This window comes from the organism of the source record quoted next, unplaced genomic scaffold, assembly GCF_019419815.1.
Source record: "Pyrus x bretschneideri cultivar Hongxiangsu unplaced genomic scaffold, Pyrus_bretschneideri_v1 Contig54, whole genome shotgun sequence".
NCBI lineage: Eukaryota > Viridiplantae > Streptophyta > Magnoliopsida > Rosales > Rosaceae > Pyrus > Pyrus x bretschneideri.
The window spans coordinates 1,564,981-1,709,159 of record NW_025999792.1 but is presented as its reverse complement, the minus strand read 5'-3'; the positions used below and the strand labels follow the sequence as shown (position 1 = coordinate 1,709,159).

The following is a 144,179-nucleotide window of genomic DNA, read 5'->3' as shown; positions in this document are numbered from 1 at the left end:
TTGGATTTGGACTGCACCATGAACAAAAACATTAGTAATAACAAACGGTCCAATCCACTTGGAACGTAACTTACCGGGAAATAAACGTAAACGGGAATTGAACAATAGCACTTTCTGCCCAATGGAGAAGGATTTCCCACGGATCATGTTGTCATGGAAAGCTTTGGTCTTTTGCTTGTAAATGCTTGCATTCTCGTACGCCTCGTGCCGTATTTCATCAAGCTCATTCAATTGGAATTTCCTATGACTTCCCGCTTCATCTAAGTGCATGTTGAACTTCTTGACGGCCCAAAGAGCTTTATGCTCCAACTCCACGGGAAGATGGCACGCCTTGCCATAGACAAGTCGAAAAGGGGACATCCCAATGGGGGTTTTGTATGCCGTACGATACGCCCAAAGTGCATCATCTAACCGTAAACTCCAATCCTTTCTTGTTGGCCCAACGGTCTTTTCTAGGATTTGCTTGATCTCTCGGTTGGAAACCTCGGCTTGGCCATTTGTTTGAGGATGGTAAGGTGTAGAAACCCTATGGTTGACACTGTATTTCCTCAATAATGCCTCAATGGTCCGGTTGCAAAAATGGGACCCTCCATCACTAATGATCACTCGTGGCATGCCAAACCTTGCAAAAATGTTAGTTCTAATAAAATCTGCAACCACTTTAGAATCATTAGTCCGGGTGGCTTTTGCTTCCACCCACTTCGACACATAATCAACCGCAAGCAAAATATACATAAAACCATATGATGATGGAAAGGGACCCATTAAGTCAATACCTCAAACATCAAAAATTTCAACATTTAGGATAGAAACCTGCGGCATTTGGTCCCTTGCACTAATACCACCCATTCTTTGGCATTTATCACATGTTAAGCAAAACGTTCTAGCATCCTTAAAAATACTAGGCCAATAAAATCCACATTGTAACACATTGAGGGCCGTGCGTTGTGTGCCAAAGTGCCCTCCACATGCATAAGTATGACAAAAGGTTAGAATCGAATTAAACTCACAATCATGCGCACAACGACGCACAATCTGATCTGCACAAAACTTCCACAAATATGGGTCATCCCATACATAAAACCGTGCCTCTTTCTTTAACTTATCACGTTGGTGCCTAGCTAGGGTACTTGGAACACGTTTTGACACCAAAAAATTGACCAAATCGGCATACCAAGGTTCACATACCTTAATGGACAGCAATTGCTCATCAGGGAAAGTCTCTTGGATGGGTAGGGAGTCCTCATTGCACACCAAACGACTTAAATGGTCAGCCACTACGTTCTCACTCCCTTTCTTGTCTCGAATTTCAATATCAAACTCTTGGAGAAGAAGCATCCATCTAATGAGCCGTGGTTTAGCCTCATTTTTAGTGAATAAGTACCTAAGAGCTGCATGGTCAGAAAATACAATCACTTTAGTGCCAAGTAAATATGAACGAAACTTATCTAAAGCAAACACAACGGCAAGAAGTTCTTTTTCCGTGGTAGAATAGTTTAGTTGAGCATCATTCAAGGTCTTAGAAGCATAGTAGATGGCGTGGGATTGCTTATTCTTCCTTTGACCCAAAACAGCCCCTATTGCATAATCGGATGCATCACACATGAGCTCGAAAGGCAACGTCCAATCAGGTGGAAGGATGATAGGTGCCGTGGTAAGCTTGTGTTTGAGAAGCTTGAATGCCTTCTCACACTCCTTTTTGAACTCAAACGTCACTTCTTTTTGTAGGAGATGGCATAAGGGTTGTGCAATCTTGGAGAAATCCTTGATAAATCACCTATAGAATCCTGCATGGCCAAGAAAAGAACGAACCTCTCTAACCGAAGTAGGAGAGGGTAAGTAACGTACAAGATCTATTTTAGACTTATCAACTTCAATTCCTTTTTCAGAGATGATATGACCCAAAACTATGCCTTGTTTAACCATAAAATGACATTTTTCCCAATTTAAAACAAGGTTAGTTTCCACGCATATTTTCAAGATTAAAGTAAGATTATGCAAGCAATCATCAAATGAGTCCCCAAAGACACTAAAATCGTCCATAAATACTTCAATTATCTTTTCAACATAATCTGAGAATATACTTACCATGCATCGTTGAAAAGTGGCTAGTGCATTGCATAAACCAAATGGCATACGACGATATGCAAAAGTACCAAATGGACAAGTAAAGGTGGTCTTTTCTTGATCATCCGGCGCTATGACAATTTGATTATATCCCGAATAACCATCAAGAAAGCAATAAAAAGAATGATCGGCTAACCTTTCAAGCATTTGATTAATGAATGGCAAAGGGAAGTGATCTTTCCTTGTTGCGGCATTTAGCTTCCTGTAATCAATACAAACACGCCAACCGGTCACAACACGAGTGGGTATAAGCTCTTGTTCTTCATTCTTCACCATCGTGACTCCGGACTTCTTTGGAACAACCTGCACAGGTGACACCCAACGACTATCAGAAATAGGATATATAACACCACAATCAAGCAATTTTATAACCTCATTTTTCACTACTTCCAACATGGGTGGATTAAGACGACGTTGAGCTTCACGAGATGGCTTGGCTCACTCCTCCAAAAGGATGCGATGCATGCACGTGGTGGGACTAATGCCTTTGATATCCGCCAAGGTCCATCCAATGGCAGATTTGTGCTCCTTTAACACCCTTATCAACTTGTCTTCTTCTTGGGCCGTGAGTGAGCTTGATATGATGACGGGTAGTGTTTAATCTTCTCCCAAGAAACAATACTTCAAGTGACTAGGTAAAAGCTTTAACTCAACTGTACGTGGCTGCACAATTGATGGAAGTAACTTGTTAGTCAAAACCGAATCCAAAATTGAGAGTGGAGACTTACTAGAGTGTGAGGGCAATAACTCGAGGGCAGCAACCATTTCAATCACTTCACCACAAGCGGGCACGGCGATATGGTCAGATTGCATGCCGTGGGTTGCAAGAATTCCCCCACCCTCATTTCTTGCTCCTATGTCGTGCACTAAGGCTACATTGAGTGCATCTTCGTTCATTTGATCCAAATGCACCTGTGCCAACGAATCCACAATGTCAATAGCAAAACAAGAATGGTCCTCAATTGGATATTTAATTGTTTTCATGAATGGACGGCCTAGCAAGATTGGCAATGATGGAGCATGGCTCGAATCCTCCATTTCTAAGACATAAAAATCTGCAGGAAAAATAAGATGATTGACCTGCACTAAAACATCCTCAAGGACTCCCTTGGGATAAGCGTTAGAACGATTGGCCAATTGAATTATAACGCCATCTTGTTTTAACTCACCAAGGTTCATAGATGCATAAATGGAATATGGCATGACATTAATAGAAGCACCTAAATCTAACATGCATTGTTCAAATCTAGTGTTTCCAATTATGCATGGAATAGTAAAGCTCCCTGGATCCTTACACTTTGGAGGTAACTTTCGTTGCAAAACCGCAGATACATTTTCACTTACTTTCACAACTTCCTTGTTTGAAATTCTTTTCCTAGTTGTGCATAACTCTTTTAAAAACTTTGCATACCTGGGCACTTGCTTAATGGCATCAAGTAAAGGAATGTTTACTTGGACTTTTCGAAAGGTATCCAAAATGTCCTTTTCGCTTTCTTCCTTCTTCGATTGTGCAAATCTGCGAGGGAAAGGAACATTGGGCAGATTAGTGTTCGAAATCACAACATTTGGGACAACATTACCTGAGATGGACAGATGGGAAGGCTTAGATGGTTGCGGCTTGGGTGGTGCTACACTTGCCGTGAGGTAGGATTGCTCATCTTCTTCAATTTGTATCTTCTCATCTTCCTTGTTTTGGGCAGATTCATGTGCTTTGCTTCCCACTTCTTTTCCACTTCTTAGGGTGATAGCTTTTGCAGATTCGAAACCACCATTTGGATTGACCACCGTAGTGCTTGGTAACTTACCATTTTCACGAAATTGTCCCAAAAATTCGACCATTTGTCCCATTTGCTTCTTTAGCTCATTAACCTCTTTTGCTTGGTTCTGCATTCCCTGTGCCATTGTGGTTAATAATTGATATGTTTTATCATCATTCATAGACGTACCTGAGTTGGTTTGGGATGATTGTACTTGAGGAGGTGGTTGTGGTGCCATTGGCCTTGGAAAGAAACCCGGGGGTTGTCGGAATCCACTTTGTTGGGCAGGTTGTTGTGCATCTCTCCGTCTGAAATTTGGGTGGTCACGCCATCCTTGATTGTAAGTATTGGAGAAAGGATCACCCCTTGGTTGGTTTTGATTCCCATAACCCACGGCATTGGCAGATTCCCACCCTCAATTCTCAATTAATTAAGGGCATTGATCAGATTGGTGTCCTTGAATGAAGCATACACCACAGATTGTAGCTCCTTGCGCTCTGGGGCCTTCAACAAACTGCGACAACATAGACGTAAGGTTAGCCATTTGGGATTGTAACTCAGAAATAGAACTTACCTCATTTACATGATGTGGCCGTGGGGTGTCTCTCTGCCCAACACCTTCATATTGTTGTGCATTGAGTGCTCGATTAGCAATGAGAGTTTTGGCATCCCTGGGTGTCTTGTCCACTAGAGCTCCTCCCGCGGATGCATCCAACATTTGTCGTTCAAGTGGTAAAAGACCTTCGTAAAAATATTGAAGAAGTAGCTCCTCCTTCATTTGGTGCTGTGGACATGAAGCAACAAGAGTTTTAAAACGTTCATAATAAGTTGGAAAAGATTCACCTTGGCTTTGTTGAATTCCACTAATCTTCTTGCGAAGAAGAATGACTCGTGATGTCGGAAAGAACTTCTCCAAGAAGGCTCGCTTCATACTCTCCCATGATGTGACAGTTCCGGGAGCCAACTCATACAACCAATCCTTAGCCTTCTCCAACAAAGAAAAAGGAAAAGCCTTCATCTTCAATATGTTGTTGTCCACATTCACCGGTGTCATACTTGAGCATACTACTTCGAACTCTTTTAAATCCTTATTGGGGTCCTCCATTGATAACCCATGGAACTTGGGTATATGATGTAGCAAACTGGACTTCAACTCAAACTCATCGGTCTTCTCAGGGGCTGCATTGGGGTATTGGATGCAAAGAGGGGCTGCATTGGCCAAACCCGAGGCAGAAAGCTCCTTGATGGTTCGATTGTCCGCTGCCATGGTTGGTACTTCCTCTTCAAACTTTGCCGTGGCCTCCTCTTCAACCTCAACTTCTTGCTTTTCTACTTTAGGTTCGGGACTAGGAGGATTAGACTCTTGCAATTTCTTGTTCCTTCTCAAAGTCCTCTTGAAATCGCCGTCAAAGTCGGAGATATGCTCACGAACAGGTTGTGAGCTACGGGTCATAAACTAGTACCTACACACAAGAGCAAACAAGATAAGTAACCAACTTAATAGACTCGGCACAAGTAAGAAAATAAGTTGCCACACACGGCACAAAAACAAAACACATACACACGGTGCAAAATTTAAAACAAAACAGAAACCAAACAATTTAAACAAGACTCCAGACAAGGGATTAGCAACTTTGCTAATCCTCGGCAATGGCGCCAAAATTTGATGCGTTAGGAATGTGACACACAAATTAAACCCTATTTGTGACAATTGTAGTAATGATGTAAGTAGGGATCGTTCTAACCGGGGATTAACTAGGGGTGCTAAACACTTTAAACTGACTCAAATAAATAAAACTAACCTTTAAAACACTTAACTCAATCAAAAACTCAAAACAAGTCCACAAGACTCCAAATACTTAAAAACACAAAATAAGATAGCTTGTAATGACTAAGACTTAACAAAATATGGGGGGATTGTGTTTGGACGAAATTAAATTAAATGGACAGATTGTAAAGAAAACAGATTGTAAGACAAATTGTGATGAATCAATAGATGATGGAATAGCTAAGGGGTTCATCTCCACACATGCCATACTTGCACACAAAACGATTTCTAATTGCTTTTCAATAACCCATGAATTCTCAACGCCCCAGATTAACCGTGAATTGCACTAATTAACCCTCAGATTTTCCTAATGTTATTGAATTGGATGATTGCATACGACAACCCAAAGCATTCCCCACAAGTTCCCTACATGAATTGCATAATAGAGATACAAGCAAGAATCATTAAGTTCTTTGAAAACCATAAGCATTGACGAAGCATTCGTTACTATGAATTGCATGAAACTTATGCCAAGAATTTACTTAACGCAATTGAGGTCATCAACTTTTACTACTTGTGAATATAAGTTTGTAACGATTAGGAGAAACTTCCTTATATCCTAGCATTAGATTTACGCATGATAATTAAGCGTGCACTCTCAACCAACATACACAAATCAGTTTAATTCAAATAGATAAGTAAATTGAATTCACAACTTATGAAACGCAATTAGAGGTAATCAAATCATATAGCAAGCATGATCATGGTTTCAAATCCCCCCTAGCCAAGGGGGGTTTAGTTCCTTATACGTACAAGACAAAGATAAGTAAATTTAACCATTGAAATCAAGGAGAGAAAACACCTAAAAATTCCAACAACTCAAACTTGAATTGTATGAACGTTTAGGCCCTCTTCTCCTTCTCTTTGTTGTGACACAAGGTCTAAGGACAGGTTTTGGGGTGGTATTTGTATGGAGGAATGGATGTGTGATGGTAGGGTAGTGTTTTGGAGGGATGGGGAGTGGTTGGAGTGGTGCTGCCAGGTTGTAGGAAAGCTGGAATGTGGAATGGGAGTGCACGGCACACAAGGGTTGTGATGGTGTGAAGTGTGTATGAATCCCTCTTTTGTGGCTGCAACAAGGATGTTTATTTATAGGTGGCTGAATGATTAAAGAGGGAATGCATGTGGAATGACAGCTAGGGAGTGAATGATTAAAGAGGGAATGCATGTGGAATGACAGCTAGGGAGTGAATGATTAAAGAGGGAATGCATGTGGAAGTGTGGCTGATTGTTTTATGAAGGGGGAAAGCTGGAAATGGGAATGTTATGCACGGCACAAAAGGGTTAATGGGAGAGAAATGGGAGTGAATGTGTGGGAGAGAGTGTGGTTGAATGATTAAAGAGGGAATGCATGTGGAATGACAGCTAGGGAGTGAATGATTAAAGAGGGAATGCATGTGGAAGTGTGGCTGATTGTTTTATGAAGGGGGAAAGCTGGAAAGGCTACGGCAAAGGATGTGATTTTCTGTGAATGAAGGCAGGTTGTGTGGAAGGGGGATTAGGGTCATAAAGGTGCGGCATAGGGGTTTTTATAAGGAAGAAAGAATCCTAAGGCTTTATTACTTAGTTTAGGAAAGGAAATAACTCTAAATCCTTCAAGAATAGGAAACACAAATTCAGAAATTGAAGGAAAGGGGAAGTGACTTGCGGCAGTCAATTGTGAAAAGGGGAATGTCATTTATTTCTAAAATTAGGCAAGAACTTTGGAATATAAAAGGGTATGTGAGTTATGGCTGAGCTTGATATGAAAAAGGAAGGTGTTTAAGTGGTTTAAAACAGGAAACAAGGCCCTTCCTTGCACGGCAAGGAAGGGAAACACCAAGGGACACACGTCAAGGGCTTTAATGTTGCAAGGGACATTGTTTTGTGACCTAGAATAGGTAGGAGTCCTTGATATTGCTGAACATGGAGTCTTTAAGGATTAGGAAAGATTAAACCAAAATAGGACACCTTGGCTTAACTTTCCTACTTCAAGTAGGAAACCTTCTTTGACTAGGATTCCTCATTTGATTAGGAATCCTCTTGTGATTAGGAATCCTCTTGTGATTAGGAATCCTAACTCAATTAGGTCTTCAATTTCGTCCATTCCTTTTGCTCCAAACATAAGCTATCCATCCTTAGCCCAAAAGTGCTCCAAAAGGCTCCAAAATGCACTTCTTTGCTCCTTTAGCCCTTAGAACCTAAAAACATACGAATATAACTTAAAAGACATAAAGAACTAAGAAATAACAACGTAAATGCACAAGAACAAGACAACTAAGTTGCCTAAATATGCTCCTATCAGTCACCATTTAAAAAAGACTTTTCAGTGATGGGGCTGTCCACCCCCATAGGTTATAAAATAATAATTTGCAAGTATTCAACATATATCTCGTAGATATTACATCACATTAGTAAATGTCAAACCACGAGTAAATATTATAAGTAAGCAGTAATAGCCAATTAGTAATGGCATGTTATCATAACTCGTATGTAATAATTAAGATAGCCTTTTTGATGATTGTTGTATACTGAATACAAAACGAGAGTAAATGGTGATGGAGACTACATCACTTGCTAGGACTAAAGCCTGACATAAATTCATAAATCTGCAACAAAATTCTTCAAGGCATATATCAAAATAATACCAAACTCCAAAGTGATTAAAGTATCTATAACGTTTGTATTTTTCTTTTTTTTTTTTGTCAAAAAGTAGACTTTATTAGATGCGAATAGAAATGTTTACATCTTCTGCTAAAATATTAAATAACTCTGGACCCAAGGCATTCCACCGGAAAACACCTCCATGTGAGGCAACATATGAGGCAAAAGTATGAGCAGCGGCATTTCCATTCCGCTTCACAAACATAAACCTCACCCTTCTTAGCTGAGTTACCAGCAATCCAATATCATAAATAAAACATTCCAAAGTAGCATCAATTGCATATTCCTTATTGATCATTCGAATGAGCATCAGGGAGTCGGATTCAACCTCCACATTTTGACAACCCATCTCAATACATATTTGAACTGCAGCACGTATGGCAGCAGCTTCTGCCATTGCTGACAAGCTAAACAGCAACCCTCCCACCCCTCCCGCTGCAATCAACATCCCTGTAAAATCGCGCAAAACCCAACCATAGCCTCCTTTACCAGTCTTACCACACCAAGCCCGTTCACAATTAATTTTAAGGACACCAAATATTGGCCTTCTCCACCTGATCGGCTGACTCGTAAAGTTCTCTGCCAGATCCAACTCCCTCACGTCAGCTTCGTTCCCCCTCAACACCTTGAGCAACTCGAAACTCCAATATTTGTTTCCTAATCACGTGAACCATCTCCATGGGGTTAGCAAGGACACCATTAAAAATCATAACATTTCGAGACTTCCAAATTCTCAAGAGAACAAAAACATACTCCTGCATTAGATCCTCTTGTCTATCATTGTCACGAAAACGTATGCAAAGACCCCTCCAATATTTCCTGAAGTCTCGTCCAACAAAAGCCCTCATATCCAGCTGCAAAGAACAGCAGTACCAAAGCACCCTACTAAAAGCACACTCAAAGAACAAATGGTGTTCCGTCTCTTCCGCCTCCCCACACATCAAACAGCCACTATCCACATGCATCTGCCGATGAATCAAATTCACCCTCACCGCTAAAGAATTATTGCAACAGCGCCACACACAAAGAATTTAAGCTTATTTGGTACAGGTAATCTCCAAATATCCTTCCAACAATCATCACTATCATCCATTTGACCACACCCCCCCCCGCCCACCACCACCACACCTCCCCCCCCCCCCCCCCCCCCCCCCCGGGGTCCCCTTCCTCCCAAGCTCCCCATTAGCCTGCATTTCCATAGCCACTCCGTACCCCGTTCGAAGAGTGTAAACACCATTTGACGAGTTGTAAATCAACCTATCGCCACACCCTGCAAGACTAATAGGCAATCCCAAGATAATCGTACTTTCCTCCTCATCAAAATATGTCCGCACCAAACTAGTCTTCCAAGTCCCCCTCACCGGTTCAATCAAATCCGCCACCCTCAACGGCATATCACAATGAAGCGACCGTATCTAAAGGTATGAGGTCTTAGAAGCCAAGGATCATGTCTAGTTCGAATACTCAGACCATCCCCCACCCTCCATCGTAATCCTCTTTCCAAAAGATCTCCTCCCAACCGTTGCCTCCAAAAATGGTCGATCCGGAAATATTTAGCCTTTAACGTGTGTCCCAATGAAGTGTCGGGATTAACTAAAAGATGCCACCCAATCTTTGCTAAGTAAGCTAGGTTAAAAGCCACTAAATCCCTAAACCCGAGCCCACTTGTCTTCTTACTTCGCTTCATTTTCTGCCATGAAACCCAATGCATACCACCTTTGTCCTTATTTCCCCTCCACCAAAATTTACCAATAGCAGATTCCAGTTCCCTTGAATATTAGTACATGTGGCAAGTTTCCTTCGTTGTTGCCGCAAACATTTTTCCCAAAAATAAATGGAAATTTTCTCTCTATTAATAACCTATCCAGATGCCTCTGCATAACACTGTAACACCTCCATCACCTCATGAACCTCGGCCTCCTAGGCCCTACAAAAAATAACCGCATCATCTACAAAGAGTAAATGAGATAAAGGCATCGTATCTGGTGCCACTCGGACCCCATGTAAAGATCCCCGCTCCTCCCTCCTCCGTAATAATGCCAAAAATCCCTCAGCACAAATTAAGAACAAGAATGGAGACATAGGGTCCCCTTGCCTTAACCCTCTCCGAGTTTGAATAAATCCAGTGGATGCTCCATTAATTGATAGGAGCATATTTATGCGACTTTGTTATCTTATTTCGTTGCATTTACTTCGTTAATTTCCATTTATTTTGGTAATTTGTGTTATTTTCGTATTATTGTAGGTCCAATTGGTAAAGATGACAATAAATGGCAAAATGGAGTAATTTGGAGCAGTTTTGGACTTGGATTGGATAGCATGCGTGGAGAGCATATGGGCTGGACGTTTTTGGTGTTTAAATGGTGCTAGACATGTGCTAAAATCTGGAGAAATTAAAGTTGAGGCTTGGAAGACAAGGAATTACACAAGAAAGAGGAATCCTAGTTGGAGAGGAACATTATCCTATCCAACCTTATCCAAACTTATCTCATCTTATCCAGTCTTATTTTATCTTATATAACCTTATCCTATTCTAAATACTTCCCATCTGATTCTAGGAGTCCTAAGATAATTCAAACACCCTAATCCTTTTTCTCCTTGAATTCAGCCATGCCCGGTGCCTTATATAAACAAGTTGTGTGCTGCAAATATGGGGTGGGGGGGGGGGGGGGGGGGGGGGAGGGGAGAGTGTGCCATGCCTACCATTCATCCATTGAAGTTGCTGGAATTTTCAGAGTTCTTTCTATCTTTGTTTTAAGTTTCAATGTTTATTTTAGATTGCTTTTCAGTTATGATGAACATGTCTAACTAAATTTTTTTTAGCTAGAGGTGAATTTGAAGCCATGATCATATGTTTTATATAAATTGATTACATCCAGTCATTGCTTCATAAAACATGGATGCGATTTACTTATCTGTTTTATAGAAAACTTATTCTTGTATGTTTATTAAGGATGCATACTTAGTTTGCATCCAGGAATTTGATGCTAGAATATAAGGGAATTTCACCTAATCACTATGAACTTATATTTGCAAGTAGTAAAAGTCCCTAGTCATGATTGAGTTAAGTAAATTCTTGGCAGGAGTATCATGCTTTTCATAGTTACGAATGCTTTGTCAATACTTATGATTTTTACAGAACTTAATGATCTTTGAGATATATCTTTATCATGCTTTTTATAGTTAGGGAACTCAAAAAGAATAATTTGGTTGCGTCGCTGAGTCCAATTCAATGAACTTAGGAAAATCTGAGAATTAATTAGTGCAGTTCACAATTAATTTGGGACATTGTCATTCATGGTTTATAGAAATAATAATTGGAAATCGATTTGTATGCATATGTTTCATGTGTGAAGAAGAATCCTCTAGCTAGCTTTTCACCCATATTCCCTTTACAACTCAATTTCATTGCTGCTATTTACTTTTGCTTCTTAAAATTTATCATAAATCCCCCTTAGTTCTTATTTTGTGTTAGTCTAGTTTAGTTTTTAGATTTTAAGTTTAATTTGTGTTGATTAGCATCCCTCCTAATCCCCAGCCTGGAACAAACCCTACTTGCTCATACTACAATTGTCTAAATTATAGCGTTTAATTTGTGTGCTAGTTTATACCACATCAAATTTTGGCATAGTTGCTGGGGATTAGTAAAATTGCTAATCGCTCTGTTTTTTTATTTTACTTTTGATATTTGATTTAGTTTCATTTCTTTGATTTCAGGTACTGGAGAAGCAAGACATGGCAATTGCTAATCTTCAAGCTCCAATGGCAAATCTTACTTCTCTTATGTCACAGTATATCAAAAGGTCCCGAATGCAAAGAGTTGGTACATTTGGTGTGGCCTATAGGCAAGGATATCAAACTAATCAACATCCTCAATTAATTGAGAATGGAGGTTGGGATAATGTCAATGCTTAGGGTTATCTTGGCCATAATCAATCAAGGAACAACTTGTTTTCCAACATTTACAATCCAGGTGGGAGTGATCATTCAAATTTTATGTGAAGGGAACCTCAACAAGTTCAACAAGATGCAGACGCTTTGGCTCACCTCGCCTAAGCAGTGGAAGACAAGATTGGGAGAAAAATTCATGTCGAATTGTTGGTAGCATTAAGCACCATGGTTGCAGAAGTGTGCAACTTGCAACAGGGGGATAGTTGGATCACCCCGATTTATAAATTCCTTGCTCATGGCACCTTCCCAAATGATAAAGTCCAAGCTAAGCAAATTCGATACAAGTCTACCCGCTACCTGATCATTAATGAACAACTTTACAAGCGAGGTTTTAACCTACCATACTTATGGTGCCTCACACCTGCGGAAGCGGAAATTGTCCTTTGAGAAATACATGAAGGAGTCTGTGGAGATCATGCTGGATCTCGATCCCTAGCACACAAGGCTTTTCGCCAAGGATATTTCTGGACAACACTCCACCAAGGTGCCATCAGAATATCCCGCTCATGTGATAAGTGTCAACGCTATGCAACTATTCCTCACTCCCCTCCTGAACCCCTTGCTCCTATGATCAGCCCTTGGCCCTTCGCCCAGTGGGGACTTGATTTGATCGACCCAATGCCTGCAGGGAAGGCAAGGTCCAGTATGCAATCCTTGCAGTTGACTACTTCACAAAGTGGGCCGAAGTAGAACCCTTGGTAGCCATTACCGAGGCAAAAATAGAAGACTTCGTATGGAAGAACATCCTTTGTAGATTTGGCATTCCCAATGTGCTTGTCACGGACAATAGGTGACAGTTCAACAACAAGAAGTTTAGGATGTTCTATTCTAAGTTCAACATCAACTTATATTTTGCCTCCCCAGCTCATCCCCAGCCTAACGAACAAGTTGAGGCCATCAACAAAATAATCAAGCGCACTTTGAAAACCAGCTTGGACAAGGCTAAAGGTTGTTGGCCAGAATTCGTACCCCAAGTTCTTTGGTCATACCGCACTTCATATAGGACTTCAACAGGAGAAACTCTATTCTCACTTACCTTTGGTATAGAGCAGTTGTTCTAGTTGAGCTTGAGCAAGCAACGTTCCGAGTCCAAAACTACATGCAAAGTGAAAATGACAAACAACTCACCCTCAACTTGGATCTAGTCAAGGAACACAGAAACCAGGCTCACTTGAGGAATGTCACTTACAAGCAGCGCATCTCCAACTACTACGACTCGAGAGTCAAACCTCGTTCTTTCAAAATGGAGGACTGGGTATTGAAGAAAATACTACTCTGCGACAGAGTCTCGAGCGAAGGCACGCTCAGCCTAAATTGGGATGGACCATTTGAAGTTATTAGCATCAGTCGCCCTGGCTCTTACAAGCTTAGGAGCTCCGATGGCAAGACCTTTGGCCATCCATGGAACGCTGATCACTTGAACTACTATTACAAGTAGACTCACACTGTACAAGTGTTGAACTACGGCCATTTAGCATCTTATGTAATGAAGGCCATTTGGCATCAATTCAATAAAGAGGTGATTTAGACAACTTGGTCCTAACTCTCTTACATCCCTATCACTGAAACGCTCAGGTTTGAAGCTTCAACACGAATGCTTACAACATGAAATAAAGTCTACGTATATGTCAACATGACTTATATCCAAACAAGGGATCTATTCAAACATAGCCAAACATTCATCAATGATAGTACTAATACTTGGCAATTAACATCAAAGCGCACAATACAAGGTCATAAACATACATAAACAAAAAACCCTCAGGCTTACAACATGGCACATGCCACACAAACAATAAACTAGTACATTCAGAATACATGCAGAAAAAGAGGGCACTATGAGTCATCCTCATATGATGTCGAACCCCTGACAATATCACTCTACGTTTCAACCCCATCGCCATCATCACCATCCTCGGCATCTACAGAACCATCCTCACTCTCCCAAGACTGCTCACCGACACTAGCCTCATTATCAAAGTCATCCTCACTACTAGGATCAACTGCGAGGACGAAGGCTTCACCTCTTTATCCGCACTCATCCATCTCATCAAGATACTTTCTGATAATGTTTCCATTATCATAATGCTCAAGGACGACCATTCATTTCTTTTCTCAAAATTAGTCGTCCGGATGCAATGAGGTATAAAGGCATTGTGAAAGGCCTGGGAACCTAAGTACTCTTGCAAGGCAGCATCCCTTTCAATTAGGATACTCCTCTTTAGATTAGAAACTTCAACCAAGGCACTATCCAACTCCCCTTTAACCTTGGAAACTTCGAGGATAGTTGTCTCCCATTGTTTCCCAGTCCCCTCCAGTTGTTTCTTGAGCCTCACGTTCTCACCATTTCACCTCTTCGAACTCTCAAATTCTTGATCTTTGAGGCAGATGGCCTCAGCCAAAGCTTTGCTCGTTTTCTAGCATCATTCACAAGCTGGTTATTCTCTTTAAACTTTGCCTTGTACCACTCGACCTCTCGTAATCTGTTGTCATACTCAGTCATGACCTACATAACAAGATGATAATCATTATCAAGAAAAATAGGGAAGAAAATAAAGAAATGACAGAATAACACTTACATAAGAAGATAGCTTCATCATCTGGTCAAGATCTGATTCATTCTCATCTAGCGGCTCGCCAAGCTCATCAACAATGGATCAACGTCCTGCCAGGCAATTATTGACATGCCTAAAACTATTTGGTTGCATGGCAAGCTTCAAATCCTTCCAATGGATGCTGCCAATCTCTTCCTTATACTTCCTTTTACGGTTGGAGCTAGGGTCACCTTCTTGCTCAGTGGACTTCATGGTTGAAGGAAAGATGGGATCAATGGTAGGAAGATGAGGCAACAATCATCTCTCCTCCCCTGCAACTATGGCAGCAGCACACCCGATAGCCTCAGCTTCAACTTTCTTTGAGGCAGTAATCTTGAGGACCTTCTCTTGCAACTTAGGTCTAGGGGCTGGCCTCACCCGGTGTTTACGAGCTCCCTTGTGAAACAAAATGTCGTGTACAGGAACTAACATGGGTGTTTTCCCTTTCTTGCTCACTTTCTCCACAGAATAAGAAAAATCAAAGTAAAGAATGCAACTTTGTAAAAGAAAGAGGGGGCAAAATGAAGGTTACAACTTACTTGCTCGTCTCTGGCACTCCGACACTCGGGGTTGGAAACCGTACTTTCGAAACAAAGTGAAGGATTATTTTGGAAGATGACATGTTCATTTAAGCAACATCATTAGCATGCAATTAACAAATTAAAGGCGGAATCATGCTAGCATGCACTTAAAAACAAAACATTACCCATGAATGTTCAAAGCCTAGTAAAATGGTGAACCAATAATCAACTCAAAACAAAGTGAGTTGAAATATATACCTTTGTAGATTCCTCTTTGTATTTAAACAAAGGCTAATCACCCAAAGAGAGGGCCTTCATTCCTTGCATCTTAGATCTATGGATTTAGATGGATGAAAAAGGTTTCTCCAAAGTTCCCAAAATTGAGAACCTCTAATGATTCATCACCAAGGCATAATGAAGAAGAAATGAGTGACCTTGGAGGAGTTTGATTGCTAGATGATCCCTCCAAGGTGGCCGAAATTTTAGAGAGAAAGGAGAGCTTGTGTTCTCATCCTTTCCCCAAAAACAACCCTTAATGAATTTTAGGCTATAAAGTCCTTTATATAGTCCCTTCAAATAAGTGACCTAATGGACCAAAAGCCCTATTCTTCTAACATGGCCGGCCTATAGGGTTTATTGGGCTTTCAAGCCCTTTGTTTATTCAAGTTGTCATACAACTTAAGTTAATGGGCTTGACATTCAAATCCCATTGGGCCTTGCGGCCCAAAACTAACCCGAGGTCTTTAACGAACTTATTCGTTTGATTAATTAACATATTAATTAATCCTAGCCTTAGATAAATAATTAAACCATTTAATTATTCTTACTCATCTCCGTTGTTTCTTCAAACTCTACCTTACTCGGTGAACGATCCATTAGGTTCCTTTTAGCGAGGCAGTGGGCGATTAAAACTCTTTCTAATCGATTGTGAATTGAAACTTACTTTCAATTCTCCCGTTAGTGATAATACACTTTTAGGGCTTCCACAAACCATGGTTGACGCCTAGCAGCATGTCATGGTTACCCAAGCTAATCAGAAGAGGTGGAGAACCTATTCAGTTTTAGGATTACAAATGCAATACGGTCTTTCTCTAATACAATACTCTTGACCACATTGTTTGGTTTGATAGTTTATTCATGTCTACTATCCAATGTGAGTCTTGTGCTTATATGATTACCTTGAATGTGATTTGGAACACATTCCTAAATCTCATTCATACTTTGGCCAAAGATTCTTAATCATATCATAGAGTATTCTCCCTCAAACAGTTTGAAGGTTAGAGATCCCTTGTTGCGCATTCACTTGCCTCCATGGCTAAGTGGCTTAACCCCAACGATGCCGTGGACACCCTCCTGATGGAGTGACTTTGACATAATCAAAGATTAAGGACCTAACCACAAGACAACTGTGATGCCTCAGGTCAAAAGACTAATTTGCATTATCCCAACCATGAGTTCTCATGTGACATGAATATGAGAACTCTTCGTTGATCGTGTTCAGTGAACTCATTCTCTATTGAGCACCTACGTACTTGTCTTGATGTCACACACACCAATGACTCGAGACTAGTCACTCTCTCTGAGAGAAGACATAGCACGTACTGATCTTAACGGACTGTCAATGCCCAATTGACAATCCTATGATCAGGAACGTTTAGGATGTGTCAACGAAAGAATGGTCTCATGAATCTAACTTCTTTAGATCGCATTCTTCCAATCACATATTCCTTGGACTTATCGTTTAAGCATATAACATTTATATGAGACGGCTCAAACAATAATCTTTGCCCTTTACATTTAAACTACATTAGTTTAACTTTGTGAAATGTCCGTAAAGTATCATCATATGATTGGTTTTAGGGCACATTTCCAACAATCTCCCACTTGCACTAGAGCCAATCAGCTTGGTTATCAGTGATGATACCTCTTCTGTAATTCATTTCATAAATGGCTAAGTAGTAGGCCTAAACAAGATGGATATCTATATGTTATCCATAGAAGCAACCTTGAGAATAACGACGTCACCATTATTCATGATTCCCAATCATGTGGTTCAGTCTCTCATTTGAGTTCGGACCTTGATGAGACCTTGATTCCCTGGCTTGAGCTATCACCCCATTAGTGTCATACACTTTCTGGTTGGAACTGAATGGAGAGTTCATAAATGAACTTTCCCATCCAAACAACAATGTTGTAAGCTTCTATATGGCAATATATTTTGCATACATGATGGAACACATTAAAGTCATTACTTTTAACATTTCCACCCAAATATCTCTTTAGTCATAATAAAGAGATATCTCATTATCACTTGATTCATAATGAAGAGATATTCTATGATGGATTAGATTCATAATCTAATACATTTACGCTTCCATTACGTTACTCTAATTCTTCCTCATTCTTGAGGAATCCATCCTTAGTATTTCTTAAATACCTAAGGATTCACTTGACAGTTGCCATGGTTCTGTTCCTGGGCTTGCACTGATATCATCTTGTACCGTTCTAGGTACAACTTATATCAATGTTTTCATACAATATGAAATACATAAATCACCTTTCTGCGTATGCATAAAGGATTCTATTTACGCATTATTTCTTTGGGAGTCAAAGGGTACATTCCCTTTGAGAAGAACAACTTCCTAGTCTCACTAGAATTGTCATTCTAATTGAAGTTTATCATCATATGAGAAACTTCCTAGCATCTCTTGTCTATTTTAGGGATTGATATAATCCAATTATATCTTGAAATCTATCATTATAGATTTCCATCCCATGTATATAGACTATGTCTCCCATATACATTCTATCATTATAGAATGTTTAAAGTCATAACTTTAACGATGAAGAATTCCTTTCATTTTCAAAAATAATATATATCATGTATATATATTCAAATTTAGGAATATGATTAACTCCCACTAATCTTTTGTAAACCTAGTAAACAAAAGATTCATTTACATCTTTATGAGAAATCAAACGATTTGATCCTTTTTCTCATAAGATGCTTATAGCTCCCACTAACTTGCTGAGATTCATGATGGATGGATCTCTACAACTTATATGTCTTGTGATTCTTAGTTTTAGACATATATTATCAAGACTATCTTGATAATGGTTTCGGAAACCCATATTATGTCCAAACATTGAATCACCATTTAGTTGTTTCTAGCAATCTTCGAATTAATTGAAACTAAGACTATGTCAAAGACGGTTTCTTCAAAGTCAACCATTTTCTTTGAGTGTAGTCACCTTAAGCTACCGATTAGCTATTAAGGTTTCATTATTTCGATTCAAATGGTACTTTACCATTTCCTTGAGTATATGTCATATATATACACTCAGTGTAGTCATAAGGATTTTCATTCTTATTTCTTTCGAATTAAGAGGTGTAACTCTATGACATAGTCATAAAGTTCAAACCATTCAACTGAGACGATTTATAAATCCTTCTCGACTACCTTGGAGCTTGTGGTGTAGGAACTAGGTTGTTATATTTGTTGATCATATCAAACAAATATTGCTTATTAGCACACAACCCCAAATCTTAACATGTTTAAGATTTGTCTTTCTTTCCAACTACATCTTATGGAGTTAAGAAAATTTTGGAAGATCTTTTAATTGACAATCATATTGTTTTAGAAGTATATATATCCTATATATGGGTAATAGATAACATCCAACGAACTAAATTTTATTCAAGTTCGTTCTTCTCCTAATGGAGAAATTCATTATCTTATGATGCTATTTTCCTTGATATCTTTCAAGGAAACTCATCTAAAGTGTTATCTTTCCTTGGATCAAATCCAAGGAGGTAAATACTTTAGACGTCTTACTCATCAACTTACATTTCTTGAATTCTTTGAAACCTTTTGCAAAGTATTCGGACTTGTGTTTATTCAAAATAAACTATAGTCCAACCGAGAGTGATCTTCGGTGAATGTCATACAACATGAGTTGTATTATGTTGTGGATAAGAGCCACTAACATCTAAGTGAATTAATCTCAACAACTTTGTGATTCTTTCTTCTTTCCAAAAGAATAAAGATTCGAACATTTCGCCTCTATACAATTTTAACAAGAAGGCATTGGATCCGGATCTAACGATCCAAAGCATCCATCTATTACCAACTCGTAATTTATGTTTTTAGAGGTGTCACAACTCAGTGGGATTAATCACTACCTTGCCACCTTTTGGGTTTTAAGCATCGTTATATTCTTAAACAGTTAACACTACCACATCATCTCTACTATAGAGACAATTAATTAGATTACCATAATCTAATCATTCATTAATAAAGAACAATGTTTTGTCAAACAAAACATTCATCCATTTCTATAATAGTGACGGAATTAAGTTCCTTAAAATTGGGACGTAAAGACAATCTTTGGTTTTTCCAATTTCTTTGGTAGTTCATATGAGGAAGTAAGTACAATCCGCTTTCGCAGAGATCTTTATTTGATTCACGTTTCGAATGTGAAGTACTTTCTCTTCTCTCATTTATCTTCTACTTCTTATTAGCCACACTTTTACAACGATTGTAAAACATAGTTGCTAATACAAAATCATGTATTCAAGTAGAAGAACCAATTGTTTTGAATTATTTCAAGAACATATTACAACACCTTCGAAAGGTGTGTTCTTGACACTTGCAAGACATTTCTTGCAAATACCCCTTCCAATGTCCATCCTTTCATAAAGAAAGTTTGTTCCCTTGGAGTTATTTTGCCTTCTTCATTTGACTTCTCCTTTGACTACAATAGTCATGGTCCCTAAACTCCCACTATCTCTCTTGAAACTTATTTCAATTGTGTTATACACATCAAACAATTTGGAGAGTGTGTGGTTATTGTTCATTATATAGTTTACAATAAACTTAGTGAACCATTAGGATAGGGACACAAAGGTGAAGTCCTTGCCTAATTTCCGTCTCGTTAAGTGGTTTAACACTTCAATACTCAATGATTCAAAATCATCATAAGTCCATGTTGATGGACTATTTTTGTCAACCAACCATTATGTTCTAAACATAATTACAAACTTTCAAGAGTTGTTCAAGGCAACTCTTATTTCTTCATACAACAATTTATAAGTGAAGAATCATGGCACATAAAGCGTCCATGCCCTTGTGCTTACTTCAAAAGTTCCTTGTTTATGTAACAAAGAAACAAGCACTAAAGTTTGTGTTGATTAAGGGTTGTTCAAAGCAACTCTTATTTCTTCATACAACAATTTGTTTTTGAAGAATTATGACATTAAAAGTGTTGTCCTTCTCATGTTAGACTTATCTAACATATTCTTCCAATGATACATTATCAATAGGAAGATTGTGAGGATGAGACTACTTAGTTACATCTACAAGCCATTAAAGACAATCTATGGGATTGTAGAACTAAGTCCGGAAATTAAAGCATTCGGCTTTTCTTTGTCAAGTTTTGGATAGCATTTGCAAATATATATTGGTAAACAAATACATAACGAATATAAATTGATTGATTTTAAGCCATTTGATTGGGGTCTTTAAATCAAATAGCACCACCCACTATTTTTGGCAAATTCCATATCCCTCATCGGAATTCGAGAGTTTTGTTGAACTCTTAGCGGGGTATGGGAGACTCACCATTACCAAGCCCACCTCACGATGATACGATATCGGTTAGCAAAAATAATGATGAGAGAATAACACTTTACTCATTTACAACTCTTGTAATTACCCATCTAGTTTGGCCTCTAGAGAATGTGGCCTCACGATGATACGATATCGGCACCATTGCACTTAGTTAAGTTATTCCCACCATGCTTAGTTAGTGAAGGGGTTCAAGAATAGCCTCACAATGATATGATATCGGCCATCCTCGTTGCCTACACTTACCTCATCATATGTTTATGGACTCCTCCTAAGTGTAAGCATGCACTTTGTACTCCCCCATGATAGGGTGAAGCCGGTGTACAAGTCACAAACGATTGGAGCCCACCACGGTGGAAGGCCACGAAAGAGTGTTCAAAGCACTCCCACGCTCATCAACTTAATATTGATTTGGTTGAGGGTTTTTAGGTCTCATCACATATAAACATACATTTTAATCCAATTAAAACATTTTGGTCCTATTACAACTATTGGTCCATATGATTGATTTAGTAGTATATAATACTCCCACTATGCTTTTAAAACGGTTTTTAAAGCAAGACTATATGGTACTACTAACATAAGATTTGCATTCATTGATGGACTATATAGTTGCCTTAGGGCCTTAGGATGACTATGAACCTTTGATTAGATCCAACACGAGCCTTGTGTTGAATCTCGGTCTAGGGATGGTGATTGATTTTAGTTACGCGCTTAATCATATTAAGGTGTGTTGTCTTATTGGGCGTTGGACCCAACTACTCCAATTTCATGCATATCGAATAAAACAAGAAAGGAGTACTTCAAAGTAAATAAGAGCTTATGCTCTTTTACAACAATTGATCAAATCAAATTACTTTAAAGTAAAGAAGAGCTTATGCTCTTTTACAACAATTGATCATATCAAATTACAACCAAAATTTAATCTACACATTCCCATGGTTCAAACAAATTTGAAACGGCCTTTCACATAGCTCAATTATAGTAGGCTTAGGTTCATAATCACCCTTTAATTAATTAACACTTTAACTAATTAAATTGAATGCAACAATTATCATTTGGTTTTTGGATCCATAGAATTGATTTAAATGGAACTAAATATAATGAAAATCAAATTCTCATTAAAGAGACAAAACAATTTTTGTTCTCATTTTGTTTTGGGCCAAAAACAATGACCACAACAATTTGGGTCACTATGTTAAAACAAAAACTTTTGGGGTCAAAATGCAAATACACAAAAGTATCAAAATTTTATATAATTGCACAAAAGTCCCTCCAACACCTTTTACCAAAGGTGGCCGGCCATAGTGTTGAAAATTTGAAAAAATCTAAAGTTTTGAAAGTGGTTTTTGGTAGGTGAGACAAAGGTGACTTTGATGGTTTGTAAGAAAATGTTTTTTATAGAACTTTAAAATTCTTTTAGTCACATCTCACCAATAACTATCACCCACCATTTGAAAAACAAAACTTTATGAAAAACATAAAACTTTTGAATCAAAACTTCAAAACCTTTTTGTTCTTGGCAAGAACTTCAAGAAATATGAAGAACATACATGAAAACTCATAATAGCTCCATGGATGTTTTCTTTCACCAAAAACTCAAATTTTCACAACTCAAAAGAGGGTTAATATCCTAGGGTACTTAGGGGTTCCATAAAGCACTTTAAAACCATTTTAACAAGACTAACAAGAACCCAAAAAATCACCCTTTGGATTTGGCCGAAAATCCCAAAACACTTGGCACCAACTTTTAGTTCCAATATTCATGCTTTAATGAAATACATCTACAACCTTTGAGATGCTAAATTTTCAAGCAAAATTTATATTCAAAGCAAGAACAAAGCTTGTAACATTTACAACACTTAAATCACAAAATATGAATAATCACAAAACCCAAAAGGATCCACCATAAACTAGGCCTAGGCTCTGATACCACTTGAAGGATTATTTTGGTAGATGACATGTTCATTTAAGCAACATCATTAGCATGCAATTAACAAATTAAAGGCGGAATCATGCTAGCATGCACTTAAAAACAAAACATTACCCATGAATGTTCAAAGCCTAGTAAAATGGTGAACCAATAATCAACTCAAAACAAAGTGAGTTGAAATATATACCTTTGTAGATTCCTCTTTGTATTTAAACAAAGGCTAATCACCCAAAGAGAGGGCCTTCATTCCTTGCATCTTAGATCTATGGATTTAGATGGATGAAAAAGGTTTCTCCAAAGTTCCCAAAATTGAGAACCTCTAATGATTCATCACCAAGGCATAATGAAGAAGAAATGAGTGACCTTGGAGGAGTTTGATTGCTAGATGATCCCTCCAAGGTGGCCGAAATTTTAGAGAGAAAGGAGAGCTTGTGTTCTCATCCTTTCCCCAAAAACAACCCTTAATGAATTTTAGGCTATAAAGTCCTTTATATAGTCCCTTCAAATAAGTGACCTAATGGACCAAAAGCCCTATTCTTCTAACATGGCCGGCCTATAGGGTTTATTGGGCTTTCAAGCCCTTTGTTTATTCAAGTTGTCATACAACTTGAGTTAATGGGCTTGACATTCAAATCCCATTGGGCCTTGCTGCCCAAAACTAACCCGAGGTCTTTAACGAACTTATTCGTTTGATTAATTAACATATTAATTAATCCTAGCCTTAGATAAATAATTAAACCATTTAATTATTCTTACTCATCTCCGTTGTTTCTTCAAACTCTACCTTACTCGGTGAACGATCCATTAGGTTCCTTTTAGCGAGGCAGTGGGCGATTAAAACTCTTTCTAATCGATTGTGAATTGAAACTTAATTTCAATTCTCCCGTTAGTGATAATACACTTTTAGGGCTTCCACAAACCATGGTTGATGCCTAGCAGCATGTCATGGTTACCCAAGCTAATCAGAAGAGGTGGAGAACCTATTCAGTTTTAGGATTACAAATGCAATACGGTCTTTCTCTAATACAATACTCTTGACCACATTGTTTGGTTTGATAGTTTATTCATGTCTACTATCCAATGTGAGTCTTGTGCTTATATGATTACCTTGAATGTGATTTGGAACACATTCCTAAATCTCATTCATACTTTGGCCAAAGATTCTTAATCATATCATAAAGTATTCTCCCTCAAACAGTTTGAAGGTTAGAGATCCCTTGTTGCGCATTCACTTGCCTCCATGGCTAAGTGGCTTAACCCCAACGATGCCGTGGACACCCTCCTGATGGAGTGACTTTGACATAATCAAAGATTAAGGACCTAACCACAAGACAACTGTGATGCCTCAGGTCAAAAGACTAATTTGCATTATCCCAACCATGAGTTCTCATGTGACATGAATATGAGAACTCTTCGTTGATCGTGTTCAGTGAACTCATTCTCTATTGAGCACCTACGTACTTGTCTTGATGTCACACACACCAATGACTCGAGACTAGTCACTCTCTCTGAGAGAAGACATAGCACGTACTGATCTTAACGGACTGTCAATGCCCAATTGACAATCCTATGATCAGGAACGTTTAGGATGTGTCAACGAAAGAATGGTCTCATGAATCTAACTTCTTTAGATCGCATTCTTCCAATCACATATTCCTTGGACTTATCGTTTAAGCATATAACATTTATATGAGACGGCTCAAACAATAATCTTTGCCCTTTACATTAAACTACATTAGTTTCACTTTGTGAAATGTCCATAAAGTATCATCATATGATTGGTTTTAGGGCACATTTCCAACACAAAGGTCTTAGCTTGCCCAAATTTCTATTCGCATTAGGCACCCTTAACACCTTCTCTACATCAACCAGCTCTCGTTTGGACAATGTCTAGCGTCACTGCATGAAGGAAAATGTTAGACACAAGAAGAAATCACAACAAATAGCAAACAATGCGAACAATGGATACATTACAACCTACAATCTGGAAGTGAGTAAGAACACGTCGCTCAGCCATGACACCTCTAACATGCTTCCAATCATTATAAAGAAAGCACCAACGATTTTGCAAGTGCAGTATGCCTTTTTCTTACCAAAGACAATACACTTTCTCTCACTCCGACATGCACACTTGGAATACCCAGGGCACGCTTGCACTAGGCGTATCTTATAGCAGTAGTGCCACTGATGGAAGGAAGGCTCACCTAACCCATATTCCATCCAAATATTATAAAACCCAATCAAGGTATCCCAAAAATCAGGATTAAGCTGCCCAGGCGCATATCCAATAAAAGATAGCATCTGTTACAACCACGAGTGCAAAGGCAGCTTCACCCCTAAGGTCAATAATATTTGGTTACAGAATATAACATGACCCGTGGGGGGCTCAGAGGGCAATTCTTCATGATGTACCAAATGCATTCCTACACTGCGGGGGATACTACATGACTGCCTTAGGGCCTTAAGCTGCTTTTCGCTATCTAACAAGTTTTTCTCTAAATGGTCCACTGTGAACTCAGAGCGAAATATGGGTATGGCGTCAAAAACAACCCCCTCACCCACTGACATGAATGAGGAAGAACCAATATTGGCTAAGGTTTGACAATTACGAAGGTCATCCAACGTTTCTTTTGTACAAGACTCCAGCAAAGGCCCTGAAGACTCCAACATTGGAAGCTTAAACTTAGAGCTAGAGCTAGGGGAGCCCTCATCACTAGGATTTCCAGACTCTGACATCTACAACAAACAGAAACAAACTCTATCACTACATGAAAGATCACAACATAAGGAAGTTCCTAGGGCATAAAGAAAAGCTCAACCAGTTCATCATGTTCTCAACCAACTACATGAACACTTAAACAATTCAACAGGAATGAAAGCATGCGATCTAGTGGAGAAGACTACCGACCTGAAGATAGTGCAAAGCAATGCTGGAATCCCTCTCAACTAGAGAACACTCTATTTTCCAAAATTACTACAAAATGAGCAAATGAAGGCAAGGTAAAGAATGGAAACTTATCCTTCTTATATAAGTTCAACATGACCAAAGAAATTCAAAATTCAAATTAAAACCATGAGAAAGCCCCACATGGAAAGTCCTCAAACTTCCACACACGCTAGGGAGTTTCAAACTTCAAATTTTCAGTTCCCCCACTCCGAAAATATATATATATATATATATATATAAAAGAAAAAAAAAAGGAGGGGGAACACTGCAAGTTCATCAATGAAAGACAACTACAAATCTCAAAAACTTCACACACTCTTGATCAAGATAGTGTGAAGCAAAACCAATTTATGGTGCCAACAAAAGCTTCAACAAATGAAGGGCAACAACAAATGTCAAAATCCTCACACACTCTTGATCAAGATAGTGTGAAGCAAAATCAATTTATGATGACCAACACAAAAGCTTTACCTACAAAGCTTCAACATCAAACAAAGCTTCATCAATGGAGGGCAACTACAATTCTCAAAAGCTTCACACACTTTTGATCAAGATAGTGTGAAGCAAAATCAATTTATGGTGCCCAACAAAAGCTTCACCTACAAAGCTTCAACAACAAAGCTTCAACATCAAACAAAGCTTCATCAATGGAGAGCAACTACAATTCTCAAAAGCTTTACACACTCTTGATCAAGATAGTGTGAAGCAAAATCAATTTATGGTGCCTAACAAAAGCTTCACCTACGAAGCTTCAACACAAAAGCTTCAACACCAAAGCTTCACCTACAAAGTTTCAATACAAAAGCTTCAACACAAAAGCTTCACCTACAAAGCTGCTTCAACACAAAAGCTTCATTACAAAAGCTTCACCTACAAAGCTTCAACACAAAAGCTTCACCTACAAAGCTTCAACACAAAAGTTTCACCTACAAAGCTTCAATACAAAAACTTCACTTACAAAGCTTGAACATCAAAGCTTCACCTATTAAAAAAAAAAAAATTATTTCAAAAATTCGAAAAAAAAAATTTCGAAAATTTGAAAGTTCAAAAAAAAAAAAAAAAGGAAAAAAAAAAAAAGAAAGAAAGAAAGAAAGGGGCCTATGCCTCCCTTTCTTTGGGCCTAACAACTTTCATACCAAATATATATGAAGGAGGAGTTTTGGGCAACCACATAGAAAGGAAAATGGGGAAGTCTTGTTTGGGAAATTGGCTACTAGCAAGACACCTCCTTCATCAACTCCCACAACCGGAGACTTGGGGGACTCCTACCATATGTTACTGCACCTTGGTACTCAGAAGGATCACGACTACTCAGTGACTTAGATCTTTCAAGACCCCAACCAAGAAGCTTTCCTCACTCGGGAAATTAGGGGAACACTGTTTCAACCTATATGATCCATCCACGAAGCTTCAACATGCAAACTTTAACAAAAGAAAAAATTCAAAGAACTTAGTGAATGATGCCTTAGTGTATTTAACGCAACATGTTGAATGAAGTAAAGCTTATTTATTGATATCCTCGATAAACTACAAATACGTGCATACACATGAATCAAAATAAACAAACAAGAGGGGGCCTTCACAAAGGTTGCTCAGGAGAAGTCTCAGCACTCGGCAAAGCCTCAGAAATAGAAGGCACCGGAGGGTGGTCATTCGGAGCCTCAGTACTAGGCAGAAGGAGGCACCAGAGGTTGAACATTTGGAGCTTCAGTGTGTGGTATAGCCCCAGAGGACGAAGGCAATAAATGCCTTTCGAACAAACTCATAAACCTCTGATGATCATTTAAAATCTGACCCTCGGATTCCTGTAACTGGTCAAGCATTCTCTTCATGGTTGTAGCATAGCTATGTGCGAGCATATGCAACTATTTATTCTCATGCTTAAGCCCTCTGAACTCCTGTTTGAGACTTATCACTTCAACCGCCAATGATTCAACTTGGCGGGTTCGAGCAAATAAGCGTTGGGCCATATTAGACACAGAACCCACACACTGAACACTGAAAGCCAGAGAATCCTTAACAGCCAACTCATCGGACCATTTGGAAAGTCGTCTGTTGTCTTTGGGAGTGAGAAATTATTGGCTACCACCGCAACGGTCATATCATTCTTCATCACAGAGTCCCCAATAATAAAAGGACCAGTAGGAGATAAGAAGGATGGGCGCCATATGTTATCCTGAGGAGACATGGCTACCTCTTCCACAACATTCAAGTCCAAACGACGGTCGAACGGGTCAAACATTCTCAGAAAAGATGAAGAAAAAAAGAGGTACAGTAAGTCTCAGAAGTACGAAAATAAAGGAAGAATTCCTACAAGCAGTAACTTTCTGAACTTACTTCTTGAACACAATTGGTGCCCCTATAAAAGAAAGGGCAACATAGCCGTTTGTTCAAAAATCAAAGAGGCACCACTCTTCGAATTTCGAGAAGCAAATTTCCCCGAGTAAGATTTATTAGTAATCTTCACACGCGACATCAGTTCCTCGGATACCAAGGATAACTTTGCCAAAGAACTCTGACAAAGTTCAGACACATAAATTTTGAAAGTCTAGCTACCCTACTATTACCCACAAGGGTAAAGGAACAGCACCACTGCTTGATAATTGGAAAATCCTTATATGTGTCAACCTCCGTACTCTGTGGCAAAGCAGACTTGCAAAAATGCCCAACCTTTCTTCACATCTGAGAAAGCACTCCCAACAAGATTGCTTGCTTAGAAATTGAAGAGGCACCGTTCTCCGAATCTCGAGAACTAGATCCCCAATAAGATTGCCTGTTCAGAAATCAAAGAGGCATCGTTCCCCGAACTTCGAGAGCCAAATTTCCTTTGATAAAATTTGTCCACAATCCTCACACGCAACATCAGCTTTCTGGATACCATAGACCACTTTTTCAAAGTGCTTTAACAAAGTTAAAAACGTGAATCTTGCAGTGGCCACTACGTTGCTCCGACCAAGAAGGGTAAAGGAACATCATTACTATTCGTTGTTGGGACAATTCCTATATATATCGACCTCTATCCTCCACAGCCAGGCAGACCTGCCAAAACATGCTCAACCCTTCCTCACATCTGAAAGGGCACTCCCAATCTAGCTTCTCGAAATACTCCATTTTCTTCTCCCTCGATAATACCTCTACCAACTAGCCACATCAAAGCAAGAATATCTCATATCATCAGGGTTGAAAGCAAGAGTACCCAATATCATGCTTTTTCCCTATCTTTTCCCTTGCCTTTGCTCTTACCTGCAGTATAAGGAGAAAGAATGCAATCAGTCGGAACGTGAAATCAAACTTTCGATCTAGGAGTGATTGCCCAGAACCTTTGCCTAGTTGCTTGCCTAGCATTGCTCTCGAGTATTCATCATCAACTGCTGTCAAGGTCACGAACTCCTTCGACAAATACCTTAGAACAGTTGGTACAATATTGGCTCTTTACACTGAAACTGCCAAGCATGGATGAGTCGCTGGGAAGTAGTGCTCTGAAGGACCATTTAAATACAAAGGTTGCGCACCATTTCTGCTATACAAGAGATTGAAGCATAAGGTTTAATGACGAGCTGGAACATATCACCACAGCACAATGCCTTTCCTGTAGAACCGCACAATCCAGACGAAGAAGTCTAAGTCCAATCCAAGCTCAGCATCGTTGCTCTATTTAAAGAGATCAAGAAGCCTCAACAGCCTTTTGCTAGCACCATCATTAAAGAACAAAGCCTCGCTAAACCACATCCACTACTTTGTCAAACAGCAGAAGTATCCCATATCATCAGGATCGAACATACTCCAGATTTGACGGACTTGTTTTGACCCTCAAATTCTGGAGTTGGCTCGCTCCTTTAGAGGAAACTAGAAAACCCTCCAGCCCAGTCCAAGAATACACCTATGGAAAGTTAACAAGTACAACAAAGCAAGTGTTGATTCATCTGTTACTTCTCCAAAAATAAGAGTATCTCATATCATCTCTTCTCCCTGTCATTTTCTTTGTCCTTAATGCTGAATGAGAGACAAGAAGAAGGAGAAAAATCAACCAGAACCCGAGATCAAGCTTCCTATCTAATGCTGATTGCTTGGAACTCTGATTGCTTACCTTGTCTGTCACCTCTTTCAGCAGATCTCCTCGCTCAGAGACTTGGGGGACTCCTATTATAGGGTTTGTATTGCACTTGACGAAGCCCGAAACTACAAGTAAGCTTCAAATGAAAATGATACATTACCTTGCGCATTAACATCAGCTAAAGATACCATTCTTGGATCGAGGAAAAGTATTTCCAGAGAAGAGGCCACATCTACCTATAGGGTAGAGGTAAGTGAAAATGTTGTCACGCTTCAGTACTTAGAAGTTTCGCGATTACTCAATGGCTTGGATCTTGCAAGTCCCTAACCAAGGAGCTTCTCTCACTCGGGAACTTAGGGGAGCATTGTTTATACCATACTTGACCAATCTCGAAACTACTGAGCATCGGTCAATAGTATACCATCAAGGATCCACAAGAGTTTCCCTCCAACCAGGAGGCTAATCACAACACGACAAGTGTTAATATCAGAGACCAATCACAGCGCAACACGTGTTGATATCAGAGGCCAATCACATCACGACACGTGTCAATGTTAGAACAAAGTTAGAAACTCTCTTCTATAAAAGAGGATCATTCTCCCACAATAATCCCTAATGTCATTTGTACTAAACTATTCACTATAACTCACTAAAGGAGATCTTGAACCTATGTATTTGTGTAAACCCTTCACAACTAATGAGAACTCATCTACTCCATGGACGTAGCCAACCTGGGTGAACCACGTACATCTTGTGTTGTTTGTTTCCCTGTCTCTATCCATTTACATATTTATCCACACTAGTGACCAGAGTAATCTAGCGAAGGTCACAAACTTGACACTTGCTGTTGTACCAAAGTCCTCGCCGATTTTGTGCATCAACACACTTCAATAATCGTAACTTTCTCGTTACGATTCCGATTCGAGTCTAACTCACGTCAACGTACTCGTGATTTCAAGCACAATTTAATTACGATAACGAGGAAGATAATTTAAAACTGCATATGTACATCCACGTCACTAAGCCATTGAGGGCATAATTGTCATGTTACATACTCGAGGAGAAAATTATAATGAAAATTGGAATGGGTAGTCACATACAAAATACCAAATGTTCAAGGATATGTAAAATGAAGGGAGTTACGTTTCAAAATTGACCTTGCACTTTTTTTTACCATAAAACCCTTCAATTTTGATCAATCACCAAGGGAGATGGTATTGGAATTTTGGCTTCATATATTGTCTTCAAAAGTTATATTGAAGATGTTTTCATTAGGCTTTAATGTGTTTTATAATTTTTTAATTTCACTCTTTGTCGATAGTAAACTATAAAAATAAACAAATAAGTATAACTTGAATTTTTTAAATTTATATAGAATAATAATACATTAATACATATTTAATATGTAAGATCCCACATCGCTCGAGGCAGGGGAGGTGACGTGCCTTATATGTATATGCCTACCTCCCTATAGTAAGACACGTTTTGGGTGGAAGCCCAGGAACAAAAACCATGAGGGCGTGGTCCAAAGCGGACAATATCTTACTATGCGGACTGGGATGTGACAATTTGGTATCAGAGCCACTCTTCAGCTGGAATTGTGTTGATGAGGGCGTCGGGCCCCTATGCGGGGTGGATTGTAAGATCCCGCATCACCCAGGGGAGAGGGTGATGTGCCTTATATATACATGCCCAACTCCCTATAGTAAGACACGTTTTGGGTGGAAGCCCAAGAACAAAATAATGAAGGCGTGGCCCAAAGCAGACAATATCTTACTATGTTGACTGGGATGTGACATAATATACAATAGATATATATACACACACACACATGTATTTTATAGTAAGTTTTTTTAGTATAAAAAATTAAAATCAAAATAACTTTTTTCTTAATGTGTCTAAATGGGTTACCTACGTGTCACCTTCGAGTAAACCTGTTGAGGACCCATTACTAAAGGGTTCTTATCGTGTGACCCGTTAATGTCCCAATTAGTTATCGTGTTGAACCGAAACCCGTTATTTTCGTGTCATTTACGTATCGTGTTAATGGGTCGTGTAAGAAATTGCCAGGTCTAATTTCCACCACCATGATTAATTTTTGTTTAATCTTTTCTTTTGCCCTTGGAAATTATTTGTAAAGATGGGTTTCTTTTCTACTTGGCTGCTCTCATTTATCAATTACAGCTTTAATTATTCATTTTGTTTTCAACACTGTAGACCAATTGAAAAGGATGTAGCGCAGTTTGGTAGCGCATTTGTTTTGGGTACAAAATGTCACGGGTTCAAATCCTGTCATCCCTACCTATTACCTATCTTTTGAGCATTAATGAGAAATCAATTGAGATCAATTAATAAAACTGGACATATAAAATTAAATAAATATTTAACTTAATTTTTTTTATAGTGTATATATATCACTACTACAAAAGGACCTTATTGTGTCGGTGGTTTGTGTCGGTTTTATACAACATAGTGGCATATAAGACATTTTTCGACACCCACTTAACATGGTGTCAGAATTACTGTCGGTTATAACCAACATAAATTGTCTATATCACTTATAAACGACATAAACAGTTAATGTCACTTATAACCAACATAAATTTTTATATTTTTTAATTAGTGGTGTCGCATGTAACCGACATAAAGTTAGTATCGGTTAAAAGAAGACTGGTGTCGCTTCCACCCCACACTAATGATTTTTTTTTTTAATATTTTGAAAGCCGGTGTCGGTTGTAGCCAACATAGATTTTAATTTTTTTTAAATATTTTGAAACCTGATGTCGGTTTTAGATGACAGATTGGTGGGGTTTATATACCCTCCCCGTGTTTTCTTCTTCCTCTCTTGCATCTTTCTTATTTGTTCTTCCAATTTATAAACCCTCCCTCATGTTTTCTTCTTCCTCTCTCACATCTTTCTTATTTGTTCTTCCAACTTCATTAATTCGTTCTTCTCCACAGTAAGTTTTTCTTGCTTCTAGTATTTTTATTTTCTTCTCTGATGTTTAATTTTTATTAACAATTTAATTTTGTAGGGATTTTAATTAAGCTAGTTGAGTACATGAACAATTGATCAATGACGGAATTCTTCCATAATTCAGGTTTCTATCACTAAATTCCTTAATTTTTAAATTGTATAATACACAAGTTTATTTATTTAAAATTTTTAGTTTAAGTATTTAGATAAATTTCTACAATTTATGTTAAATTAATAAATATTTAACCTAATTAATTAATTTTGTCACTTGAATTGTCATGAGAAAATGCAAATGAATATATTTATAAGCATTTATGTTAAATTAACAATATAAAATATAACATAAACTGATAATATTTAGTAATATATGAATATATTATGTTAAATTAATTTTTTGCACTCTAATTGTTATGAGGATATTCAAAACTTGAATTTAACAAACAATCAAGACTAGATGAGCAGAATCTTGATAACTTTTTGTTGTTATTTTAATTTGTTTCTATTACAATAGGTGTTGGAAATTAAAAGATTGCAATCGTGATAGAGTTCGAGGGTTGAAAGATAGAATTCAACGTAATATTTTTCCCTCGTAAAGTGGTAAAACATGGACAAGAGTTGGTTGACGATACCCGAAATTTGGAAGCTTATACAGCTAGAATTAATTTGTTTTTGGATCAAGCGGTTCCATATGGTGTTGGCCCCTATAAGTTTAGATGTCCTTGCAAAAGATGTTGTAATCAATATACTTTTGTTATGAACACTATTGTTGAACATCTCATATTGTATGATATGGATAAAGATTACAAAAACGCTTAGTGGTGACATCATGGTGAGCCCAACATTGGAGAGCAAAATGTGGCAATTAGAGAAGAAGAAACAGGAGATGAGGTGACTAGTATGCATGATTTTCTTAATGATATATTTGTCCAACCATTAACAGAAGAAGGTGTTGGTCCGTCTACTGAACCCCCTATTGGGGAAGGGCGTCCAGAAGAGGCGGAGACTTTTTTTAGGTTGCTTAAAGAGGCAAATCAAGATTTGTGGGCAAGTTGTAAGGAGTTTAAGAAATTGGAAGCAGTTGTAAAACTGTATCAGATCAAGTGTTTAGCGGGAATGCCAGCAAGATCTTCACCACCTTACTCGAGTTAATTAAAAGAATGTTGCTTGAAGGGGATTGTTTGCCTAAATCCTGTTATAAGGAAAAAAAAACACTTATAAATGACTTGGGCATGACGTATGTGAAGATTGATGCATGTCCCAATGATTGCATGATCTATTAGAAAGACACTTCAAAGTCAACCGTGTGCTCAGTTTATGGTAAATCAAGATATAAAATAACCAATGCAGGGGATAGCTCAAGGAAAATAATCGTAGCTAAGGTTATGTGGTATTTTCCTTTAAAAGCACAATTGCAGCAATTTTTTATGTCAAAGCATATGGCTGAACATATGAGGTGGCACACAACTAAATTTCCTAGGGATGAGTTTATGAGGCATCCTTCCGGTTCTCCATCATGGAAGCATTCAGATGATTTATATTCAGAGTTTGCGTCAGATATTCAAAACGTTCGATTAGGGTTGGGCAGCGATGGATTTAATCCTTTTGGGAAAATAAGGCATGACCATAGCACATGGCCCGTGGTGCTTTTTGTTTACAATTTGCCGCCCTAGATGTGTATGAAGCAACCGAATTTGTTGTTGTCTCTGTTAATACCAGGACTGCGCAGTCCTAGTAAAGAGATTGATGTATATATGCGTCCATTGATTGACTAGTTGAATGAGTTATGGGAGGTGGGCACTCCCACTTATGATGCGTATACCAACCAAAATTTTATGATGAAGGCTATCGTCTTATGTACCATAAGTGATTTTTCGGGTTATGGAATGTTGTTAGGATGGAGTACACATGGCTATAAAGCATGTTCCCATTGCATGCATGATACATAATTAATTTACTTGCCGGCAAGTCATAAGATTTGTTATTTGGGGCATCGACGCTTTCTTGCAAATAATGTGACAACCTGTCCCAAATTATAATATATTTTGTCCTCGATAATGTGGAAATGACTTTTATGCCCTTGAACGCTAAGTGTGTTGTGTGAATAAGCTTAGGGTTTAGGACCAATTCTTTTCCTTCCTAAATAGTTGGACCCAATTAGAAATTAAGATTTTTGTTTTATTTTATTTGGTTGGCCAAACCTAGACCACACACACACATCCGTTGACCTCTCTCTCTCTCCCTTACGGATTTTCTTCCATTTTCCATAAAACCCATACGGTCACTCTCTCAAACCACTTCATCACTCATAGATTGAGGTTGTGGATCTTATCTTTGTGCTCCTTTCAAGCTCAGGAGTCGAACTATAGCTTTGGTTAGACGCGAGGACTTCGACAACTTGAGAACCAGGGACTTCCAACAAGGTGCACTGTTACTCCGTCGTGATCGCAGATGTTTCGTTGAGTTTTAGGGTCGAAGGGACTTTTAATACTTCTTCACGAAGCTCATAGAAGAATTTTCGAAGCTTTTGGATGTCAGGAAACTCGAGTTCGTCAAGTTGCAAGGGTGGTTAGACTATCGAGATATTTCTGGCCAAATTTTGTTGGTTTTAGGACCCAAAAGTGGCAAGGATGTGTTCCTTTCGTCGTAAGGTTCATTTTGGCACAAATTTCATGAATTTTGGTTGAGAAATGGATGAGATATTAAGGTTTGAAATTTTCACAAAATCCAGCGATAGCAGCAGTGGCCGGCGTCGGACTCCAGAGAACCAAGGAAGAAGGAGGAGAATATTATGTCAAAGTTGACAGAATATGCTAATGGCGTCAAGTATATTTAACGGTATATTCCATTATTTAACAGAATATTCCCTAACGTGGTTGGGGATTCCGTCCAATGTGCCAGGCACGTGCCTACACGTGGCCGCGCGTGTGGCCGTGCCTTGGTCAGCGCGTGGGAACTTAGAAAATTATTCTAAAAATATGGGAATGTTTGTGGGGTTAAGTAGGCCACGTATATTCAAATACCCCAATTGAGCAACGTATGAGCAGTTATTATTTAATTTTAGTTATGTGCTTAAAATAATGTTAAAATAGTTGTTTATATATAGGTGAGACTTTTCCAGAGGACGAGCGCAGTCAAGCAAGACTCGGGGGCTACGACCCCTTCCACATATCAGTGAGTGGGCTTTTGGTTTATAGATTGTGGATGTGAGTTGCATGATTATGCTCAGATGTATCTATAGCTCATAACCTGCACCCCAGTGTTAGTGCTCCCGCTCGTGGTTAGGGCACAGTCCTTCACGTGATGTTCACCTCCCACACCATACGCTCACCTTGGATCCAAGTTAGGTGCACAGTCCTGTCATACGGACCACTATAGGTGGTTCTGACTTGTATATTACTCGCGATCATTCGCACAGTCTTCACGTGATCGTAGCACTTAAGCGTATTTATTTACACCCAGTCCTGTTATACAGACCACTTTAGGTGGTTTCGACTTGTGTGCAGGTATACTTGTTGAGCTATTGGTTGAGCCATACAAGTCACATTAGGTGACTCCGGCTGGATGGATGAGCTATAGACTTAGCCATACAGGTCATGTTAAGTGACTCCAGCTGACATATCATTTGCATTGATTTATATCACCTGACTTACATATTTTATGCTGAGATATTTGACATGGCATATATGTGGATTTTACTATTCTAAGCATGGTTGTGATATAGATATGTATTCTAATTCTGGGAAATTATACAGGTTTTATGGCGAGGAGTTACTACCTTTGATAATTGAAATGGTTTTGAAAAGCTTTGTTTTTGCACACTCACACTTTCTGTTTTGCGCCCCTCTAAGTTTTACGTAGGAGTGCTTATTGGTGGCTTACGAGGAATTGATGGCGGTTCTATCAGATTATCACTAATGTATGACCACCTATGGTATTGTATAATTAGTACTTGTCCTGCTGGACAGCACTTAGGCCACCTATGCTCTGATTACGATGTATCACACTTAAATATCGGGATTGCACTTTTATTTGCTTAGTGTAAATTAGTTAGCTTCTTTCTTAGTTATTCATATTTCTTTATATCATTATCATTTCCGCACTGTGCACATGGCTACATCACCCTCACATGACGGCCAACGCACCTTGATTTTGGTTGGGGTGTGTCAGTTTGGTATCAGAGCCTAGGTTTGGTAGTCCTGCATATCTTGTGAATATTCTAATTATTTTGGTATCTTCTATCAGAACTATGCCACCTCGTAGAGAGCCACGTTCCTCGGCTGAGTCTAGTTTCTTTGATATTGCTCAGTTAGGGGAAGCTATAGCCAATCCTATTTAGTCTTCGCTTCGCCCTCCCCAGATAACTCTTCTAGAGACTATGTATAATTTGAAATTGGATAAATTTATGGTTAATGAAGGACATAAGGGAGCTGAGCAGTGGCTTAATCATTTTGAGAAGACTTTCCGTTTGATGCAGAGACAAGGACATCTTCCTGAGGATAAATGGGTTGAGACGACTACCTGGATTTTAGGTCAGGAGCTTGCATCTTGGTTGAGACAGGAGTCTTATCAGTTATCACCAGAGGAAGCTGCTGATTGGGAAGTTTTTAAACAGTTATTTCAGAAGAGATTCATTCCTCCATAGCATATAGATCGCAAGAAGCAAGAATTTACACACCTGAAGCAGGGAAGGATGATAGCTAATGAGTACTACAAGAGGTTTACTAATTTGTCTCGTTATCACCCGGAAAGTGTTGCTAATTCGGTTGAGATACTCCATCGTTTTACGTTGGGTACTCAAAAGAAGTGGCGTTCTATGGTGACCACAACTCCCTGTGCTAGTTACCAGGAGTTTTATCAGATTTTGCTTCGAATTAAAGATTCAAAGAACATGCCCAGTGATAGCAAGGAGGAAGAAGAAAAAGATAGTGGCCAGAAGAAAAATGATAAAGATAAGGGTCAATCGTCTTAGGGACCTCGTAAGACTCAAAGCTTTAAGAGAAGTGGTGTCAGTTCTAGTTCTTCTAGCGGGGGCTTGAGTTCCAATGGGCAGAGAAGAGGTGGTAGATTTTCTGGAGGTCCTCGTTTTGTGAGACAGAGAGATTCTGGTAGCACAGGTGCTACCTTATGTCGCAAATGTAATAATAGACATTTTGGGGAGTGTTAGCGAGGCAGCAAGGGATGCTATACTTGTGGTCAGATGGGGTATAGGGCTATTCATTGTCCACATAACCAGCGAAAACCCCAGTCGCCTTCCTTACCACCACCAGTTTCAATCCAGCATGTTCCAGGATCTAGTAGTTATGCCCAGACTGGTCGTGGGGGCGCTTATTATTATCAGGGTGATGTAGCTCCTTATTCTGCAGGGCAGTATCAATATCCGCATGATCCATATTATCAGAGTGCTTACCCTCAGTATCCTAGAGGTTATACGTCGTATCCTCCCTATTCAGCTAATGGGCCTCAATGGTATCTTGGAGGACAGTCCCAGCACGTAGAGGTTGCTTCTAGTAGTGCAGGACCATCAAGGCAACCTAGTCAACCAGGCCAGGGGTGTAATGTGCAGGGATATGGTAATCAGGTTAGCAGAGGTTGAGGAGGACGATGGCAGGCACAGGGACGTATTCACCACATTACACTGCATGATGCTCAAAATAATCCTCATTTGATCATGGGTACGTTTAATATTCTTGGTCTGCTAGAGTATTAATTAATTGTGGTGTTACGCATTCTGTTATTTCTCATACGTTTGCTCAGACAACATAACCTCATCCTACACCTCTTGGGTATGATTTAAAGTTTGTAATGCCTAGATGGGAGAGATGTTATGTTAGTTGTGTATATCCAGGATGTCCCGTGTTAGTAGAGGATGTTGTTATGCCAGCTGACCTCATCCCGTAAGATATTGTTGATTTTGATATTATTTTTGGCACATATTGGTTACATTACAATCGTGCCAATATACATTGTTATGGGAAGACAGTCACGTTTCATCATCCTAGGTTACCTGAGGTTATATTTATGGGCGATCGTAGTAGGGTGAGGCAGAGTGTTATTTCTGCCATAAGGGCTAAAAGATTGTTAAAGAAAGGTTGTCAGGGATATTTGGCTCATGTGGTGTTGAATGATAATACTCCTAGTAGTGTGGAGGATGTGCGAGTAGTCAGGCATTTTCCTGACATATTCCCTGATGATTTACCTGGACTATTGCCATACCAAGACGTGGAGTTCACCATTGATTGACTTCCAGGTACAGACCTTATATCTTTAACTCCTTATCGAATGGCTCCTGCTGAATTGAGAGAATTGAAAATTCAGTTGTAGGAATTAGTTGATAAGGGTTTTATTCAGCCTAGTATTTCACCCTGGGGAGCTCCAGTTTTATTTGTGCGAAAGAAAGACGGGACTTTAAGGTTATGTATTGATTATCGTCAGTTGAATCGGGTAACAATTAAAAACCGTTATCCGTTGTAGCGTATAGATGATTTATTTGATCAGCTTCGGGGCACCTGTGTGTTTTCTAAGATTGATTTGAGGTCTGGTTACTATCAATTGAAGATTAAAAGTGAGGATGTTTCTAAAACTGCTTTTAGGACTCGATATGGTCATTATGAGTTTCTTGTGATGCCATTCGGGTTAACTAATGCACCTGCAGGTTCTATGGATTTGATGAATCGAGTATTCCAGCCATATTTAGACAGGTTTGTCATTGTCTTTATTGATGATATTCTGGTGTACTCTAAGTCTAAAGCAGAGAATGTTCGACATCTTACTTTGGTGTTGAAGAAACTGAGGGAACATCAATTGTATGCTAAGTTTAGCAAATGCCAATTTTGGTTAAATTAAGTGGCATTTTTGGGACATGTTATATCCACCCAAGGTATTCAGGTGGACCCTCAAAAGGTATCAGCCGTTGAAAATTAGGAGCAACCACGAACCGTCATGGAGGTACGAAGTTTCCTTGGTCTAGCAAGTTATTATCGATAGTTTGTTAAAGATTTTTCAGTTATTGCATTATCACTAACGAGGTTGACAATCAAAGATGTTAGATTTGAGTGGGACGATAATTGTCAGCAGAGTTTCCAGCAGTTGAAGTATTGTCTCACTCATGCACCTGTTTTGACGCTCCAAGATAATAGTGGTAATTTTGAGATCTATAGTGATGCTTCCTTGAATGGTCTAGGTTGTGTGTTAATGTAGCATGGCAGGGTGATTGCTTATGCTTCGCGACAGTTAAAGCCTCATGAGATGAATTATCCTACTCATGATCTTGAATTAGCAGCCATTATCTTTGCCTTGAAGATTTAAAGACATTATCTTTATGGTGAAAAATGTAAAATTTTTACAGATCATAAAATTCTTCAGTATCTTTTCACTTGGAGGGATCTTAATCTTTGACAATGAAGATGGATTGAATTGCTCAGTGATTATGATTGCACGATTGAGTATCTCCCGAGTCGTGCAAATGTGGTGGCAGAAGCACTTAGTAGGAAGTCTCAAGGCCGAATTAATGCTTTATACGCTTGTCGTATCCCTCTTCTTGCAGATTTGAGATCCACTAGAGTGAAATTAGAAGTGGAAGATCGGGATGAAGCTTTGCTTGCTAGTTTCCAAGTCAGACCAATTTTGAATTGATCGTGTGCTCGAGGCTCAGATGAATGATGAAGAAACCCAGAAGTTAATTCAAGCTTTATCACAGGGGAAAAAGAAAAATCTTAGAGTTCGGGAGTCTGATGGTATGCTCATGCAAGAGAGACGAATGTACGTGCCAAATAATGCTGAATTAAAGAAAGAAATTCTTGATGAAGCGCATATATCGGCATATGCAACGCATCCTTGGGGTACTAAAATGTATCATACCATTTGACCATTTTATTACTAGTTTAGCATGAAAAGAGAAATTGCTGAATATATGAGTAGGTGTGCCATTTGTCAACAGGTCAAAGCTGAAAGGAAAAAGCCATTTGGATTGATGCAGCCACTTCCCATACCACAATGGAAATGGGAAGATATCACCATGGATTTCATGTATAAACTTCCTTGTACACGAAATGGTTACGATGGTATTTGGGTGAGAGTGGATCGGCTTACTAAATCAGTACACTTTATTCCAGTAAGGGAGAAATATTCCTTAAGTAGATTAGCTAAGTTATTCATATCGAAGATTGTTAAATACCATGGGGTTCCAGTTAGTATCATTTCGGATCGGGATCCTAGGTTCACTTCTAAGTTCTGGGTGGCATTTCAGGAGGCTCTTGGTTCGAGGTTACTCTGTAGTACAGCATATCATGCTCATACAGACAGGCAATCCGAAAGGACTATTCAGACGTTGGAGGATATGTTAAGATCTTCTGTATTACAGTTTAGCGACGCCTGGCATCAACGGTTATATTTGATAGAGTTTGCCTACAATAACAGCTACCATTAGAGCATTGGTATGTCACATTTTGAGGCACTTTATGGTAAGTCTTGTCGTACGCCATTGTGTTGGTCAAAAGGTTGGTGAAAGAATGTTGGTGGGTCCTGAGATTGTAGATGAGACTACTCAGAATATTCAGGTAATTAAGTCTAACTTGAAAGTGGCCCAAGATCGACAAAAGAGTCTAACAGACAAGCATGCCACTAACCGGGTGTATAAAGTTGGTGTTTGGGTATTTTTAAAGTTATCATCGTGGAAGGGTGTAGTACGGTTTGGGAAAAAGGGTAAGCTAAGTCCTAGGTACATCGGACCGTATTAAATCACCAAGTGAGTTGGTAAAGTTACTTACAGGCTTGGGTTGCCTCGAAAGTTATCTAAAGTGCACGATGTTTTTCATGTTTCCATGCTTCATCATTATGTCTCAGATCCATTACATGTGATACCTCCCCAACCATTGGAAGTTCATCCAGATTTGACTTATGATGAGGAGCATGTGACAATTTTGGATTGGAAAGACAAGGTTTTGAGGAATAAGATGGTGCACTTAGTGAAAGTTTTGTGAAGAAATCACTTGGTGGAGGAAGCTACCTAGGAGACGGAGGATCGTGTAAGGGATTTGTATCCACGCTTGTTTTATGATTATTAGTGTATTGTTATATTATAGTACGACATTTCAGGGACGAAATTTTCTTAAGAGGGGTAGGTTGTGACAACCCGTCTTGAATGGTCAACTATGCGACAAATCAAGGAGCTAAGCAAGAAGGAATTTCTAGAATGGTTCAAGCAACATGTGAGTTGATATAACAATCACATTATTTATTTATTTTTTTTTACATGCTACAGCCACCTTATCAAATGCCAGTATATCGACCCGAGATGCTTTCTCCTGATGGATTTTCCTCGGATCTTCCAATTGGAGGGTTTTCTGGAATGCTCGCTGGTGCTGCATTTGATGTGGACTTGATGAGGGCTTCCGGATCACAAGGATGATTTGAAGAAGGATCTAGGGCACATTCATGCTCTAGTTCTGTTGAGTAGTTTATTTGGTTTGCTTTCTTATCAGATATGTATGACACTTTGGCCAACATTTGTAGTTTCTATCTCATTTTGTGTATGTTATATTTGTAATGTTGGATTTAGTGTTTGTTATGGCAAATATAAAATGTTTGTTATGGTGGATAATTGTTAGTGTTTGCCACTATTGTTATTGTTAATAGTTTTTATTAATGTTTGTTTTGGCCTATATATGAAATATTGTGGGTATTATTTTTATATAAATTTGTTTTTAATTATTATTAATTAAAACCGAGTCAGTTTTTGTTTTATTATTAATATATTTGGTGTCATTTATAGGTGACATAATATTTATTATTTTATTTAACGAGATGTTTGGTAATGTCGGTTAGTACCGACAATAGTTTGGATATTTTATTTGTTTCTTGTTACATGATGTTGGTTAAGACCAATAGTAGGTTGGATATTTTATTTATTTAATTGTTACTTGATGTCGGTTAAGACCGCCATCATGTCAGGAATTAATGTCGCTTTTAACCGACGCTACTGTTCTTTTTTATTTTATATTGCTTTGCTTCTTCGTGGTGGATTAAAGGGATTAACCGACATCAAAACCTTTTCGTGAAGCTAGCAGTGGTGTCAGTTCTCTTATCCGACATTGCATGATTTGATGTCAAATGTTTGGCAAAAATCTGACATAAATTATGATTTCTTGTCGGGTTTTACACCACCAGTGATAGCCTCTTTTATAGTAGTGTATGCAAGATAAATTGGGGTTTCAAAACTCTCACTCTTAGAATAAAATTAGTAATTCTTTAATAATAAAATGAGAGCATAGGAACATAATCACAGTATTACAGTTTCAGAATCAAAATTTTTAAAGCTATAGTTAATTTTTTTTTTTAACAAAAAGATATAGTTAATTAAGTACTTGCTTTTGATTAAGCCTCTAAAATTTTAATCAAAGGCTAGCCATGTAGTAGTAATCTATTTAATCAAAGGATACACATAAAGTAAAAATTGAGTGGGAAAAATGCGGGAATCTGTAGTCACAATATATATAACTGGTCGGCTCCTCTCCCACAATACCCCCCTAGCTAACCCGGCCCCGATTAGGTGCTTGATCAAAGATCAACTGAAGTGTAGAAGAAAAATGATGCTAAAATACTTTAAATCTTAGTATACCTATTCGCCCTAGCTAGCCACTACCAAACTTACTCATGTACAATGATCAATCGTGCCCCTTTCTTGTTTTTTTTTTTTTTTTATACGTTTTAGTTTTTTTATTCTCTAAAGCTCGTCTTATAGCAAAAAGTTAAAATATGTAACTTTATAATTAGATTCATAATTTAAGTAGGATTAAATGGCACATATGATGTGACAGTCCGTCCCGGATTATTTGTACTGTAGGTGTGAAATGACATTTTTGCCCTTGGTGGGTATTTGTTATTTTGGGTGATTGTTGTGTTGTTTGGCTTGTTGCATCTGCTTCGTACGGACAAGACCCAAAACCCCTCTCTCTCCTTCTCTCTTCTTCTTCCTTCGTACGGACAAGACCCAAAACCCTTGAAAACGTTACAGATCGAGGTGGAAAATTATACCTTTGTGTTCGTGAGGACCATACGAGCTCAACTATACCAATTTCAGGTAAGGGATCTTTCGATTTCACGTCGAACCAGGAATCTCCATTTTGGTCACCGTTCATGCACACGTGAAATGTTGTTTTTCAGGGAATTTGAAGTTTATAGGAAGTTTAGTGAGGTCCTTAGGAAGCTCGGGGTGGTTCGTTGGAAGGATTTGGACATCACGATCGTGAGTTGCAAGTTTGGCCAATTTTCCTCGAATTTCTCCAGCAAGATCCTGCGATCTTTGAGGTTTCAAATAGTTATAACGTTGTTCTACTCATCTCCAGCTTTCCATTGGCGAAAATTTCATAGAAATTGGTGAAGAAACAAGTGAGAAACGAAGATTTGAAAAATTTCCAGTTTTCCAACGACCAAGGATTCACCGGAGAAGAAGACGGAATATTCTGACGTCATCAGTTAATTTGAACGGAATTTGTTAAGGTTTAACGGAATATTCCTGACGACGTTAACTGACGCCGTCAGCGTGCCTAGCACGTGGCCGCGCATGGGAGGCGCGTAGGGCCGTGCCCTCGCAGGCGCGTGGACCTTCGAAAAATTATTTTAAAAATATGGGGATGTTTGTGAGGTTGAGTAGATCACGTTAGTGTATTCACACACCCCATTTTAACATTGTATGAGAAGTTATTACCTAGTTTTGGTTATGTGCTTTAAATTGACGTTTTTATAGTTGTTTCGCATATAGGTGAGACCTATCCTGAGGATGAGCGCAGTCACTCGAGACAAAGGGGTTACGACCCTTCCACATATCAGTGAGTGGGCTTTTGGTTTTCCATATATACCTATATACTTGTGGTTTTTCCCAGAAAATGAAATGGAATGTTTATATGTTTTAAAATGCCATGCTTAGTGTGTGCCTATTTATTTATGCATGAGTAGTTGCATATATGTACGTTTGGTGCTACAGACGCACAGGTAAGTGCCAGGTAAGTTATAGTTTATGGTTGTGACGTAGTAGTTATGTGATATGCATAGAGAGCTCAAATCTACACCCCCGGTGTTAGTGCTCCCGCCCAGAGTAGGGCACAGTTCTTCACGTGATGTTCACCTCCTGCACCACACGCTCATCTTGGATCCAAGTTAGATGCAAAGTCCTATCGTACAAACCACTATAAGTGGTTCCGACTAGTAGGTGACCAGCGATTATTCGTTCAGTCTTTACGTAATCGTAGCACTTGAGTGTATTTATTTACACCCAGTCCTGTCGTACAAACCACTTTAGGTGGTTTCGACTCATGTGCAAGTATAGTTATTGAGTTAGGGATTTGAGCTCTAGATTCAGCCATACAGGTCACGTTAGGTGACTCTGGCTGACATGTTACTTGCATTGATTGACATTACCTGGGTTACTTACATTTTATGTAGAGGCATTCGACATGGCATATTTCTTAATATGTTTTCGATATATGTGTATATTCTATTTTCTGGGAAACTATACAGGTTTTACGGCGAAGGGTTAGAACTTTTGTTAATGAAATGATTTTGATAAACTTTGTTTTTGCCCACTCACACTTTCTGTTTTGCGTCTCTCCAGGTTCTAGTTTGGTTTGCTCTTTTGGTGGCTTACGAGGAATCCACGGCATATCTGACAGATTATCACCAGTGTGGGACCACCTCTGGGTGTGTTTAGTTAGTGTTTGTTCCTCTAGACTGCAATAGGCTTTCTGTGCACTGAATATTGTTTTTCACACTTACACTTGCACTTGTACGTTAACTACATTGTTTAGTAGTTTGGTTTTTATTTATTCATACTTTTATTATTATATTTTGCTTCCGCACTGTGCACATGGCTACGTCACCCTTACGTGACGGCCAGCAGGCCTTGATTTCGGTCGGGGTGTGTCAGTTTGGTATCAGAGCATAGGTTTGGCAGTCCTGCATATTTTGTGAGTGTTCTAATTGTTTTGGTGTCTTCTGTCAGAACTATGCCGCCTTGTAGGGAACCACGTCGCTCTACTGAGCCTAGTTTCCCTGATGTAGTTCAATTGGGGGAAGCTATTGCTACCACTGTTCAGTCGGCGTTCTGCCCTCCCCAGAGGATTCCTCTAGAGACCATGTATAATTTGAAGCTGGATAAGTTTGAGGTCCACGAGGGTTTTAAGGGAGCTGAGCGGTGGCTAGACCATATTGAAAAGACATTTCGAGTGTTGCATAATCAGGGGAATCTTCCTGTTGAAAAGTGGGTAGAGACGACTTCATGGTTCTTGGGTAGGGAATCGTCATCCTGGTGGGAACAGGAGGTCCGTCGTTTGACCCAAGAAGAAAAGGCTGACTGGGAAGTGTTTAAGCATTTGTTTCGGAAAAGGTTTGTGCCTCCTGAGTACAGTAATCGTAAGAAGCAAGAATTTATCGAGTTGAGGCAAGGGAAATTGACGGCGAATGAGTATTATCAGAGGTTCACTGATTTATCTAGTTATTATCCGGAGGTTGCTGACAAAAACAAAGCTTTTATCTGGAGGCATTCAACATGGCATATGTTTTCGATATATATTTATATTCTATTTTCTGGGAAACTATACAAGTTTTATGGTACGGGATTAGAACTTTTGTTGATGAAATGATTTTGAAAAGCTTTGTTTTTGCCCACTCACACTTTCTATTTTGCGCCTCTCCAGGTTCTAGTTTGGTTTGCTCTTTTGGTGGCTTATGAGGAATCCATGGCATATCTGACAGATTATCACCAGTGTAGGACCACCTCTGGGTGTGTTTAGTTAGTGTTTGTTCCTCTGGACTGCAATAGGCTTTCTGTGCTCTGAATATTGTTTTTCACACTTACACTTGCACTTGTACGTTAACTACATTGTTTAGTAGGTTGGTTTTTATTTATTCGTACATTTATTATTATATTTTTCTTCCGCACTGTGGACATGGCTACGTCATCCTCACATGACGACCAGCACGCCTTGATTTCGGTCGGGGTGTGTCATATGACATTGCATATCTTGGAGCTTAGTTTCAATATCACTGGAAAAGAAAGTATTTTCACACACTATTTGTAGCTTCACACGCTCTTTTTTATGTCTAACAATTGAATTGAATCATCAAATGGAATCAATAGTTAGGATTAAACAAAGGGGTATAAAAGACTAAAAAAGGTGTGTGTTGATCATTTTCCATCAGAAAATCTTACCCAGCCTAAAATACAAAGTACATTGAAAGGAATTAATGCATAATGTGCAAAAGAATGCGAATATATGTGAAAACTTTTTTAGTACACACACACACACACACACACACACACATATATATATATGGGACACTTTGGATGCAGTCTCTAACTACCAATGTTCTTTGACCGAAATCTTTGTGGTTTTTTGTTTCTGATCGAAGTCCCTGACATTAATATAATAATTTATTTCTATGTAGGCTATTATATTTTTAACTTACAAATGAAATTTGTAGTTATTTATATTAATGAGATTTAAAATAAAACCCCATAATTTACGGGATTAAAAATATTAAAGATAAATTATACTCTCCAATATATTATGTGTGTATTTATACACATGAGTACGGTTATAAAAAATTAACCAAAAAATTATTGTTCCAAAACATAGGTACATTTTTCAAAAAAATAAAAATAAAAAAAAATATTAGGCTTAATAACATTGTTATATTTCTACTATTAAACTTGACATAGATACATTCTCAAGTCAACGAAATAAAATGTACCCATATAAGTTTAAATATGGATTAGAGAAAAGATTGAATGAATTTTATCTAAAAAAATGGGTACATTTTATATTAAAAAGGGTACATTTGTCATATGACAAATTGGTATATTAAAAAAATGGGGACATATCAATTCTTTTATAAAAATTTTAATGGGTACAAACTTATTCTAATTTTATTTTTTATATTTTAGAAATGTTTGAATTGAAAATTAATTAGGAGTTTAATAAGGGTATGAGTATTAAAATTCTAAATCAATTACTAATTTTTATTATAAAGATTATGTAACTTACATGTAATTCATTAATATATTAATGATAGGGATTTTGATCAAAATCTAAAAACTAATAAGGTCTTAATCAATAAATATTAGAAATGTGACAACCCGTTCCAACTTTTACGTTTTTATTTTATTTTAAAGGCGTGAATTTACGAAAATGCCATAGAGGCAAAGATTTTGACTTATGTTGATCATCGTCTAGAGAGACGTATGACTTATTCTTTTAACATATTCTCGTAGTACTCATTGGTGTTAACGCATAGGCGAAAGCCGTTTACGAGTCCGGATTATAACGGTATAGTTATGGGCGTTTGAAAATGGCTATTTAAAGTTTAGTTATAAATTATTGGAATTCCCACCTTGTGGGAAAGTGGCCAATCAGATTTTAGGCACAAATAGGAAGGAACCAATTAAATTAGAGGGAGAGGGTGAGACCCAATCAGAAAAAGAAAAAAAAAAAAATGGGAAAGCTTCCCGTGCACCCATGCCCGACCGTGTGTGACCACCCATTTTCCATTCAACGCCACCACCACCATCTTGAAGCTCTCATTCCCCTCTACAAAACCCACCCAAGAACCACCTTGATTAACCACTGTATGTGGCGGTTTGAGGCCACGAAAGTTGGCGGTTCTCATGGTGCTCCGGGCACCCTTTTTGATTTTCCGGCAAATCGGCAAAGTGATGGCCGATGCCACCACTTGGGCTTTGTAGCCCATCATCCCAGGAGCAAAACCGAACCAACCTTGACCCCGTTGGACCATTGTACAAGACGAATCGACACCGGCAAGTTTTAGGAACCCGCCGGTTTTGTGGAAAAAATTGACCATCTTCCGTCCACTTTTAGACTTCGTGGCAGGTATGAAAGTTGCTCCACTCACTGAGATCTTCATTTCTGTGAAGGTTGAGAACTTTTGGAAATAGTTGGATTTTCCGGCGAGTCGGGGCGGCCGACCGCCACCCGCGGCAGCGCGTGCGGCGGCGCGTGGCCAATGGGCCGCCAATGCTATTTTTAGGCTATGTCGAATGTCTTAAATTCAGTTTTGTTATTTGAATGACGTAGGTTGATCGTTGGAACCTAAATTCGTTACGATATGTTACTTAATAAAAATGTGAATCGACGATCCGACCGTTGGATCGTCACCAAAATTGGATAAATTATAATACGTAACATTTAAAGATCATAGGAATTTATGGATCGGGAATCCGACGTACGGATCTTCCCGAATTGGATTTGTAAGTTAGTAAAATAAATATTCACAACCACTTGGTTTTGGCCAATTGGAGGAGATCCGACCGTTGGATCGTAATGAAATTTTAATATGTTATTCTAGAAACATATTTTGGATCTTTGGGAGTTGCGGATTGGAAATCTGATATGCGGATCTTCCGGGTCGAGTTATACAGGGTTGTAGACTATACCGTCGACCTTTGATCGACTGTTGACTTGTGGTCAATGGGTCTCAAACTTTTAGAATGCCCTTGAGGTTGTGTTTTATGCGAATTACGTATTCTACTGATAAGAGTTCTGAGATGTGATTCGATAATTGGTCACAGACACCAATCATTCAGGACGCCTTGATGCGTGCGCTAGAGAATCATAGCGTGGACTCTAGGTGAGTGGATCTTTTCCTTTTTATCGTACATATTATTGAGAGTTGTATCGACACTTTTAAATTGATTAGGTATATTACCTTCATATAATTATTCTGAATGCTTGAAGTACTAATATGAACTACGAATGGCTTGATCCCTGTTTAGGGTACGTAGGCAGTCTAACGAGACGTTAGATGCAGCCATAATATATTTGAGACAAAAGCCTTATTTGGGAAATTGAGTAATGTGAAGGAAATTGGTAAAGGCAAGTTTTAGTTTTGTGAATTAGTTAGTTAAATTAGTGTTAATTGGGTTGTCATGGATAATTATCCCTGAAAATAAGTAGTTCGGGAATAGGGCGTTATTGATTGTACATTTCACACCGTATTGTATATCATTGAAAATGCTACGACATGGTTAAGTATTAGATTGCATCATGGTATATCCATGTGTATATTACTTGCATATAATTATTGGGAATGCTTTCAAGTGCAAAGGTGAACACAGGACACCCAGGTAAGTTCAGGTGAGTTTATGGTGTTAGTTTAATCGATTGAGTTATAGCATAACTACATTTATGTGTTAGGAAACTCCGATACTATCATACTGGTTGCCATGAGTTGCACATGTTATATTGAGATGCATTGAGAGCTCATAAACCTGCACCTCGGTGTTAGTGCTCCCGCCCATGGCCAGGGCACAGTCCTTCACGTGATGTTCGCCTCTCGCACCTTATGCTCACCTTGGACTCAAGGTAGGTGCACATGCTTGTCGTACAGACCACTATAGGTTGTTCCGACTCGTAGGTGACCCGCGATTATTCGCCCAGTCTTCACGTGATCATAGCACTTGAGCGTACTTATTTACACCCAGTCCTATTATACAGACCACTAGAGGTGGTTCCGACTCGTGTGCAGGGATGTTTGATGAGCTATAGATTAAGTCGTACAGGTCACTATAGGTGACTCCCAACTTGTATGCTAGTATTGATTGATGAGATATAGATACCTGCACCCCGGTGTTAGTGCTGCTGCCTGTGGTCAGGGCACAGTCCTTCACGTGATGTTCACCTCCCGCTCCTTACGCTCACCTTAGACTCAAGGTAGGTGCACAAGCTTGTCGTACAGACCACTATAGGTGGTTCCGACTCGTAGGTGATCCGCGATTATTCGCCCAGTCTTCACGTAATCTTAGCACTTGAGCGTACTTATTTACACCCAGTTCTGTCGTACAGACAACTAGAGGTGGTTCCGACTCGTGTGCAGGGATACTTGATGAGATATGGATAAGTCGTATAGGTCACTAGAGATAACTCCCTACTTATATACTAGTATTGATTGATGAGATATGAGTACAGTTGTATGGATCACGTTAGGTGATTCCGGCTGATGTATCATTTTATATTGATTAAGTTCATTTGGCCTACTTGTTAATGCATTGTAGAGTCTATGGACACGGCATACCCGTGGTTTTGGCCATTTTTTAGCATGTGTGGATATATAGATATATATATATATATATATGTTTGTGTGTGTGTAGTACTGTCCTATAGAAAACGATAAGGGAATTACTATGAGGGGTTATTACTGTTAGAAAGGTAATAGTTTTGGGAAGCTTGGTTTTACTGCTTACTCACACTTTCTGTTTTGTACCCCTTCAGGTTTTAATTGCTGAGTTCATATCGATGAGGATATATGCCTAATCTTAGTATTGGTGGCTACTTTTAAGGGTAGGATTCTTACCCACACTACTGTACGTTACTTATGCTCTGACATCGCGTGTGAAATGGGTTTGCTCCCACTCGTAGCGCACTCTGGTATTTAGACACTTTTAGTTTGAAATTTATTCACATTTTTTACACTATCACACTTTATGGCTTCGTCACCTTCCAGGTGTCGGCCAACACAACTCGATTTGGGATCCTAGTGGACATTCCGAGTCGGGGTGTGTCAGTTTGGTATCAGAGCATAAGTTGGGTAGTATTGTGTTCATCACACGCGTGATGTGAGCATTCTTGGTTCTTGTGTTTAACGTTCGAATAATGCCACCTTGTCGAATATGGAAAAATATGCTAATTTTTCTTAAGTTTTAGACAGTTATGTTGTCCTCATGACATTTTAGATGATCATTTTGGCAATGTCCTTAGAATTAAAACGAAGATTTCCCTTGAGGGGGAAAGGCATAGATTTGAGGCAAGTTGATGGCCTAAGTTAATGTATTGATAATCGTGTATCACCAGAGATTTTACCAAATAATTCCATCATCATTCTTCCGTTGTTAGAATTGATCCTTTTGAGATTGGAAATTTCAGCTAGTTTTGATTTCTTTGTAGTATTGTTAGAATATCTCTTAATAGAAATCTTGTGAAGTCCCCTTTTTGTTAGGACTCTGGAAATGTCTCATGTGGCAATGTGGTACTAAAGTGGTAACACTCGACGGAAGAATATGTTGGGAAATTTCTTTTGGTCCCTGGTAGTTTAATATTTTGTGACATTACTTTTCAATCATCAAGAAATCTTGTTAGATTATTCTTAAATTTTACCTTGCTATTTTTTTGGCTTGGGATAACGTTGGAATTGTTTCGTGTTTTTTTAACATAACTCATTACTTTTGGAATCATTTGACTTTTTAATATTAATCTACATCAGCTTTGTTCGTACCCTTAACTTCATCTCCTAGTATTAAAGGCAATTGGGTTGATTTAGAGTCACCGGCCTATTTCCCATATCAGTTGGATAGGGACAAACTGTTTAGGAGGACCACTTAGACATTGAAATTGTATATTTAATCCGGATATCTTGTACTCTAGATTTCATGAACTATTTTGACCCTAAATTTCTTGAATGTTCTTTTAACCTTTATGACATGGTTTTACGCTCGGTTAGTGAGGAATTTATGACAGATCGATTTGGCGGGTGTATGCGCCACTTTCGCATCGATGCTAGTGAGAACCATTTGGAATGAGTTATTTTATCCATGACTTGAAGTTAACATTTATTATTTTTACTTAGAAATCAAATGATATTTCTCGGTGGAGAACATGTCCAAAATCTTTATCAACCTTAGAATTTCTTTGATATGCTCAAATTTCTGAAATGGACTAAGTTTTTGACAGTGGCAGTGGAAGAATTTAATCAGCGATTATGAGTATCGATATGGAGTTACCTTTAACCTATCAAGAAATGGTTCGAATATGGTTTGAATGACTATGATCATTTTGTTATACGAGTGAAAGTTGGGAAGTATCATTGTTCACTATCAGTTCGGGATATTTTGTATGTGTAGAGAATGTGAAAGTCAATAATTGTGATGTTGAACCAAGATTACACTCATGTGGTATTTCGATTGGTGGTTGTTTTACTTAAGTAGAAAACAATATTCTTCTTGCCCTAATAATTGAAGTATTGGCAATAGTTATTTCCTTAAAATGGGTGTTGAAATTTCAACAACAAGACACTTGTGAAGACCACTAAGATAGAAGTGAGATGTAGTCAACCTCTTCGGGTGATCTAGAAGTTCTCTTTGTGATGTGATCAAATGTGGAAGTAGGGAAGAGATAAAATCGAGGCTCCCCTTGATGTGTTTTGAAATGAATCCTCACTCTAGATGCACCCCGCTTATGATTAATGTTGTGGGGATATTGAGGATATAAAGTTCAAACTTCCTGGACAACTACAATTTTCTAATTGCGTCCAGTGGACGATGACTTTTTGAGAAAACTACTCCTAGACTTCTATACAAATTCAGCAAACAGAAACCCGACAACATTATCATCTTGGTGTATGTATATTTCATCGTGTTACATGTTTCACTTTCAAGCCTTTGGAAGTCATTATGAAGGTTTTGAGTATTAGAAGTTGTTCAGTATTGCATTTCTACCCCTAGATTAACGATTAGTTTGAAATGAGTTACTCAGACCTTTGTGGACGATTTGCATCTTGTTTGTCCCACCATTAGCATGGTTGCAATATATCCTTATCTCTATTCTAGTCACTTGTAACCACGGTTACAATTTTGGGTTAATATGGTATCATTGGAGTTGACGTATAGAGATTTTACGCACAGTGCATATTTAATAGATGCTTACTTTTGTTAGAATTATGGGTAACGACGATTACATTCCTGTTTAGGAGTATGGTATCATTGAAATATAATATAAATATTGTATGTGCAACTTGTGATTTACAGAAGAATATTGCGAACAAATATTTGATTGATTGAGATTGTGATGTAGAAAATTTATGTTATTGACAATGTTGCCTAAGAAGGTAGTGAATGATTACGATCGAGGCTTGTATGTGTATTTCCCATTGAGGGGCAAGATGGAAATATTGCACCTTCGAGAACTGTTGCTTATCAAGACAATAGTGAATTGTCGGTATTATGGGCTACAGACCGTAATATTAATAACTTATTCGTTGGGTTGTTAAGCAAGTAAACAAGTAGATTATTCTACATTAATATTTGTATTTACTTATTTAATTAGTTAATTGCTGTTTGGGCTTGACCCAAAAATATTACATGCTTAATTTCGAAGTGCGTTACGCTTTGCACACGTTTATGAAAAAAAACATATTATATTTTGGCATGGTACTGAAAGAGAAGGAAAGTAGGAATTTGGAGGCATGAAAGAAGAGTCACTACACTCCGATCACGACGGAATGTCATCCTCTTTTATGTAGTCGCTATAACTTGATGCCTTCCTCATGTATGTAATTACATACATATCTCTCTTTAATTTTGAGTATTCTACGTTGAACTGATGATTTTAAATTTCGAGGACGAAATTTTCTTAAGGTGGGCAGATTGTGACAACCCGTTCCAAATATTACGTTTTTATTTTGTTTTAAAAGCGTGAATTTACGAAAATGCCATAAAGGCAAAGATTTTGACTTATGTTGACCATCGTCTAGAGAGGCGTATGACTTATTCTTTTAACATATTCTCGTAGTAGTTGTTGGTGTGAACGTATAGGCGAAAGCCGTTTACGAGTCCGGATTATAACGGTATAGTCATGGACGTTTGAAAACGGCTGTCTAAAGTTTAGTTATAAATTATTGGAATTCCCACCTTGTGGGAAAGTGGCCAATCATATTTTAGGCACAGGTATAGTCCTGTGCACCCATGCCCGACCGTGTGTGACCACACATTTTCCAAAGCCGATTCCGGCCAACTCCGATGGAGTTTTTCAACGCCACCACCACCATCTTGAAGCTCTCATTCCCCTATACAAAACCCACCCAAGAACCACCTTGATTAACCACGGTATGTGGCGGTTTGAGGCCACGAAAGTTGGCAGTTCTCATGGTGCTCTGGGCACCCTTTTTGATTTTCCGGCAAATCGGCAAAGTGATAGCCGATGCCACCACTTGGGCTTTGTAGCCCATCATCCCAGGAGCAAAACCCAACCAACCTTGACCCCGTTGGACCATTGTAGAAGACGAATCAACACCGGGACGTTTTAGGCACCCGCCGGCTTTGTAGGAAAAATTGACCATCTTCCGTCCACTTTTGGACTTCGTGGCAGGTATGAAAGTTGCTCCACTCATTGAGATCTTCATTTTTGTGAAGTTTGAGAATTTTTGGAAATAGTTGGATTTTCCGGCACGTCGGGGCGGCCGACCGCCACCCGCGGCGGCGCGTGGCCAATGGGCCGCCAATACTATTTTTAGGCTATGTCGAATGTCTTGAATTCAGTTTTGTTATTTGAATGACGTAGGTTTATTGTTGGAACCTAAATTCGTTACGATATGTTACTTAATAAAAATGTGAATCGATGATCCGACCGTTGGATCGTCACCAAAATTGGATACATTATAATACGTAATATTTAAAGATCATAGGAATTTATGGATCGGGAATCCGACGTACGGATAGTCCCGAATTGGATTTGTAAGTTAGTAAAATAAATGTTCACGGCCACTTGGTTTTGTGCAATTGGTGGAGATCCGACCGTTGGATCGTAATGAAATTTTAATATGTTATTCTAGAAACATATTTTGGATCTTTGGGAGTTGCAGATTGGAAATCTAATATGCGAATCTTCCGGGTTGAGTTATACAGTGTTGTAGACTCTACCGTCGATCTTTGATCGACTGTTGACTTGTGGTCAATGGGTCTCAAACTATTTTAGAATGCCCTTGAGGTTGTGTTTTATGTGAATTACGTATTCTACTGATAAGAGTTCTGAGATGTGATTCGATAATTGGTCACAGGCACCAATCATTCAGGACACCTCGATGCGTGCGCTAGAGAATGATAGCGTGGACTCTAGGTGAGTGGATCTTTTCCTTTTTATCGTACATATTATTGAGAGTTCTATCGACACTTTTAAATTGATTAGGTATATTACCTTCATATAATTATTCTGAATGCTTGAAGTACTAATATGAACTACGAATGGCTTGATCCCTGTTTAGGGTACGTAGGCAGTCTAACGAGACGTTAGATGCAGCCATAATATATTTGAGACGAAAGCCTTATTTGGGAAATTGAGTAATGCGAAGGAAATTGGTAAAGGCAAGTTTTAGTTTTGTGAATTAGTTAGTTAAATTAGTGTTAATTGGGTTGTCATGGATAATTATCCCTGAAAATAAGTAGTTCGGGAGTAGGGCGTTATTGATTGTACATTTCACACCGTACTGTATATCATTGAAAATGCTACGACATGGTTAAGTATTAGATTGCATCATGGTATATCCATGTGTATATTACTTGCATATAATTATTAGGAATGCTTTCAAGTGCAAAGGTGAACACAGGACACCCAGGTAAGTTCAGGTGAGTTTATGGTATTAGTTTAATCGATTAAGTTATAGCATGACTACATTTATGTGGAGGCAACTCCGATACTATCATACTGGTTGCCATGAGTTGCACATGTTATATTGAGATGCATTGAGAGCTCATAAACCTGCACCTCGGTGTTAGTGCTCCCGCCCGTGGCCAGGGCACAGTTCTTCACGTGATGTTCACCTCTCGCACCTTACGCTCACCTTGGACTAAAGGTAGCTGCACAGGCTTGTCGTCCAAACCACTATAGGTGGTTCTGACTCCTAGGTGACCCGCGATTATTCACCCAGTCTTCATGTGATCGTAGCAGTTGAGCGTACTTATTTACACCCAGTCCTGTCGTACAGACCACTAGAGGTGGTTCCGACTCATGTGCAGGGATGTTTGATGAGATATAGATTAAGTCGTAGAGGTCACTATAGGTGACTCCCGACTTGTATGCTAGTATTGATTGATGAGATATGGATACCTGTACCCCGATGTTAGTGCTGCCGCCCGTGGTCAGGGCACAGTCCTTCATGTGATGTTCACCTCCCGCACCTTACGCTCACCTTGGACTCAAGGTAGGTGCATAGGCCTGTCATACAGACCACTATTGGTGGTTCCGACTCATAGGTGACCCGCGATTATTCGCCCAGTCTTCACGTAATCTTAGCACTTGAGCGTACTTATTTACACCCAGTCATGTCGTACAGACCACTAGAGGTGGTTCTGACTCGTGTGCAGGGATACTTGATGAGATATGGATAAGTCGTACATGTCACTAGAGATAACTCCCTACTTATATACTAGTATTGATTGATGAGAAATGAGTACATTCGTACGGATCAAGTTAGGTGATTCCGGCTGATGTATCGTTTAATATTGATTAAGTTCATTTGGCCTACTTATTAATGCATTGTAGAGTCTATGGACACAACATACCCGTGGTTTTGGCCATTTTTGAGCATGGGTGGATATGTAGACATATATATGTATATATATGTGTGTGTGTGTGTGTGTGTGTGTGTGTGTGTGTGTGTGTGTGTAGTACTGTCCTATAGAAAACGATAAGGAATTACAGTGAGGGGTTATTACTGTTAGAAAGGTAATAGTTTTGGGAAGCTTGGTTTTACTGCTTACTCACACTTTCTGTTTTGTACCCCTTCAGGTTTTAACTGCTGAGTTCATATCGACGAGGATATATGGCTAATCTTAGTATTGGTGGCTACTTTTAAGGGTATGATTCTTACCCACACTACTGTACATTACTTATGCTCTGATATCACATGTGAAATGGGTTCGCTCCCACTCGTAGCGCACTCTGGTATTTAGACACTTTTAGTTTCAAATTTATTCACATTTTATACACTATCACACTTTATGACTTCGTCACCTTCCAGGTGTCGGCCAACACTGCTCGATTTAGGGTCCTAGTGGACATTCCGAGTCGGGGTGTGTCAAGAAACTATAGACCAGATACTAATTTTACTAGCCTTTCTGCACAGCGCATGCGAAAGACATTTTTTTAATCACAGCGCGCTACGCGCTACTTACACATTTTTGATGTATTTATATGCGAGGATTGGTTCAATGTATAGAAACATAAAATAAAGGCGATTATCATCTCTAATAATATAGTCAGGAATTTAAAGTATTTTATCTAGAATATATATAAAATAGGGTAATAAATAACAGAGAAGATCCTTATAATTTAGTTGCAACTAAAAGCTAAATAAAAGTTATAAAAACAATCCAAGAACTTCAATTAACCTTGATATACTTGACGGCAAAACATATCATGAACTCATATCGTTCCGTCCTATTAAAAATTTAATATGTTTGGTTAAAATCAAATATTAGCATTATTTGTGATTGAATTGCATTAAAAGTTGAAAAAAAATGAATTGAACATTAAAAGAAAGAATGTAATCTTTGTACACAACATTTCTTGTGAAGACTCCTTCGTGACCGTGTAATTCTCCTTTCTTGACTAAGACTTTTGTTGTAGATGTTGAAACTCCTCTTGATAAAGCCATGTACAATTGCCCATGGCTGAATACATGATCTAGTAGATAAATACCTACATTTGGTATTGTTTGCCCTTGTGATTTATTTATAGTTAGTGTAAAACTCAATTTTACTGGAAACTGTTTTCTCATCATTTCAAATGGAAGTCTTGCGCTTTCTATGGTCTTTAAATCAGAACTGGACTTGGGGATTTTTCATGGCTCTATAGATGCCCAATCTCTTTTAACACACAATCTCACCCATTGCGTAAGATAGTCACCATTCCCAAATTAACGATAGAACAAAACCCAAAAATGAGCCCTAGTTTTTTAAATTGGGAAGTTGGGTACTTGGAGAAGATGGCATTAAAGGCGACAATTTCAGTCACTAATAGCTTAATCGAAGCAATATCTAGATGAATAACAAATGGGTAACTGAGATAAAGTGAGAGGAAGATTGGAGCTTACATGAAAGTTGCGGGTGCGGTTGGATCTAAGTGAGACTGCAGAAATGGTGAGGATCAAAATCGAAAATCAAAATGTGGGTTGCGTTGAATTCGGTTATTGCTGAAATGGGAAAACTATGGGTGGAGAAATTGCAATGCGAGAATCGGATTCTTCTTCTGAGATTTGAATTGCTTTGGAAAGTGAATGTTTAAAAGAAGTGAAAGGGATTTGACAAATTGAGTGTTTGGGGGACTATCCGTGGATCAAATACGAATCCGCGGCGTTCGAGATCCGAAGATGTGTTGGATTGGCGAAAGGGGTAACCGCCAACCATCTCAAGCCGATTACGACGGTTTCTTTTTCTTCCATTACGCGTGTTCTTTTTGCAAGATAGTGGGAAGAAAACTGCTTCTACTATTTTGTTAATTTAATTTTTTTTATGACAAAATTATCCTTATTATTTTGTTTCTATTATTTTCAGCTAGTTGTAGATTTTTTGGTTTGAGGGGCTTTATAGTCTAATTTTTTTTTGGTGAAGTCTTGAGACACAAACACTCCTTTTGGCTTTCTAATATTAAAGATTAAAGATATATGCATGCATGAAATATGTCGTACGCTTAAACTAGGCACAATTCGCGAATGTGAGGGACTGAGAAGGCACATAAGTTATTATATGTTCCTCATACATCTATGACAATTCATCATGCAGCCTATGTACGTACTTAATAATATAAGACACTATAGGAAGCTAAAGCAAAGACGTATGAGCATGATTACATAGATACATATATATATATATATATATGTATGTATGTATGTATGTATGTATGTATATGTATATATATATGTATGTATGTATGTATGTATGTATTCCCATATGGCCAAAAAAGAAGATAAGAGAGCCACTTATAACCCTAAAGGGACTCCAAAAAGATGACAAAGGGGCAAAAGAACACAATAATTGTAAGACGCATTAGATATTTTTAAAGTGGTAACAAGTTGTTTATTAATTAACTAATTTACAATTCCAAGTGGAGCAGGTGTTATTACAATTACTTCAATTTTAAATAGCCTTGTCATGACGAAAATGAAAGCATGTACTGTTCAGCGATTTTTCAACAAGAAGATAATAGTTGGCAATCTTCATGAACATTTGACGACAGCAGTTTTAAAAGATATTATTAATTTTTAAGACGCTCTCTAACTAATCAAATATGATTAAATGAGTGTTAATTTCGACCTATGCAGACATCTATTAGTGACTATCACCGGTGTCATGATTAGACCAAAAACAAATTAGAGTTTAAAATTTGATTAGTAGTACTATATATATGGTACCTTGCATGAACTGAGAGCTAATTGCATGAATCATGCTGCGGCGAAAAGCAACGGACGCTCTATGAAAGGAATTAAATGATGACATCAGTTAACAAAATCTGGTTTATCAAGTAAACTTGATTTTGCTTACACAAGATCTGTTGAGAGTACGAATTCCATATTGAGAAAAAAAAGACATTGCATCTGCTTATAAGTAATTGGACTAATTCCTATATTGCAAGTTAGTTTTTTTTATAGAACCTTAACTTTCTTCATGGTATCAGAGCAGGTTGTCTCACCTGTGAAGCCTAACAGCCATCACGTTCTCCATATCACCTGATGTGTTGTCCACGTGTTAGGCTTGAAACTTCACCACACATGAGGGGGCATGTTGAGGGTATGAATCCCACATTGGGAAAAGAAGAGACCTTGCATGTGGTTCTACTCCCTACATAATCTATTAGTTTTATGATGGAACCTCAACTTTCTTTAAGATTTGACTATTTAAGTACTTTTACACTTTCGACACCTTCATTACAATGCCATATAAAATTAGAACATATAGAAGCAACAATTATTTTGATTTGTGAGCAATGAATGTGTAACACTGTTGATTCAAAGCATTTTCCTTGCACTCAAAATTCTATATTTGAAGGCTTATTATATTAACACCTCACAAATTGTTGAATAAACCCCACATTTGCTTTTTCACTTAAAAATTATCTTAATACACCTTACGTACTTCCCCATAATACCCCCCACACCTCACATTCTCAATATACACCTTATATTTTCTTCATACACCCCACATTTCTCAAATCTTATAACACTCATTTTTAATTTTTAGGGATTGAATCTAAAAATTTGGACGTTTAGTTTGCCGAATGATTTCAAATCATTTGAACGTTTAATTTTCCGAATGATTTCAAAATGAATGATTCGAAAAATATTTAGATTAGAGAAAAAAAGATAAGAGTTTTATAGGACTGGTGCAATGGTAATGTTCTAGATGGTTTGTCTAGAAAGAAATACCAAGATGTTTAAGCATAAATTTGGAGACTGAATTAAAAAATAAAAGATAAATATTAGGAATTGTTTTGGGTCTCGGTTTCCAACGACTTAAAGAATGCCCTTTCTTGTTGAATGTGAACATTTTCTTCAATTTCTCTTGGCTACAGGGTTACGTGTCTTTTAACTGCATTTCGCATTCTTTGACACTGTCTAACATTCAATTGAAATAGATTCCTATAGTTGCTACCCTTTTTCTCAAGGGTGGCCACAAAAAATGTTACCTTTCTTAATCGCTAAACTTTTCTCTTTGGGATGACAAGGTAGGTTTTCCCAGACATATACTGTCATTCATATATTGAAGAACTAGGTCTCCATCTTTCTAGTACAAATAACATAAAAGAATAACAAATTTGATGGGGATTGGCACCAAATGATTCCATTAGACTTTCAAAATTACCTTCTCTCAATAAATGTGGAAGGTACATCAATTTCGTGTTCCATTTGTCAAAAATAATTTTCTCAATCAACATGTCTATAATTTCATTGGTTAGCGTTTCGCTCAACAATTGAGGGGTGGAAGAGGTTTTGATAGTTGAAGAAGAGAAGTAATACGCTAAAAATGATTTGGGGGTGTATTTAGAAAATTTTTATTTTTTTTTAACCTAATAAGGTCAAAATTGACATTGCATAATGGGGTAAATAAGTTATTTAATATTAAATTTTAATGTGGGGTGCATTCTGTGGATGCAAATTTCCACCTTCTCCTTCTTGGACAAAATTGCACCCACAAAACAAATCACACCTTTGATCAATGCCAAAAAGCCTCACACGTTCATGATGAATTGGGCTTTGGTTGAAGAACCTCTGATGCCAAAGTTAGAATTTTGAGGGAAGAGTGTTTGGAGAATTTTGTAGAGTTTTGCAAGAGTCTTGGAAGTAGTTTTTTGAGAGAATGGAGAGCTATTTATAGGGATATAGTCAGCCCTATTAGGAGAATAGGGACCGGCCATTTGTGGTATTTTTTGGGTGTAATTTATAGTTAATTAGCCATTAATAGATTAATTAGGTAATAAATCCATTAATTGACTAATTAACATAATTTAAAAGAAATGTTTTGGGGTTTATGGAATAATTACCTTGTGGAGAATATAGGATGAGGGTGGATGAAATAGTTTTGAATTTGTTGCCTATTTTGGGCACTTTTGACTTGGTTGAGGGATGATTACCCGCTGCTCGCGTGTAGAAATCCGGGTATGCCTCAAGGGTATTTTTGTCCTCTTCTATCCAAAAATCCACTTGTCACCTTGTGATTATTTTTGGCTCCACAAATACCCCCACACCTGTTGGGATGCTCGCAGAAAAAGGCAACAGGTGTAGAGATTTTCTTGCTTTAGGAAACTTTGGACTGCTTCCTATTTTGATGTAGATTCCCTCTTTAATAAGAAATTAGATCCTTCTAGGAAAGGGAAATAAATTTTCTCTCAAAGCCTATTTAAGTCCACCTTAAGTGGGTTACTAAATCAACTTTGAAGAGCGATTTATTCTACCCTACAAAAGAAAGAGTTTAGAGGATATTTGTTCCCCCTACTCTAGCAATCTTCTACTTTTTGCCCGTGCAAGGGACCTTCTTTCATTGCTTTCTTTGTTTTCTCCATGTCATATTAATGTAAGAATGATTTCATTTTTCTTGTCTTCTTCGTGGATAGTGCTGTCGTGAGGCAGCCGTCAGGGTGGTGCTACACATCAGCTGGTAGGGGCCAGGAATCAGCTTGGCATAGCCCAAGAAGGTGGTTTAGCAGGGGCCATTACTTGTACTGCTCGGCTTGATTGAAGCCAAGGATTGACTCAGCATGGGCCGAGGAAGTGGCATGGCATGGGCAATAGTTTGGGCTGCCACGTCTGGGCTGCTTGCCAAAAATGAGGAAATTGCTTGAGTTTGATTTCTCAGCTACCGTAGATGGAACAATCAAGGATAAAGTTGCCAAGATCGGAGTTGCTAAAGATGAAGTGTCGGATGAGCGAACTGTTAAGTGTAAAAGTGGCTGCTGCCCCCTAACCATTTGTTGCCTAGTTGATCTTCAAGCATTCGATCTTTTGAGCTATGTGGCCTTCTCGAACTGGAAAGCTTACCCCGATGGGTGTCAAGGATTTAGTTTACCCTTTCGCACTGAAGAGCAATTAGTTTACCCCCTCGTACTAGAAAGCAATTAGTTTATCCTCTCGCACTGGAGTGCATACCCATATAGGTGTCGGGGAATTGGTTTACCCTCTCGAACTGGAGAGCAATTAGTTTTTCCTCTCGCACTAAAGAGCAATTAGTTTATCCTCTCACGCTGGAGAGCAAACCCATATGGGTGTTGGGGAATTGGTTTACCCTTTTGTACTGGAAAGCATAGAAATCATTATCGTAAGTACAGCTGAGGAAAGCTGGACTGCTGGGACAACCAAAATAATCCTTAGCCTGCCCCCGGTTTTTGGTAGTTGGGCTAGTGTGTCCTTCTAGTACTCGTCTGCCCCCCGCGTGCCATTAGGCTGAGTTGCTACATTTGTCGGAACAGAAGTAGTCTTTATATCCAGCAATCTATATAGGGTAATCCCGTCTGCTCGATCTTGTCATTGAAAGATTACTAGCTTATGTTGGTTATGTTTCAATGGAGAGCCTTGTCAATAGCTTCGTTGCACGGGAAATTGCGGAATCGCTCGGTCATGAACCTTTTTACTTCTTCCTCAATTTGCCTTTGTTAGGGGTGGCAGAGCTCTCGCCTACCTCAGGTCGTGACCTATTGGTCTAGGCTGCTCTTCCATGTATTCGGCTCGTCTATGCCATGGTTGTGGTGGCTGTAGTTGTTCCTAGCAGGCGAGTGGGTAACTCGCAGGCTACTGGTTGAACTTGAGCCGGATTGAGTGACTATTTCCTTCTGTTCACTGTGCTGCCTACTCCAATGTGAGGTGGAGGATGCTCCTTGCAGGCCTTGCTGCGAATGAACACTTCGCCTGGAAGGTTGCTCATGTTGATTATCGGAGTGTGGCCCCGACTATGAGTGTATGTTTGTCTGTGGGCTTAACTGAGAGTGCACACTCCTCCACGGGCTAAGACAGGAATATACGCTATCTTGAGGGTTCAATCGGGAATGTACTCCGTTAGAATGCTCGGTTCGTGATTGGTTAAGTGGCTGCTTGCTGGGACATTGGTGGAGAGGTTCATCTGCCCTTGTCCTTCTACGGGACACCTCATCGGGGCACGTTGAATCTCGATGCCTTGCAAGAGTTGATTCACCAAGGTTGTCTGTTGTGCAAGGGCGCTCGCTAACTCTATGACTTGTCAAGACAAGTGTTGTTCGCCATTTGGATTGGAAGAGCTTGGAAAGAATATGCCTCCTTGAGTAGTAAAAGTGTGGTAGGCTCCGAGCATGAGATTTGAATTGGGAAATGTCAAATTTGCGGAGAAACGTAGTGAAAATGCCCCCGGTTCGATGGTTGGTCTGGATGGTTGAGATAGTCTTGGGCCGATTTGGGCTACTTGGAATGTCGCGGGAACAGGCTCGGCCACGGAAGCAAGTTGGGCCACGAGAGTGAGCTCCATGGCAAAAACAAGCTGGGCCACGAGAGTGGGCTACTCGGCGGGAACATGCTAGGCCATGGGAGCAGGCTGGACCATAATAGTAGGCTAAGTCGCGGGAGCAGGCTGGGGCACAAGAGTGGGCTGCTCGGCGTATGATGCACGCGGGTGCGAGGCTTGGGCTCGCATTGGGCATGGAGTGACATGGCTTGGGCGGTGGCCTTAGTGTTGTGAGCTGCCTTGGATGGCACGGCTCGAGCCATGGTGGTGACACTATGGACCTTGCCGCAGGTTGCTATCGTGGTAGCCACCACGATGGTTCCCGTGGTGGAAACTCGTGGTGGTAGTGCCGCTCCACCTATTGTCACATTTAACCTTGTGGATCATCGTGGTCCCATCTCTTGAGTGTTGAAATTTTCATTTGTTAAATTTTCTAAATTTCTAACCATTGTACTTCTCCTTTACTTTTTATCAAAGAATTTTCGCAAATAAAAAATTCTAATAATAAGAACGTACGAGAAATCTACAAATGGACAAAAAAATAGAAAACCTTGGATGAAAGTGAAGGATTATTTTGGAAGATGACATGTTCATTTAAGCAACATCATTAGCATGCAATTAACAAATTAAAGGCGGAATCATGCTAGCATGCACTTAAAAACAAAACATTACCCATGAATGTTCAAAGCCTAGTAAAATGGTGAACCAATAATCAACTCAAAACAAAGTGAGTTGAAATATATACCTTTGTAGATTCCTCTTTGTATTTAAACAAAGGCTAATCACCCAAAGAGAGGGCCTTCATTCCTTGCATCTTAGATCTATGGATTTGGATGGATGAAAAAGGTTTCTCCAAAGTTCCCAAAATTGAGAACCTCTAATGATTCATCACCAAGGCATAATGAAGAAGAAATGAGTGACCTTGGAGGAGTTTGATTGCTAGATGATCCCTCCAAGGTGGCCGAAATTTTAGAGAGAAAGGAGAGCTTGTGTTCTCATCCTTTCCCCAAAAACAACCCTTAATGAATTTTAGGCTATAAAGTCCCTTCAAATAAGTGACCTAATGGACCAAAAGCCCTATCTTCTAACATGGCCGGCCTATAGGGTTTATTGGGCTTTCAAGCCCTTTGTTTATTCAAGTTGTCATACAACTTGAGTTAATGGGCTTGACATTCAAATCCCATTGGGCCTTGCGGCCCAAAACTAACCCGAGGTCTTTAACGAACTTATTCGTTTGATTAATTAACATATTAATTAATCCTAGCCTTAGATAAATAATTAAACCATTTAATTATTCTTACTCATCTCCGTTGTTTCTTCAAACTCTACCTTACTCGGTGAACGATCCATTAGGTTCCTTTTAGCGAGGCAGTGGGCGATTAAAACTCTTTCTAATCGATTGTGAATTGAAACTTACTTTCAATTCTCCCGTTAGTGATAATACACTTTTAGGGCTTCCACAAACCATGGTTGACGCCTAGCAGCATGTCATGGTTACCCAAGCTAATCAGAAGAGGTGGAGAACCTATTCAGTTTTAGGATTACAAATGCAATACGGTCTTTCTCTAATACAATACTCTTGACCACATTGTTTGGTTTGATAGTTTATTCATGTCTACTATCCAATGTGAGTCTTGTGCTTATATGATTACCTTGAATGTGATTTGGAACACATTCCTAAATCTCATTCATACTTTGGCCAAAGATTCTTAATCATATCATAGAGTATTCTCCCTCAAACAGTTTGAAGGTTAGAGATCCCTTGTTGCACATTCACTTGCCTCCATGGCTAAGTGGCTTAACCCCAACGATGCCGTGGACACCCTCCTGATGGAGTGACTTTGACATAATCAAAGATTAAGGACCTAACCACAAGACAACTGTGATGCCTCAGGTCAAAAGACTAATTTGCATTATCCCAACCATGAGTTCTCATGTGACATGAATATGAGAACTCTTCGTTGATCGTGTTCAGTGAACTCATTCTCTATTGAGCACCTACGTACTTGTCTTGATGTCACACACACCAATGACTCGAGACTAGTCACTCTCCCTGAGAGAAGACATAGCACGTACTGATCTTAACGGACTGTCAATGCCCAATTGACAATCCTATGATCAGGAACGTTTAGGATGTGTCAACGAAAGAATGGTCTCATGAATCTAACTTCTTTAGATCGCATTCTTCCAATCACATATTCCTTGGACTTATCGTTTAAGCATATAACATTTATATGAGACGGCTCAAACAATAATCTTTGCCCTTTACATTTAAACTACATTAGTTTGAAATGTCCGTAAAGTATCATCATATGATTGGTTTTAGGGCACATTTCTAACAGAAAGAGTCTTCTACGAGTGTGGGACTCAACTCTCAATGAAAGCACCAATTTGTGGATGCAAATTTCCGTCTTCTCCTTCTTGGACAAAATTGGACCTACAAAACAAATCACATCTTTGGTCAAGGCCAAAAGCCTCACGTGTTTGGAGAATTTTGTAGAGTTTTGCAAGAGACTTGGAAGTAGTTTTTTGAGAGAATGGAGACCTATTTATAGGGATATGGCCGGCCCTATTAGGAGAATAGGGACCGGCCATTTGTGGTATTTTTTGTGTGTAATTTGTAGTTAATTAGCCATTAATAGATTAATTAGGTAATAAATCCATTAATTGACTAATTAACATAATTTAAAAGAAATGTTTTGGGGTTTATGAAATAATTACCTTGTGGAGAATATAGGATAAGGGTGGATGAAATAGTTTTGAATTTGTTACCTATTTTGGGCACTTTTGACTTGGTTGAGGGATGATTGCCCGCTACTCATGCGTAGGAATCCCGGTATGACTGAAGGGTATTTTTGTCCTCTTCTATCCAAAAATCCATGTGTCGCCTTGTGATTGTTTTTGGCTCCACACATTCAATATTTTGTGAGATGCTAATATAAAAAGCCTATTTGAATCCACCATTCCCTAATATCATGCAATATTACTTTTGAAGCATAAAAGAAATAGGGCATATGCTATATATACATAACGCACAAATATAAACAGGGATGGAACCGTGGCAAGAATTTTTTTTTACACATTGTTTATACACATTTTTGTGGAGTCCACTTCTTAATGTATTTCAACAATCCAAACCGTCTTATCTTTTACGCATTCTCTCAAAGATCATGTCTACCAAAAATCATCCAAATCCGAAATCATATGATTGTTGGATTAAAGGGTTTCTTAGTAGAACCATATTCGTTAATTTTCTTTCATTACAAACAAATATCTTAACAGTTTTAGATTGTCTAATTTTTTGCAACGATGATTTATAAATGATGTTCTAAAAGATAGACGGTTCGGATTATTGAAATTCATTATAGAGTGGGTCCCACAAAAATGTGTGTCAAAAGTTGTGCAAAAAAAATGGTGTCACAGCCGTCCATATATATTTTTGTAAGACCCACTCTGTAATGTAGTTCGACAATCCAACTGTCTATGTCTTATGTCTTACCTCAAATATCATATCTATTAAAAATCATTCAAATCCGAAATCATATGACCATTGAATTAAATTTAGTATTTCTTTGTAGAACTGTATTTGTCCAATTTTTTCAATAGAAAAATAAATGTCGTAAATGTTTTAGATTTGTCTAATTTTCTTACAATGATGATTTAAGAATGATGTACTAAAATATAAACGGTTTGAATGGTTGAAATAAAGTTACGAAATGAACCTTACAAAACAAAACTTTGGTAATTTTATTTATTTTTTATTTATTCTATTAATTTTAATTTTAATTTTCCTCCAAATTTTATGTTTTTTTCAATCTTATTTTTATTTTTAATATTAGTTAAAATCTATATAAGTATCCAAGTCATTCAATGAATAAATAGGAACCCTTTGATGTTATAAAATCTAAAGGCTACAAAGAAATGTAAGAATGTTTGTAAAAATATTTGTCCATTGATCATATCCCATATATTGGTGATTTAATATTCAGAAATATAGAGTTCAATGATTGAGGGGTACCCAAAGAGCCAAATTAAGAAGTGACTTTTAATGAAAAACTCCCAGTATTGTTTACTTTAACGAAAGACCACATTTTTACACTAAAAAGTCAATCATAGTACTATTTATTTTACTCTTTATTTTGTCCTTATCGTTAAAACTCAAAGTTTTCAAACCCTTTTCATTAGTTTTTCAAATTAAAAAAGGGATTAACAGGCAAGTGAAGGAACAGAGGTTTGAAAGCAACGTCCATGATTCCTCAATATAAAGGTACGTAGTGATCGATGAAATTATAAGAAAGATACATAAGGTGTTTGGATCGATCGGGCCTGCTTTAGTGAACCTGGCTGCAACTGCAAGTATATATTATATCTGACACCAGCTCATCTTGGTCAAGTAAAGGTTATGATGTGGTCCAAATTGATTTCCATATGCTTTTTAACCCTCCAAAAAAGATTAAAAGCAACAAAAGTTGACGTATTTTCGCTCAATCTACACAAAAACCCAATCGAGGCACACAGATCAACAGTATAAAGGCTCCAACTACCACTAAGGAAATAATATCGTTGCAGAAACATATATTTCTATAGATGTATATTGCTCAATGAAAACAATTACATTTCCATCAAGCCAACTTTAATTTCAAATTTTACATTTACCCAACTAACTTAATTCACGTACACAACAAGTTTTCTTTATTTTGTGGTTCAAAGTTAAACGATCCAATATAAATCTAAATAAGAAAATAATAAGAGCCGAAATCTCACCGTAGTATCTATTTATGAGCCTTACAAACTTCTTAAGTTTGTGTGCGTGCTCGCAAAGTTGATTTTGGTGTATCAATATATATCCATATATCCAATTAGTGGAGTGATTTGGAGATCGATATTCAACGCTGCAATCAGGAGATGATAATGGTGGCCTCCCACTCTTTTTATAATTTTGTCCAAGAATAATTTGGAGCATATGGATATATTACGTCGACATAATGCCATGTCAACATCGATTTGAAATAATGTTCTTAGTTCACATGACAACATATAGCCCAATCCCATCTACTCATTCGGCTCCTGTAATTATATACTTACTTGAAAATGGAGGTCCAATAATGTCAACTTCTTTCCTCACCAAGTCTTAATTATCAAATTTCATACTCCTATTGGCAAGTTATATAAACACTAATCATGATCCAAGATAGAATGTGTCAAACGATGTATTGTTTTATTAAACTAATTAGTAGCTATGCTTTGTGATTTGGTTTGTGGGAAAACCGAAAGGAGGTGCTTATTCTTTTAATAAATTTAATTTACAAATTGTAATAACATTATTTACGCTAGCAATTCCTCCATGAGTCACAAGGTAGACTAGCAAAGTACAAGTAGTAGGACAGCACTTTACCCATCTTGCTTCCTAGATGATAAGAAAGCATCAAAACCCTGAAAAGTGTGTGAGGTGGCAAAGTACAAGTAGTAGGAAAGCACTATGGTAAAATCTTGCTGTCTAGGAGTCTCTAAGATCCTGGTGTCTCATCTTGCTTTCTTTTTGGATAACATGGGAAATCCTCGGAGGCCATCCTTTATTGAGCATACGTACTGTTAACTAAATGACGTAGCAGAAAATGATATCTTGCAAAGGAAGATTTGACAGAGAAAGTGAAGAATGAAAGAGCTTTCAAATTTTCTACAAGTGAATACAGTGACTGACGCAAATGTTATATATAGCTTACAGAGCTTTCGTGGTCACAAAGCAAATTAACAAGCTAACTGACTCTTACAACAAACTAGCCACTGTTATAACAGACTTCTAACAAACTTAGCTGTGCTCGCAGTCAACTATAGCCAACATCCCCCTTGTTGGAACTTGTGTTTATGTGGGACTCTAAGTCCCGCATCGTCCAAACCTTTGGTGAACTTCACCTTTATAAGTGAGTGAACTCACTTATAGTTTGAAACGAATTGGGCCAAAGCCATGGATCTTGGGCCTTAGACTTGGAGGGTTTGGGTGATACTTATTGTTTCGATTTTACTACTAAGAATGATCAGTTCAAGATAGTAAATTCACTACTTCATTAGGTAAAACCGATAAGTACTCACTAGAGAAGGTTCAAGTCCAAAAAACACCTATCCCGATGCGTATCGTATCTAAGTTCTCTGGAAAGACATTACTAATTTAGCAAATATCTTATTTTCAATTCAAATGTGGGGTATTGCTAGAGTTTGAATAGAAAATGTGGGGTATTGTTGGAACTTGTCTTTATGTGGGACTCTACTTGTAGTTTGAAATGAATTGGGCCAAAGCCATGGACCTTGGGCCTTAGACTTAGAGGGTTTGGGTGTATATATTAAATGTCAAAGATGGGCCTTGGGCCTGGGGCTCTTGGGCTCAGATGGACGAAAAACACAAGTTACGTTTTTGATTTTTTGGATTCAATTTTTTCCGAAAGGATAAAACTGATTGAACAGTTACCTTTGGTTTTAAAAATTGATTGAACAGTTATATTCAATTTTAAAAACTGATAAGCATGAACGGTTATATTTGTTCAAGTTATGCCATTATATATATGGCAATAAAATCAGAAACTCAATCATCAATTTCATTTTCCTTTCTCCATATTTCACAGAGAAACGCCCAATCAATTCGCCAAGAATCCAAATTCATGTGCAAGAACTTGGATCAGATAGTTGTATCCTGCAAGATAGACGTCCATTTGAACTACTGCACTGGTGTATGGGCGTATTTCTGTCTTAGGAGATTGCTGCTGCAAGTCTCTATCTTCCTAACCAAGTCAGTGTTTTGTGGTTTATTAATTCCGTTTTATTATTTGTTTACATTGTGAGAGAGAGAGAGAGAGAGAGAGAGAGATATATATATATATATATATTATATCCTTGTGAAACCTGAGAAAATATGGATCAATCAAATGTTGGTGTCGTCAAGCAACACGTTGAGAAACCTGAGAAGTTCAAGGGAGTTGATTTCAAACGTTGGCAGTAGAAGATGTTGTTCTACTTAACGACTCTGAACTTGAGTCATGTGATTACTTCTGAGGCCCCAAAGCACCAGAAGAGGGAGATATTCCTACCAAAATTATGCAGGCTATAGAAGCCTGGACTCACAGTTAATTTCTATGCAAGAACTACATTCTGAATGCTTTAGATGACTCTCTGTATGATGGTTATTCATCATATAAGACAGCGAAAGAACTGTGGGAGTCTCTGGATAAGAAGTACAAGTCTGAAGTGGCAAGTTCCAAGAAGTTTGCAATTGGAAAATTTCTGAATTACAAGATGAGTGACACCAAGTATGTTGTCAAGCAAGTTGAAGAACTCCAAGTGATTGTTCATGAGAAAACCTTGGTCTGAAAGAAGGTTTTGTGGTTGGCTCTATCATGGAGAAACTGCCTTCGAATTGGAAGGACTTTAAGATTTATCTGAAACATCTAACTGAAGACATGAACATGGATCAGTTGATTCTCAAACTGTATGTGGAAGAGGATCCATCGCAAAAATGAGAAGTATGATGTCTCATCGCTGGAGGCGAAAGCCAATGTTGTGGAAAGAGTTGACTCACACAAGGCAAGGCACCATCAGAAAAACAAAGGCAAGGATGCTGCAACGAAAGTAATGACTGTTGTAAAAGGGAAAACCTTCAAGAAAATCAAAGGAGGTTGTTGGGTTTGTGGAAAGACAGGTCATAGGGCAAAGGACTGCCGCCACAAGAAGAATCAGAATTCTGGAAGTTCCAATCAAGCAAATGTTGCAGAAGACACGTTTGTTGTTGTTATCTCTGAAGTCAATTTATTGACTAATTCAAATGACTAGTTTGTTGATACAGGAGTAACAAGGCATATGTGTGCTAATCGGAATTTATTTGTTACTTACCAATCTGTTGATGGTGGAGAAAATCTATACATGGGAAATGCAACTGCATCTGCCGTTGCAGGGAAGGGAAAAGTAACGCTCAAACTCACTTCCGGAAAAAAGCTTTCACTCAACAATGTTCTGCATGTTCCTGATATTCGCAAGAACCTGATTTCTGGATCGCTTCTGAGTAACAAAGGTTTCAAAATTGTGTTTGAATCTGACAAGTTTGTAATCACCAAAGGTGGGGTGTATGTGGGAAATGGCTACCTGGCTGAGGAGCTCTTCAAACTAAATGTACTTTCTGCTAATGCTATTAATAATAATAACAAGCCTAGTGTTTCTTCTGCTTACTTGATTGAGTCCTCTACATTATGGCATGCAAGATTAGGTCAAGTTAATTTTCGTTCTCTTCAAAGAATGGTTAACTTAGGCCTATTGCCCAAATGTTCCATGACCAAAGTATCTAAATGTGAGATATGCACAGAATCTAAATATGCAAGACACTCATATAAATCAGTGGAAAAATCCAACGAAATACTTGGTTTAATCCATAGTGATCTTTGTGATTTCAAATCCACACCAACTCGTGGAGGAAAGAACTATTATATCTCTTTCATTGATGATTGCAGCAAGTATTGTTATGTCTATTTGATTCATAGTAAAGATGAAGCTTTAAACATGTTTAAGACTTTTAAAGTCGAAGTCGAAAATCAACTAGACAAAAGAATAAAAGTCTTAAGATCGGATAAAGGTGGTGAATACGAATCTAATGACTTTGCATAATTTTGTTCGGCACATGGAATAATACATCAAACAACAGCACCATATACTCCTCAACAAAATGGAGTGGCTGAACGGAAAAATCGTACATTGAACGATATGATTAATTCCATGTTGAACAGTTATGGTGCACCACATAATTTATGGGGTGAGGCACTCCTTGCTGCAAACACGATTTTGAACCGAATTCCACATAAAAAGACTAATCAATCTCCTTATGAAATCTAGAAAGGTAGGTTACATACATATAAAACCTTGAAAGTGTGGGGTTGTCTTGCAAAAGTCCAAGTGCCTCTTCCGAAGAGACAAAAACTTGGACCAAAAACAATGGATTGTATATTTATTGGTCATCCCAATAATAGTTCGGCATATAGATTTTTGGTTCATAAATCTGAAATTGCAGACATTCATATAAATACTATACTTGAATCTACAGAAGCTGAGTTCTTTAAGGAAATTTTTCCTTATAAAGATAGGTCATATGTTTTGAACAAAAGAGTACATGAGCTTACTACAAGAAATGATGACGATAATCATGCTTCAACTTTTGGAGTTCAAAGCCAAGATTTGGAACCACGAAAAAGTAAAAGAGCAAAAATTGCAAAGGATTTTGGTCCTAATTTCCTCACTTTTGTAACCAAATAAAAGCCTCAAACTTATAAGGCTGCGTTAGAATCATCTGAAGCACCTTATTGGAAAGAAGCTATTCAAAGTGAAATAGAATCCATCATGCAAAATAATACATGGGAATTGGTTAATTTGCCTCCTGAAAATAAACCAATAGGACACAAATGGATTTTCAAGAGGAAATTGAGACCGGATGGTACCATAGACAAGTATAAGGCTCGTTTAGTTGCCAAAGGGTATCGTCAAAAAGATGGACTTGACTACTTTGACACTTATTCACCAATGGCTAGAATAACACCTATAAGGTTATTAATAGCTATAGCGTTTGTGTACAATCTTGAGATACATCAAATGGATGCCAAGACTGCATTTCTAAATGGTGAATTAGACGAAGAAATATATATGGATCAACCTGAAGATTTCATTGTCAAAGGTCAAGAAAAGAAAGTTTGCAAGTTGATTAAGTCATTATATGGACTCAAACAAGCGCCTAAGCAATGGCATGAAAAATTTGATCATAATATGATTACGAATGGATTGTAATCAATGAAAGTGATAAATGCATTTATGTTAAGCAAACGAAAAATGCTTGTGTTATTGTATGTCTATATGTTGATGACATGCTTATAATGGGAACAAATAAAGATGTGATTAACTCCACAAAGAAAATGCTAAATTCTAGCTTTGATATGAAAGATATGGGATTAGCTGATGTGATTCTTGGAGTTCGAATTCTAAGGAATTCAGATGGATATGTCCTAACTCAATCACAATATGTTGAAAAGGTTCTAAAAAGGTTTGGACATTATGATTGAAAACCTGCAGTAACTCCTTTTGATCTCATTCATAAACTTAAAAACGAAGAAGATAGCGTATCTCAATTGGAGTATACCCAAGTTATAGGTTGCTTGATGTACATTATGAATTGTACAAGACCTAATGTTGCTTATTCAATAAGCCGACTAAGTAGGTATTCAAGTAATCCTGGAAGAGATCATTGGAATGCTTTAATAAGGGTATTAAGATACTTAAAGCATACAATGAACTATGGTTTGCATTACACTCAATATCCCCCGGTATTAGAAGGATATAGTGATGCAAATCGGATTTCAGGGAGCACAGCCAGTAAATCCACAAGTGGATATGTATTTACACTTGGTGGAGCAGCTGTGTCATGGAAATCATCCAAGCAAACATGTATAGCATGTTTGACAATGGAATAAGAGTTTATAGCCTTAGATACAGTTGCTGATGAAGTTGAATGGCTTAAACATTTTCTGGAAGATATTCCATTATGGCCCAAACCTGTGACTGCAATATGTATACATTGTGACAGCATGGCTGCACAAGGTCAAGCCAAAAACGCTAAATATAATGGGAACTTGAGACATATAAGGCGACGACAGAAGACCATTAGACAGCTACTCAAGAATGGAACTATTTCCATTGATTATATTAAATCTAAGGAGAATATTGCCGATCCTTTGACAAAAGGCCTATCCAAGGATCAAGTGGCATTTACATTGAGGGGAATGGGTTTAAAGCCAACTCAATAAGTTATAACTTGACGGAAACCTAACCTAGCTAATTGGAGATCCCATGGTCTAGGTTCCATAGGCAAACTAGTTGAGGAAAACTCAAAGTAAGAAACTCACAATCTTTACTAGTTCTTATGATGGAAAACAGTGTGTTGCCTGTAAGACGAAGAGGGTGAATAACTATTCTTAATAATGCTAATATCTTATGGTTAAGATGAATAGAACAGGATAATCTTTATTAGCATTACCTATATGAGATTGTTGTGGGGTTGCATCTTTGAGAATTGGTATGGCTACAATTCTCTAAAGGTCTTATGAAAGCAGAATATGTTCAGGACGAAAATGAACACAACCCTATGAATTGACGTGTGTCAAGATGTGATATGTGTGATACTTATTGTTTCGATTTTACTACTAAGTATGATCAGTTCAAGATAGTAAATTCACTGCTTCATTAGGTAAAACCGATAAGTACTCACTAGAGAAGGTTCAAGTCCAAAAATTCACCTATCCCGATGCGTATCATATCTAAGTTCTCTGGAAAGACATTACTAATTTAGCAAGTGTCTTATTTTCAATTCAAATGTGGGGTATTGCTAGAGTTTGAATAGAAAATGTGGGGTAGTGTTGGAACTTGTGTTTTGTGGGACTCTAAGTCCCACATCGCCCAAACCTTTGGTGAACTTCACCTTTATAAGTGAGTGAACTCACTTATAGTTTGAAATGAATTGAGCCAAAGCCATGGACCTTGGGCCTTAGACTTGGAGGGTTTGGGTGTATATTTTAAATGTCAAAGATGGGCCTTGGGCCTGGGGCTCTTGGGCTCGGATGGACAAAAAACACAAGTTACGTTTTTTATTTTTTGGATTCAGTTTTTTCCTAAAGGATAAAACTGATTGAACAGTTACGTTGGGTTTTAAAAATTGTTTGAACAGTTACATTCGGTTTTAAAAACTGATAAGCATGAACTGTTATATTTGTTCAAGTTATGCCATTATATATATGGCAATAAAATCAGAAACTCAATCATCAATTTCATTTTCCTTTCTCCATATTTCACAAAGAAACACCCAATCAATTCGCCAAGAATCCAAGTTCGTGTGCAAGAACTTGGATTAGATAGTTGTATCCTACAAGATAGATGTCCATTTGAACTACTACACTGGTGTAGGGGCGTATTTCTGTCTTAGGAGATTGCTACTGCAAGCCTCCATCTTCCTAACCAAGTCATTGTTTTGTGGTTTATTAATTCAGTTTTATTAATTGTTTACATTGTGAGATATATATATATATATATATATATTGTATCCTTGTGAAAATTCTATTCGAAATAAACTGTGCAATTGTTGTATATTATATACTTCACATTTGATTGGTTCTAACACCCCTCAATCTCAAGGGATTTTCAAGCTTCTGATTGTAACAATGTCTCATATATACGAGACTATGAAGGCCCCTTGTTAGCACATTTGTTGTTTGAACATCAGTGGGAATATGAAGCACTTCCAAATCACCTTGTTGAACCCTTTCTCTCACAAAACAGTAATCTGTGTGGCTATGCTTAGGTGTTTGATTCTAGAGTGAAATGCTGAATTTTCAGTCAATGCTATAGCAAACATGTTATCACAGTAAATTATGAGAGGATTAAGGATAACAATAACCAAATGTTTCAAAATACACTTAATCCAGGCAATACCGACATGAGTACGAGTTAGGGCCTTCTATTCGGCTTCAGTAGAACTTTTGAAAACATAATTTTGTTTCTTAGACTGCCATGAGATTGGATTACTGCTTAGAAATACTTTTTAACCTCTTTTTGATCTTCTTTTTGTTGTTAAGCTCTGCAACCCAATCTAAGTCTGAAAATGCAGTGAGATTTGCCTATTTGTGCAGAATATACAATACGACGTATTGTTCATTGAAGATATCTAAGTATTCTTTTGATAGTTCCAAAATGAACTTCTGTTGTGTGGTCGTGAAGTGACATACTGAATTTACTGCAAAAGCAATATATGGCCTAGTAAAGATCAAATATTGCGGTGAACCAACTATGCTTCTATATAAACTTGGGTCTGAAAGTAGTGTTCCTTCTGACATCATCAACTGATTATGAGGTTCACAAGGAGTAGAAGCATGTTTACATGAATCCATACCTGTCTTGTGAATCAAATCTTTGACATACTTTGATTGATTCACAAAAATATCACCATTTGATCTATATGTAATTTGCAGACCAAAAAAATAGGTGAGCTTACCCATATCTTTTATGTCAAAGATATTAGATAATTCTTGAATCACATTTTGCACTTTCTTAGGATTTGAGCCAGTAAGAATTATGTCATCCACATAGAGTAAGAGGATGAGTATATCTTCTCTATCACTTTTTATAAACAAACTAGTATTTAAAGTTGAAGCATAAAAATTCACGGCTGATAAGTAATTTTTGTAAATTTTTAATTCCATGCTCTTGGTGCTTGTTTCAGACCATACAAGAACTTAATTAACTTGCATACACGTGTAGGATGAGTAGCATCGTCAAATCATTATGGCTACTTCATATACACTTCTTCTTGCAGATCACAATGGAAAAATGCATTTTTAATGTCCAATTGTTTGAGCTTCCAATGATTTATAGCATCTAATACTATTCTAACTGTTGTATGTCTAACAACATGACTGAATGTATGTGAATAATCAATTCCACGCTCCTTAGGAAATCCTTGAGCCACAAGTCTAGCTTTATCTCTTGGAACATTGCATCTGGGTTTTTCTTTACTTTGTAGACCCATTTTCTTCCAACAATTGATCTATCACTTGGAGGAGGAACTCAAATCCAAGTTCCTTGAGCCCTAAGAGAATCATATTCCACTTGCATAGCTACCTGCCAATGTGGCATAGTGGCAGCTTTTCTAAAGGAAGATGGTTATGTAGAATCGGTCATTTCATAAATAAAGGAATAGCCACAAATAAATGGCTCATTTTCAGTTAATTGAAGTGTTTTTAATTCAGAAAAAGTAGCCAGTAAGGTTGTGTAATTCTTCTTCTCAAGAGCTCCACTTTTCAATCTTGTCATGATAGAATAAACTGGTACCGAATTTACAACAAACTGAATAGAATCAGATGTTAAATCAGATTGTGATGAGAGAGGAGTAAGTACTTCAAGTTGTGAATCATTGTGCATATGCAACATTGATGATGTTCTAGAAATGGAAGTAGAGTGATGATGTTGAGACTACTTCATATATCTGCAATTGAGTCAGTAACAAACCATACGTAAGTTTATGCATTAATCTATCCTGATCATCAATATATTCACAATATATATGCATTATGAAAATATTAAGAATACTGATGTTCATGATGCGTATATACTAAGAATATTGGTATTGAACATTCATGGAATATAGAGTTTAGAGATGGTTTGAGTTACTTTAAAAAAGAACCGACTTGGCTTAATTTTAATTCTAATCATAAGAACTTAGAGTAAAAGAGAAAATATATGGTCGATATTTTCTTCATTATCCAAAAGAATTAGAATGAGTGAAGGCAAAGTGAGCAAGAACAAGCTAGAAATTCTTGAATTCCATTTGTAGAGTGGAAAGGGAAGGAGGAGGAGGCGAAGGAGGCGGAGGAGGAGGCGGAGGAGGAGGAGGGTGGTAGGGGAGGAAGAGATAGATTTAGATGCGATATATATTTATGTGGAGGATGAGTCAGAAATCATCAACCCTAATGAATGAAGAAGACAAATGGTGCACCAAGGCTCACGAGCCCCACAATCACTCACTTTTTTTTTTTTTTCCAAGCACATCGATATTTTTATAGTAAGGGAATGGAAAGTTCTGCAAAGTCACACAATGAGCATTCTAATTTGTTAACGAATTCTCCATTCACGAGATTCGAATCTAAGACCTCTCACTTCTAAATATTACTACTAGACCGTAGTGCTGAATGATTATAATCAGTCACTTTTATACCACAACCTGGCCCGGTCCCAACAGAGCTATATCATAATCTTATTTTGCTATAGGTTACCCCCGCCCCCCTTCCCAGGTGCCCTAGCTTAGGAAAGGTTCTTATATGGGGTATGTGGATTGGAGGTGATGGGCCTTACCATCAGGGGGTGGGGTATAGTAACTTTTTTGTGTCTACGCCGTAAGAAGAAGGGGACTAGGATTCTCTACTCTCTTATTTTCTTCCTTTTCCCTTTTTTCCTCTCATAGTTTTCTTTTTGTCATTCTTTGTCTATAAAAAAACTCAATGCAAGATGTCTTGTAACTATTTAAATAGGAGGAGAGGAAAAATGAGAGAGAATAAAAAACCAGAGAATCCTCCTCTGAAAACAGGTGGTCTGGTTTCCTTACCCTAAAATTTCTCTCTAGCTAGAAGATAACTGTCCTTTTCATTTGTTTTGCATTGCTTTGCTTTTGTTTGGTTGATGAGAAAATTGGGTGAAATTGCAAGATGGATTTGAGCCAGTAATTTAAGTTGGCAAGATTTCTACAAAATGACATTCAATTAAATTGTGGGATAATTCCTTACGGAAGCTTTTAGCTATAGCCATCAACGTCCACCATATATATTACTCACCAGTTGAGTACCAATCTTTGTTAAAGCCAAGAGACTTAGTACCTTACTTCAAATTTCCCATGGTCATTGCTTTTTCTTTCAACCCAACCAACTTGTTCCAAGAAATTTCAAGTGCATTGGCTTCAGTTTGTGTTTGACTTTGAAACAAGATGTTTCATTTTTCTTAATGTCTAAACGATAACTAACTCAACAAATCATTTTTTAACTCAAAAAATAGGGTGGTGACTGGTGAGCATCACCATCACTTGAACGTGGTAAGCAAAAATGCTCTCATTACTAGAGAGAGAGAGAGCTCGATATCAAGTTTAAAGTTTTTAAACTCGCCCAAGCTCAGCTCCTATGCGAACCGTAGCTTGAGTGCGAAAGAGTAATGTTACACTTACCATCTATTTGTACCATCACCCTAATAGAGTTAGGGCCTGCCAACGCGTGCGGATCTCATCTCTATTAGAGAGATGGTACAACTAAATGGTAAGAATAACATTTTTTTAGTGCGAAAACAAAAGTTAACCTAATAATTTGCGAAAACAAATTTTTTTCTGAAACTTCACCTGAAAAGATAGAACTCCTCAACTAGGCCTGGCAATTTCATATAGGATCCGTTAACACGACACATAAACGACATGAAAATAACGGGTTTTGGGTCAACACGATAACTAATTGGGTCATTATCGGATCATATGATAAGAACTCGTTAGTAATGGGTCCTTAACAGGTTTACACAAAAGTGACACCCGAGTAACCTATTTCGACACGTTAAGAAAAAAGTTATTTCGATGATTCTAATTTTTTAAACTATTAAAAAAACTTACTATAAAATACAATAGTCATAGTGTGTATGTATATATTGTATATTAAAATTAAATATGTATTTTTGTATATTATTCTATATAATTTTAAATTTAATTTTTATTTTATTTATTTATTTGGGATTTTTTAACTTTAATCCTTCAAGAGCATTGAAATTTAAAATAAACCTGGTATTATATTACATATTGATTATAATCCCTTGATGTGTCCTTAATTCAAAATAATTAATTTACATTTTATTAAATGTCTCCCATTAAATATTTAAATTTATTAATATACAAATTTTAATTTATTTTTTTACCCAAAAAGAATTTATTAAATTATTAATTTTATTTAACATTCTTCAAACTTGAAAGACTCAATTAATGTACATAAATGTTAGTACCGAAATAACACACCCCAATTGAAATCAAGGTGTGCTGGTCGTCACGTGAGGGTGACGTAGCCATGTGCATAGTGCGGAAATGATAATGATATAAAGAAATGTGAATAACTAAGGACCAAGCTAGCTAATTTACACTAAGAAAATATAAGTGCAAATCCCGATATTTAAGTGTGATACACCATAATCAGAGCATAGGTAGCCTATGTGCAGTCCAATAGGACAAGTACTAATTATACAATACCAAAGGTGGTCCTACATTAGTGATAATCTGTCAGAACCGCTATCAATTCCTCGTAAGCCACCAACAAGCACTCCTACCTAAAACCTGGAGGGGCGCAAAACAAAAAGTGTGAGTGGGCAAAAACAAAACTTTTCAAAACTATTTCAATTATCAAAGGTAGTAACCCCTCGCCGTAAAACCTGTATAATTTCCTAGAAATTTGAATACATATCTATATCACAACCATGCTCAGAATAGCAAAATCCACATATATGCCATGTCAAATATCTTGCAAATGATGTGTCAGCCGGAGTCGCTTAATATGACCTGTACGGCTAAATCTATAGCTCATCCATCTAGCAGGAGTCACCTAATATGACATGTACGGCTTAACTAATACCTTAACAAGTATGCTTGCAAACGAGTCGGAACCACCTAAAGTGGTCTGTACGACAGGACTAGGTGTAAATAAATACGCTCAAGTGCTACGATCACATGAAGAGTGTGCGAATGATCGCGGGTCACCTACGAGTCGGAACCACCTATAGTGGTCTATACGACAAGACTGTGCACCTAACTTAGATCCAAGGTGAGCGTATGGTGCTGGAGGTGAACATCACGTGAAGGACTGTGCCCTAACCATGGGCTGGAGCACTAACACCGAGGTGCAGGTTATGAGTTATAGATACATCTCAGCATAATCATGCAACTCACATCCACAATCTATAAACTCACCTAAAATTTACCTAAGCGTCTGCAGCGTCAAACATAAATATGTGCAACTACTAAATGCATATTCTAAATATAAAACATTTGGCATGGCATTTTAAAACACAAGTCCATTTAAACACATTTTCTGGGAAAAATACCAAGCATATATATACAGAAAACCAAAACCCCACTCATTGATATGTGGAAGGGTCGTAGCCCCCAAGTCTTGCTTGACTGCGCTCGTCCTCTGGAAAAGTCTCACCTATATGCGAAACAACTATTTAAACATTACTTTTAAGCACATATACAAAACTAGTTAATAACTTCTCATACGTTGCTCAATTTAGGTATTTGAATATACCATCGTGGCCTGCACAACCCCACGAACAACCCCATATTTTTAGAAAAAATTTCCGATCTCCCACACGTCCTCACATGCCAGCTAAGGCACGTGCCTGGCACGTTGGACGGAAACTTTAACGTCGTTAAGGAATATTTCGTTAAATAACAGCATATTCCGTCTAAAAACTAATGGTGTTACCTTATGCCGTTAGCATATTCTGTAAAAGTTGATGGAATATTCTCCTTCGTCTCCAATGGTTCACTGAATTCCGGCACCGATGACCTCTGTGACTACCGATTTCACTTTGATGCCCTAAAACTCACGGAATCTCACCGGAAAAATCTTGATAATCCGGCCACCTCTGCGACTCACCAAAACTGAGCTTCCCGACTTCCAAAACCTTTAAAAATTCCTCCTTGAGCTTCAAGAAGCAGTCCTAAGGCTCACTAAAACCTTAAAATTCAATGAAACCTTCGCGATCACAACAGAGTCACTGTGCACCACATCGGGCCTTCCTAGTTCCCGAGCTTTCGAAGTCTTCACGTCCAACCAAAGGTATAAATGAGTTCCTGGTCTCGAAGAGAACACAAATATCACCTTCACAGCCTCGATCTGTGCATGAAATGGTTGGTTCACCAATTGACCGTACAATTGTACGGAAAATGAAGAAAAACGGAGAGGGAGGGGAGAGAGAGTCAACGGGAATGGTGTGTGTGTGTGTTCCAGATGGATCACCAACCAAAACAAAAGAAAAATAAAACCTAAGTTCTAATTGGTTCCAAAAACTAAGGAAAACATGAATTGGACCACAACCAAAATGCATGTCACACAACACCATCTAATGTCCAAGGGTAAATTAGAAATTTCCATGCTCTCAAGGATAAAATAATATACACATTCGGGACGGGCTGTCATAGAAATGTGTGTACCGAAATATATTATATTGAACTAATGTATTTAAATGTTAGTATCAAAATGTATGTACCAAAATATATGCACCAAAATGTATTATATTAAATTAATGTACCTAAATGTGTGTACCGAAATGTTAGTACCAAAATGTGTTATATTGAATTAATGTAACTAAATGTTTGTATCGAAATGTATGTACCGAAATTGTGTGTATCTAAATCTATGCACCATAATGTTTTATAATGAATTTAATGTACCTAAATAAAGAAGACAAAGTACATCGAAATATATTGTATAACAAAAATTAGTTTATCTAAATGTTTACAACAAAATATATTACGATAAATCAAATGAAAATGAAAATTATAATAAATTAATATTAATACATTAAAAATTAGGAAGAAAAAAGAGAAATAATTAAAAAAAATCAAAATATAATTAATAAATGAGATTATTAATGTATCAAGGGACTAAAATTAGATTTTGATCTTACTCATGGTTTTAATCTAAAAGTCATCTTTGCCAAGGATTAAAATGAATTTTTCTATATTTATTTTTATAGTATACTATAGTATAGGCAAAGAGTGAGATTAAATAAATTATAAAACACCTTAAAAATAAAAGTATCAAGTAATTTAAAAATACCAAACACATTAAGAAAATTATAATAATCAATTCACAAGTGCGAAAAATGTGAAAAAATATACAAAGGCTCGTGATTGCATCCTCTACGCTTTGACTATGGGTACATTAGCGTTTGAATTTTTAAAACCATACAAACCCTCATGAATAGTATTTTTAAGGGAGTTCAAAATAAATAAAATTCATAATCATTAATGTACAAGTCTAAAAAATGTGAAAGCATATATAAACGTGTAAGGCTCCTCAACCATGAAATGCAACTCCCTTCATTTTGCATATCTTTGAACATTTGGTATTTTATAGTAATGTACTAATATTTTTTCAATAGGCTCTTGTTATGTTTTAAAATAATATTTATTTGAAGAAATTTTTTTTTTTTTTAATGATTTAAAGTAATATTTATGTGACAATGTTGTGTGCATATACTAATTTAGTATTATGTCTTCTATTTTTTTTTTTTGGTCAAATTATGTTTTTCATTTTCATTATTTATTGAGTTAAAATATATTTTCTTTAACGGGTAATGGGTCGGTTCATACTACCTCATAATATTGACAGGTTGATTTCGGATTAGGTCATATTATCCGTTTACTTTAACAGGTGTTACACGATACAACCCATTAAGATATCAGATATGACACGAAAACGACACGAATACAGAAAATATGACACGAATATCAGGTCTACCCTCAACCTTGTGTCAATAGAGCATCACAACCCAAATCTAACAATTCTAAAGTATAAAACGAACATTAATCAATGTCCATCATAAGGAATTTAACTCGACATCAAAATTCACAAACATTAAGCACCAAGCAAGAAAATTGGCCCTGGATTGGTTATTCAAAGCCAGCAATTGGCTGCGGGATTTCGTCCCACGCCATTACAAAGGATAAGAGAACGAAAACAGGTGTTTCATTACTATTCTGGTTCATGCATTAACAACACATTCAGTTTCTTTTGTTTTTTCAACAGAAGGAACCTTGATTTGCAAATATAGCTGGGAAGACAAACCATTGGTTTCCCGTTTAAAACTGATTACTAAAATGCAGGCCTTACCCAAACCCCAAGCAACTAATATACAAAGGTTTTATGAAAATATCCTAACTGCAATCAAATGTAAACACCAAGAATAAACAATTCTGCATGGTAAAAATCAGTGTTTTTTAAAACGTGCCCCGAGGCACGCTTAGGTGGGGCGTGGTGAAATCGCCTCTGCCCAGTGAGAGTGGGCAAAAACTCACCTAGACTTGGTGGAGGCGCGCCTAAGGCGTTCAATTAGGCGTCATTTTTGTTGAATCTAGTTGAGATCTGAAAGTTGCACTTGCAAATGCTGCATTACGAAGAAGGTGAGTGCCACGGCGTCGTCTCAGTGTTTTTCGTTTACTTTGTGACATCCCACATCGCCCAGGGGACTGATCCTTATATGTATATTCCATCTCTACCTAGCACGAGGCCTTTTGGGAGCTCACTGGCTTCGGGTTCCATCGGAACTCCGAAGTTAAGCGAGAAGGAGGCTAGAGCAATCCCATGATGGGTGACCCTCTGGGAAGTTGCTCGTGAGTTCCCAAAAACAAAACCGTGAGGGAATGGTAAGCCCAAAGCGGACAATATCGTGCTACGGTAGTGGAAGCGGGCCCGGGAAGTGATCCGCCCCGGGTCGGGATGTGACATTGGTATCAGAGCCTATCCCTGGCCGGAAATGTGCCGACGAGGACGTCGGGCCCCTAAGGGGGGTGGATTGTGACATCCCACATCGCCCAGGGGACTGATCCTTATATGTATATTCCATCTCTACCTAGCACGAGGCCTTTTGGGAGCTCACTGGCTTCGGGTTCCATCGGAACTCCGAAGTTAAGCGAGAAGGAGGCTAGAGCAATCCCATGATGGGTGACCCTCTGGGAAGTTGCTCGTGAGTTCCCAAAAACAAAACCGTGAGGGAATGGTAAGCCCAAAGTGGACAATATCGTGCTACGGTAGTGGAAGCGGGCCCGGGAAGTGATCCGCCCCGGGTCGGGATGTGACATACTTTCATTATTTTAGGGGCTGATTTTTTTATTTTTTGGATACTTTGAATGCGGTCCCTAGTCTCTAACACTCTTTGACTAAAACCTTAATAGTATTCAAAGTTTGATCAAAGTCCCTTGACTTTGTACACCTCATTATATTACTATTAATATTTATATTTTTATAGTTTTGACATTAATTGTTTGATATTTTATGAGATTTATAATACTATAAATTTAAAATCCCTCATTATAATACTATTAGAAATGGCTACAATAAAAAAATGCAAACATTTTAATTGAATAAATGGATAAAAACTATGTAACAATAAGAAATGATAAATGGCAAAAAAATGTTTCAATAGTGTTAAAAAAAAATGGTAAATTTTACATATAACAAAGTGGTACATTAATAAAGAAGAATGGGTACATTCCAAATAAATTAGGGTGCAAATAAAAGATTAAAAAATTATGAGTACAAATGAAATTTTAAAAAATATGGGCGCAAAAATAAATTAATACATGGGTACAAATTAAAACTAAAAATAAAATACTACAAATTTAGAAAAAGGTTGCAAATTAAAAGTGGGTACAAACTAAAAATATTAATATATGATACAAATTTTAGCCATAAAACATAAACATACCATATGTAATTTTTCTACCATTCATTCATTATACAATGTCACGTGACAGTAAACACATGAGCACAAATACAAATAAAACTTTAAAAAATATGGGCACAAAAAGAAATTAATATATGGGTACAAATTAAAACTAAAAAGAAAATTGGTACAAATTAAAAAAAGGTTAGCAAATTAAAAATGGGTACAAACTACAAATAAAAATATATGATAAAAAATTTAGCCATAAATATAAATATACTAATTGTAACATTTTTTGTAACAACCTGCTCCCAATTTTACAGTTATTTATAATTTTAATAAGTGAATTTACGAAAATGCCCTTCGAGGCAAATGTGTTGACTTTTGTTGACTGTTGTGTCATGTCATGTAAGACTTGTTTTCTTAGAGTATCCTCGTAGTACTCGTCACTACGAACACATGGGCGTAAGCAGAATGTAATTTAGAGTTATAACGAAGATTCTACGAACCTTTAAACGTCGAGGGCATTTTCGTAATTTTCCATTTGAAACACATGTGGTATTTTGTTTGACCATTGAATGAGTGCCACGTGGGGCCACCCCCACTTTTCCGGAACCCTCTCTCTCTTTCTTTTTCTTCTTCTTCCATAGGTCTTCTCTGTAACTCTCTAACTCTCTCTACGCTCTCCCTTTCTCCCGTGAAACAAACCACCATCATCACCAAAAGTTTCAGCTTGTTGAACATCAAACCCACCATTATCTACATGTCTTCACCACCATAAACCCAGTTTTGAGTTTTGTTTCATTGAAAACGAATCCTAACCTTGAGTTCGAAGAACAAGGTTTTGGGCCGAGACTTCTAGGCGTGATTCAGACAATTCCCAGCCATCTTTTGAACTCAAAACAGGCACAAATCAATTCCTCATTTTGTAGATGAATTTTCATATTAGGATCGTGTGATTTGGTGGAGAAATGAGAAAGTTATAACAATTTAGCCACTTTTGAGGCATTTTACGGCCAAATAACGATGTGATAGCCATCTTGTAACGTACCAATCGCTTTGTCTCATTGACAACTATGATTTCCGTTTTTGAATTACTTGATTTCGTTGAGTATTCACAAAGTTATGGAAGGTTGCCCAGAAATTCGGGCGAATTTCCCTGTTTTCCGGCGGACAGCCGTCTTTCAGGCAATTTTCTGGCCATATCCGGCGACCATTTGGACTCCAAGCAGATATAATGGGTCGAATGTGCTTGAAAAACAAGTGAGATATGGAGTTCCAAAGATTGCCCATAAAATCTGCAAAATCTGCAGAATCCGGGGAAATTTCGTTAAGGTCTACCACTTGAACATTATAGCAATTGACAATCCGACCATTGGATCATCAATAAAATTTAATACATTATAGTACATAATATTTGAGGACCATAGAAACTTACAGATCAGGAATCTGACATACGGATCTTCCCGAATTGGGTTTGTAAGTTTATAAAATAAAATGTTAACCGCCACTTGAATTTGCAATTGATGAAGATCCAACTATTAAATCATAATCAAACTTTATTATGTTGTTCTAGAAGCATAATGTGGATCTTTGGTAATTACGGATCAGAAATATGAGGTGCGGATCTTCAGGATCGAGTTACGTAGGGTTGTGGACCCTACCGTAGATCTTTGACCGACAGTTGACTTTTGGTCAATGGGTCTCAAATCATTCTAGAACTTCCTTGGGGATGTGTTTTATGTAAATTACGTGTTCTATCAATAAGGATTCTGAGACGTAGTTTGGTATTTGTTCTAGGCGCCGATCGTTCATGATGCCTCGATGTTTGTGCTAGGGAGTTATAACGCGAGCTCCAAGTGAGTGGGCTTTTGGTTTTATATATACACATATATATATATATATATATACACAGGCGTTTCCCAGAAACTGTTTTAAATGGAAATTCATTTAAAATGCCATGTCGTATTTGCTTTACATTTTAGCATATGCAATAGTATAGCTTTGCATAATATTGCATGATGCTGCAGAGGCCTAGGTAAGTTCAGGTGAGTATATATTGACAGTATGGTTGCATGGTAGTTGATTATGAATTGATGCACGTAGAGCTCATTGTCCTGCACCTCAGTGTTAGTGCTCTGCCCGTGGCCAGGGCCTAACCTGCACGTGATCGTTCACCTCCCTCACCACACGCTCAACTTGGATCCAAGGTAGGCGCCAGCCTTTCGTACAGACCACATTAGGTGGTTCCAATTCGTAGGTGACCTACGATTTGTCGCACAGCCTTCACGTGATCGTAGCACTTGAGCGTACTTATTTACACCCAGCCTGTCGTATAGACCACGTTAGGTGGTTCCAACTCGTGTGCAGGAATTAGTAGATGAGCTATAGGCTCAGCTGTACAGGTCGTGTTAGGTGACTCCAGCTGACATATCAATTACATTGATTTATTTCACCTGGCTTACTTATTTTATTGCTAAGATACTTGACATGGCATATAACTACTCTCAAGCATGATTTCTACATAGGTATGTATTACTATTTTCTGGGAAATCATACGGGTTTTACAGTGAGGGGTTATTATGTTTAAAAAGATAAATGTGTTTTCAAAAACTTTGTCTTTGCCCACTCACATTTTCTGTTTTGCACCCCTCCAGGTTTAGCTACTGAAAGTTCATATCGACAAGGATTCTTGGCGAGTTTCAGTATAGGTTGCTACTTCTGAGGGTATAATCCTTACCTACTCTACTGTAATTTACTTATACTCTGACGTCACGTGTGAATGGGTTCATTCTCGCTCACCACCGCACTCTGGTATTTAGGCACTCTTAGGTTTAAATTTGTTCACACTTTCCACATCACTACACTTTATGGCTTCGTCACCTTTCAAATGTCAGCCAGCACAACTCGATTCGGAGTCCTAGTGGACATTCTGGGTCGGGGTGTGTCATTTTTAACACTAAATGAATATTTTTAGGTAAAAATATTTTACTATTGAAATAATTAATGATGTTATTTTTTTTTTGAAACAAATTAATGATGTTATTAATATTGACACACCCCGACTGAAATCAAGGCATGTTGGTCGTCACGTGAGGGTGACGTAGCCATGTGCAAAGTGCAGAAGCAAAAGATAATAATAAAAGTATGAATAAATAAAAACCAAACTACTAAATAAACTAATTAAAGTAATACACTAGTGTGAGACTAAGTGTGTTCAACATAATCAGAGCACAGAAAGCCTAAATGCAGTCCAGAACAACGAATATTAAATACACAACACCCAAAGGTAATCCTACATTTGTGATGTTTTGTCAGAACCACCGTCAAGTCCTCGTGAACCACCAAAGCTACTTCTAACTAGAATCTGGAGGGGCGCAAAATAGAAAGTGCGAGTGGGCAAAAACAAAGCTTTTCAAAATCATTTCATTAGCAAAAGTTCTAACCCCTTGCTGTAAAACCTGTATAGTTTCCCAGAAAATAAAATATACACATATATTGAAAACATGTTCAAAAATATGCCATGTCGAATGCCTCCACATAAAATGTAAGTAACCCAGGTAATGTCAATCAATGCAAGTAACATGTCAGTCGGAGTCACCTAACGTGACCTATACGGCTGAATCTAGAGCTCAAATCCCCAACTCACTAACTATACCTACACATGAGTCGGAACCACCTAAAGTGGTCTGTATGACAGGACTGGGTGTAAATAAATACGCTCAAGTGCTACGATCACGTGAAGACTGAGCGAATAATCGCAGGTCACTTATGAGTCGGAACCACCTACAGTGGTCTGTACGACAGGACCGTGCACCTAACTTAGATCCAAGATGTGCGTGTGGTGCGGGAGGTGAATATCACGTGAAAGACTGTGCCCTACTCTAGGCAAGAGCACTAACACCGGGGGTGCAGGTTATGAGCTCTCTATTCATCTCACATAACCACTAATTCACAATCATAAACCATAAACTTACCTAGCACTTACTTGTGCTTCCACAGCACTAAACATACATATATGCAACTACTAATGCAATAATAAATAGGCAAACGCTATGCATGGCATTTAAAACATATAACATTCCATATCATTTTCTGGGAAAAACCACAAGTATATAGGTATATACGAAAAACCAAAAGCTCACTCACTGATATGTGGAAGGGTCGTAACCCCCTTGCCTCAAGTGACTGTGCTCGTCCTCAGGATAGGTCTCACCTATATGCAAAACAACTATAAAAACATCAATTTAAAGCACATAACCAAAACTAGGGAATAATTTCTCATACAATGCTCAAATAGGATGTTTGGATATACCAACGTGATCTACTCAACCTCACGAACATCCCCATATTTTTAAAATTATTTTCCGACCACCCACGCTCCGCCACGTGCCGGCCACACGCGGGCACGTGCTTGGCACACGTTTGGTAACCCTAACGGCGTTAGGGAATATTCTGTCCAAAAATAGAATATACCGTTAAAACTAACCTGACGCCATTAACTGCCGTTATGAATATTCCATTAATCTTAATGGAATATTCCCCTTTGTTCTCCAGCTAGTCGCCAGAAACTGGGAAACACTTCCATTCGTCAAAACTCACTCATTTCTCAACCAAAATTCACGAATTTTGTATGAACAAAACCTTACCACTTTGGAGACCCAAAACCAATGGAATCTCGCCGGAAAAACCCACAATATTCCGGCGAAACCTGTAACTCACTGAACTGGGCTTCTCGATGTCCAAAACACTTCAAATTTCTTCCCCAAGCTTCGTGAGAGTGTTCTAAAGCTCCCTATGACCTTAAAACTCCTCACGATCATGTGTGAATGAACAGTGCATGAAATCTGGGGTTAGGGTTCTCAAGGTTTTCAAAGGTTTCAAGTGTCACAAATGGTATAAATGAACTCAAGAACTTGCAAGGAGTTCGAATCTTACCTTCTAGACATCGATCCGTGCGTGAAAGGTTGGTTTTGAAGTTCGTCCGTACACTTGAGAAGAAGAGAGAGAGAGAGAGAGAGAGAAAGAGAGAGAGAGTATTCAGGACAGAGGGTGGTACATGGGAGAGGATGCTGGGGATGAAGGTGTGTGTGTGGTCTAGATGCAACCAGCCAAACAATAAAATAACCACCCTAAAATGACAAATAACTACCAAGGGCAAAATCGTCATTTCACACCTACGGTACAAATAATTCAAGACGGGCAAATACCCAAGGACCTTAATCAAAAATTGAAAATGAATAAGGTTTTATTCAATGGAGTAGCAAAAGGATGGATGGGAACCTAATTTTTCTTCTCTTTTTTTCCCTTCTCTTTAAACTGACTTATTGACTAACAGCTGTCCAGTTTATTCCTACAGCTGTCTAGAGTATTTCCTAACTATCTAGCAACTTTTTCTGTATATATTTTCTATTAGACTTTATTTTGGATATTATTTTATAATTTCAAGACACTCAATTCTATAAAATCATCTTATAACTTAATATTATTTTTTTCCTTCAAAAGCGATTGGCCAACAAGACGTTAAGTATTTTTTTGTGTTTTTCTTTTTTTTCTTCTTTTTTGTAACGTTATTTTTATTTTCTTTAAAATGTTATATTTTTTTTCCTTAAAATATTATACTTGTTGCAATCCTATTAAATTATGAATGTGGTCATCTAAATCCTATCATATCTGGGATATCCTTGTAGGATTCTACCATATCTATTAGATTAGATATTATCCTATTAAAGTTGTAATCTTATTAGGGTAAAAAATTTACCTTCCCTACTACTATAAATAAAGGCACAATGAGGTAGCATAACACACACATCACAATTACACATCTCTCTTCACAATTAGGTTCAGAAAGATTTTAGTCAAAGGGGAACTTCGAAATTGAAACCTTAGCGAGTAGTGAGCAAAAGCTTATCTTCACTCTCTATTTGGCAGTAATTAGAAGGAGGACAAATGACCAACCTGCCATTTCTATTGAAATCACAATTCAAATGTGCTTCTGATTTGCAGGCTGACCCTACTTTTTCTTTTTTGGGCCATTAGATTCAAGTTTAGAAATCCAAGCTGTTTTTTAAATTGAGTTCAATTTTAACATTGTTTTTTGTAAGATACTAATCGCATTTCACAGACATTACGTGCAGACCAAATCTAAGTCATTGGATCTGATCCGAATGGCCAAAAACAAATCAATCAAAGCAAGCTTAAAGTGAAACCGTTTCATAAATGAGTCATCACTAAGCTCAATAGATGACCTGACAATAATTACTTTTCTTTTCAACTAAAACTCTCATCTCCCCAACAACAGTCACCTTTCATAAACTTGCCTTCTCCTTCGCCCAAAACTCTCCTACAGACGATTTGAAAAAAAAAACTCCGTTGACTTCCTCCTAATTTGAAACTCAAACAAAGTTGTCCAGTGCTTGTCGTCTCTAGCATGAACTCAACTCCACATTGTGTGTTTGAAACTCAGGTGAACTTTGTTCGAATTTTTTCCAGTTGGTTTGACAGAACGCACGTGGTGCTTCCTTCATTCTAATCGCTTTCAAAGTCTTTACTTCCACAATACTCGATGTCATACTTCATTCCCCAAAATCAATTTGAAATTTGGTGAGTTTGGAAATTTGGAACCCTAGAAATAAATTATGTTATTTCTATTAAATTTGAATAATTAATTTAGTGTTTAAGGCTCATTATGCATGTACGTTGATGAAATTAGTTGAAATTAGTGGATATTTGTGGAATTTTTGAGAAATTTGAGTGTGAAGTGGGCTTATGAAGTGTTGTTTTGGGTATGTAGGCTATGTCGTTCACTTCTGTTTTGTTGAAGTTATGTTGTTGAGTTTGGATTGATTTCTATTGATGAAATCTTCTTTAATATTATGAATTAACTTGATATTGCCTAGGTCATGATGTTTTGTTCACGGTAGATATATTAGTTATGAAAACTTGTTGACATGTTGTGTTAAGAGTATATATTGTTGAATTTGGTTGTGTTGAATACTTATATTAATGTGTCCAAAAGATAGAAATTCACTAGGTTCAACTAGCAACAAAAGAAGAAGAATAGTATATGGGAATGGTTAACAACCTATCTCAAGCAACTTATGTGCAAGGAGTCATTTGTCAGAAGTTTAATGACAAACATCTTGCCACCTTTAGGGCATCCTGCTTTGGCCACTTAGACCATGTCAATCAATTGGCCTTCAGTGGCCAATTGGTGCATAAGTTGTCCCTCCGAAGAGTGGCTAATCAAGGGGTAAAGCCAAGACCGCCCCAAAAAGGACGGTTCACAAAGAAAAACTTTTGCTTTATTACCGGACTTAGCAATGGTGAACCCTATGATCTAGAAGTTGAGATGGAAAGCATTTAGCTTTTAAGGAAAATAACTGAAAAATTAGGGTTTGTTGGAGAGAGTAGTAAAGGTAGGAGAGAGAAGACCAAAGGTAAAGCAAAGACCACCCTAAAAATGTCAACAAAAAGATATCGGTGACTTATGGGAGCTTGAAAGGGCATTTAAAGAATAGAAAAATGAGGATGATGCGTTCAAGATAAAGGTAGTATACTTTTCTGAGGTTATGTTAATAAAGGCAAAGAGTAATGTGGTTGTGAATCTAGACTGCCTCCACCTTGTTGAGGATATAGATAGATTCAATAGATCATGGTGTGCCATTTCCTTTGAACAACTACAAGACAACCTCTATTTCGTTGCTTTTAGGAGAGGGAGATGAAGAGCTAATGGTGATAAGGAGGGAGATGGGGAGGAGGAAGAAGAAGGGAAGGGAAACAAGAGGAGGCAGCGATCCGGATGGGGCTGCAAAAGGTTTACATATGCTTTTCAGGTACTATGTGTTGCTTTTGCTGTTAATATTGGCTATATTACTATGATTAAGTACTAATTTAGTGTACATGCCGATGTGGGCAAACAAGACAATTCCCTAACTGGAGAAGTTACACATTATTGTAAGATGATGGATCCGACACCGTCCTAAGACTTCTCTGGTGGAAGACAACAAAGAAGCAGCCCACTTTTGAGCAGCTGAAGATGCACATAATTGAGAGCCGAAAGGTCAATCTATGAACTTATATAAATGTTATGATGTATATGAATGTTTGTGAATATTTTAGTATGAATATGTGTGAGAAATTTAATTGTGGTCAGTGGTGTTAATAAGTAGCCTTTAGGGATTCAAAAAATTGTCCAAACAGAAGTGGAGAAGAACAAAGCTTACTGGACATAGGCCGATGAGGAGGATGTTGTGATGCCTAACAACCTCACTCTCGACAAGAATGATGTCGGTGAGTTGAAAATGCAGATCGAAGAGTTGAAGATGTTTGTACAAATGGCGCATGAGAAGGACATATCTGAATGAACAATGTGGAAGAAGTTGGAAAAGTTGACCAAGATGGTGTAGGATTTAAGGAAGGAAGTTAATACAAAAGTTTTGGAGGAGTCCAATGAGGAAGAAGTTGTTAAGGAAGAAATTGAGGAGGAAGAAGAAGAAGATGATGATGAGGAAAAAGAAGAAGAGGAGGAGGGTGGTGACAATGAAGCTGAAGAAAAGGATGGTGAAAAAGACGGTGATGAGCAAGGTGGTGTGGAAGAAGACGAGGAACAAGGGGAAAAAGGCAAGGAACAAGAGGAAGATGAGGATACAAATGAGGAGGAGCAAGAAACTAAGGGTCCAAAAGGGGGAAGAACCCAATGGATCAAGAGGGAAGAAGATTATAGAAGCTATAGGGGAAGAAGCTTTGAAGGTGGTTCGAGGGATTGTTGATTTGGACACTCCCTTAGATGTATGTGTTGGAAAAGATTCGGCAATATGGATGCTACTTCTCATATAACAAATCACATAAGATAAATATTAGTACATAATAATTTACGTTGCCACAATTAATTAGATAAAATAAACAAATACAATAAAATACTTATCTTTTATGGGTAGAAACCACTCTTTGTCTATATGGAAGGGAAAGGTAGAGCTTGTGAAACTTCTATTAAATGACTGAAGCAGCATTCGTGACGACATGGATGACAGTGACAACACTCTGACCGACGATTCTTCACATAATGTCACACAAATGTGGGATTCGAATGAATTAACCTTCACAAAACTAACATTCACAATTTGCATTTATTCATAGATGCCTGAATGGAGATCCAAAGGTTGTTGAAGAACCACCATTGTCAACTCCAATCGAAATTAAGCTTCAATCCACCTTTGCCTCCTTCCTATCACATCCCGGCCTGTGCCGTCACCACATCCTAGGCTCGACTCCACCGTAGCACGATATTGTCCGCTTTGGACCCCGACCACGCCCTCACAGTTTTGTTTCTAGGAACTCACACGAGAACTTCCCAATGGGCCACTCATCCTAGAATTGCTCTCGTGCGAACTTGCTTAACTTCAGAGTTCCTAAGGAACCCAAAGCCAGTAAACTCCCAAAAGGCCTCGTGTTAGGTAGAGATGGGAATATACATATAAGGCTTACAGGATCCACTTCCCTGGGCGATGTGGGATGTTACACTCACATCCTTCACCAGCTCTCTCTCTCTCTCTCTCTCTGAGGTGAGAACCCAAACCCTTAGCTTAAGACACTCTCTCCCTACAAAAATAAAATAAAATAAAATAAAAAACCATCTAGTGAACCAAAAAAAAATGTATAGGATTACAACGGGTCATAAAGACCAATTTTACATGTGAGCTCGTCAGACCACAGCTGTTTGATTTTGGCACGCACGCAAGGTCCGCACTTTAGACACGGCCGTTATAACATACTTATATCATAAGAAGACTATAAAACTTTCCAAGCAATACATATTTAAAATCGAATTGAATACAACCAATTATGAAGAGGTAGATTACAAACAAAAAACATATAGGGAAATTTTATTTGAACCCATATAACCTCTTTTTACACCCAACTTAAATTTTTTTAAATGTTAATTGTCACATCCCGGCCCAGGCCCCCACCACATCCCTGGCTCGACTCCACCATAGCACGATATTGTCTGCTTTGGGCCCCTACCACACCGTTATGGTTTTGTTTCTAGGAACTCACACAAGAACTTCTCAATGAGTCACCCATCCTGGGATTGCTCTCGTGCAAACTTACTTAACTTCAGAATTCCAATGAAACTCGAAGCCAGTGAGCTCCCAAAAGGTCTCGTGCTAGGTGGAGATGGGAATATACATATAAGGCTTACATGAACTTCACCCCTGCGCAATGTGGGATCTAACATTAATTGCCATTTTTATCATATTGTATAATTACCATAAAATACAATATAAAATTAATAATAAAACTTAAATTTATTAATAAACCCATACCCTATAATTAAACCCACCATCACTCCTTGTTTATTCTATGTTCAATCCGGCTAAAACCCTAATAGCTCTTATAGAGAAAAACAAACTTCTTTTTTTTAATCGATAGATGGTGATTTTGAAGTTTTGAATACTCCAAGTAAGGTATAAATCAATTTGTGAAAAAAAAATATATAGTTTAATTTAAATTTTTTAGAGTTTAGAAGATGAGTATTTGGGTTTCATTTTTTTTTTTTCGTCAATCCAGGTTGCACATAGTTTGTTAAACTTTCTATGGGAAATAGTGCAAATGTTACAAAAGATGTTTCAGACACCAAATTCACTTGATACAAAATCCTGTTTGCAACAACCGCAGTGAAAGTATTAATAATTTGTTGCAGACACCAAATTTCTTGGATACTAAACCCTTTCTATGGAAAGTAGAAGTATTAATAATTTGTTTGGCATATTAGAAAGAAAAAACTGTTTCTTTGGCATTACAATTTGTTGCCGTACTAGTTTGTCCTCCCATATTAAGCGTGCATTAGTTACCATGCTATCACTGACCTTTCATGAATAAGTTGATAGCCCATGAAAATCGAGGGGCCTTTGTTTTACTAGGAAGATTATACAAAAAAGATCAAATAAGATGCACACATACGAGATGCCATAGTGTTGTAAAAAAGCTCCAGTTGGAAATTTGAAATCTTAACGAAAAAATCAAATAAGATGCAATGAAGCAATTGATAGAAAAAATCAAAGAGAATTTTCAAAAAGCTCAGTCACTAGCTAAAAGCTTAAGAGGAGACAAAGGGCTAAAAGCTCTATTTCAAAGAGCTCAAGGTGGGAGGGGAGTCAAAGGACCCAAAATATTTTTTATTTCAAGTTTCTTTGAATACACAACTTTTAAAGCATCTTCTTCTGCTCAAGAAAATCTATTATTCCTACATGCAAATAAAATCACGGGTACATGAATATCAAGAAAACAAGAAATTGAAAGTGTTAGGTATATCGAAGATTCATAAACAAGTAGAAACTTCACCAAATTATTTAATTTTGGATTTTATTTTCTAAATGGGTGTAAAGATAAATTTACATTTTTAATTGGATTTGGGAGGGTAATTTAGGTAATAATTTTGGGTTTAAAGAGATATTAATTCTTTAATTAAAAATAATAAGGGTTTAAAGAGTAAGTTAAGTGTAGAAAGAAGTTATATGAGTTCAAATAAAATTTCCTAAACATATAATATAGGTAGTTAAAAACGATTTATTTATGATATAGGTAAATTATTGATAAAAATCTATGATATAGGTATATTAAATAAGTAAAAGGACTGAAATTGACATGGTTGAAGGGATTTAGTTCTTATGATTTAGGATACTACAAACTTAACACAACAAAAGGATAATAGTTATTAGACCTATCTTTCAAAAAATGGGCTACTTCTAATAATACCGCACAGAATTGGATTTATATTGAATTTAGCTTTTCTTTTTTTTTTCATGGGCAATAAACGTGAGGCCCCGATATTAGTAAATAAATTTGTAAATTTGAGAATAAAATTGACATGTACTAACTTTTTTGTTTAGATTCATAGATGATGACTGACAAAAGAAGGGATTCCTAGACAAAGAAATTTAGAAATCTTATATGGAAGAACATAAAATTTAGATTTATGAATCCGCCCTTTAAATTTTATCTAAATAATTATAAAACTGAAAAGACGCAGAAACACTGGTCATAGCACAGTGTTGTTCCGTTTTTACCCCCACTTAGTCTCTTCTATTTCATTTATGCCACTATTCCCTTTTGACATCTGGGATGGCACTCAGAGACTCACAGTGGCTCTCTTCGTTTCTGCTCTGCTGCAATTAAATTTGCTTTCGTCCCTGGAATCCGAAACTCCCTCATACGTCGCTCCTCTCCATGCCCGCCGCTTCCTTTTCATCCTGGCCTTTACTGCAATCACGCCGCTTTCCCTGCTTCCGACATCGTTCTTTTTATTGGCCTTTGTAGAACTCATGCATCTTTTGTTGATTTCAAATTTTCGCTATCAATCACTCTCAATATTCCACAAAACAACATTTTCTGTTCACATATATGGGTAATTAATTTGATTTGGTTTCTGGTCAGAGTTGCATTTATATTCTGCATTTTCTTGAAGAATTTAGTGTCTAATTTGAAAATTTCAGGAAGAATATTTGATTTCGTGCAAATCCCATCTACTAAAATGGAGATTTTTGGTATCCAATCTAAAAACACCAGCAAAAATCTTTGCTTTTTAGTAAAATTTGGTGGTTCACTGGAAAAGAATCAAGGGTGCTAGAAAAAATTGGCGGTGAGGTTATAAGAATATAAATATTGTTAAACGTGTAAAAAAAATTCATATTATGTTTGGAATTTTGAGCAATTGGGTGTGCTCAATTACTACATGAAATTCAGAAATGCAATTCGGAATTTCAATTGAGATCGGGATATGATTGTAGAATTTGGATCATGTTTGGTTGTGCTGAATCGGGTTTGATGGAGAATTTCTGATCGTGATCAAAATCATGGGTTTTGTTTAAAAATGAAATTGGATTCAATCATATATAATACTTTTAGAGAATGAAAACTTTATATAATGTTTTTAGAGAATGAAAACGAGAAAGTGGTGATGGACACAAAATAGGTGCCGATCAATTATGCTCGAACCTTGGAATGTGGGGTACAAACATTATAAAAGCACCAAAAACCAAACTCAACTTCCGGTGACTTCAAAGACAAGAAGGGCTAGAGCTTTGGGAGACATATTACGTTTCTCTGATAGTTGTTGAGATAGGTGTGAGACTCAAGGTCATTTTTAACCGAATGAGGGTCAGAGGTCTCTCTTTAGCCCTATAGTCTTGCAACAAATTATCTTTTAATGAACAGTGACAGGTCATATTTCATATCATCTTCAACCGAGGGGGCCAAAAGGTCATAGGTCAAACATAGTCATGTGACAAAAAATCATCTCCAATTGAGGAAGCCAAAGGGCCTTAGGCCAAACATAAATTATTATTTCAATTTAAAGCCTAGAACAACTTAAATTTAAAAACTACAACTTAAATATTAAAGACTACAACAACTTAAATTTAAAGACTATAATCATCATCATCATCTGCTATTGTAGGAGCATAATCAGATGTAAACAACTCCCGTCAGGCCATAATTTCCCTCTTTTTCTTATCAAAATATGTCTTACTCATTGGAGTGTAATCCGAACTATTCCTTTGCATGTTTCTATCATCCATCTCTTCTTGTATTTGTTTTGCCCATTCTTCGTGCCTACGGTTCCTTTCTTCCGCGGTAAAGGCATTTTGCTCCACCATTAATTGCAATGAGGCCGCCATTTCCTATTGAAAGGCGCAATCATCCTTTGCCTTGCCCTTTTCCTTCAATTTTTGGGCCTTGTTTCGTCCCGTAGCCTTAGGTATGGAATTCACCCCGAGACGGATTTTCTACCCTTGTTTCTTGAATGGTAATAACACCCACCATTTACAAATTTCCCAACAACCGTGATGACTAAAGGGTTTGGAGTTGTCCTCCATATACAATTGCTCCGCTTGGTGAACCCAAAAAATATAATTACAAAAATTAAAGGAAATTAATTTATGAAATTAAATGTAATATAATTAAATATTTAAAATAACTTGTGAAAACACTTACTTCGTCATAGTAATTGGCTCCGCTTTCTTGTCTGTTGCCGGCCTTTAACACTACTTGATGCCATTTATTCAAACTTGGATGAAGATGTTTTTTCCATCTTGAAGAACAACTCTCATGGTTTCCGGAATTCGGTGGAGTGGTGCCTTCGTAGAACTCATAGTACTTTTTGGACGTACGAGTCCAAACACCTTCATTTGTTTGAGAACTCCCCTTTACATCATCTTATAAGACCCATCTATAAGGCCTGCAAAGAGTTTCATCTTCTTTTCGGGTGCAAACCTTACCCTTCATTGTAGATGTGGCCATTTGAAAATTATTGAAAAACAAATGAAGGAAAGATTATTGGAAGAGGTAAGAGAATAGAATGTGAAGACTTGAAATAAGATAGTATGGAATGGTGAAAATTATGTGAGAAATGACGTATGAATGGCTTAGGTATTTATAGAAAAAAATTAGAAATTTTTTCTGAAACAAAAAAATTCAAATCCAACGATAACCTGGGGGCGTATGAATGGCTTAGGTATTTATAGAAAAAAAAATTAAAAAAAAATAATTTAAATCCAACGGTAACCTGGCGTCATGCTGACGCCAAGTAGCTGTTGGGTTTGAAAGTTTGGGTCGTCTAGGGGTTGGTTGGCTGGCTCCTTTGGGCCAGTCGGTGGGCCTAATTTGGTGGTTTTGGCCCCATGGGGCCCACGAGCCCTTTGGCCTATCCCTTGGTTGGAGATGGTTTTCGTGTCATTTCGAGCTATTTTTAGCCCTATTTCCCTCTGACCGGATCGGTTGGAGATGGCCTAAGCACCCCGTTCTATGAATGCACCACAGTTCATGCCTTTTGGTGCAGCTTTTCTCCTTAAACACAATTCCACCTGCAATGGCAGATTAGCTTTCAAGTCTCTAATTAGTGTGCAATTATAGAGTTTTGTTCAAAAAGTTGCATATATTTTTCACCCATATTTTCCAGGACAAAGGGAAAAAGAATCAAAGAAATGGGTATATGTGAGTGTTTGATCATCCCATTTAATGTAATATCACGTGGAGAGTGTGACATTGATTGTGGTTTGTGAACACTACTGTCAAAAGAAGAGATAAGGTTAAAAGATGTGTTTGTGCTCACCAAATTGTTGGTTTTTGTAGAGACAGCTTCTGTTATTATTCAGTAGATATTTGCTTATTCTCAAGTGATTTTTGCTTTTTCTTTTAACAATTAGTGAGTCGGCTATGTTAGAGGGATATAATCCTTACTGATAGTATAATGTTGTTTTTGGTAATTAATTCTGCAATAGTCTATAATGACAATCGTAGTTGAATTGCATGTATGAAAATTTGGCCTTTTGTATGGAATAATTGTGTGATTGAAACTTTATAGTATTTTTTCCAATTTCCAGCTTTGAATTCACAGAAAGAGGTAGTTGTCATCGTGGTTAGGTAAGGCTCAAGAAAATAGTAATATCAATTTTTAAATAAACCCTTTTGTTGAATTTGAATATTTGCATATTTGATTTTGGTATTGTATAAATAGGATTTTTAATTTTAGTCTTGAGTAGGACTTTGATTGATTGTGCATTATGGGAGGAAATGTAGATTGAAAGTGTCTGCTTACTGTGCAAAAACCATGTTAACTTTTCAACATTTGAAGTACAATATTTTAGGAAAACACCATATTTATGAGAATGGCAATAAGTTAAAACATGCAAGTCTATCAATACCAATAGGTTTGCAGATATAGTCATTAGTAATCATTGTTCTAAAAATCCCCACCTAGCGCCTAAGGCGCTAGGCGGCTGGCCACCGCCAAGATTAATGTCTAGGCATTTGAAAATTAAGAAAGGGTGCCTAGACTTGTTGAGGCGTCCGCCTAGATCGCCTAGGCACCCACCTAACTCACCCAAACCCATCTAGACATCTGCCTAAGTTGCAACTCACTTAAACAGAAAACAAATAACTTTCATTTTGCATTTTATTTTTTCAATAAATTGTAAGAGACTTGTTGAATACTTAAATGAACACACATTATATGTTTGTTCCCCATATTTTTATTATGTTCCAATACTTCATAATATATATATGTCATTCTATTTTGTAGTTTATGATGAAATTGTATATATTTTAAGTATAAATAGACACTTAATTACACGAAATATAATAGATTTACTTAAGTCTACCTAGGCACTCGCCTAGCCACCTAGGCGTTGGGCCTCAACCCGCCGCCCAACTAGTGCCTAGCATCTTTTAGAACCTTGTTAGTAATGCTTTTATGGTTTTCTTTTAGGGTTATTATACAAAATGGTCCCTGAGATTTGTATGACCAATAGAAATGGTCTCTGAGACTGAAATTCAATAGAAATGGTCCCTGAGATTGTCCACCATCCATGATTTTGGTCCTTCCGTTAAAAACTCTTTGGGCAATTTTCAAAACTTCGTAACTCAATCGATTCTTAACCAAATTTGACCCATAACATATCAAAATGAAGATAAGAAAATGTAGAACAAGATTATACTTCTTGACGAAAATCAAGATATGAAATTAAGTGATTCAAAAATGAAAATCATACTTCTCGATGAGATGAAGAGAATGGTATCTTTAGTTACTACTAACTCGTCTTGGTTTAGCCAGAAAACTGCTTGCAAGTGGCTAACTCGAAAATGGTTAACCACTTTCGAACCATTGTCCGACCAAACCACGGTAAGTTAGCCTTCGAAAAAGGTACCATTCTCTTCATCTCGTCAAGTAGTATTATTTTTGTTTTTGAATCACTAGATTTGGTTGAGTATTGAAGAAGTTATGAACCTTTAAAGTTTATCCAGTTTCCGGTGAGTTTCCCAGTTTCCCTCAGACCAGTCACCTTTCAGGCTATTTTCCGATCATCTCCGGCAACCATTGGGCTTCCAAATAGGTATAATTTTATTCTACACTTTCCTATCTTCATTTTGATATATTATGGGTCAAATTTGGTTAAGAAACGGTTGAGTTACAAAGCTTTGAAAATTGCCCAAAATTGTTTTTAACAGAAGGACCAAAATCATAGATGGTGGACAATCTCAATGACCATTCTATTGATTTTCAATCTCAGGGACCATTTATATTGATCATGCAAATCTCAGAGACCATTTTGTATAATAACCCTTTCTTTTATGTTGAGAAAATTGGGATTCCTTTTAAAAGACCTTATTGATTATATGGTTAGGGACTACTTACTGGAACTACTGCAAAGCTGGCAACTTTGCTTTCTTTATCAGTCACTAGAAGAATCGTGGAAGGGGATGAATTTATGAGGGTTGGCTTACAGATGACTACCATGTTCATCGTTACTATTCAGGTTCGTCCAAATCTTGCTCAAAGAGCAAACTGTCGATGATTTAAGCTGGTTGCAAATAGTATCATCTCTTTATAAATAACACTTTAAAATCATCTATCTTAGTGTAAACATGTTATATGTAAAATAATATCACCCTAAACGGTCTTAAAACCAGCAGCATCGCGCGAGGGGCTCAATTGCTAGTAACAACTATATTACCAACTAGGCACCTCTTTGTCTTTTCACGATGAAGTAGAGTTTCAAGTTTCTCTGATAAGGTTGATATTTCCATCAAAAAATTCAGAGAAAGATATGGAAATTGGGGTTGAAGTCTAAACTTCACCTCATATTAGAGAAACTCTAGAGTTTAGGTTAAAATCGACATATATCGTCCATATTCCTAACTCATTTGTTAAATATTAGAGAAATGCTTGTATTTCGTCCAAACCAATATTTGACAATCCTTAAAGTTTCATTTTAAATTTCCATCATTTCCACCGAAAACAACCAATATCCATATCAGTATTCGATCTATGTCCGCATATTTTCACAAATTTACATACTGATATTTTCATCAATACCGATATTTTAAAGATGCCTAAATCAGTTGTGGCTCTTGCTTATTGTTCACATGTTCTTGAGCATAAATCAATAAATCTTAGAAAGAAAAAAAACATTTTCTTTGGTACCTGTACACAGTTGAACATTTTTTTTCATAACTTTTAAGGGTGGTTCTTTTCTGTGATTTCAGAAATTGAGGATCCATTTGAAAGACAGTAGTACCGATAGACACTTGGACACCTATATATATGTAAGTTATTGTAAATATGCTAGTCATTGTAAATGTGGTTGTGAATAGATTTTCACATGTATATGTTAATCATTGCAGTTTTTGGTCTTTTTTACTGAAATTGTTTTGGTCCCTGCCACTAAACTCTAATTTCTGCTATTAATTGCTGCTGAAATGTGACTTTTGCTATTAATTTTTTTCCCTTCATATTTATGCTACTTTTGGATTCCATTCGAATTAAATAATGTAGTTAATCTTCATATGAATTCTCTCTGCAACAATAATTAGGGATTTCAGTTTAAATTATTACTGATTTGTTCTTGATCTGGCATTGAATCTTTCTTAATTTGGACTGCAAATGGTTCTGACGTGGAGGAGAATCTGCAAGAGGTTATGATCTTGCTCCACTTAAGTACAGCTGTTCTTCAACTCATATAAACTTTTTGGTAGGGTTTAAGCTGTTAAGAGTTTTATGATTTTGTTAAAGCTTTTTAGCAGCAGAAGCTTTGGTCTTTTGTAGTTGCGTTATTACACTATACAACTTGAGTTAGTATGGGTTTCTTGCTAACTGATATCACTTAGGAATTCTAAAGGAAGTTGCATTTTACAATATACAACTTCAGTTAGTATCAGTTTCTTAATTAGTGGCATGTGAATTCTTAATTTAATTTTGGAAGGAGATGCGTTTAAAGTTGGTGCTATGCGATGAAGTTAGCATTCTATTTTTTATTATATACTGGTGGTGAACATTTTTAGCATATTGGTTGAGAAAGATTTTTCATTTTCTATAAAATAAATCTTCATTCTCACCATGTTGTTGATGTTTTTTGTAATTTGAGTTTATAGTGCTTCTAAATGCTATTTTAATTTTAGGAATTTGAATAATTGTTTAATTTCGGTTAATGCAGGATTTGAAATTTGTGATGATCATTTTTGTATTTCTATAAATTTTGAGACAAAAAAGCATGTGAAAAAGCACATTAGTCTCTTGGTATAAATCACATTAGTCTTATTATGGCTAGGATAAAAAACCATGTGATAAACTATGGCTTTTCAATTATTTTATCATGCATCTGTAAACCAAAGATCTGATTAAGGCGAAAGAGAAATAGAATTGCCAGAAACACAACTACATTGTCGGGTCTAAATCTTTTAGACACAATTAGTTTGATTTAGGAAAAGTTTAGGACAAAGATAAGTCTTCGTTCTTCAAAGATCAGAAACGTGACAATGTAGTAAGGGTGTAAGAGTTTCCCAGGATGAAACAAAAAGAGGAATACATTCAGCATTTACACACTAAATTAGGCCAAGAGTGAAAACCAACCAGCAAAGATTACGGTAATTCACTAATTTAGACATAAACCAGCTTTGAGAGTGATACTCACCCATTGTCGGTTTTCCTTGCAAGCATATTTCCTACCCAAATTTTCCCAAAATGTTCTCAAACCGTTGCATTGGCATATCTTTCCAACTTCTAATAGTCTCTGGTGCTAGATCATCTTCTAACTTCATTCTAAACAAATAGATTTATAATTAAAGACATCTAAAGGAGGTAAGTAAACTGTTTAACGAAGAGGAAATTCGGAAGAAAAACCAAATAAACCACAGTCCAACTTTCACACACCCTCCGATGTCATTTAATATTAGAAACTGTCTCCTGAATTCAAGTTTGCCTAGAGGTTCTAATTGTCCTTGCCCATCGTGTCTTAATTTGTGCTTCGAAAGTAGATAGTTATCACAACCAAACAGTTGATCACGATGATGCTTTTTGTAATTTGAGTTTATAGTGCTTCTAAATGCTGTTTTAATTTAGGTCTTTGAATAATTGTCTTCGGAGTAGGTTTTTCCAACTTCTAAATACTGATTTACTCTTTTCTTGGTATCATTGATCCAACCAAACTAGGTTTTTGCATCATGTACTTTGATAAATATGATTGATTGATATATTGATTCTTTTTATTATTCATGTGATGAGATGTTGCCTAGAGAATGCATCGTCTCTTGCAAAAACTTTTTTAATATCAGATTGTAGTTGTTGAGATTAGAGAGCTATTTTGCTCCTTATTTTGTAGTTGTTTTTGGTTTTTATAGTTTGTGGCCTTGGCCCTTTACTGTTTAGGGAAATTTTTTAGGTTTGTTGCTGTTACAGGGTTAGTGGTAACGGATTTGCTATGTTTGTAAATTTTAGAATTTTGGGTACTCGGAAGGAACACTTGGAACTTTGGCTTTTTCAGGTATATTCATTTATAGCGATTTTGTAATTATGTTAAAATTTTTATGCATGCTTGGATTTTAATGGGTCACCCTTTATTTTTGGGATTTTCTTTGCTGTCAATCCGACAATCGGGCGTCAAATTTTGCTATATCCTCAAAATTTTTATGGAGTTTGTTGTATATTGACTCTCGATGTCAGCTTAATAGAGTAGCAATGTAAATTAAATTGCTTATTTTATGGATCAATTCACCAATCTCTCGCTTTTTCTTTCATTTGGAGATAACTGTGTACATGTGTGGTTTTGTGAGCATTACTCATGTAAAACATGTGTTCTCTGACTTGCTACATTTATGAATGCAATTGTATTGCCGTAGCATTTTCAGTTAATTTTCTATGAATATTATTCATGGTCTGAAAACCCGCAGCAAAGCGCAAGCATTCCTACTAGTTGTAAACTATTTATCACAGAGATTTTGACCGACAATAGATTTAAATACAGTTGCCAAATACCAATGAGTTACAATATACAAACCCTCAGGCGATAAGCCCACTATCGTATGAAAAACAAGCAATAAAACAAGAATCACACCCGAGTAGAAGGCCAGCTTTAGTAAAGTTAGCCTTCCTTAATCATCTCAGTGGTCTTCTCCATGAATCATCAGTGATTGAAACGGAACCCTCTTAATTTCCACTAGTGTTGAATACTCCTCATGCATTGGCTGCTTCCATGGTTCCCCATCCATCTGCATATATGCATTTCTCCATTCCCCACCCCTAACTTCCAACCGAATTGCAGCAGCCTAATCAATACCAGAGTAAGTTTAACTTGTTAAATAAAAGAGTACCAAATTTCCAGCATATTGAATCACAATGCATGCTTATACCTTAGAAAATAAACAATGGCAGTCACTCTGGACAAATTAACAGGAAAAAAACAAGGGCACAACATCCTACTTTCACAAAGAAAAAATATATATATATTGAGAATTGTATAACCGACTTCAAAAGGCAAACACAAAACGTGTAACAGATTAGGATTATCGATCTAATATGCCTGCACCATAAAGTGTACCACACTAACAACTAAAAGCATCATGAGCATATGTAAACATCTATCTCAGCGTACACAGTTCCGACATTGGCTAAAAGTTCATACCCTCGACAATATGAACCTAAAAGGAATTTTCAATTCAGATTCCCTTTCTGTGATTGTGGTTGTAGATGATTGGATTATTAACTAAGTGTCGATTAACGTGCTTGTTTCTTATTGGTGACGCATCATTTGGTTTACAAATTTGATCTCCCTAGCATTATTCATTATTTAGACAGAAGGAAATTTAATTTGTTGAACATATATACTTTGACCAAGTAGGACGAGCAGAAGACAAAATGCCATTATTCGAGTACAAAAATGCATCACAAAAATTAAGATTCTATACAAAAGCATTCTGATGCTATCAATAGGCTAAAACACTTCTGCATGCTGTGTAAAACCTTGAGATGATAGCAAGTAAATAGACACTATTGCAGTACCTGAGCAATGTGTTTCGCAGAGATGAGTTCAACCATAACAAAAGATGCATGCCATCCTTGTTTCAGGCCAAAAATTTCAAGAAGGCCATCATCAGCATGGGCCTCCACAAATCCTCTCTGAAACAATAAAGTTTAAGATAACTATGATTAGCTTGCAATTCAGCAGTCATGCCAATAAGCAGGATTCAGTGAGCACATTGAATGAAAGTTGCATGATAACCAAAACTTTAGATTCTACTAGCATAATTCCAGTGTAAACAAAATTAATGAATACAAAGTAACTGGTATACAAACATGAACTAAACTTCCAGGACCTACTTCCAGGCATTTAACAAAAGACAGCTAGAAGCCCAAAATTGCACGAGTAAACTTCCCACCTTTAAACATGAACAACAAAACAAAACATGGCCAGTCACCCGTTAGTTAGCCACTCATATTCCATTGGTTAGTAGTCAAAGCTGTTTGATTAGATTTGTTATGAGTAGTTAGCCAGCCACTGTTAGAGATTCATTAACGCTAAAGCTATTACTTGACTCATTCCTGAAGTGCAACATATATAGTGCTGTACTCATTAGATAATCGATGAAAGCAATTATTGAGTTTCTCTTTATGTTTCAGCCGCTCTCTGTCTGATAGGCAAACACCATATAATAATATAATACCTTTTCCAAGTACTCTGGCTTCAGATTACCCCATGGATTTCTTCCACTCCCATAGTTATGAAGATTTAGAACAACAATTGCCCGTACGCTGAAAAAAGATATAACATAAGCTATTGCAAAACAGTAACAAATACAGCAAGAGAAGTTTTATTAGTAGTACTCCAAAAATCTCATTCTGCACTCCTCACAAGTGCATTTTCCTTTCTAATTATAGAAAATTTGGAGTGCAAAATGAAATTTTTGGAATGTCAATAACAATTTCCCTTAAAGTACTCCATATCTGGCAACATTTTAGTTTAAATTACCTTATGTTCAAAAGAAGAAAAACAGATTATAAAAGGAACAAGTATGCATGTGGATACAAATGGATCAGGACCAAATGAGTGATGCATAGTTTAAATTTCCTGGGTTTAAGTGATAGATAACTTGTTTTTAATATAAGGCAAGTAAGAAAGGGAGGCAAGCTTGAAAAAACAAAGAGATTACCAGGAGCTATTATATGTGCAAAAGAAAAAAGAGGAAAGAAAAGAACTGTACCTTGAAGGCACTGGAATCTGCTCCCACTCTGAGCAATTTACCTTTTTGACATGCATCCTTAGGATGTTCTTTAGTCCCCTACAACCAGAAAAATAATTGGATACACATCAGAAAAGGGACGAAAAGGAAGAGAAAGCATTACAAGCTTTTGGCAATTTTACATGATGTGAAAAGTAGCCTCCGTATCTTAAATTTTTCCTCCACATAATCGATAATTATATACACTCTTGGTGCTATGGCTTAAGATGAAAATATAATCACGAAGCTAATGTGATTCATTCAACAAAAGAACAAGAAAGGATGTATAAACTATCCCAGTTAGAAAAGTGTCCAGAACTATTCAATTACAAGCACACTACTCACATCTGGCATGAAAACATATTTTAATTTCTTTTGAGGGGAGGGGTTCGCTTCTACTCCCTCCCACACAAACACAAGGACGTATTTCAACCAGGGACAAGAGTTTTGTATTCTTTGAGCAAGCAAGAAGCCGAACTACAAGTGAATATTAAACAGTCCATTTTTTAAAAATTGATATTGGAAAATCAAAAGGCAATTAGAGTCGGATTAAAAAATGAAATCTCCTTTAATCAACACATATAATTGTCAGCATAAAACAAAATAACAAGGTGAGCAACCATCAAAGCAAATAAATAGAATACTGTATCAGTTTAAAGATATCAAACCTTAAACCTGGATCGCTAGTGCAAGGTGTGAAAAACCAACCTTGAGTGCAACTATAACCTGAGTAAACCAACTGCAATAACAGATTGATCAGTTACAATATAAATTCTTCGTTATCAATTATCAAATACTGCTGCATTTCATTACCAGAAAACAGATAAGATTTTATGGTTCATCATAATAATACATAAATTTGATAGGACGTAAAAATTGAATGAAAATGTGAGAATCACATCATAAGATTTGTAGTATTCTTATAAGTAAAAGTAGCATACAAGCTTCTAACACTGTTTTCTTCTGTTCCAAGAAGGAAATTATTATTATACACGTTGCTTAAATGGACACTGTTCTCAGCTCTAATATTCCCAGATTACCATGCAAATTAAATAATTGATAAACCTGCACCTCACAGGAATTCAAATCATATGTAAAAGTAAAAAGATATTCGACCAGACCTTATTCGAAACTGGACCTTGTGCAAGATAGGGTTTTTCGTTTCGTAAATGGTGGAATCCATAAGCAACTTGGGCATCCATTCCTGTATAACCAAATAACGGAAACAGGATCACGTAACCTACAACAATAACCTATTAAACATATTTTTACGGTATAAATCATCTTTCTCTGATAAGAATTATCTTTGCAAACAGAATTTAATCTTAGGTGATGGGGTTTGGGGACAAGGCCAAGATTTAGATGTAAAACACTCTTTACTCAAGACATCTAGAGATAATTGTTCAAGATAAAGGTATGGACATCTCGACACCTGAACAATACATGTAGAATATGCAATTGAATCCAACTAAATCCATTGTCTATATAATAGGGTGATCTCTAGAAGTGCAATTCCTTACTGGAATAGTAAAAAAGAAACATGGCCTGAACACGAGTATATGTGTTCAATACGTCGTTTAAAATTCTACTAAAAATCTAAAATGCTTAGTACGAACACCCCCTTAGAGTATATGTTCAAATAAAACCATAAACCAATGAAGACAACATACCTATACTGAAGTAATTATAAAACACTCCTTCGTAGCAAGTAGCTTTCTCAGGCAAATTCCCTTGAATTTCGAATCCCTGCAGTCACTAAAAAGTGTCAAACATAAAGTATAAAATCATGGTATCATTCGGCATGTGATGTAGGTGACTCTGGTAGGCCTATCAGGATCAGAAATTTTAGAAATTAGAACAAAATTTATCGCTATAGAGATTCATTAGGTGCAGAGAAGTTGACAAAATAAAGATTACACAAGGAGAAAAGAGGTAAAAGTGAAGATGGAGATATGAAGGGCGCCTTTCATCAGCACTTAATATTCATTTTTCAAAACAATAATACAAAATGCTTTGCCAGAAACAGTCTTATTTTAGTTTCCAAGAGATTATCCTATTTAGAAGAGATAATGTCATCGGTTCAGAGAATTGAGCAACATAAACATTCATTTTACCCAGCAGAGTAACTCAAAAACCGGAACATGTATTTTCACAGTATTTAGTATCTAAATAAAACTCTTATTTGTAGAAATTAAGCATCCAAAAGGTAAAACAAAAGGTAAACCCAGTAAGAGTAGCAAATCAAGAATAACTAGACTTACAGTCTCATCAAGAGTGCAGTCTTCAGTAAGCTTCAAAGAATGGGGAGGATCCATATCTGTACCGGCTGGCATTGACAGCACAATATGCCAACTGCACCATAAGAAAAGCAAATATGAATAAAACTGCTGGCTGGAAGAAAAAAAAAATAAAAATAAAACTAAAATAGTTATACTGTTAGTACAATCACAGTTGGTTAATAATGGGACCTTATCCCCATATATATACAGATAAGAAAGGAGCAACATATTGGGCCATGTATAAACTAGTGAGGGACAGAATAACTCATGAAACACAAAAGACATTTTAGAAACTATGTGGCTTGTCATTATTCATTATAACAATATTTGCGAACCAACTGGAACCTTACAACAAGTTTCATACACACACACACACACTTCATCACTTTCCTTTCTGAAGCTAGATACAAGGACAACGTTAAACTTGCCTACAACAAAACAGAAATCCAGACTGACCACCAAATATCCATCAGGTACAATATTTACTATGTAAGATCCTTTTAGGAAAAATAAAAAGTACAGAACAATAAAATGTCCTTGCTCTCTTCCTTTTGGGGGAGAGAGAGAGAGAGAGAAGAGGGGGCAGGGGGTAAAGAAAGGAAAGTAAAAATCAAAAGCAATTTAAAGGTTGATAGTAGAATGCAACAGATTGATTTCAACTCAATTCCCAATGTTTTGGAACCACAACATGTTTGCAGGGGAAAAGAGGGGAAAGAAGGAACCCACATCTCAAATGCAAACAATTCTCTAATAAAACTTAACCAGGACATGAGAGTGACACAAATTCTAATTTCACTGACCACTAAGTCACTAGCTAGGCACAATTATTTACTAGACATGATTAGAGAAAGACCTCAATTCTACCTGCCTTCTAAAAATATATATAACTGTTACCTAATAAGCTTACCTATCCAAACGGCATATTGGACCTGCAGTAGCCCTGAACAGAGTTTTTTTAATGGCCGATTTCCAGGCAAAAGGGAATGAACCACCCTGATGAGAACATATATACCCAATGCTCAATAATGCAAGAAAAATCTTCCACAAACTAAAAATTCATTGCAAAAGAAGGCTTACCCAACCAAAACTCCTGGAAAGATCATTTCCCGTGCCAAGTGGAATAACTCCTACTGGAGGAACTGGTTCCCGACCCTGTTTCTGGAGTTCAGAGAGGCAACCAAGTACCCAACCGACTGTACCATCACCCCCTGCAACCTGCCCAATCATTCCAATATCTTGCGTGTCAAACAAAAATATTGTAGGGATCTCACTAGATGCTAAACTCAGAGTAATTATGTGATATGAGTTTTAAGTAAATGTGCCGCAATCATACCATAACCCTGATCTTTTGACGACACTCTTTGGCACAAACATCACCAAGATCAGTCAATATCTCTAGACAACCCAACCCATACTGAACAAATTCGTGAGGCTTCACATCTGAGAGGTCAAAAACCTGCATAACAAATTACTTCAAATTCAAGCAAACCACACTTTACACAAATACAAGAAATATGAAGAAAGCCTCTATAGAAAACAAAGAAAAGGGACTAAGAAAACAGAAGAACAAAATAAAAAGACTACTTAGATGAGAAAGGTCAGCCTACATCAAAATGCACAATTTCACGCTAAACATACATTCGACTAGATGGTTTTAATTCCAATTTTTTTTCCATTCAGCATTTAGTAATCTAGGAGAAAGTAACCACTTTGACTACTGAATCGATTCCACAAACATACGTAACGATGAGGAGTAATTCAATTTTACTTGAATCTAAAACATGATTGAGAAAATGATGGCACCATTTTAGCCAAGCTTGTTCAGTCACATCCTCAAAGCATTTCTGACCTCACTACAGTCGTATCGATAACAGAACTAAGGTTAACTAGCAAAGATTGCAACACTTGCAAAACAATCCTACACGACTTTCTTCCTCTGCTTCCTTTATCTAAAAGTAAATTTGATAAATCTTGGCTTCCTTCAAACAAACCCCAAAAGGTTCGTAACATTACATGAACTAGCAGGATAAACTCACCCATCAAAACCCAAAAGTAAAAATATATATAAAACAAAAACAAATTTAAAATAATAATAATAATAATAATCATACGTAACCAAAAACCCCATAACCATACGTGAGCAGTAAGGAAAACAGACACGAACACGTAAAATTCATGCGCGCACACACATACATCATAAATGAATTTTTCCAGTTCCCGAGAAAATTTAGTTAATTTATAAATCATATTCTCCAATGGGTCACCAGAAAACCCAAAAAATTCAAATGGGTCGGCCAGAAAACGAAAAATAAAGCAAAATTCAAAGGGGGCAGTTAATGCAAATTAAATAAACTTGAAGGAAAATAAGGTACCTGTTCTTCTCCCATCAACATTTGGAGCCTCTCCTTGAGCATAGGGCCGTGCCTTCCACCGCTTCGCGGATTTATAAACACAACCATGGGCGACTCCGGCGGGTTTTCCTCCACATTCCCGACGGCGGCCGTGGCGACGAGGTCTCGCCTTCCTGGAAGCCAGCTCTCGCCGGCTCTTGGGTCCTTAAACCGTATGGAATCGCGCATAGCGAAGCGGAGGTACTGCGGCATCAAGAGCTTCTTCTTGAGGTCCTCCTTATCAATCGTCATACCCGATAGGGTACAGCTCCGGAAAGAGTCAATCATCGACGACCGCGCTGTGATCCGCGTCGTCGACGACGACGGTGAATCCATTTCGCTCTCTATCTTTCTCTCTGTGTTTTTCTCTCCCTCTCTCCCTCTCTAGAAACCGCGTTTGTAATTGAATTTTCAAAGAGTGCCAATGGGAGAGAATGATGTGGTCAAGCTGTCAACATCATTCAACAATATTTTATTTATTTATTTATTTATTATTTATTTGGTAAATATAATATATATATACATAGTTTCTATTCTTGGCCGTCAATACTCATGGTTAGGACATCTTATCTCAAATTCTCAAAATAGTCTCTTTGCACGCGCTAATGCCCATGCAAAAGGCTATTTTTTTAATTATTGTCACTACTCTCCTCTTTTTATTCGATATGAAAAAATTAGAGAGAACAATTATAATTATATATACACATGCGATGCGCGTGGAATAATTTAATCAGTGATACTAGTAAAACGGTAATACGTTTCAAATAAACAAGTTACCTAGTAATACAATTTAGTAATATTTCTCTTAACTTGTAAAATCGTTTAGAGGGTGTAGTATGTTAAGATTTATATGACCAATTTGTTACTAAGTTTTTTTTTTTTTCAAGTTTTCATTATTGAAATGGTGATCATGGCCATAACAAAGTGGTTTTATGAAGTGGTGGTACCAGCAACAATGGTGATGGAAGTGTCACGAGGTAATTGTTGACAAAATGGTAAAGCTTGTGTTTTAATTTGGTGATTGTGGTGACAGCGTGGTGTTGAGGTGGAGTAGGGATGGGGACAATGGTGATAGGGAAAGGTAGCGGTCATGATGATGGTGGTGTTAATAGTGGTCATTGTCGGGGTGCCTCGTATTCTCTCTCTCTCTTTTCCTTCCTCATCAACCTCCCAGACCATCCAAGTATCATGGTCGTCATCAGAGAGAATACACACCAATCCTTAACAGGATTTAACAATTATTATTCAACAAAATTGAACTTTGAATCGATTGAATTCAATCGAATTGAAATGGAATCGACGAAACTAGTTAGAGTGAATTGAAATTAACGAATTTAATCGAATACGAGTCAAACGAATCAAATAGAGTCAATGATTGAAATCTAATGGAATTATAGTTCCTTTTTGGATGACGAGGTTGGAGAGATAATAGACAGAAAAGAAGCGTGCAACAAGGATGGGTAGTTGCAGTTGAGTTGGTTGGGAGTTTTGGGGTATATCGTGTAGTTTTGAAATCCAATTTTTTTCTTTTTTTTTTTTTTAATTACACTTGAATTTAGAAACATAGATAGGGTCGACAACGGAACAAACAATGAAATTTTTGGAGTCCGCATTGTATCCTTGGATGGTCATCTTAGTGTGACTTAATTTACTAGTAGGGATTCTCAGGTGAGCTAGAGCACAAAGAGTCCTTATATTTATGGCGGACCCCAGGTCCATCTGCACTGATGGTTACTCGGCCTCCCCAATGACCTATCATTTGTTCAATTTGGTCGATCTGATACTTAGTTAACTCTTTTATCTTTATGTTCCCACTGACATTTAAGAAGTCATAAAAAGTCTTTATGCAATACATGACACACCCCAACCTCCACTGGAATCCTCGTAAGCCACCAACGGTAACTCCTACCTAGAACTTGGAAGGGCGCAAAACAGAAAGTGTGAGTGGGCAAAAACAAATCTTTTCAAAACCATTTCATTTCTCAAATGTTCTAACCCCTCGCCGTAAAATCTGTATAATTTCCCAGAAAATAGAATATATATATATATATTCGTATCTCAAAACCATGCTCAACAAGCTTTAATCATAAATATGTCATGCCAAATATCTCAATATGACAAAATAAGTAACTCAAGTAAAATAAACCAATGAGAAATAACATATCAGCTGGATCCACCTAAAGTGGCCTGTACGACTGAACTCCTAACTCATGCATCATGCCTGCACACGATTCGGAACCACCTATAGTGGTCTGTACGACAGGACTAGGTGTAAATAAATACGCGCTAGTGCTATAATCACGTGAAGACTGTGCGAATAATCGCGGGTCACCTACAAGTCGGAACCACCTATAGTGGTATGTACGACAGGATTGTGCACCTAACTTGGATCCAAGGTGAGCGTATGGTGTGGGAGGTGAACATCACGTGAAGGACTGTGCCCTAACCATGGCAGAAGCACTAACACCGGGGTGCAGGTTTATAAGCTCTCAATGCATCTCACATAATCATCAATTTACATAAACAATCTACAACTCACCTAGTACTTACCTGAGCGTCCGCAGTGTCAAATCACATTTATGCATACTATATTAATTCAATGATCTACGTATAAATCAATATGCATGGCATTTCTAAACATAAATTCAATTAAATCGATTTTCTAGGAAAAATCTCAAGTATATAGGTATATACGGAAAACCAAAAGCCCACTCACTGGTATGTGGAAAGGTTGTAGCCCCCAAGCCTCGATTGACTACGCTCGTCCTGAGGATAGGTCTCACCTATACGCGAAACAACTATAAAAACGTTAAATTAAAGCACATAAACGAAACTAGTTAATAACTTCTCAAATATTGCTCAAACGGGGTGTTTGAATATACCAATGTGATCTACTTAACACCACGAACATCCCCATATTTTTAGAAAAATTTTCCGACCACCCACGCGTCGGCCAAGGCACGGCCAGACGTGCCCCCATGCGTAGCCAACCCTAACAGAACAATTAACTGCCGTTTGGAATATTCCGTTAAAACCTTAACAAAAGTTAAAAGCGTTACCTGACACCGTTAGAATATTCTGTCAACTATGACTAAATATTCGTCTCCTTCTTCGGCGTGCCTCGCCGGTCACCGCTGTTAGCACTGCCATCTGCAACTTGAATATTCGTAGGTTTCTGGAAAAGCTTTAAAACTTCATATCTTTCTCATTTCTTAACCAAAATCCATGAAGTTTGTACCAAAATGAAGCTTACAACGAGTAAAACAAAACCTTACCACTTTTAGGACTTAAATCTAACGGGATCTCGTCAGAAAAAGCCACGATAATCCGTCCACTACTGCAACTCGAAGAACTCGAGCTTCCCGACGTCCAAAACACTTCAAAATTACTCCCCAAGCTTCGTGAAGACGTCCTAAAGCTTCCTAGAACCTTAAAACTGATTGAAAATTCTATGATCACGACTGCATGAACAGTGCACCAAATCGGGCATTCTTGGTTCTCGGGTTTTTTAAGGCTTCACGTCCAACCAAGGGTATGGATGAGTTCCTAGGCTTGCTAGGAGTCCAAAACCAACCTTCAAATCTTCGATCCGTGCATGAAATGATTGGTCCAAGGTTTGTCCGTACAACTGTATGGAATTTGCAGAAAATTCGAAAGGGAGGAGAGAGAAGGTACACGAGTTAAGGGTGTGTGTGTGTGTGGTCCTAGTTTGGGCTACCAACCAAAACAAACAAAAGCTTAACTCCTAAATGGGTCCAAACACTTAGGAAATATTTTAATTGGTCCAAATCCTTAGCCCAATAACACAGACCACCACCAACATGCTCAAGGGCAAAATAGACATTTCACACTGTCGATAAAAATAATTCGGGACGGGCTGTCATAATACAAGCGACTTTTGTAGACTCCTTAAAAGTCTATATTGATTACACTTGAATTTGAGAGTCAAGCAAATTAAATTAAACTTCATATACAATACGCTTTCTTAATTTTGAATTTCATGAATAGCAAGTTTGATACTAATTTTTTCTCCGACCCCTTAGTGTAAATATCTATATATATAAAGGTTTCCGAAAAAAAAAAATTAAGTGTATAAGTTGTTTATTATAATTCTACTAAATTCTTTATTTTTTTATTTTTAAATATTTGTCAATTTCTCCCTAAACTTTTCATATTTGAACTTATTTTTTACAAATTTATTCCTAAACTAGTATTGATGTCCAATTTCCCCCACAATCACGTTTATTCACGTTTCACCTAACTTTTAGTTATAAGTGTTGCATTTCAATAAAGGGAAGAAAAAAAAAACGAAATAACATTAAGAAAGGAAAGATAATAAATAACATTTGGTGACATGCAGTTGAAATTTTTTGGATGACATGTGAATAAACATGACATGAACATCTATAATAGTTAAAAGAAAAATGACGGGAAGCAAACTAAAAATTTATACCACAATGCTTGTGTTTCCCTTTTAGGGGACATAGATCCCAGTCAGATCTCTCCAACGGCTATAATGATTATCACTTTTAGAAGGGCCTTCAGTTTGTAGTCGTTGGATCAAATTTCAACAGTCCGGATCTCCAAATCCTTAGGATTTGGTGGGGTGAGATCCGGTTGGGATCTTTGTCCCTTTTTAGGGATGAGCTCGTCCTTCGGTTTGACATGGATAAATCATATCTTGACATGTGTTCATTCTTTTAAAAAATAAAAAATAAACTCAAATCAGGAGTTTGAGCATGATTCGGAGTTTCTATAAATAATACCAGCTCTAAAAGAGATGTCAAATTTTAAACATAAATTTAAATTTGAATGCTTATGCGGCATATTGATTTTTTTTTTTAATTTTATCCTCCAGCCGATTTATCAAATTTAAACTATTATTTACTTTTTACAGATGTAACTAGTATTTTTAAAACAAAATCTAAGAGTCACTTAGTACTATAGTCCAATGGTATTCCTCTTCACTTTTAAGTGAGAGGTTTTAGGTTCGATTCTCTCCAAAGGCGAACTGGAATCATATTATTGCTAACTCATTCTGAGATTCTGAGGCTAAACCTACCCCCTCTTCTTTGTCCTAAAAAAAAAAAATTACTAAAAATAGATTTGAAGCTGCTGTTAAATTTGATAACACCTTCCATGTCACATCCCGACCCGGGGGGGACTACTTCCCGGGCCTGACTCCACCGTAGCACGATATTGTCCGCTTTGGGCTTACCATTCCCTCACGGTTTTGTTTTTGGGAACTCACGAGCAACTTCCCAGTGGGTCACCCATCATGGGATTGCTCTAGCCCCCTACTCGCTTAACTTCGGAGTTCCTACGAAATCCGAAGCCAGTGAGCTCCCAAAAAGCCTCGTGCTAGGTAGGGATGGAAATATACATATAAGGATCACTCCCCTGGGCGATGTGGGATGTCACAATCCACCCCTCTTAGGGGTCCGACGTCCTCGTCGGCACACCACGACCAGGGTTAGGCTATGATACCAAATTGTCACATCCCGACCCGGGGGGGACTACTTCCTGGGCCCGACTCCACCGTAGCACGATATTGTCCGCTTTGGGCTTACCATTCCCTCACGGTTTTGTTTTTGAGAACTCACGAGCAACTTCCCAGTGGGTCACCCATCATGGGATTGCTCTAGCCCCCTACTCGCTTAACTTCGGAGTTCCTACGAAACCCAAAGCCAGTGAGCTCCCAAAAGGCCTCGTGCTAGGTAAGGATGGAAATATACATATAAGGATCACTCCCCTGGGTGATGTGGGATGTCACATTCTACTGCTGCCATTCCATGTCATTTTACCATTATTACTGATGTGGACATTTTAAACATTTCCCTTGAAATGCTTTAAATGTTTGGTTTTATTTTTATATTTTTTTTCCTTTTAAAAGAATCAACGCGTACCAAATAATCATTGGCTCATGTCAAAGGGAGGAACGAACTCATCTCAAATAGTTGTTGCTCCCCACGCAAAATGAACCACAACCATTCACTTTTATGAGTTAAAGTGAAGGGAAAAATTTGATAAAACTCAGTCACTTAGGCCGAAGACAATAAGATCATCTCCAACCAAAGGATCCATAGGGCCAAAATAGCTCGAAAATTGTCTCCAACCGATGGCCAAGCCAAAGGGCTTGTGGGCCCTACTGGACAGAAAAAGACCAAAGGGCCAACAGGGCGGCCCAAATGAGCCAGCAGCCAGCTGGGCAGGGGCGGGCCACATGCTAATGTCATATTTGATTTTTTTTTTTTACAGTTTTTTTAATAGTTATTTATTTATTTATTTATTTTTACATTAAGTAACATGAAACAATATTAAATAACATTAAGTAACATTAAACAAAATATAAAAAAAAATTAACAACATGAAACTTAAACAACATTTTTAAAAACATTTACAAACATGAAAATTATTGACAACCCATAACATAAAATTATTGAGGTAATTTAATTTAAGTAATCATAGTAATTCAATTAAAATAATAAATTATGTTTGACCCTCGGTTGGAGATGGTTTTTTGTGACAAGGTTATGCTTGGTCTGGCCCTTAGTTAGAGAAGGTAAAAAATATGGTCATCCACTGTTCATTAAAGTGTTAATTTCTTGGAGGGCTAGAGGGTTAAAACGAGTCCTCTAACCATTCTTCGGTTGGAGATGGTTTAACATCCCTTTCTCCTTCTCCTTTACAATTTTTTTTTTGGTACATTAATATATTTTACACTAAGAGAAGGGAAAAGTTTGGTTAACTCACATAATGTGCAACCTAATTTGGTATCGAATTCGTCATCCACGACATTCAAACCTAAGATTTCTCACTTAGAAAGGAAAATGAATATAAGTATTGAGTGATTTCTTCTTACAATTTAATAATGGACATTAATGGTTCTCAACTGTCCACGTCCACTAACTGCCGAGATTAATGGGTGGATGAGTGAGCGGAGGGTGGGGAGTGAAAAGAGATGGAACGACACGAAACATCAATTAATGCTATTGCTTCCTAAACCATCACACTTTATGACCAACGCTGCCACCCTTTCACTTATATACATACAAACCTAAATCCCATCATGCTCGGCGATATTTTATACTTATCTTGTCTTGGTACATAGAGTTTTTTTTTTCCTTTCAATTTACTAAATTCTGGTTCAAATCCTTCCCCCTCCTTGTGGTTTTTATGACTTAAACACAAATTATCTATCTTTTGTCATAAAAAATAAAAAAAAAAGTAAAAAATTTATTTTGTACTCCAAGGCTTTCAAACGTTAAATTTAACAGTTGAAGATACAACTGTTAAAAACTTTGAACTATAGTTGAAAATCCCTTACATAAAGGAGAATGCAATTCAAACATTGAAGTTGCTAATTATGTTTAGCTCAAGATAGATGCTTAGACATGTAGTAAGATTAACACGAGAATAGTCTAATCTATATTATCATGTAGTAAGATTAACACGAGAATTGTCTAATCTATATTATTCTTTCATACAACTATATTTTTATACAGAGGAACTAGTGAAATAAATTGGTCGAGAATTGTCATCCACAATACTATAGCGCAAAATCTTTCAATTACAAATAAAGAAGAATATCACTTAACCGTCGAAACTAATCTATAATCATGTGTAAAACAATTTTGTATTGCATTTAATATGATACATTTGTATTAGATTCTCTTGTGGGCGGGCATCTCTTGCGATGCTTCACATGGACGCCAGGGATGAGATTCTTTTCTTCGACCAAATCCCATTCTTTTCTCTCGTTCTAAAACAAAAACAAGTCTTAATTAAATATGTAAACACGATTCAAGTTAACAATAAAAGATTGAAATTAGAGTGCTTTATCCCTTACATTGCACATGGTTTGACTGCCGGTGCTGTTAGAGGAAGGGCGAATCCTCTCGACTTCCTCCCGACACCGAACGAGGGAGACGACGCCAATCCGAAGGAGCCCAACCCCGATGGAGCCATGTGCAGTTTAATTGGAGCCCAATCGCATCCGAGCCACCAACCAAACGTGCCCATAATGTCTGGGACCCAACCCAAGCATTGTTCTAGAAATAAAGACATCTACTCTAGCTACTACAAACGCTCCCCTATCCAATCCACCTAACCTTACTAATTACCATGCTTTATTATTTCCCATTTCAAGCCCATACCTAGCAAAAGGGTCTCCCACTAATTCCTTTAAATGTTCTTTGAACAATTTTCTAGTTCTAAAAATTTCTGCCTAATGCGGCCTAGGCCTCATCTAGTGCGGTCTAGGTCCCATCTAAACGCTAAGTGGTTGATTATCGTCCCAATTAATCTCTAGATGTTTGAAATTCATGAAAGGATGCCTAGAGCGCCTAGGCACCCACCTAGCCCAACCATACCCCCTAGGCACCTGCCTAGGTTACGACTTAGACATAAAATATATAATTTTCATTTTGCATTTTATTTTTTTTTAAAATAAATTGTAAGAGACATGTTGAATACTTAGATGAACACACTTTATATGCTTGTTTCTCATGTTTTGATTATTTTCTAATACTTTATAATCTATATGTCATTCTATTTTACAATTTATGTACCCTAATGAAATTATGTATTTTTTTAAATACATGCAGACACTTATTTATACGATATATAATAAATTTACCTAAATCTGCCTAAAGCCTTGCTTAGCCACCTAAGTGCTAGGCCTTAGCCCACGACCCAACTAATGCCTAGTGTCTTTTAGAACCTTGTTTGTAGCTATTTTAGCCTTTTTTTTTTTTTTTTTTTTTTTTTTGAAGAAACACAACTATTTGAAACTATTTTAAGCAAGTGGTGGATGGTTAGGACTTTCTTCTTCAACTTACTGTTGCATCTTGGATTCAAACTTTCCCGCTTCCCTTACTATAGATAAGTGTAGAATATCACATTTACTAAAAAAAATTTAGTAAAGTGTTTGATAAAAAAAAAGGTACGTGAAGTAGAATGAGGTGGTAATGACAAGAGAATGTTGCGGTAATAGCTCTGTTGTTTACCAATTTATCATTGTTTTTAAGGAAAACTAATGAAAAGTGTTTGAAAACTTTGAGTTTTAACGATAAGGACAAAATAAAGAGTAAAGTGAATAGTACCAGGATTGACTTTTAGTGTAAAAATATGGTTTTTCGTTAAAATGAATAGTACTGAGAGCTTTTAGTTAAAGTTCCCTTTTTTTTTTTTATGGATGATTTCGTATAAAATTATTAACAAGTTACAACTTAATAATACATTAACAATATTTATGTTAATTATGAATAGGTCAATCAAGTATCATGATACTTAAATGCATTTAATATTATAAAATTTACAATATCTGCCACTACAGCTAACATTCACCTTAACTGACACCCCCTTTTACATATTTTCTTTTTATATATTTTGGAATATGTCAATAATATTGTAACGCAATGTTTGTTCCTAATTCTATTTGTTACATTTAGATTCAGACACTGCGTTGCTGTGTCCATTTCATGTTATTGTTTTTTCCATCACTTACATGCCTCCTACGTGTCCGTTTTTACATTTAGATTCAAACACTGCAATGCAGTGTCCATTTCCTGGTTCTGTTTTGTACTTTTTTATTCAAATGTTGCGTTGCAATGTCCATTTCTTGGTTTCATTTCTTCCATCATTCACACGCCTCCTGGTGTCCATTTTTACATTTGGATTCAGACATTGAAATGTAGTGTCCATATCCTGGTTCTATTTGTTATTTTGGATTTAGATACTGTGTTGCAGTGTCCATTTCCTAGTTCTGTTTTTCCATCACTCACACATCTTATATGATTCACATCATAATTAGGAGTGGTTCGGTATGGGATTCGAAACTGAAAATGGAATCTCAAATTCCAAACCGAAAATTTTCAGGACTGAAATTTGAAAACCAATCCCAAACCAAAATTTCTGTATTCCCAAATTTCGGGATTTCCGAAATATTTTCAGTATTTCGGGATGGTTTGGTATTCTCAAATTTCATACAAATTAAAATAGCAATCATTCATACCAAGTTACATTAACATGCAACCCAAATAAAATACGTAACAAAACCCAAAAGCAAAAAAACAAGTTACAAACCTAGTATGTTTGAAAACTAACAATAGAATTTTTTGATTTCGTATTGAAGAAGTAGACACATTTGTGGAAGGTTCGTACCGGCAAATGTGGCGATAAATGACTATGGTTACTACTTGTAGACCACACCAATTATATTGCTACTAGTAGTTAGCAACCGTTCAAATGTATAATAAATATATAAATATATATATAATACTTATTTTCGGTTCGGTATGGGATTACCAAAAATTTGAGTAAACAATACCGAATCACGTACAGAAATTTGAGGATCGGTTTGGTATTTCATCCTGAAAATTTCTAGAATTTTGGTTTGGGATCGAAGTTTTTTTGGTTTGGTTCGGGATTTTTGAGAATTTTTTCCATCCCTAATCATAATGGCTTAAAGCGTGCATTTGACACACTTTAGAATGATTAATGCAGTTGTTAATGATTGAATTATTAATTAAGTATCAATTAATGTACTTATTTTCTATTGGTGACACATCATTTGGTTTGCAAAATTTGGTCTTCTTAGGATTACTCTTCTAAATATAACTTTTGTATTCGTGCAATGGAAGAAGTGGAGCAGTGGCAACAGCGTAGTGCGCTTCTCAAACTCTTGCTTTCGTCCTAGGTAACAATGATGACAAAGCAGAAAGAAGACGGTGCCAAATCCGTACAGCCCAATGGTCCCGTTGCTTACCTTATAACAGGTTGTATATCCCTCGTCACGTCCGTGTGACTAAGATTCTCGGGTTTTGTCACAAGTCCACAACCACTGAGTGCATAGACCACCCGGCACAAAGTACATGATACCATAATAAGTATGAAATAGAAGTTTATGAGCAACAGCAATTTAACTGAATCCGAGTTTCAAATCCATGTTCTATTCATGCCTCCACCATGAAAGGACACGAAACACAACACTGCCCTCACAATCAAGTCTGTATGAAACATCCAATCCTTGTAGAATCAGGTGATATATTTTGTCTCCGGGAGACTGCGGAGGCTGCTTACTTCCAGGGTTAGAACTCTCTTTGCCGGGGTAATCATCTGGACATTGATTCAATTCTTTTCCATTTTCTGACTTAATGAAGGAATTGTGAGGTTGAGAGTTCATTGAGACACAGCGAATATCCCATGAAAGCACCTGCTTTATCAAGTTCTGGAATCCATCTGGTGAAGCATCGATAGGGTGAATTCTTTCCCTGGAACAAACCAGATGCAGATGGAATAATTGGTGCTTCAGGGTGCCAGAGAATATAAAGTATTTCTCCCAATTGATGTAGTTGATTTTTGAACCGTTTTCATCCTGCCTTTTGCTTTCCCTTTTTTCATGGGCCTTTTTTTAATCTCTTGACAAGTGCAGTTATACCTTTGGGCTTAAATTATTGTATTCGTACTGTCATTCTTATGCCTGTAGGTGCCAGAAGAGTACAAATATCTAACGTTGACATAGAAAGATGCCTCAGAAGTAGGCGTGTTGTTCCCCTTGAAATCACAATATACACTTGTACACTGACAATTCGCAATCTGTAAATATGCAATGATCGATGGTGGGAAATATCTACAACTTATACATTCGGCTCAAGTATCAGTTAAACCGAACAAGAATCCATACTGCAAACCAACTCTCAACTGACCTGGAGAGTTTGTATCAACATATGCACTAATACTCTACACTGTCTAAACATCTGATAACTACACACCACTCGACTTTCAACTCTCAAGTTTAATAGCCAAAAATACTCGATGAGTTTAATGGAAGATCTCTTATCTTGTATGTCATGGAACTATAAAGATTTACAAATTCCTGAAAGATCTCGATGAGTTTATAAGACTCGAGACTCCCTCTTTCATAAGCATATTTTCAATCTTTTATGCAAAGTCAAACGTTAGAACGGTTTTCTTGAGTAGAAATAATTAGGGTAAATGACAAAAAACTACCTTAATTATTGGTGTTACGACACTATCATACATCATCTTTTAAAATTGACAATATCATACATCATCTTTAGAATTTGGTCCAATGTTATACCTTCCGTTAGCTTGGCCGTGAATTTCTCAGTTAAATGCTGACGTGGGTTGATTTGAGACCCACTTCTATTAAAAAATTAATAAAATATTAAAAAATAATAATTTACCCTAAAAAAAAAAAAAAAAAAAAAAACCCAATCTTCCCTAACCCCTTCCCCTTCCCCTTCCCCTCATCCTCTCGTCTCTTCTCCCTCATCTTCATCTTCTTCCCCTGATCCCCTACCTGCAACCTAGAAAGAACCAAAAAAAAAAAAAAAAAAAAAAAAATCCCAGTTCATCTTCCCCCACACCGACCCTCGCATCCACCTTCCCACCCTCCGCACCCACCCTCGCACCCACCCTCCGCACCGAACCTTGCACCCACCCTCTTCCCTCCTCTACACACCCCACTCCTTAAATCCACACTCGTTCCCCCCATTTTCTCTGCGCCCAGGTTCTCCACCCGCGGGATTGGCCTGGCGAGGGGGTTTCCCGATTCCACTTCACGAACCCAGCGATGGCGGCATAGACGGGATTTGGATTTTTTTTTTTTTCTGGGTTGCAGGTAATGGGTGCGGAGGGTTTAGGGAAGACGAGAGGGGGGGGAAGAAAGGGGTGGTTGCAGGGAAAAGGGGGTCAGGGAAGATGAAGATTTTATTTTATTTTTTGGGTTGCAGGTTGGGCTTAGGTGGGGGAGAAGAGGGGGTGGGGAGGGGGGAAGACAAACTGAGGGTGGATGCAGGGGGAAGACAAATTGGTTTTTTTTGTTTTTTTTCTTTTGTCTGGGTTGTAGGTAGGGGAAAAAGATGAAGATGGGGGAGAAGAAAGAAAGAGGGGGGGGGGGGGCGGGGGGGGGGGGGGGGAAGGGACGAACTAAGAGTTTTGTTTTGTTTTGTTTTTTTTTTTTTACTTTTCTTTATTATTTTAATATTTAAAAAATATTAAATGATTTTTTTTTTAGTTTTTAATAATTTTTTAATAAAAAGTGGGTTTCGCCTCAAGCCACGTCAGCATTTAACAGAGGAATTAACAGACATATGAAGGAAGATATAACATTGGACCAAATTCTAAAGATGAGGTATGACATTGTCAATTTTAAAAGAAGAGGTATGATAGTGTCGTGAGATCAATAGTTGAGATAGTTTTGTGTAATTTACCCAAATAATTAAGAATGGTTATATGCAATAAAAAGTGACTAAGTTAATATTGTACTTGAAACCTAATCAGTAATGCTCTCCTAAGGTCCCCATTTTAAGGACATGTGAGGTCCTTTGTCATATAAACTCTTAGATTAATCTGATGGTGAATTAATTAATAACCTTATATTGTCTTTATTACACCCAAACAAACCTCTGGAAAGGCTAAATCAGCCGCATCTTCCTCCAATCAACAATCACGTCTTCCTTCAAATGCCCATCTGGGTTTGTTCCTTCAAATTGCTCCCCTGTTGCCGAGCCAATTCCAATCAAGCTCCTCAATTGTTCACTTACACTGAATGGTGGACCAGGCACATGGGCTACTCCACAAGGTTGGGTTATTCAAATTAGCAGAGGTGGTCAATGTCTTCCTCTAGGGCATGGTGGCAACACTTGCAGAGAGTTGGGAACTCAACGAAGGGAGGCTTTGTGTTCTTTGACTTGACGTTCCAATTTGGCTTCTTGCTTTTCGACTACAAGGGCCCAGGTGTTGGGCTTGGCCGAAGAGACATCGTCGCTGCCATGGAAGGGAAAGAGACTAGGCGAATCGTTTGGAATGATTTTCGGGGATCTCAGATGGAGACTCATGCAGAGTTTTCGCACGACATTGGGGTAGTGATGCATAACAAATGTCCTACGGCCGAGTAGGCGTCCTGGAAAAAGGTGTTGGAGGACTTGAAGAAGTCTATGTTGGAACAATTAGCAGTAAGTGGGAATTTAAAATTATATATAATTTATAATAATGTTTAATCTTCCCACATTTTGGCTTAATAGGCTATTAAAAAGACTTTAAATATTTCTTAGCTAGGATAAACTTGTACATCAGATGTGAAGATATTTAATTAGTTTATTAATATAGATGCAATGTTACTATTGTAGTTTTAGGTCAAGGACAAGTATATGATAAAGTGGAACATACCTTTTTTTTCTTGGGTGCAATTTTGCTCACCACCTTTAAGTGGTGGTAATGCTTACTACTCTAATTATCACTATTGAATGATTTTAAATTTTAAGATTTATGTCTATCTTCTACACAGATTTTGATATTTAAACTCTTCTAACAGTAATATATAAGATAAGAAACATTACCATCACTTAGAGGAAGTGAGAAAAAATAATTCATTCTCCCTGCTCATCTTTTTGTTGATGTGCTTTTCTTGAGAAGAAAGGTAAAGTTCATTACCAACATACCACTATACAGCAATAGGCCCATTTACAAAGAAGCACAAAGTACAAGTGGACCTTACGAAGAAAAAACACAAAACCCTAACAAAGCTTAAGGCCCAAAACCAGAGAAGACAATGGAAAAAACTAGGGATTTGCTACCTCCGTCGCCACCGCAACGATGCCTCATGACCAGCACACTCCGCCCTCAACACATGCCAGAAACCCAATCAAACAGCACCTCAAAGATGAAATGAAAGACAACTCCATCAGATAGTGAAGAACAATACCACTTATAAGTGAAGAAAAATATCACTATACTGTAATATTAAGTGACTCATTTTTTTACTAATTAAATGCCTAAAGTGAGAAAAATTGCATCATACATATATATATATTTTTTTTTACTCTGAAGGAATGCATTAAAAGGCAAGGAACCTCTTTTGATCTTTCACAAAAGGATTATGATTGAGGTGTCTCTGAGATTCAAATGGGCTCGATTAAGTACTGCTACAACCCGTATTTAATCGTAAAACCAGGTAATAACAAGCCCATTTTGTATTTAGTTGTCGAAGCTGTGCGTTATGAAATGAAGGTATTTATATTGTCGGACAATTTGTTTCCTGGGACCACATAAATCTCATAAACCAAAGTTATGTATTATACCATCAACTTAACAGAGTTTTTTAATGGAATGATCAAAATAATGAATGGTGAACAATCTCAGGAGCTATTTCTATTGATTTTATATCTCAAGAACTAAAGTTATATGTTATCAAAATCTCAAAAATTATTTTAGCTAAAAAGTCATATATTAAATGATCTAAGGATGATCATTGTCATATTTAAGAATACTAAATAAAAGGAATATTTATCCTCGATTAGAAAATCATAGTATGAATTAAAGGGATTCCACTTTACAGAGCCCCGTATCTTTTGAATAATTAGCCGGACAAAAGAAAACTTGAGATGTCAGCATCTTCTTTATAAAGGTCGGTGTGCGATCAAAAAGTTGCTGCATTCAATATTTCTTCCTACACAATTCTTTTTTATTTAGGGGTTTAGGTATACCTTTCTAGTTGGACCTACATGCTATTGCTTATTTTGTTTTTGCAATGCCAGCAACCTGCACTCAGTCGCACTTTATTCTCAAAAACTAATTTTTTTTAACCTTACACGTTATGACTCGAAATTTCCCCCACTGTAACAAAATTTCGTCAAATTCTGTCAACTTTGCTGATGTGGCCACTATTGACCCCCTAATTTGTTGATTCGAAATTTCTCCCACTTTAACAAAATTTCGTCAAATTCTGTCAACTTTGCTGATGTGGCCATTATAGACCCCCTAATTTGTTGATGTGGTAGTCACATCAACTTTTTTTTTTTTTCCTTATTACAAAAATGCTATTTTTATCAAGTTATACTATTATTGTATCATTTTTGTACTAAATAAGAGATCTGCATGTTTTGTCTATATTAGAGAGATGATATAAAAAATATACAAATAAATGATAAGTATAATATTACTCTTTTTGTTATGCCAAGTGGTGGGACCTTCCAGCACCTCAACCCTCTTTCTTTCTATGTGTCTCCCAAACCCATTTCTTAAGTTGCCGTCACCACCCCCACCCCCACCTTGAGCTCTCTTACCACCGCACGCAAAAAAAAAAAAAAAAAAAAAAAAAAAATCAAAACCTTCTGCGTCATCTCCTAACAAACATACATAAACATATCATTTTTTTAATTCTCTGTTTGTTTGCTGAGAAAGCTGGGGGAAGCAAAAGAAAAAGAAAATAGCTTTCTTAGTCTCGTATTCTGTAAACATGTAATCACCTCATAATATATTTTTAAGTTTCCAAAAGCAAAAGAAAACAAGTTTTAAAAAATGCTAGGCACTAGTAAGCCGGCGGGTTAGCGTGTAGAGTCTAGGCGGATTTAGGTAAATTTCTTGTATATCTTGTAAATAAGTACATATTGTCACTTACAAAAAATTATACTTGTATGAAATCCATGAATAAGATAATAAAAGAATGATAAAATGCAAAAAGAGTATCCAACAAGTTTAGAATTTAAAAACATATTAAGCATATATGCCATATAACCATAGTGAGGAGTATTGTAGGATGACACATGTATAACAAGTTCACAATTTAAAACAACATAAAATGGAAAATAGGAGGAAAATAAGAAAATTTAGTAATGTAAGATACTTATCTTTAGCATCCGGGAATTTAAGTTGATACGCGACATACCTATTCTATAAAATTAACAAATTTTCAAGGTATAATTAGAACTTAGACTTTAAACAAATTTCAAAAAAACAAAAAAAAAAAAAAAAAAAAAACCACCCAACCGCCTAGCCTGCCTAGGGCCGCCTAGAGCCACCCTGATTTCTCCTGCCGTTTTGCACAAAATCGCCTCAGTTCCAAGGCGCCGCCTAGGACGTTTTTTAGAACAATGAAAGAAAACCAAGTTTCAAAAGTTGCATATCATTTTCTTCATTTTCGTTTTTACAAACATTTTCTCGGAGCCAAACAGAAAATTTAAGCTAAAAACAACATCACCAATTCACTGGAGCATTAACACTCATCCACAGTTCTAAAAATATAGAATCTAAGAACATTAAATGCCAGTAAAATTCGTTGAATCATAAATGATCAAATGATGGCTTGCGGTGGCAAGAGAGATGAGAGCGGGGAGGTAGGGTGATGACGGCTTGGGAAATAGGGTTGGGGAAGAGAGACCTGAAAGAAGGAGGGGGTGGAGTGGGGATGTTCTCACCCCTTGGCATAATAAAAGAGTAATGCGAGACTAAATTTGCCAGTTAAATGATGTGTCACAATAAAAAATGAGAAATATTATTGGCGCTCTAAAAATCTTATTCTACACTCCTCACAAGTGTATTTTTCTTTCCTAATATAGAAAGTTTGGAGTGTAGAATAAGATTTTTGGAGTGCTAATAACAATTCCCTAAAAAATAAGTACGTTAATCAATACTTAAGTAATAATTTAATTATCAATTTCTATGTATTTTAGTTTATAAAATTTAGTCTCTCAACCATAATAAAAAATTGATGTGGCTGCTACATTAACAAATTAGTGTTCCATCATGGCTACATCAAAAAAATTAACACCAATTTATCGGATTTGACAAAATTTCACCATAGTGAGACCAATATTGTGTTTTGGACTATAAAGTGACGAAATTTAATTTAAAAAAAGAAAGTGAGATATACAAGAGGCATGGGTGGAGCTTTTATTGTAGACTTTTATCTTCTACTTTTTGGGTGATGTCAAAAGTAAAAGGATAACCAAATTAAGTAAAAGCAAACCTTAAAGACTAGTTTGGTATTGTTGTAGTTTTTTAATAAAATCGTTTTATGTTGTGTTGTAAAAATAAATAACAGTAAAATAAAGTTGTTGAGTGTTTAATAAATGTTATTTGTAAAAGTGATTTTAACAAAAAAACCAGTGTTGCAGTATTTGGTAAACTTTTATATAAAATTGCTAAAAAATAATATGGTATTTAATGTGATGTAATAATTGCCAAATAGGATATGCATGGGCAAAAATTATAATTTTGTAAAATATGCAGAGGTATACTTGTCATGTGAAAATTTAATTAAATGGACACTATTCACTATGCTTTGAAAAAACTTTTTTAGAAGCATGATAGACCGTTGTTATGCTTTTCTATACTTTTCTACGTCATTGACAACAAATTTTTGATTTTTTTGAATTTTTTTATTTTACCAAACACATATGATGTTTCAAATTTTTAATAATTTTTTTTTAATTTTTTTTTAAAAGCACCACCCCCAAAATAAACCCAATTAAAGTGTGTTCCATCTGTATTTGTAGTGTACTTTTGTCTTATGTTAATGCCAAGGAAAATGTCCCAACAATTTTTACTTATAAGTTCCCAAGAATTATACGTAATATATATAGAAGCCTAGACTCGCTCATTGTAGTACTTTTCCTTGATTAAAGTACCAAGTATATACGATGCAAGAGACTTTTAGTGTGTTTAGAGCATACAGTGGGTAGATCATTATAATTATACAAGTAGAGATATACTTACAATATAAAACTTCTCTTTACTTATATATTACATGTGGTATACTATTCCATGTTCCGGATAAATTGAATTTTCTTTATTGGTCCATGTTTACTTGGTTACTATGGACCATGGCTTATAAAAAAGGATAATGTTAATGAGGTTAACTATTTAGATTAAATTTTATAAACCATGTAGTATTGTTATTGACAATTAAATTATTATTTAAGTGTATTAACATATTTTTTTCCCTTTAGTGGCGCATCATATAATTCATTTTAAAAGTTGGTCATTACGCTATTAAAAAGGACTTAATGGTGCCTCTTTGTTTGGCTTTTGAAAAGGACTTTTACTATATGAAGCAAAAGCATGGGAATTTCATGGGAAAGGCCAAAGTAAAGCACCGGCCTTTTGAACGGTTGCGGTTTATGGAAAATTTTGTATTGGGGTCCAATCGTTTTGCTTGAATCTTAATAAGAAAATAAAAAACAAAAGAAAAATCGGTGGATTCACTTGATAATCATAAGTTTCATTGTAGTATTGGGATTCTTGAAAGCGTTTTTAAAATAATTAAAAGTGTTTTTAGAAAAATATTTTTGGGTTTTAAAAACATTTAAAGTGCATTTTGTAAGAAATACAATTGTAGGAAGTACTTCAAATGTTTTTTTTTAAGGATTCATTTACATTTTTGCCAAAAATTAGTTTCAAAAATATATTCACAAAAAGTGCTTCCAGCCATTATTAAAGCAGTTCACTTTTAAGTTTTGTATTTAAAAATAGGGAATTGTTATTAGCACTAAAAAAATTTCATTTGACACTCCAAATTTTCTATAATTAGAAAGAAAAACATACTTGTGAGGAGTGTAGAATGAAATTTTTGGAGTGCTAATAACAGTTCCCTAAAAATATAATAAAAATATTTAAAACCCTTAAATCTCCGGTTTCTCCTTTTTCCGGATTTTAATTTGCATAACCTCCCTATTTTGGGTTTGACCACATTCCTATTTGCTTAACCTTGTATAAGATATGCCCTCAAAGAAAGTTCTCTTTTAAGTTTGAGGCTATGTGGCTTTAACACCCTGAGTTTCAGGATATGGTTAAAAAGGCTCAGGTTTGTCACTTTGAAGGCAATCCTAATGATCAAATCAGAGCTTGTGCTTGCGTTTTAATCATTTTATTAGTGTTTGGAATAAACAAGTATTTGGTAAAAGTACTTTGTAAATAAGAAACTTACAAGATAGTTTGGTTGATATTCATGAAGGAAAATATTTGAGAAACAAAGTTCATTAAGCAACATATGCAAGCATTTAACAATCCAATGGCGGAAGCATACTTTTATGCACTTTAAAACAAAACTTAAACCACAAACTTCAAAGCCTAGTAGTGATGGTGAACCACGACTCTACTCTAATCACAAAGAGAGTTGATAAATTTTATACCTTTGAAGCACCTATTTGCTTAGCAAAGGTTAATCACCCATGAGAGGGCCTTCATTCCTTTTCTCTCCATGCTTCTTGACACCATGGATGTGGATGGTGGAACTTTGCTTCTTGGCTCCATGTCTTCTTGGATTTGGATGGAAAATAAGGATTCTCCAAGAGCCCCCAAAATGGAGGGCCTCTAAGTTTCGACACCAAGATGAGTGAGGGATGGAAATGAGTGGTATGGGAGGAAGATTGCTAGCTAATACCTCCCATATGGCCGGCCTCCTAGAGAGAAAGAGAGAGCAAAGTTTCTCTCGTTTTTCCTCAAAGAAAACACTGATGAACAAAAGGCTATAGAGTTGCTTTTATACCTTCCTTCATTTGAGTGGCAAACTTGCCATAAGTCCAAAACCACTCCCTCTCTTAGCAAGGTTGGCCTCCCTTTGTTTAGCGGGTTTATTGTCCATTTTTTTTTTTTTAGTTGTCATGCAACTTAAACTCAATGGGGGCAAGTGGACCAAAACCATTTTGGGTCCCTTGACTTGAAATTAATTAAAGCATGTTAAGGACCTTTAGTATGATTAATTAATACTTGCCATATACGATTAAACAATTTAATTGTCCTTACTCATCTTTGTTAAATCCTTCAATCATTACCTTACACGGTATGCGATTCATTAGGTTCCTTTTAGCTGAGACAGTGGACAATTAGAACTCTTTCTAAGTTGATTGTGAAATGAAACTTACTTTCAATTCTCCTTTTAGTGATTATACAACTTCAGGGCTTCCATAAGTCATGAGTGACACCTAGTGGATAGTAAACATGAATAAACTATCAAACCAAACAATGTGATCAAAAGTAGAGAAAGACCGTATTGCTTTTGTAATCCCAAACTAAATAGGTTCTCCAACCTCTTTTGATCAAGGATCTAACCACAAGATAATTATGATGCCTCAGGTCAAATGACTACTTTGCATTATCCTAACCATTAGTTCTCATGTGACATGAATATGAGAACTTGTTGATTGCGTTTACTGAACTCATTCTCTATTGAGCACCTACAAACTTGTCTTGATGTTAATCACATCATTAACTTGAGACTAGCCACTCTTCTGGGATAGAAGACATAGCATGTACTGATCTTAATGGATAATCTTATAATCATGAACGTTTAGGATATGTGCCCAACAATTCAATCCAAAAAACAATGGTTGGTATCCTTAACCATTAGCTTCTTGAGGATGAAAAGAATATTTCTGAACAACTCATTCAGTCTCTAAGGGATGAGTAAATTATGTGGGCTCGAAAGGGTGGAACTAATTGGTTACAATTAGGATATGAAAATACGAATTTTTTTCAAACTCGCACTACTATTAGAAAAAAGAAGAAGAAGAAATTACTTACAAAGAGTAAAAGATGCTAATGATAGGGGTGAGGGTATGGAAGAGCTTTTTGCCTGGATTTTAAACTGCGATTTTCCTGCTCCAATACTCTCAATCCTAGTGATGTGATTAGTTTTATTGACATTATCAATCCTTGTATCACTAATTCACAAAATATCGATTTACCAATGGTTTGCATGCTATTTTTTTCAACATTGTTGGTCCACTACTAAGCATTATGTTATTAGTTTTGTTAGAGATTCTTTTGATAATCACTCTAGTCTTAAACTGATTAATCATACCAATATTTTTCTAATCCCGAAAATTGAGAGCCTTGAGATTGTTAATCATTATAGGCCTATTAGCCTATGCAATGTCATTTACAAAAATAATCATTATATTATCATTACTCAGTGCAGACCTCCACTTGCTTAATGTATTTTTAAAAACCAAGGGGCTTTTGCCCTAGGAAAATAAATCCATGATAATATTCTCATCGTTCATGAAATTTTCTCTAGCTTTAAGAATGAAAAAGGTAGGTTAGGTTCCATGACAATTAAATTAGACCTCGAGAAAGCCTACTGTTAAGGCTCAAAATTTGCAAGTTAACAAATTAAAATACTTATAAACCCTTGGTGAGCTTGAGAAATGGACTAAAATTAAATGGACTCAAAGATTTTTAAGTGGTTCTCCCTTCAAAATTGGGCTACATCCATTGTGTTGCTCATATTGTATTGATTTCAAGACTAAGATGCTTAGATTGTATTGATTTCAAGAAAGAATAGCGTTGGGATAATAAATGAACTCTCTCTTGTTTTAGCTGTCTGACCCCAATACAGTGTTGGAAATGTGTGCTAAACCCAATCATAAGATGACACTTTATGGACATTTCACATGTTAAACTAAAATAGCTTAATGTAAGGGGAAAAATTAATGTTTAACGCCGTCTCATTAAATGTTATGCTTAAACGTTAAGTTCAAGGAATATGTAAATAGGAGAATGTGATCTAAAGAAGTTAGATTCATGAAACCATTCTTTTTTGTACACATATTCTAAACGTTCCTGATCATAGGATTGCCAGTTAAGCATTGACTGTCACGCCCCGATCTCGAGATACGTCCAAGATCGACACGTGACGTCACTAAGTACTTGTTCATCTATCACGTCTCACCTCCGAGACATGAACAATACACAAAACAATGGTCCAAAAACAAAGTAACTTTTCCTTTATATCATGGTTGCATCTAACCTTCCTATTAGATGGCCTATGTACCCTAAAACGTGATTAAGCCATTCGTAGTTCACTCTTTGTTAAATTGTAGCATTCTTGAAGCCCTTAACTAGCAAGAACATAGAATTCTAGAATTACTCAATGGAAAACGAGCATGTCTCACTAGATTTTAGTCTACATAATGAAACCATCTGAAAATCAGAATTGTCATTTGTCATTTAGCTATATCACAATCTTTTCCAACACAATTCTACAATCATAGCAAATAATCGATCAACAACTCAAAGATGTATAATAAAATTACACTAATCAACCAATTTGGTCAAGTATCGATTCACAAAATTTGATAAGGCAAATCTCTTTAATTCTAATCCTATATTCTCAGCAATAACCTTGCAAACACAAGTGTCTTTCCTGAGTAATTTCCATTCACAAGGATCTAAGGTTTCAAACTAACTTAGTGGCACATGACAAGGGATGAGATTCCAGACCACTCAACGGAATCAACTCAAGCATGTGTATGGTTCCCTGATGCGGATTAACCAGGCGAAACCACAAGCATCCATCCGATAACATGATCCCCCAATGTGGATTAACCAGGTAGGATCACCTATGGATCTAATGTAACCAAGTAGGTAGTGACCCTTAATGCAAATCAACCATGCAAAGTCACCCTTAGAAATGCACATGGTTCCCTAATGCGAATTAACTAGGCAGAGTCACTCGTAGAATGCATATGGTTCCCCTATGCATATTAATCAGGCGAGACCAACTATCAATCTATGTGACATCGGTAGGCTGTGGCACCCCAATATGGATTAACTAGGTGGAGTTACACCTAAGTTGCTCATGGTTCCTCAATACGGATTAACCAAGTAGAACCACCTCTAGGGTGTGCATGGTCCTAAATTTGATTTATTGTTTGGTTTATCATAAAGATGTAAATGAATCTTTTGTTTAGTAGGTTTACAAAAGATTAGTGGGGAGTTAATCATATTCCTAAATTTGAACATATATATGATATATTAATTTTGGGAATGGAAAAGGAATTCTTCCTTGATAAAGTTAGGACTTTAACCGTTCTATAATGATAGGATGTATATAGGACATGTTGTCTATATACTTGGGATAGAAATATATAATTGATAGATTTCAGGATATAATTGGATTATCTCAATCCTTATTTATAGATAAAAGATGCTAGGAAGTTTCTCAAATGTTAAAAGCTTCAATTAGAAGGACAAATTCTTGTGAGACTAGGAAATTGCTCCTCGTAAAGGGAATGTGCCATTTGACTCCCAAAGAAACATAATGCATAAATAGAGCCCTGTATAATACGCATAAAGTGATTTATGTATATCATATTGTATGAAAAACGTTGATATGAGTTGTACCAAGATCGGTACAAGACGATATCAATGCAAGCCCAGGGTTATAACCATGGCAACTATCAAGTAGGTCCTTAAGTATTTAATAAATACTAAAGGATAGGTTCCTCAAGAATGAGGAAGATTCAAAGTTACAAATGGAAGCGTAATAGTATTAGATTATGAATCTAATATAATATCCATCATTGGATCTTTTTGTTGTGACTGAAGAGATAATTGAATATTTCTTTATTATGACTAAAGAGATATTCAGATGGAAACACTAGAAGTAAGGACTCTAGTATGTTGCATCATGCATGCAAAATGTATCACTATATAGAAACTTACAACAATGTTGTTTGGATGGGAAAGTTCATTTGTGAACTCTCCATTTGGTTCCAACTAGAAAGTGTCACTATAGTACCCACACTATGACACTAACAGGGTGATAACTCAAGCCAGAGAATTAAGGTCTCATCAAGATCTGAACACTATAGAGAGATTGAACCATATGACTGAGAACCATGACGTTGTTTATCTCAAGATTGCTTAAGTGGATAACATATAGATATCCACTATCTAGGCCTATTACTCAGTTATTTTTTAAATGCCTTCAAAAGAGGTATCATCATTGATGATACAGTAGATCAACTCTAGTGCAAGTGGAAGATTTTTGGAAATGTGCCTAATCCCAACCATAAGATGAGACTTTACAGACATTTCAGATGTTAAACTAAATTAGTTTAATGTAAGGATACATATTATTATTTAAAGTCGTCTCATTAGATGTTATACGCTTAAACAATAAGTTCAAGGAATATGTAATTAGGAGAATATGACCTAAAGAAGTTAGATTCATGAGACCATTCTCTTTGATACACATCCTAAACGTTCATTTTCATGTGATTTCCAATTGGGCATTGACGATCCGCATAGATTAGTACCATCATTGCCGCCACTGCCACCACCGAAACCATAACCTCAATGCCACCACCGCCACCACAACCACAACCGTCAACATCGCCGGCCATTGTCGCTGCCACTACCGCCATTGTTACCTCTGCAACCCAGCAACCACACCTTTTCATTGGCACCACCAACGAAAAAACAAAAAAAAAAAAAACCATCCAACCGCCTAGCCTGCCTAGGGCCGCCTAGAGTCACCCCGATTTCTCCAGCCGTTTTGCACAAAATCGCCTCGGTTCCAAGGTGTCGCCTAGGACGTTTTTTAGAACAATGAAAGAAAACCAAGTTTCAAGAGTTGCATATCATTTTCTTCATTTTCGTTTTTACAAACATTTTCTCGGAGCCAAACAGAAAATTTAAGCTAAAAACAACATCACCAATTCACTGGAGCATTAACACTCATCCACAGTTCTAAAAATATAGAATCTAAGAACATTAAATGCAAGTAAAATTCGTTGAATCATAATGATCAAATGATGGCTTGCGGTGGCAAGAGAGATGAGAGCGGGGAGGTAGGGTGACGACGGCTTGGGAAATAGGGTTGGGGAAGAGAGACCTGAAAGAAAGAGGGGGTGGAGTGGGGATGGTGTCACATCTTAGCCTGGGCCCTCATCACAATCCAGGCCTGCTCCACTACCGTAGCACGATATTGTCCGTTTTGGGTCCCGACCACGCCCTCACGGTTTTGTTTCTGGGAACTCACACGAGAACTTCCCGATGGGTCACCCATCCTGGGAATGCTCTCGTGCATTACTCGCTTAACTTCGGTGTTCCTACGGAACCCGAAGCCAGTGAGCTCCCAAAAGGCCTCGTACTTGGTAGGGATGAGAATATACATATAAGGATGATTCCCCTGGGCAATGTGGGATGTCACAATCCACCCCCCTTAGGGGCCTGACGTCCTCTTCAGCACACTCGCGACCAGGGTTAGGCTCTGATACCAAATTGTCACATCCCGGCCCGGGCCCCCATCACAAACTGGGCTCGCTCCACTACCGTAGCACGATATTGTCCGCTTTGGGCCCCGACCACGCCCTCACGGTTTTGTTTCTGGGAACTCACACGAGAACTTCCCGATGGGTCACCCATCCTGGGAATGCTCTCGTGCGCTACTCGCTTAACTTCGGAGTTCCTACGGAACCCGAAGCTAGTGAGCTCCCAAAAGGCCTTGTACTAGGTAGGGATGAGAATATACATATAAGGATCACTCCCCTGGGCAATGTGGGATGTCACAGATGGTCTCACCCCTTGGCATAATAAAAGAGTAATGCGAGACTAAATTTGCAAGTTAAATGATGTGTCACAATAAAAAATGAGAAATATTATTGGCGCTCTAAAAATCTTATTCTACACTCCTCACAAGTGTATTTTTCTTTCCTAATATAGAAAGTTTGGAGTGTAGAATAAGATTTTTGGAGTGCTAATAATAATTCCCTAAAAAATAAGTACGTTAATCAACACTTAAGTAATAATCTAATTATCAATTTCTATGTATTTTAGTTTATAAAATTTAGTCTCTCAACCATAATAAAAAATTGATGTGGCTGCTACATTAACAAATTAGTGTTCCATCATGGCTACATCAACAAAATTAACACCAATTTATCGGATTTGACAAAATGTCACCATAGTGAGACCAATATTGTGTTTTGGACTATAAAGTGACGAAATTTAATTTAAAAAAAGAAAGTGAGATACAAGAGGCATGATAGACCGTTGTTATGCTTTTCTATACTTTTCTACGCCATTGACAACAAATTTTTGAATTTTTTGAACTTTTTTATTTTACCAAACACATATGATGTTTCAAATTTTAAAAAAAAATTTTTTAATTTTTTTTTAAAAGCACCACCCCCAAAATAAACCCAATTAAAGTATGTTCCATCTGTATTTGTATTGTACTTTTGTCTTATGTTAATGCCAAGGAAAATGTCCCAACAATTTTTACTTATAAGTTCCCAAGAATTATACGTAATATAGATAGAAGCCTAGACTTGCTCATTGTAGTACTTTTCCTTGATTAAAGTACCAAGTATATACGATGCAAGAGACTTTTAGTGTGTTTAGAGCATACAATGGGTAGATCATTATAATTATACAAGTAGAGATATACTTACAATATAAAACTTCTCTTTACTTTTATATTACATGTGGTATACTATTCCATGTTCCGGATAAATTGGATTTTCTTTATTGGTCCATGTTTACTTGGTTACTATGGACCATGGCTTATAAAAAAGGATAATGTTAATGAGGTTAACTATTTAGATTAAATTTTATAAACCATGTAGTATTGTTATTGACAATTAAATTATTATTTAAGTGTATTAACATATTTTTTTCCCTTTAGACCATCTCCAATGGTGACTTAAAACCTAAAAATATTTAGCCTAGAGAATTTAGGTTTTAGCCCAGAAACAGCTTTTCTACTCCAACCCTTCTGGCTTAAAATTTTAGCCTCAGATTATCAAAGAATGAATTAAGGCTATTTTTTTTAAATTAACTTTAAAAAAAAAATATTTATGTAGACTATCTTAAATTAATTTTATGAACATTTTAACCTAAAAATATTTAAATTCCGATAAATTTTGAAAAATCACTAAATCAATACATGAAAATCAAGATAAACCACATAAACTTAATACCAACGACATTTAATAAACCACATAAACTTAAAAAATAAAAAAGACAATCAATAAACCACATGAACTTAAAAAATAAAAAAAACAATTAATAAACTACATAAACTTAATACAATCGAAAACTCATAGACTACATAAACTTAATAATGATATTCACCATCTTGACTTGGTGATGGACTTGGGTGATAGTCTTGAGATGAATCATCATCTTGAAATATACTCCTTGTGGCATTCCTTCGTAAAATTTCCTTTTGCTTACCACGTAAGTATCTCTTCCTCTCTGGAGTGTATTTGTCGAGGTCCTCCATTATCAAATTAGTTTCGTACCTTTCTTGCTCCCTATCCCCTTGTTCCTTCATGGCCAAAAGCATTTGGGCCGATTCTTCTTGCCGACGGCACTGGATTTTGTTCATTATTGCAATTTTGCTAGCAAATTGTGCACGTGTCGGATCTTGGGACTTCCCTTTTCTCTTTGCTTCCTTTTGCTTATCTCTACCCGGGGGCCTTGCAAAAGAAGAAGTTGGGGTCATTTGTTCGACACCTTCATTGTCGGCAAAATTCACACCTTCATTGACATCATTTGGGGGTGGGGCTTCATTATGAAATTGCCATTGAGGATGTTCCAAGCATGATGCAACTTAAAAGCTTGATTTTTTGGTGTAGTTCTTGCCTTGTAAATTGCCATTGCTTTGTCACCCTATGCAACAAATACATAAAAACAATTAGTTGCAAAATACCATTATGTACATGACAACTAAAATATCAACAAATAAACTCACAATTTCTGAGGCGCCCCTTCCACTAGGCATGTCAACCATGGCTCTCTCCAAGCTTCCTTTCCACAAAGTGCACGCTTTGTTGATAATCTTCCACCGATCATAAACACCACCAGCTTCCCTTTGACCGGGCATTGGAGTTTTCATGGAACTTATCAACGATTTTACCCCATAAAACCTTTCTATTTTGATTGGTGCCGACGGCACCATCTTCGCTAATCGAAATCCATGCCAAACATAAAGCAATATCTTCGTCAAAGGTCCAATTACGACCTCTAACATGCTCTTTTGCCATCTTGAAAATTCTGGAAATGAGAATAAATGGTATAAAGAAAAATTGGAAGAATTGTAGGAGAAAAGTGAGTTTTGTGCGGATGTTTGAACAAATACATAGGTATTTATAGAGTTTTTGGTTGAATTTTAAGTTAAATAATTTTTTAAAATTATTCTAGCCGTTGGATTTAAATTTGGACCGTTAGATCTTTTTTTTTACCGTTATATTTAATTATATTTGATCTAAACCGTTGGATTCAATAAATACATAAATATAAAACTAAAAAAAAAAAAATTTGAACCTGGACCGTTGGATTAACCATCGGCCCATTTAAAGTCACCATTGGATTACAAAAAGTAGCCGTTAGGCTGCTTTTGCTTTGAAACCTGAGGGAACAGCCCCACGTGGGGCTGTCGGCTGATTGCAAAATCCTAGCGCGTGCGGCTCGTGGGCGTCTGGCGGAAAGGAAACTGGGCTTCACAGCCCGTGTTTCACTCACAACAGGTAGGGCCCATAATGACTTTTGGCCTAAAAACGGGCTGGTATTTAGCCTTCTTTTAAGTTTTGGGTTTTAGGTTTTATTTAGCACATGGGTTGGAGTGGGTTTTGAGGGGAAAAAAAAAGGGGAATTTTAGTGGCGCATCAGATAATTAATTTTAAAAGTTGGTCATTACGCTATTAAAAAGGACTTAATGGTGCCTCTTTGTTTGGCTTTTGAAAAGGACTTTTACTATATGAAGCAAACGCATGGGAATTTCATGGGAAAGGCCAAAGTAAAGCACCGGCCTTTTGAACGGTTGCGGTTTATGGAAAATTTTGTTGAGGGGTCCAATCGTTTTGCTTGAATCTTAATAAGAAAATAAAAAACAAAAGAAAAATCGGTGTATTCACTTGATAATCATAAGTTTCATTGTAGTATTGGGATTCTTGAAAGCGATTTTAAAATAATTAAAAGTGTTTTCAGAAAAATATTTTTGGGTTTTAAAAATATTTAAAGTGCATTTTGTAAGAAATACAATTGTAGGAAGTACTTCAAATGTTTTTTTTTAAGGATTCATTTACATTTTTGCCAAAAATTAGTTTCAAAAATATATTCACAAAAAGTGCTTCCAGCCATTATTAAAGCAGTTCACTTTTAAGTTTTGTATTTAAAAATAGGGAATTGTTATTAGCACTAAAAAAATT

The 144,179-nt window shown here is 37.1% G+C and overlaps 2 protein-coding genes across 2 annotated transcripts; one reads left to right on the top strand and one right to left on the bottom strand.

The window, feature by feature from the left end:
• The first annotated feature begins 46,086 nt into the window (after nucleotides 1-46,086).
• LOC125470897 lies at nucleotides 46,087-72,509 on the top strand. The gene is made up of 3 exons (XM_048570654.1): nucleotides 46,087-46,444; nucleotides 71,845-72,044; nucleotides 72,180-72,509. The coding sequence occupies exons 1-3, from the start codon at nucleotides 46,087-46,089 to the stop codon at nucleotides 72,507-72,509; spliced, it is 888 nt and encodes a 295-aa protein (XP_048426611.1).
• Nucleotides 72,510-107,389: 34,880 nt separating this feature from the next.
• Nucleotides 107,390-114,842, bottom strand: LOC103967898 (diacylglycerol kinase 7). Its single transcript, XM_009381227.3, has 12 exons — nucleotides 114,415-114,842; nucleotides 113,376-113,498; nucleotides 113,120-113,257; nucleotides 112,950-113,035; nucleotides 112,025-112,115; nucleotides 111,434-111,509; nucleotides 110,885-110,967; nucleotides 110,432-110,502; nucleotides 109,746-109,823; nucleotides 109,209-109,296; nucleotides 108,547-108,663; nucleotides 107,390-107,813 (listed from the first exon to the last, which is right to left on the bottom strand). Exons 1-12 carry the CDS (start codon nucleotides 114,766-114,768, stop codon nucleotides 107,649-107,651), a joined length of 1,470 nt encoding a protein of 489 aa, XP_009379502.1. The 5' UTR covers nucleotides 114,769-114,842; the 3' UTR covers nucleotides 107,390-107,648.
• Between the last annotated feature and the right edge of the window lie 29,337 nt (nucleotides 114,843-144,179).

What these genes read in the sequence shown, in the direction of transcription:
- LOC125470897 (XM_048570654.1), top strand. Translation starts at nt 46,087, where the DNA reads ATGTATAATTTGAAGCTGGATAAGTTTGAGGTCCACGAGGGTTTTAAG. An exon ending in GAGGTTCACTGATTTATCTA is followed by an intron (nt 46,445 to 71,844) that starts GTTATTATCCGG and finishes TGAATGCTTTAG; the next exon opens with ATGACTCTCTGTATGATGGT. An exon ending in TTGTTCATGAGAAAACCTTG is followed by an intron (nt 72,045 to 72,179) that starts GTCTGAAAGAAG and finishes TGTATGTGGAAG; the next exon opens with AGGATCCATCGCAAAAATGA.
- LOC103967898 (XM_009381227.3), bottom strand. Translation starts at nt 114,768, where the DNA reads ATGGATTCACCGTCGTCGTCGACGACGCGGATCACAGCGCGGTCGTCG. An exon ending in CCAATATGCCGTTTGGATAG is followed by an intron (nt 112,116 to 112,949) that starts GTAAGCTTATTA and finishes CTTATGGTGCAG; the next exon opens with TTGGCATATTGTGCTGTCAA. An exon ending in AAGGTCCAGTTTCGAATAAG is followed by an intron (nt 110,503 to 110,884) that starts GTCTGGTCGAAT and finishes CTGTTATTGCAG; the next exon opens with TTGGTTTACTCAGGTTATAG.